Raw genomic sequence first — 137,682 nt, 5'->3', positions numbered from 1 at the left:
CCACAAATGTTGGAGAGGATGCGGAGAAAAGGGAACCCTCTTACACTGTTGGTGGGAATGTGAACTGGTGCAGCCACTCTGGAAAACTGTGTGGAGGTTCCTCAAAGAGTTAAAAATAGACCTGCCCTACGACCCAGCAATTGCACTGTTGGGGATTTACCCCAAAGATACAGATGCAGTGAAACGCTGGGACACCTGCACCAGATGTTTCTAGCAGCAATGTCCACAATAGCCAAACTGTGGAAGGAGCCTCGGTGTCCATCGAAAGATGAATGGATAAAGAAGATGTGGCCTATGTATACAATGGAATATTCCTCAGCCATTAGAAACGACAAATACCCACCATTTGCTTCAACGTGGATGGAACTGGAGGGTATTATGCTGAGTGAAGGAAGTCAATCGGAGAAGGACAAACATTGTATGTTCTCATTCATTTGGGGAATATAGATAATAGTGAAAGGGAATAGAAGGGAAGGGAGAAGAAATGTGTGGGAAATATCAGTAAGGAGACAGAACATGAAGACTCCTGACTCTGGGAAACGAACTAGGGGTGATGGAAGGGGAAGAGGGCGGGGGTGGGGGTGAATGGGTGACGGGCACTGAGGGGGGCACTTGAGGGGATGAGCACTGGGTGTTATTCTGTATGTTGGCAAATTGAACACCAATAAAAAATAAATTTATTATTTAAAAAAAAGAAAATGAGATGTTGATTATTACCTGCAATGAAGTGGAAAACTAGAATTTCATGGCTGGAATTTTACTTTCAAAGTATTTTGTTTGGCCAGCAGAATTCTTGATGCCATTATTGGTGCTAGGTTTTGTTTCTTTGATCTTTACTTTTTTATGAACTTGAATATTTTTAGCTGGAATGTATAGTCTCCAGTTCAATACAAGCCCCCATCACTCCCTCTTGTTGCTTTATACATTTATGTGGCTTGCCTAATTCCCAAACATCATTTTGGCCTTTTGTTTGCCTAGAAGTGTCTCATCTAGATTTTTTTCTAAGATATATGGTCCCTTCAAAGCAATATTTTCTATTTGCACAATGTGGTATCTAATTTAATTTTTTATTTGAAGCTGAAACCTATTATTTTATTTAACCATAAAGTCTTCCTTATTATCATGAAACACACACACAAATATAAAACAAACAACAAGAAATCACAAAGTACAAAGGTAAAATGACTTCAGTCTTTAGATTTTTCTGAAGAAAAATCTTAGATTAGCATTTGGGGGCAGCCCAGGTGGCTCAGTGGTTTAGTGCTGCCTTCAGCCCAGGGCCTGATCCTGGAGACTCGGGATCAAGTCCCACATCAGGCTCCCGGTGCATGGAGCCTGCTTCTCCCTCTGCCTGTGTCTCTGCCTCTCTCTCTCTCTCTCTCTCTCTGTCTCTCATGAATAAATAAATAAAATCTTTAAAAAAAGAAATTAAGAAAAAAAGGATGAGCATTTGGATGCTCCAATTACTAGCTACATAACCTTGGCCAGTTAGTATGTCTGATTCCATTTCACCATGGTTAACAAATAATAATGTCATAACATTATTTTGAGAATAAAATAAAATAATATGACATATGCAAACCTCAAATGTAATACATCAAATCTTATGCACAGCACATAAAAAGCATGTAAGAAATGGTAATTCTTAATACTAATAGTACTGTTATTGAAGTTATTCAATGAAATAATATGTTAGAGTTGTTAAAATTGTAAACTTTGGAGTTACAGTGCCTGTGTTCAAATCATGGCTGTGCTACCTATTGGCAGGATAATGATAGTCAAGTGACTTAATCCTTCTGCCTTAGTTTTCTCCTCTGCAAAAATGAGATAAATATAGTTCTTACTCATAGTGTTGTGATGAAGGTAAAATATGTGTGTCAAGCTCTTAGAACTGTGATTCACACATAGAGGACTCAAAAAATGTTAGATAGTCTTCTCATTAGTGAGTTCATTCTCAGAGGGAATTTCATTTCAGAAAGTGAATATATTGCTATCTTTAGACACTGGCTTGGCAAAAACATTTAATTTTGAAACCAATATAATTTTTCTAAAAGCAAACATGAAATAATATCTAAAACAAACATGGCAGAATGGGAAACACACACACTCACACACTCACATACACAGAGGCAGCAGATTCCCATGGAGAAAATGAGTATTAAAAGGAATTTTAGGGCAGCCCAGGTGGTTCAGCGGTTTAGCACCGCCTTCAGCCCAGGGCCTGATCCTGAAGACCAGGGATGGAGTCCCACATCAGGCTCCCTGCATGGAGCCTCCTTCTCCTTCTGCCTGTGTCTCTGCCTCTCTCTCTCTCTGTGTCTCTCATGAATAAATAAATAAAATCTTTAAAAAATAAATAAATAAATAAAAGGAATTTTAATCTCCATGCTACTAATTTATATTATGAAAGAAGAACCACATTTGAAAATGATATATTATCATAGTTTTTGTATAGTGTCTTGCAGCAATAAATTCTTACTAGGTTGTAATGGATGGAATTGTGTTTTAAATTTTTAAATTTAATATGTAAGTACAAATTACAAAATCCTTAACACGAAACCATGTCCAAATGCTTCATTCTGAAAAAAATATAAGAAAAATAAATAAATCTTAAAGAAACATACAGAGAGGATTGCCTCGTAATTGTCTTATCAAATTCATCCGTCACAGGTATACCATGAAAAACAAAATTAAATATGATTAATCTGGTGTAAATGTACACCTAAAATCACTTTCCAAAAAAAGAAGAAAGCAAAAAAAAAAAAAAAAAAAAAAAAGAAAAGAAGAAGAAGAAAAAGAAAGAAAGAAAAAAGAAAAGAAAAGGAAAAAAGAAAAAGAAAAGAAAAAAAGAGGACAAACACAGGCATGCCTAAAACTGGGAGGCATTTCTGAACCGCCTCAGGCAGCAGCTTGTTTTGCCGCTGCGTTGAATCTGCCCTATTCAGCTACCAAGATGTGTTTGGTTGAAAGCATTTCTCCAGTGAAATTTCCCAGATAGTGAGAACATTCCAACATGAGCAATAATGAGATACTATGTGATGAGATTGCCAGAAAACAATGATATCGCAGCCAACTTTTAACACTCCCACTTGAATCCTCTGAAGAGTAAGTGAAACTCCCAAAATAAACAAATGTTGAACTTTATGTTTCATGATTTACATATCAGAGACAAAATAACTCTTGGATTCTGAAGGCCAATATGATAAGTTTGAGGTGAATATCTAATACATCACTACAGAGCTGTGAATGATTTCAAACTGAGTTCATGTATGTTCTTTTTGTCTTGATATTCAAATGCCATGTAAAATGATTTACAAAGTCATGATACAGATGAATAAGTGCTGTTTGTAAAAATTCTAAAATGGAAGAAAGTTTCTTCTTTCTTTTTCAAATTTCCTTTCTCACTAATATTAGTGTTAGTGTATGCTTGTGCCTTCCATCTCACTACACATACATTTGACTCTACAATTAAGTTATAAACAGCTGAATTACTTATTGTAATAATTGACATATATTCATACATACTCAAAACACATACACACCGAGGCAATTGTTATCGACTATCTATTTTTAGGTAACAAACTATTAAAAAATGTACTGGTGGAAAACAACTATATAATCTTCAAAGTTCCTGTGGATCAAGGATCCAGAGATGAAGAGAGTATGGCTTTTTTTCTGTTCTGTGATGTTAGGGCATTAAACTGGGAAGACTCAAATCTCAAGTGGCTGGGTGCTGACATTTCCTTGGGGCATTTTAAACCACAAGTTGGGAGCCTAGGTTGTGTGAACTTGAAGACCACACTCAACTTATAAGCAAAACCATGGAACTACATGTTCCTTCCTTGTAGTTTGAACTGAAGTTCTTCACAGCATGGCAGCCTCATTGTAGCTCAACTTCTTATATGATAGTGAAGGGCTTTAAGAGCAAGTATTCTGGTAAACAAGGTAGTAGTGGTTACATATCATTTCAGGATTTGGCATCAAAAATTAAATAGTGTCATTTCCAATGTCTTCTTAGCATTAAAAGCTAACGTTAGAGCATTCATAAACCTACCCATACTCAATGGGAGATAAAGAATACAACTCTTACTGAAATGAGTATTAAAAATTTGCATCCAGTTTTTCTAAAACCACTACAATAGTGTCAAAAATTAAAATTGAAACAAAATTTCCTATTATAGCTAAAATCTTGATTTCCCTTAATTTCATTCATTGAATTAAAAAGTGGGTTTTAAAGATATTTTATTTATTTATTCATGAGAGACAGAGAGAGAGGCAGACACATAGGCAGAGGCAAAGATAAAGGCAGAGGGACAAGCAGATTCCATGCAGATTCCAGGATCATGCCCTGAGCCAAAGACAGACACTCAACCACTGAGCCACCCAGGCATCCTGTAAATTTTAACATTTATAATAATTTTATTTTAACTAATTCTCTTCAGTACTCTAGAGCGTATTCAAGGGCATGTAGCTTGATATCTAAAGATTGCAAAAATAAGTTCTCCTCAACAGTCCTCTGTGAATCCTGAGTAAGCTGGCATGTTAAAGGTACTCTGTGTCCCTCATGGATAAGAGACTGAGGGCGGCACTTGACGGGATGAGCACTGGGAGTTATACTATATGTTGGCAAATCAAACTCCAATAAAACAAATATATGTATATATATAATAAATATATAAAAATCAATATATATATATAATAAAAAAAGAGATCTTACTCAAAGTGTCAACAAACAGTCCCTATGTGTACATATAATCTATGTTTTACATTACTATGAAGTCCTCACAAAATTGAACCTGGCTGGATGTGCCTTAAAAGCTATGTAAATATATTTGCCACATGTTTGAGTTGATTGAATATATTGTTTAGTGCACCTTCTCCTCCATACTCTGAATAACATGAATTGAAACATTTTAACAAAAAGGAATATCAGGAGTGGGGGCTTAAAAAATAAAATGGAGAATACAACAGAAGAAAATAGCAAAAAAGATGTGAAATGGCTTTCCAGAAGAGTAGGATAGTGGCAGGTAGAGAAATAGAAGGAGACAGCTGGGGGCATGGTCGTGGCCCTAAATTTAAAACAGTACCAGTTACGATGGTAGTGTGTTTTTTCTCTAGTCTTGTTTCAGCACAAAGCAGGTGGAATGTTAAATTTAATCAGGGTTGGGCTTTTGCAAAACTGGTTAGGTTAAGGGTGAAAGAAGCAACAAAGCTGAATGAATAAACAAGGGGTGATTAGAATGAGCTATCATTGTTTACTAAACGAAGTCCTCAGGACACAGTTATTAAAATCCTAAGTGTAGGGGACACCTGGGTGGCTCAGCGGTTGAGCATCTGCCTTCAGCCCAGGGCGTGATCCCGGATGTCCCGGGATCGAGTCCCACATTAGGCTCCCTGCAGGGAGCCTGCTTCTCTCTCTGCCTGTGTCTCTGCCTCTCTCTCTCTGTGTCTCTCATGAATAAATAAAGTTTTTTAAAAATAAAATAAAATAAAAATAAAAATAAAAATAAAAATAAAAATAAATGAAATCCTAAGTGTAACAATAATAACTAGTATGGATCACTTTCTATATGCCAAGTACCAGGCTGACCTTGTATCATTTCATTTAATCTTTAAAAAAAACAAAACAAAACAAAACAAAAAACAACAACAAAAAAACTTTTAAATAGGTCCATTATCAGTTCCATTTTATAAAGAGAAAGACAAAGCAATTAAACACTAAATCAGGGCACTTTGGTTGACTTAGTCAATCAGGCATCTGCCTTTGGCTTGGGTTCATGATCCATGGGTCCTGGGATTGATTCCCACCTCAGGCTCCCTGCTTAGCAGGGAGTCTGCCTCTCCCTCTGCCCTTCCCTTCTGCTCATGATCTCTCTCTCTCTCTCTCTCTCTCTCTCTCACCCTCTCTCTCAAATAAATAAATAAAATTCCTTAAAAAGAAAAGAAAAACCTAAAAAAAAAAAAAAAAAAGCACTAAGTCAGAGAGCTCATTCACTTAGCTATTAAGTATGACCTAGTCATAAAAACCCATAATAAATTGTACTAGGATAAAATCAAAACTGTAAAATTTTAAAACAACCAACCAAACAAAACTAATAAGATTTTGGTATATAAAAAAAAAAAAAAACAGATCTGTAAGAAGTGTAGAAAATAGGAGATATATGTAGTAGTCCTTAGAGTTCAAAGCAAAAATAGAGCAAAACACTTTTGGAACCAGTTAGCCAGTGATTATTGAGGGTGCTATAAGAAAATGGGCAGCATAACTAGCATAAAAGTAAGTTGTTATGAAAGAACACTCTTGGAGATTTAGTCTCTTCAAGCAGAAAGTCCACATAAAAATATACCAACAAGAAGGTCTTCCTTAAGTAATATTAAAAGAACCTACAGAACAAGAAGATCCTATTTAAGCAGACTTGATGGGGGAAACAAACAAACAAACAAACAAACAAACAAAAACAGGAGATTTTTTAAATGTTGTGAAAAAATTCTTAGAAATATAACAAAGAACAATTCAAAAAATCATAATTTCCAACCTTAAAAATTCAACAGCAGAACAGAAATAGACATTTATGAAAACCAAGTTATCTTAAAAGTTAAATGAAAGAGGGGCACCTGCTTGGCTCGGTCAGTTAAACATCTGCCTTTGGCTCAGGTTATGATCCCAGGGTCCTGGGATGGAGCCCACTCATGTTGGGCTCCTTGGTGGTGGAGAGTCTGCTTCTCCCTCCACCCCTCCCCCTTATTCATGCTCTGTCTTCCTCAAATAAATAAATAAAATCTTTTTTAAAAAGTTAAATGAAAGAACTGTCCTATAAGTAAAAATACCAAAGGAAAAAAAAAAAGAAAAATGTAAGTGACAAGATAAGATACTAGAGAGATGGAGGAGAAATAAGGAGCATTCTGTAAGGAACAACAAAGGACTGATAGAGGCATAAAGAAATGGGAAAACAAAATCAACCATAAAAAAATATTTAAAAAATACTTTACTTGTGTTGAAAATGAATTGAAATTTCAGATGAAGTATGCCAGTGAATTTAAGGCAGGATTTGAGAAACAAAGTCTCACACTGGAAAGATTTCAAAATTTGAAGAGAAAAGTTTATGTTCTGTCAGAATAAATTGGTTGCTTTGAATTCAAAGAGAGGAAAATCAGACCACTTTTGGATTCTTCATCCATACCACTGGAAACTATAAGGTTTATAGTTTGGTAGAAAAATAAATGTTTGTGCCCTAAGAATCTTAGCCCTTGCCAAAATGCTATTCATGTAGTAAGATCTAAGTAAAATAGCGTTCCATTCATTTACATTTTTGAAGAAATCATTAGAAGTAGTTATACCAAAAACAACTCAACCAATATAAAGATCTCAAAACAGGAGAGGATGAAATGAGCATTGCTGAGCAGAAACTAATGAAATGAGTGATGAAGCATACATGTTAATATGCTTGGAAAGGATTCTTAAAATAGGAAAGGTAAATGTAATATATTAATAAAAATATTTGTAACATATATGAATGTTAAAAGACTATATACTTTTATACTATATATATACATATACTCAAAATATAAAAATTGACAAAAGTCTTCTTAAAAATTGTGAAGAGATGACTAGAAAAATTTTAAGAAGGAGATATCCAAATGTTCATTAGACTCACCCTAGTATTATAATTTCAGCAATCTTTGAACACACTGGGACAAACAATCCATTGATTTTGCCACTCATCACTGTCTATCATTTCCTTTCACATCGTTATTTACTTATTTACACAGCAGAGATTTCATGGTACATTATATTAATCACGTTGTTGTATTGACCATATACTTATTAGCTCCTCTACACCCTCCTCATATTGGTATGGCAAAACCCCAATCTTGGCAGCAGAAGGTGACTGGAAAAATCCATACAATTATGCTGAATAATAGCATTTATATTCATAATCATGATCATATAGATGACACTTCTGCAATATTCTGGTTTTGATCATTAAGCACTCTTCTAGAAAACAGTTTCATACTGTCTGTGTTGTTCTCAAACCTCCAAAACAATCTTTCATTTCATGACAAAGGCAATCGGAAGAGAATTTCCACAAACTCCAGTCAACCAGCCTGCCTGCAACTCTACATGTTCTTCCTACTTTTTCCTGTGGAGGTACAGTCCATGAAGTTATATGATGCCGTCCCTTCCAGAACTGCACCAGCGCCCATGCTCACTCACTCTTCTTGTCTCTTTACCAGTATTTCCCTCTGTCTTGCACAATAATCACTCCCTCATCCAAATGAATATTTCATCCACGTTGAAAAAAATACAAAAATCTCTTTCTCCTACATTAGCCTCTAGCAATCACCTCATTTCTCTTCTCATTTAGCAAACTCTTGGAAGGAGTCGACTATCATCACAATCTCCTTATACCTACTCCACTGAGGCTTTCACCTCCACCACTTCATCAGACTGCTCTTGCCAAATTCACCAAAAGCCTTCACATTGCTAAATTATATGGCAAATCTTAATTGACTTATTATCAGCATTGGACACAGTTAATTGTTATTTTCTTCTTGAAAACTGCCATTTGGCTTTTGGAACACAACAGTTACACATCAGAGATATTGCAGGCTCGATTCCAGACCACTGCAATAAAGCAAACATCCAAATAAAACTAACAAATGAATATTTTGGCTTCCCAGTGCATATTACATGTACACTACATATACATTATATTATTGTCTATTAAGTGTACCATAGAATTATATCTAAAAAACAATGTACCTATCTTAATTTAAAAATACTCCATTGGAGGCACCGGAGTGGCTCAGTCGATTAAGCGTCTGTTTTTGGCTAAGGTCATGATCCCAGGATCCTAGGATCGTATCTTGCATCAGACTCCCAGTCAGCAGGAAGCCTGCCTCTCCCTCTGCCCCTCCCCCTGCTCATGCTGTCTCTCTCTCTCTCTCTCCTTTTCTCTCCCTAAATATAATCCTTAAAAAATTAGTAAAAATACTTTATTGACAAGACAATGCTAATCATCATCTAACCTTTTGGTGAGTGGCCATCTTTTTGCTGGTGAAGGGTCTTGCCTCAATGTTGATGACTGCTGGCTTGTCAGGGGGTGGCTGCTGAAGGCTGAGGTGCCTTTGGTGATTTATTAAAATAAGATGTCAATAAATTTTGCCTCACTGATTGACTCTTCCTTTCTCTTGAACACTTAGAGGCCATTGCAGAATTTTTAATGGGCTTAATTTCAATACTGTTGTGTCTTAGGGAACAGAGAAGCCTGAGTAGAGGGAGAGTCATGGGGGAATGGTTTACCATTTATCAATTAAGCTGTCTTGTACAGGTGTGGTTTGTCTCACCCCAACATGATTAGAATAGTAACATCGTTGATCACTGATCCCAGGTCACAATAAAAAATATAACAATAATGAAAAAGTTTGAAATATTGCACGAATGATCAAAATATGGCACAAAACAAATGCAGTTATAAAAATGGTATCAATACACTTGACAATATTAGCCATAAAATGGTGCCCAACTCAGGGTTGCCTTTTAATTTCATGCCTTAACTGTCCTTTTAATTTTTTTTTTTTTAAAGCGCTCTATCTTCAGAGCACAATAAAGCAAAGTGCAATACAAGGAGGTATGCCTGTTTTCACAGTTGGTTCTTTTACCTCCCTGGCTGCTCCCTCTCCCCATCTTCTTTGCTGCTTTCCCCTCATCTTGACAACCTCTAAATACTGGAGTTTTCCAGAGCTCTCACTTCGAGGATCACTTATCTATTTACACTTACTCCATAGTTGAGCTCATCTGATTTCATTGCTTTAAAAATCATCTGCAGGCTGATGACTTCCAAGTTTAAATTTCATTCTGGATTTTTCCTTTGAACTTAAAACTTCTGTCTCTAAAAGTATGCTCAGTATGTCTACCTGAATGTTTAATAAGCATGTCAAATATAATGTGTCCCAAACTGAACTTTTGATTCCAACCTCCAGACCTGCTTCCACCACATCCTGCCTCATTTCAGCAAATGTCAACTCTGTCATGACATTGTTCAAGTAAAATAACATTGGAATCGTTCCCAACTTTTTTCCAAGATTTGTAGCACTGCCCTTAAAATATATCGCAAATCTGATCTCTTCTCCCCACATCTTCCAGTAATACTTTTCCCCAAATTTCTGGTACAAATGGCTTCAATTATAACAATTTCCTACCTGGTCTGTGTGCTTCAGCCCTTGTGCTCTACATTCAACCCTCAGCCCTCAACCCCGCCACCAGAAAGCTCCCATAAAGCTGCCATTCCCCAGCTTTAAACCCTCCTATCACACTGCACGCTTCACTCAGAGTAGAAACCAACGTTGTTGTAATGACCTTCAAGGATCCTTGTGTCTTTCCTTTTATCTCTCAGACCTCCTTGATTCTCCTCTCCAGTCTTGCCTGACCTCTTATTATTCTTAGAGCATTTTAAGCATTATCCTGGCTCAGGTTTGAGCTCTTCTCTGTTATTTGTAAGTAACTGCTTGCCTCAGACATCCAGATGACTCACTCCTTCAGCTGTTTCAAAGGTCATTTCATTAATGGACTTCTCTGAGCATCCTATAAACTTAGTAGCTCACTCTCCCTTTTCTCTTGACCAAATTTAATTTTTCTCCACACCACTTATTATCATCTCGCATAATCAATTTCATTATTTGTTTAGAGGCTGTCTTTTCCCCAAACAATATAAACTCCAAGAGGGTAGGAAGTTGATCTGGTTATATACTACTATACGCTCAGCAAGTAGAATAATAAGTAGCATGTGCTAAATCACATTCACTGAATGAACAAATGGACACAGAAAAAGATTCTCAAGCACCCTAATAAAAGACTGCTTTTTAAGACAGTACAAGATCATTTCACCTACTACACTGACAAAGAAAATTATTATGGAATCTACTGCTGAAGCTAAGAATATAACTATAACAGACTTTTAAAAAAATGTTTATTATAATTAAAAATGCCTCTCTTTAATCCACTAGTATCATTATTGGGAAATCCTTTCTAAAGAAATAGAAGCAAAAAAAAGAAAGAAAAAAGAAAGAAAGAAATAGAAGCAAGAGTATATATTGATTGTAGCATTGTTTGCAGTGGTAACAAAAATTGCATTTTTATTGTCCCCTGGTATGGATTTGGTACAACAAACTGTGGTCAATCTAAACTACAGAATAAGTCAATTATATTGACTTTGAAGAGGCTCATGATGTACAGCAAATTAAAAAAGCAAATTGTAGAGTGCTAAGGGACACCTGCCAAAAAAGTGAGATCTGTTGGGGTTCCTGGCTGGTTCTATTGGTAGACCATGCAACTCTTGATCTTGGAACTGTAAGTTTGAGCCCCACATTGGGTGTAGGGATTACTTGTTTAAAAAATGAGATGTTATTTATTGCATCAAGAAACTGGTTGTGTTTGTTTTGAGTGGTTTGGACAAAGGGTTCAGGAAGTTGGGGTTTGTCCTGCACTGGGCCAGTTGGAAAATGGACGCAATTCTGTGAAGAATAACTTAATATTTTATTTAGGTAGTGGGACAGATGGAGTGAGCTGTCATTGATAGAGAACTATTGATCACCCACATTAGCTGAGAGAGAAGACTACTTAATTGTTTTTGATCTACAGTATTTTTGTTTTTGTCTGGGCTTACACACAATTACAGAGTGATGATGTTTTTGTCCCCCTTAGCTAGTCACAGACAGACCTCATCTGATTTTGGTATTTTGTGAAATCTTTTGTGTTCAATAGGAAATTTGGCCACGGTGATAATGGTAGAAGAGATCAGCTGACAACTGTCAAGGCTACTTTTTTGTTTTTTTTAAGATTTTATTTATTAATGAGAGACATGCACACAGAGAGGCAGAGACACAGGCAGAGGGAGATGCAAGCTCCCTGCAAGGAGCCAGATGCGGGACTTGATTCTGGGACTCAGGGATCAGGCCCTGAGCAGAAGGCAGACACTCAGCAGCTGAGCCACCCAGGTGCCCCAAGGCTACTTTTTTTGTTTCAAGATTAATGTGCATTATTTGATATCATTTTAATAAAAACATATCATAGATAGCGACAACATCAACAAATTATAAATAAATAAATAATACATCATACATATATGCACATATACACATCTATATTAAGGTGCGTGGGTACACATGTGTAGGAGTGTGTAAGCAGTCAGGAAAAATACACAACAAATGGCTAACATTACCTCGGGGGAAAAGCTTGAGAAGAACATGAGAAGAAACTATCAGTTTTCATTAAATAACTTTGAAATCCTTCACTGATCATGTGTGTGTGTGTGGTAGTTTTTTTTTTTTTTTTTTAAGATTTTATTTATTCACGAGAAACAGAGAGAGAGAGAGGCAAAGACACAGGCAGAGGGAGAAGCAGGCTCCATACAGGGAGCCCCATGCAGGACTCGATCCCAGGTCTCCAGAATCGCCCTGGGCAGAAGGTGGCACTAAACCGCTGAGCCACCCAGGCTGCCCTGTGTCTGGTAGTTTTAAATCCAAACAGGAAAGGTAACAACATTTGAAGACAAAAGAAAAGAAAAATTCAGAGGCCTTGAGAATGAAAAATATGTAATTGGTGGAAATGAGATATAATTCCAAACCTTTCAGTTGTCAGGAAATTCTTAAATTTCTCTGACTGTGGTTTCTTCATCTATAACATAAAGGTCACAGAAATTTGTAATGATTCAACAAGAAACTGTGTATAAAGCACCTTCAAAACTATAAATTCACACATGTGTTTAGCTTGATAGCAGTCTATTGGGCCTTAGGTTAAACCTGGATCCCACTCAGGACTTCTTTTCCTGTGGCTAGTTCATCTAGTTTTAGGATATGCTGCCCCCACGTGGATGGTAGTTGATAACGCTGACCAGGGATCATAGTATGAGTGAATTATTGGGATTTTCCTAATCCTGTTAATGAAGTAAAAAATTCCTCAAGATGTATTTCTGTATACCATAGATTTGTTATGTTTATGCAAACATATAAATATATGCTTAAATATAATATCACACAAATATGTAATATCAAATTATGCGTGTATGCCTGTATATGTACATAGATACACAAAACCAATATGAACATAAACAACATATTTAACAGACAATTTAATGACTTGGGGCACCTTGAGTGTCTCAGTCGGTTAAGTGTCTGCCTTTGGCTCAGGTCATTATCCTGGGGTCCTGGGATGGAGCCCGGCATCCGGCTCCTAACATTATTCTGTTTTAATATGGTTTTTGGAAATCATTCACTTTTGCAATTTAATAAAAGAGAAAAATTTTCAAGCCTTAGGAATTCAGAACTGTTCAGTTAGGAGTTTAAATAGATTCAAATTGCAGAAAAACTGGTTTGGATATTTTACTAGATTTAATATGCATGTTACATAAGTTTCACAACTCTATGACAAAAATATTATTTCACATGTAAAGAAATTAAAGCTCTCATGTTAAGACCTTGTCCAAGAAAGTGTGTGTGTGTGTGTGTGTGTGTGTGTGTGTGTGAAGAGGAACAGTAGTAATGGTAGTAGTATTGTAGTATAGTAGTATAGCATAGCTATAATTGGAGCATTTATCAACCGGCTGCATATATTGTTCTTTCTATTACATTGTGGGCCAGAATCAAATGTAAAATTGTCTCTTCAAACTGGACAGCCACATGAATAGAAAAATGGGTCTGCAGGGTAGTGTTCGTGTGTGTGTGTGTGTGTGTGTGTGTGTCGGAGTGGTTATAGGTCTCTCGAAAATATTTTGAGAGCAGGAAAATAAATAGAGCCAGAAATCCAGGAAGTCAAATTCATCAATCTGGCGGGAGATTTCATTGTAAAGCAGAGGGCATTGTCCCATGAGAACAGAGTGATAAAGATAAAAAATTTCTTCAACATTTCAAATTATAATTCTTAAATGTCCATCAATGGAACCACCCTTCATTTTAGAACTAGAACACTTCCAATAAAGAAGATCCCCTTATCACCAATCCTTTTCTTTTCCTTTTCTTTCAGAGGTTACCATTATCCTCAAGTTTTGATAATAAACCTTTTGTTTTCTTTTCATGATTTTACCAAATACAAATTCATCACTGGGCAATGTAGCTTTATTTTGCTTGTTTTTACCTGTTTAGAAAGCTATTTAGAAGAGTTTGTTTTCTGTAGATAACCTTTATCAGGTTAAAGAAGTTCCCTTGAATCCTAGTATTCTATATATACATATATAATATATATACATTTTTTAAAGAATATTTTATTTATTCATGAGAGACAGAAAGAGAAAGAGAGAAAGAGAGAGAGAGAGAGAGAGAGAGGCAGAGACACAGGCTCCATGCAGGGAGCCCAAGGTGGGACTCGATCCTGGTCTCCAGGATCACACCCTGGGCTGAAGGCAGCGCTAAACCTCTGAGCCACCGGGGCTGCCTATATATATATATATATATATTTTTTTTAATTTTAAATCAGGAATAGATGTTGAATTTTACTAATGGCTTTTTGTACATCTGTAAAAATTACTCTATTATTTTTCCTCTTTTAATCTGTTAAAGTTATGGATTATATGAATTGATTTTTGAATGTTAAAGTCGAGTTCCGAGTATAATCCTGACATGTACTTGAAGATTATTATGCATAATGGAAAAAGTGTTGCTAATATTTGTGTTATTAATTGCCTCTATATTTATCAGCCTCTAAATTTATGTGATTTTCCTGTCATTTCTCTTTTGTGTACTGTACATATTTTGGTATCACAGTTACGTACCCTCAGAGGAGAAATTTAAAATTACCTGTTCTTTAAGTATTTGGTAAATCTTGCTCAAAAATCTGGTCTGCACCTGGAGTGTTTTTGTAGGAATTTATTTAACTACTGATTGACTTTCTTATATAGTTCTTGGGACAAAATGATTTACTCTTCCTTATTGCATCAGTTTTAGTTGACTTCTTTCTTCACTTTTTATTTAACTTTATAATTAAATTTACCAATGCATAATAATCAGCATTTTCATTTTTCTCTTTTTTTGAAAGATTTTATTTATTTATTCATGAGACACACAGAAAGGGAGAGGCAGAGACATAGGCAGAGGCAGAGGAAGAAACAGGCTCCTTGCAGGGAGCCTGACACAGAACTCGATCCCGATCTCCAGGATCACATCCTGAGCCGAAGGCAAATGCGCTTAACTGCTGAGCCACCCAAGCATTCATCATTTTTCTCCTGAACAATAAATTATCCTGTGGTACTTTAACTCCATTTACCCTTCATAACTTATCTGCTATTAGTATCAAATATTTTATTTCTTTCTTTTTTATGTTTTTCAGTTTTATGAAGGTTTTTCTAATGTTTCATTCAATTAATGGTTAGATCTAGCCCCATGTTAACAATTTTCTTTATTCTACGTATAAAATATATATATACAAATATGCACACATATAACAAAAGTAACAATTGTATATAAAGACTGAAAAATATAAAATAATACCAAATGTTATTTAACAAGAAGAACAAAAATAATAATAGTATAAAGAAATTCAAGAGAATACAAAGAACTGAATTCATGGCTATAAGGGGCAAATGAGAAGGAAAGTATAAAGAATTGATTTAAAATATCTCATTTTTTTAGCTGACCATTATATAGATTAGTATTCGCTTATCTCACTTTATATGTGATATTACTTATAATATAGTATTAGAATTATTTTTAAAATACCTCTGAGGGGCAGCCCAGGTGGCCCAGTGGTTTAGGGCTGCCTTCAGCCCAGGTCATGATCCTGGAGACCGGGGATCGAGTCCCATGTCGGGCTTCCTGCATGGGGCCTGCTTCTTCCTCTGCCTGTGTCTCTGCCTCTCTCTCTGTGTCTCTCATGAATAAATAAATAAAATATTGTAAAAAATAAAATAAAATAAAATAATAAAATAAAATAAAATAAAATAAAATAAAATAAAATAAAAAATAAAATAATAAAATAAAAAATAAAATAATAAAATAAAATACCTCTGAAATTAGAGTTAAAAATCCAACTTAAGGCTTTTTATAATAAGTTCATCTAAAAAACTTAAACAAAAATAATGACCTGGGCAAAAATGTATCAAAAAATGAAAGCAACTAGAAAGAAAAAGATTTTACAAAATTAATACTGGCAAAAAAGCATAGATAAAGTACCCTAAAGAGGCATGTTGTATATTGTAGACTATGACAGGGTTCCCTAATTTTCATAAATATTTTTGCCATGATTACAGTTTCTTCTATTTATTAATTTATTTTCTGTCAGCTTGTTCCATCAATTATTAAAAGAATATTACCGTAATCATCAAATATAATCATGGATCTATTTCTTTTTTTTCCTTTCATGAGTCTGCTTTATGTATTTTGAAGCTCTGATGTTAGCTTCCTACACATTCAAGATTGTGATATCTTCTTGATAAATTGACACTTTTAATTATAAAGTGACTCTCTTAATACCCAATAATATCCTTTACTCTGAAAACCTACTTTATCTGATATTAAGAGAGCCACTCCAGCTTTATTATATTAACATTATCATGATGTGTGTATTCTTTTAATGTTTTTCTTTATAAAGTGAATGTCTGTGGATAGCATACAGTTTATCTTTCTTTTTTAAAAAATCCAATCTGGGAGGCCAGAAGTGCTGGCTTTAGGGGCTCCGGGAGTTGAGGAGACTTGGTGGCCGCAGCCAGGGCAGCGAGGGGGTCACCAAAGCGCTCCGATTCTCGTGGCTGTGCAGGGATTTAACTGCCACCATGTCAAGCAAAAGGGCAAAGACTAAGACCATCAAGAAGCGTCCCCAGCACGCAACATCCAGTGTATTTGCCATGTTTGACCAGTCCCAGATTCAGGAGTTCAAAGAGGCCTTCAACATGATGGATCAGAACAGAGATGGTTTCATTGACAAGGAAGATTTGCGTGATATGCTTGCCTCCCTAGGGAAAAATCCAACCGATGAGTATCTGGATGCCATGATGAATGAGGCTCCTGGGCCCATAAATTTTACCATGTTTCTCATGATGTTTGGTGAAAAGTTAAATGGCACAGATCCGGAAGATGTCATCAGAAATGCTTTTGCTTGCTTTGACGAAGAAGCAACTGGCACCATCCAGGAAGATTACCTGAGAGAGCTGCTGACTACCATGGGAGACTGGTTTACAGATGAGGAGGTGGATGAGCTGTACAGGGAAGCACCTATGGACAAGAAGGGGAATTTCAATTACACTGAGTTCACGCGCATCCTTAAACACAGAGCAAAAGACAAAGATGACTGAAAAGACCTTCAAATTCCAGCCAAACGTTCCTTGTTGCCACTTTGGGTATTTCTGAGACTTTCTGTTAGAGACTGTTGCATGCCCTTAGCTTTGCAGCTTTTGCCTTTCTTGTTATATTTATTCTCAGCCATTTGGGGCACATGCATTTCTATAATCAGACTGGAAATGGGACATTTTATGAATTTTCAGAATAGAAAATAGAGAAATTTAACTTACCAGCCCCCCTCCCCAAAATAACTGCAGTCTACACAGAGTCAGTATATTTTTTCAGAGAAAGTTATTCACTCAATTTTTTTCTGAACCATAATTAAACTTTATGATAAAAAAACAAACAAACAAACAAACAAACAATCCAATGTGGATCTTAGAGTAGCTCTATTTTTAACTCTTTGAGGAACCTCCACACAATTTTCCAGAGTGGCTACACCATCTTGCACTCCCACCAACAGTGCAAGAGGGTTACCCTTTCTCCACATTCTCACCAATATTTGTTGTTTCCAGTCTTGTTAATTTTAGCCATTCTCATTTGTGTAAAGTCATACTTCAATCCATTCTAATTGGTGTAAAGTGATACCTCATTGTGGTTTTGATTTGTATTTCTCTGATAGCAGGAGATGTGGGGCATTTTTTTTCTTGTGCTTGTTGACCATGCTTAGGTCTTCTTTGGAGAAATGTCTGTTTATGTCTTCTGCCCATTTCTTAACGGGATTATTTCTTTTTTAGGTGTTGAGTATGTTGAGTTCTTTATAGATTTTGGATATTAGCCCTTTATTCAATATGTCATTTGCAAATGTCTTCCATTCCGTAAGGTGTCTTTTAGTTTTGTTGTTTCCTTCACTATGCAGAAGCTTTTAATCTAGATGAAGTCTCAGTAATTCATTTCTGCTTTTGTCTCTCTTGTCTCAGGAGACATGTCTAGGAAGAATTTGCTACAGATGAGGACAAAGAATTTGCTGCTTTTTTCTCCTCTGGGATAGTTTCCTGTCTCATATTTAGGTCTTTCATCCATTTTGAATTTATTTTTGTGTATGGTGTAAGGAAATGGTCCAGTTTCATTCTTCTGCATATGGCTGCCCAATTTTCCCAACAATATTTGTTGAAGAGACCATCTTTTTTTCCATTGGATATTCTTTCCTGCTTTGTCAAAGATTAGTTAACCATAGAGTTGAGGGTCCATTTCTGGGTTCTCTTTTCTGTTCCATTGATCTATGTGTCTGGTTTTGTGCTAGCACCATACTGTCTTGATGATTACAACTTTGTAATACAACTTGAAGTCCAGAATTATAATGCCTCCAGCTTTGGTTTTCTTTTTCAACATTACTTTGGCTATTCAGGGTCTTTTCTGGTTCTATGCAAATTTTGGAAATGTTTGTTCTAGCTCTGTGAAAAATGCTGGTGGTATTTTAATAGGGTTTACATTGAAAGTGTAGATTGCTTTGGATAGTATAGGTATTTTCACAATATTTGTTCTTCCAATCCATGAGCATGGAATGTTTTTTCATTTCTTCGTGTCTTCAATTTCTTTCATAAATTTTCTATAGTTTTTAGAGAACAGATCTTGTATCTCTTTGGTTAGGTTTATTCCTAGGTCTCTTATGTGTTTTGGTGCAATTGTAAATGAGAGCAATTCCTTGATTTCTATTTCTTCTGTTTCATTATTGGTGTATAGAAATGCAACAGATTTCTGCATGTTCATTTTATAGCCTGAAATTTTGCTGAATTCATGTATTAGTTCTAGCAACTTTTTGATAAAGTCTTGGATTTTCTATATAGAGTATCATGTCATCTGTGAAGAGTGAAAGTTTGACTTTTTCCTTGCCAATTTGGATGCCTTTAATTTCTTTTTGTTGTCTGATTGCTGAGGCTAGGACTTTCAGTACTATGTTGAACGACAGTGATGAGAGTGGACATCCCAGTCATGTTCCTGATCCTAGACTAAAAGCTCTCAGTTTTTCCCTGTTGAGGACAGTATTCACCATGGGTCTTTTGTATATGGCCTTTACGATGTTGAGGTATGTTTTTTCTATCTTACTTTCTTGAGAGCTTTTGTTAAGAAAGGATGCTGTATTTGTGGAATAAATCACACTTGATTATTGTGAATAATCTTTTTTAAAAGATTTATTTATTTATTTATTTATTTATTTATTTATTTATTTATTATAGACAGAGAGAGAAAGAGAGGGAGAGAGAGGCAGAGACACAGGAGAGAGAAGCAGGCTCCATGCCAGGAGCCCAACAAAGGACTCGATTCGGGACTCTAGGATCTTGCCCTGGGCCAAAGGCAGGCGCCAAACCCCTGAGCCACCCAGGGATCCCCAATAATCTTTTTAATATACTGTTGGATTTGATTAGTTTTGTGTCCATGTTCATCTGGGATATTGGCCTGTAATTCTCCTTTTTAGTGGGGACTTTGTCTGGTTTTGAAATCAAGGTAATCCTGGGCTCAAAGAATGAGTTTGAAGTTTTCTTTCTCTTTCTATTTTTTGGAACAGTTTCAGGAAAATAGGTATTAATTTTTCTTTAAATGTTTGGTAGAATTCCCCTGGGAAGCCATCTGGCTCCGGATTCTCATTTGTTGGGAGATTTTTGATAACTGATTCAATTTCTTTGCTTGTTTTGGTTCTGTTCAGATTTTCTAGTACTTCCTGTTTCAGTTTTGGTAGTTAATATCTTTCTAGGAATTTATCTATTTCTTCTAGATTGTCTAATTTGTTGGCATATAATTGCTCATAATATTCTCTTGTAATTGTGTTTCTGCACTGTTGTGTGTGATCTCTCCTCTTTCATTCATGATTTTATTTATTTGGGTCCTTCATCTTTTCTTGTTGATAAGTCTGGCTCAGGGTTTATTAATTTTATTATTTTTTTGAAAAGAACCATCTTTTAGTTTATTTGATCTGTTCTACTTTTTTTGTTTCTAGATCATTTATTTCTGCTCCAATCTTTGTTATTTCCTTCTTCCACTAGCTTTATGCTCTGTTTATGTTTCTTTTCTAGCTCCTTTAGGTGTCAGAGTTGGTTGTGTATTTGAGACATTTTTTGCTTCTTGAAGAAGGCCTGTATTGCTATCTACTTCCCTCTTAGGATTGCCTTTGCTGCGCCCCAAAGGTTTTGGACTGTGATTTTTCATTTTAATTTGCTTCCATGTATTTTTTTTTGATTTCTTAATTTCCTGGTTGACCCATTCCTTCTTTAGTAGGATGTTCTTTAACTTCCATGTATTTGTGGTCTTTCCAAATTTTTCTTGTGATTGACTTCAAGTTTCATGGCATTGTGATCTGAAAATATGCATGATATTATCTCAATCTTTTTATAACATTTGAAGCCTGATTTGTGACCCAGAGTGTAGTCTCTTCTGGAGAATGTTCCAAGTACATTAAAAAAGAATGTGCATTCTGCTGCTTTAGGATGAAATGTTCTGAATATGTCTGTAATGTCCATCTGATCCAGTGTGTAATTCAAAGCCATTGTTTCCTGTTGCTCTTTTGCTTAGGTGATCTGTCCATTCCTGGGAATGCAGTGTTAAAGTCCCCTACTATTACTGTATTATTACCAATGAGTTCCTTTAAGTTTGTTATTAATTGATTTATATATTTGGGTGCTCCTAAGTTGAGAGTATAAATATTTACGATTGTTAAATCTTGTTAGATAGACCCTTTTATTATGATATAGTGCCCTTCTTCATCTCTTATTACAGTCTCTGGCTTAAAATCTCATTTGTCTGATGCAAGTATGAATACTCCAGCCTTCTTTTGATGTCTGTTAGCATGATAAATGGTTCTCTACCCCCTCATTTTCAATCTGGAGGTGTCTTTGAGCCTAAAATGAGTCTCTTATAAGCAGCGTATCAATAGGTCTTGCTCTTTTATCCATTCTGACACCCTATGTCTTTTGATTGGAACATTTAATTCATTTACACTCAGAGTCACTATTGATTGATAAGTATTTAGTGCCATTGTATTAACTGTAAAGTCATTGTTCCTGTATATTGCCTCTGTTCCTTTCTAGTCTTTGTTCCTTTTGGTCCCTCTTTCCCACTCAAAGGGTCCTCTTTAATATTTCTTGCAGAGCTGGTTTAGTGTTCATAAACTCTTTTAGTTTTTGCTGGTCTTGAAAATGTTTCTCTCTCCTATATTCTGAAAGACAGCCTTTCTAGATAAAGTAGTCTTGGCTCTATATTTTTCCCATTTAGCATGTTAAATATATCTTGGCACCCTCCTCTGGCCTGTCAAGTTTCTGTTGACAGGTGTGCTGCTATCCTTATGTGTCAACCATCTTTTTGTCAAAGATCATTGTAGGTCAAAGATCTTTTGTCCCTAGCTGCTTTCAGATTCTCTCTTTATCTTTGTAGTTTGCAAGTTTCACTATGATATGTCTTGGTGTTGTTTTTGTTGATTTTCTGGGGAGTTCTCTATGCTTCTTGGACTTGAATGCCTGTTTCCTTTCCCAAATTAGGGAGATTCTCAACTATAATTTGTTCTGCCCCTTTTTCCTGCTCTTCTTCCAGGACTCTTATATGGATTATTACACTTTATGGAATTGTTGAGTTCCCTAAGTCTATATTCACGATTCAATAGCTTTCTTTCCCTCTTCTTTTCAGCTTCATTATTGTCCATACTTTTATTTTCTAGATCATCTATTCATTCTTCTACATCTTCCATCCTTGTTATGATTACATTCAGTCGGTTTTGCATCTCAGTTATAACATTTTTTATTTTGGTCTGACCAGTTTCTATGCCTTTTTATCTACAGGAAGGGTTTCTCTGGTGTCTTCTATGCCTTTTTCAACTCCAGCTGGTATTCTTATGACTGTACTTCTAAATTCTTGTTCAGATATATTGCTTATATCTTTTAAGCAAGTCTGTGATTTCTTCTCAATCTTTCTTTTGGGGAGATTTCCCCCATCTTGTAATTTTGGCTAAGTTTCTGCTTTTTTGCATGTTATGAAAGCTTGCTATATTTCTTGCTCCTAAGAGTAATGTTACATCAAAAAGGGTCATACACTGTCCAGGGCCTGGTGCTTCAGAAAGTGTTTCTGGTGTATGCTGCATATACTCTGCTATTTTGTTTCGGCTGCTCTTTCCCACAGGTCAGTACCCTACAGAGTTCCTCCTTGCTTGCATTGGGGAGTGTTTGGACCATAATGAGGTGTGCTTTGATTTGTTTGTTAAGCCTGATTTAAAACAAACAAACAGACAAACAAAAACAGGAAAAACCTTGTCCAAAAAAAGAGAAAAGGAAAAAGAATAAAAAAGCAAACAAACAGATAAACAAAAAAACTGTCAGCCTGATTCCAAAGAAAAATTAAAAAAAAAAAAAAAAAAAAAGGAAGGAAAAAGAAGCTTTATTCAAAAAATGGGCAAAGGTAACAAACAAACAAATGAACAAAAACTATAAGCCTGATAGAAAGAAAAAAGAAAAAAAAGGTGGGGAGGGGAGAGCCTCGTCCTATTTCTACCAGAACTGGAGCTGATGCTTTGGAACACTCTGTGATCAGTAGACTTGGTACATGGAGGGGGTGGGGTGGGGGAGTTGTGTTGCTCCTGTTTGAGAGAGCCCCACAGTACAGGCTCACAGTTGGACCTGCCCTGGTAAGGATGCTCCTGTAGGATTCAGGGAGGTGACATCTGATGTAATCAGCTCTAGCCTCCACTGGAGCTGCTGTGTTTCTCTTTGAAGCCCAATTATACTGTGGGGGGTGTTAGAAGATGGCATCACCCTACCCTATTGTCCCTGGGGATGGGAACTCAAGGCTGCCACTATTCAGGAGGCCCTCACAGAAAAATGAACAATCTCCCCTCCTATGTCCCAAGAATCAGTCAGATTTCTGCCCTCAACCTGTCCATGCCCAGGCCGTCATCTGGTGCCACTGTTTTCCTGTGTTTTATATCCGTCTGGTGGCTGGGATTCAAAATGCCAAATCTTAAAGGACCCCGCAAGGTATGAACTTGCTCCCTTCCTCTGGAGGAAAGCCTCACAGTACTGGGCTGGGCATGGTTCTCTCCCAGAAAAGCAGTCACATGTCTGCTCAGATGCCTGGAGTCTATGGTGAAGCACAGCAAAAAGCTGCAACCAGACTATCTGTCCTCTGCACATGCCTCATGTTGCATGCCCACTCAGTGGCGCCCCTCCAGGGCCCTTGTCCTTGGAAAGGCAATATACCTTTCTTCAAATGTACTCCAGTAAGGGGAATATTCTCCCCCAGTGTGACCCAGAAGATCTACACACCATGTTATGCACCATCTACTCCTGGGCTTCTGTCCTACCTCTTCTCAGGAGTGCTGCTGCCTACCCAGCTGGACTCCTCAGTCAATTTCTTAGTTGTTTAAAATGTTTTGATGCTAGTCTAGCTGTGTTCAAGGGACGAGGCAGAAATATGATATACTTCCATAGAACTGTATAGCTTTTTGTAGTGTACAGAGTGTTCCTCCAACGAGAGCCTCTCACACAGCAATGGATGCAGCAGCAGTGGGCTGAGCTCGGAGCAATCTGGCAGATGCTTAGTTGTTAACTCTTTGCATTGACAGTTGGGCTGTTCTAAAGGGACTAGCCCTATGGCTTGGACAATGGAAAATCGAAGCATGGATGATCATAAGCAAGCCTTTGTGGGGGAAAAAATGTGTGAAAAGACATTTGAGTCTGCAGGAACCTGAGTCAGCCTTTACTTTTTTCCCATCACATCTCATAAGGCACTGACAGTCCAGAAGATGATCCATTAGCTCAGGTACAAGTCTACTGACCCTTCCATAGATACAGCAGATTGGGGGCATCAGAGTGCCTGAGTAGGATTGTATATTGTCCTTGAGATTCAAGGACTTAGCTAATGCAGTAGAGCCTGTGTATTCTGAACAAAAGCCAAGGCAACTGCCAAAGAATCTAAGACATCCTTTTTAGTTTTTAGTTCAGCTGGTGAGGGTTTGACGAATTCATCATATTGGCCCTCTCCCTCTGAGTGCAGGTTCTAAATATGTTTTGGTTTGTATCTGGCCTAACCCAAGATTTCCCCTGCCACCGTGCAAACCAGGCTGCCACCACTAGGGATCGGAGAAACTGACTACCATATATGGATAGTGATCGGTGGTCACATTTCAGAGGTCATATTTTGCAAGAGTGGGTAATAGCATATTGACTTTAAATGGAGGTTCTATCTTCACTATAATCCACACTCAGCAGGGTTGATAGAAAAGGTAAATGAGGGCAGCCCGGGTGGCTCAGCCATTTAGTGCCACCATCAGCCCGAGGCGTGATCTTGGAGACCCGAGATCAGGTCCCATGTCGGGCTCCCTGCCTGGAGCCTGCTTCTCCCTCTACCTGTGTCTCTGCCTCTCTCTTTCTCTCTCTCTTTCTCTCTCTCTCTGTGTCTCATGAATAAATAAATAAAATCTTAAAAAAAAAAGAAAATGAAAATGAAATATTAAAGCAGCAAGTTAAATTGTTAACAGATAAAACCACTTTGGGTAAACTAAAATACAGTTCCAGGCTTTAATACATTTGAATGATCAACCAGCAGAGCCTGTTGCTCTATGTGCCAGACCAGGGACCCCTGCCAAAGTGTCTGATACTGTAAAGTTATAGAAATCATGGGAAACAGACTGCCCCAAATCTCACACTGGATCAGTGGGGTATGCTACTGAGAAGCCAAACCCCATCACCCACTTGGGAAAGTCTACTGGAATTTACAATGGAATATCCCACCAAGATGGTTGTGTTACTTCCCCCTCCTGAGATAGGGGGATCTACTCAACCTCTACTGGGATCCTATTATCCTACTGCAAGCTGCACCTGCTAAAATGCCCAATGCCTGGAATGTAGCATGTGCCATCAAAAGAAAGAAGATGGGTGCTCTCATCTGGCATACCTACTCCCAGTCCATCTTCTCCTGCCTGACAGTGTTGTCTCCCCTGGCCAACCTGTATTGTATGTACAACCAGCTCAAGTTTCTAAAGCTGCCAACTTCCCTGTTCTCAGGACCAGTGGGGAAACATTCTGTTTTTTCACCACTATGATAATTTGGCTGCTTTTCCCCCCTCCATTGGCCTGGAGGACATTTTAACACACACAGAAGCCTTTACTAAATTCATCCAGTAAGCCTTAAGGGATAGCCAACAAAGTCTGTCCTCACTGAATACCGAAAAGTCTCTGATGAGAAAATCTCTCCAAAATAAAATTACCTTAGACATTATCACTGTCTCACAAGGACAGCTATGCCATTATCCAAACAGAATGTTCTTTGTTCATGCCTGGTAGATGAGCCTACTAATGTATTATATTTATTAAATTTCATGAGGACACAAATGAATGCCCTGAATGATCTGACCCACAGGTTCAGGTAACTGATAAATCAATGGTTCAGATCATGGGTTTCTGTAGAAAAAGTTGTCACTGATTTTGGAAATTATTATTCTAATCTGTGTTTTCTCTTACATGTGTCTATATCATAGCTATGGCATTTGCTTTCAGTGCAGCCAAACAGCTGCCAAACGAGCAACTCCATGCTAGTGAAACCCCTGGCTGCCTGCCCAGGGCCCACTGCAGAAGAGTGGGTCATGTGAGATTGTAAGATCCAGTCATGATGGATGGAATGTTAGGGAAAGTCAGTGAAAAGGTATGACTGCCAGTTGACCTATGAGCTGGAACTTAACGCTCAAAGGCTCCTCATCCTCTCCCCTGTAATGTGGGTTCCACTTACTGTTCCAAGGACGTTGCTTTGAGATAATTATGTGGTATTGGAAAATCTACAGAGTATATGTGACTGAACTCAGTTAAAATCTCTTTCTAAACTTTTAAGATTTTGCAGGTGGGTGCAAGGATCCATTCATACTGCTGCCACCCAAAGGATACTTCATATGTAAATTCCTTTGCTTATTAAAACTGCCACTTGCTAACCTGAAGTGGGCTGCCTCTTTCTTCTCTCCCTGCCCTCTGAACACAGGGGCCAATTTCAGATTATGCCAAGGAAGCTCCTGAGATGGTTATGAACCAACATAAATTAGTACCTTTAAAAAAAAATAAATACAAAGATCAATAAAAATGTTGGAATTTTTCTGAGATGTTTCTTCCTTATACAGAGCAATTCAGTTCTGTTGTAGCTCCTAGCCTGTGAATAAACATAATCCCTCTCATCAGAAAAAATCAGAAAAAAAATCAATTTAAAAAATATTTTCATAATTAGTACTGATAATAATAATTCTATGTTGCATGGGCATGAGGGGTATTTACCATACTTCTTAATAATAATCAATGATTATTAATTATTACCAATCATTATTTCAGATATATCCAGACATCCTTGTCTGGGTGGGGGAAGGTGAAGGGCTGCAGAGTTCATAATAGCAAAGGCAATATTTAATGCAAATAGTTGCCAGAAAACCAATAGAAGGGAACAACTTTAACTCAAGGTTAATCTGCTTAGTCATGTAATAGAAATCGAATGCCTTAGGAGTAAACAAATCTGTACAACCTCTTCCTTATTTAAGATCATATTTCTCACCACATTATGCTTACCCACCTAGGATATACTTAAATTCAACTTTCAAATAGCAAACAAGTGCTATTAAAGCTCTCACTGAAAACTTCAGGTAAGAAATTTAAAAATCTTATGACAAACAATATGTAAATAATGTATAGTTAGATTCATGTTTTCTTCTGAAAGAAATATCAGTTATTACAAGGTTGTGGGTTTTACTACTTAAAAAGGTTTCCAGTCCTATTTTTAAATAATTTGGGAATTTTTCCCATCTAGGTGTTATACTTTAGATAATTTGATAGATACTGAAGGAACTGTATTATAGAGTAGTCAAGTGAAAGTTTTATCCCAGTGCAAGCTCAATGGCCTCCTTAAAGGTAGGTCTGTTATTTTTAGTTCCTACCAGTGGACAGTTGAATCGGTCCTTCACATAAAGTGAATACATAAAAGCAGAAATGATTCTCTCAAGTGACTGCTAGTCTTTAAGATAGCATGTGTATAAGAAGATTTCATCCTTTGGTGGTTATTTTATTTTCTTAATGTTGCATAATGGATTTTTTATATTTATGTATTTTAAATTCATATCAAATAAGTTTTATGCAAAGTGAAATTTATTTATTAAAAAAAAAAGGGATAGTTAGGGCAGCTCCGGTGACACAGCGGTTTAGCGCCACCTGCAGCCTGGAGACCAGAGTCCTGCATCAGGCTCCCTGCATGGAGCCTGCTTCTCTCTCTGCCTGTGTCTCTGCCTCTCTCTCTCTCTCTCTCTTTCTCTCTGAATAAATAAAAAAATAATCTTTTTTTTTAAAGGGATATTTAAAGTTTCTATAAAGAAAATCCTGTAGTAAAGGCAATAATCAATTTTGGTAATGTAATACCATGTGTGTTCCCTTTTTGTGCAATTAATTGAGGCACATCTTTTATTATCATAATCTAAATTCTTCTCATGCTAGCATGCTGACACAAATATACTATGCTGATTTTTATTACAGTTATATATGCAATTGTCTTCATTGAGAGCATAAAATGGATATAAGAATTATCTCTTTGATTCATCTTTCACTTAGCAGGCAGTTCTCTGCCTATAGAAATACAAATAAACTGAATAAAGACTCTATTTTAATTGTTTAAAACTGAATCTGATTCCCTGATAGTGAATAAAATGAGTAAAATGACAGTGAATTTTTACCAGTTGTTCATTCTAGTGAATCATAGCAAGTGTTTTTAAAGGATCTTGTAACTATCGATCAGGTTGGCAGCAGCAGGCAGAAATTTTTTGCATACTGTAAAATCTTAGTATAAAGAAGCATGCATTGAAATCCGCACAACGATCTGTGTGATTAGTCTGCTAAACTCTGAATAGTACTTTGTAAAAGTTAGCAGTTGTTTTAAAGGAGCAGTCAGTGTTTCACTATAGATTATCTTCAGTAACGGGGAGTTTAGAAAAGATATCACTAAACATATATAAGATTTCTAATTTCAACAGATTAAAACAAAAAGTCATTTCTGCTTATTCACAAACATATGCACACATACGCACAATTTTAATAGAGATTATTTTACTCGGATGATTTATCCTACATTGTCCAGGATGGGTTACACAAATTGGTATTGTGCATTTTATATTGTGTCAGCATGTTTGGGGCACTTTATGGTTTATATGGATAGGTTCCTTATAGCGCTGAGGGGGCAATGTACACTCTGATAGGACAATCTATCCTAGTGATTAATACAATAGGCTCTGGGACCCAAAGACCCTGAAAGCTTATTCTATTATATGAATTTGGCAATTACTAAACTTCTCTAAACAATGGTTCCTTCTTTGATGTGAGAATATAGGTTCTACTTCATTGGGTTTTTTTTTTTTTAGAGAAGAATAAATGAGATTAACATATGTAAAACATTTGCACAATGTCTGACACACAGGAAGTGCTTAATTAATACTAGCAATTATGAGGGACTCCTGGGTGGCTCAGTGGTTGAGCGTCTGCCTTCGGCTTAGGGCGTGATCCTGGAGTCCCAGGATAGAGTCCCGCATTGGGCTCCCTGCATAGAGCCTGCTTCTCCCTCTGCCCATGTCTCTGCCTCTGTCTGTGTCTCTCATGAATAAATAAATAAAATCTTAAAAAAAAATACTAGCAATTATGAAAGGTTTGGTCTAAATGTAGTTATACTGCACACAGACCAGCAGCTTTTGAGCAACACTTTCCATAGAAGCAAGTTTGAATTAGTAATTCTCTTCAAAGAATTCCTACTGATTAGTAATGTTACCCATCTCTTGCATGTATATTTGTACACAATTCATTCATTTACTTATAATCTTTTCTCAGTGATTTTTAATACAAATATTTTCCTAAACATGGGGTGCCTAGGTTGCTCAATAGTTAAGCATATGCCTTCTGCTCAGTTCATGATCTTGGGTCATGGAATCAAGTCCCAAGTTGGGCTCCCTGCTCAGCAGGGAGTCTGCTTCTCACTCTCCCTCTACCTCTCCCTCACATTTGTCCTCTTCCTCGCTGTCTCTCTCAAATGAATAAATAAAACCTTTTAAAAATTAAAAAAATTCCTAAACATATTATTAAAGTAGTAACAAACATTACACATCCTTTATTTGCTTGTATTTCACATTCTTGTAAATATTCTCCTTGTAATAATCCTATCTATTAAGAAATAGTAACTACTATAATAATATTTAATTGTTGTTAATGATATTATATTAAATGTATTAAATATTGGAAAATCTATAGCCTTGGCATCTCTACATTTCTGAATAAGTTCTGACCCAATCTGATATTTCAGTACCCAGGCCTGAAGGTAGACTTGAGATATACAGTAGCTTCAAAGAATTCAATAGTAAGAATTTCACAATTATGAGACGCAATGAAAGATTTGAAGGATCAAGCTTTAAAAAACAATCATAACCCAAGCTAAAGGAAAAATTGAGAGATAAGACACATGTTACCCAAGCCTGTAATTACCATAAAATATGATGCTACCATGAGTAATATCATTTGGTTGAAAGGATGATCTTGAGGGTATCAATTGTTTTGAATCAAAACTGAAAAATAATTTGTCTTTCTTTTTTGTTTGAAAAACAGATTCAGATCTCATCAATCTTCTACATCAAGCCACATCATGTTAAATAAGAATATTCTGCTGCTGTCTCTCAAGATTAGTCTCCTAGGAATCACCCTTGGTGGGAATGTTCTGATTTGGCCAATGGAGGGTAGTCATTGGCTGAACATTAAGATAATTATAGATGAGTTGATTAAAAAAGAGCATAACGTGACTGTCTTAGTTGCCTCTGGTGCACTTTTCATCACACCGACCTTTAACCCATCTTTGACATTTGAAATATATAAGGTGCCCTTTGACAAAGGAAGAGTAGAAGGAATAATCAAGGAATTTGTATTGACATGGATGGAAAATAGGCCATCTCCTTCAACCATTTGGAGATTCTATCAGGAAATGGCCAAAGTCATTAAGAACTTCCACATGCTGTCTAGAGAAATCTGTGATGGTGTTCTCAAAAACCAAAAGCTGATGGACAAGCTGAAGAAAAGCAAATTTGAAGTCCTAATATCAGATCCAGTGTTCCCTTGTGGTGATATAGTGGCTTTAAAACTGGGAGTTCCATTTATGTACTCTTTAAGATTTTCTCCAGCTTCAACAGTGGAAAAGCATTGTGGGAAGGTACCATTCCCTCCTTCCTATGTTCCTGCTATATTATCAGAACTCACTGACCAGATGTCTTTCACTGACAGAGTAAGAAATTTCATCTCCTACAGTCTACAGGACTACATGTTTGACACTCTTTGGAAATCATGGGATTCTTACTACAGTAAAGCTTTGGGTATGTAATTTTTTTTATTATTATCTGAATTTGAACAGAGTTTTGTATCTTCTCTTTATTTCCCTGTGGCTATTATTTTTCAACCCTACATATTGATCTATTAGTATCATTTGAGAACAGGAAGATGAAAGACAATATGCTTTGTAACTATAGTGTGTCATTTTCTAATTTTGTGGATTCATATATACCAACTTAGTTCTTTTATGAATAACATACAGCGACAGTTTAAAAACAGGACTGAATTCTAATTTAATTATTACACTGGCAGTAGAAATTGCCTAGAAATTTCAATGATGTGTAAAGAAAACTGGAAGAGTTTAAGCTTTCTATAAGTCCATTACTAATATAGGCATTTGTGTGCGTGTGTTTAAAAACACACATGCGTACAGATAATCTCTGATCATCGTTCATAGATTTCCTATTGTTTACTAGGCACTCCCTTAGGTAGGGAGGTTACAACAAAGACTAAGATGAAGTTCCTGGCTTCAAGAATTTCAGTCAAGCAGAGAAGTCATACAAGAAAGGGAATGTTTACAGTATGAATAATGTGGGTAAAGAAGAACAGAGATAGTTAAAGGAGATAGGCAGTATGTAACAGGAGAGAATGATATTCTGAGAAACTAGAGTTGAAGTTGATACACAAGAAAAAATTTCAAAAGTGAATATGAATTTTCCTGCAAAATAAGTAGGGGGAAGAAAGTCTGAATATGAGTATAGAATTAGATGTAGTTGAGGACAACATCCAAATTTATGCTTTGGATACCTGTGCCCAATGTTGTGGAATATCAAAATAGCATATGTGTGCTGGGCATTACTGATGATTCTTTATTTATGAAGGTCAAAGTGCAAGGTGGGGAGGTACGAGAAAAAACATGGAAATGTCAGGATTTCCATAATGAATTAATTCAATAAATGTTTTCAAAGCCAAGTATTTTAGTTTTTACCTACTAAACAGAAAAAGTTTAAAGGGCTGTATTGTATAAAATTGCATCTTACATAAAATATCTGGACAGATATGGACATGGAGTGAAAAGATTGCAGACTCAATATCTGATCAAGTTTATACTCCACTCTCAGGTTTGTACATCCCTCAAGGCAGAAGCAAAAATAAACTTCTTTCTACAATCTTTATCTCTTAAGGAAAATCTATTGCATAGGTTCTTTCTTCCCATATCCTAAATGAAAATTTTCCATAGGCTTCTGTATAACTCTAGGAAAGAAGTGATAAGAGCATGGAATAGTGAAGTAGCTTATAAATGGAGAAAAATAATGCAGATGAGACTACATAGTAAGGTAATCAAGACCATAGGCTCTTGATAAACAACTTCCGCCTACAAGTATGTGACCATGGAAATGTAATTAATTCTCTTTATATCCACACTTATTCACCCCATCTCTAACAGGACTACTGTGAGGACTAAATTAGTTAACATATAAAAGGATTTTACAATGGTGTCCAGGAGATAGAAACCATTCAATTTGTGTTAGCTGTTTATCATGTGAAATTAATAAAAGCTAATGGCTAATTGGTTAAGACATGTTAAGAGGCATGAGAAAGAGATTAAGATGTTTTCTTTTTTATTTATTTATTTTTGTTTTCTTTTTTAAATTGAGATATAATTGACATATATTAGTTTAAGTTATAAAACATAATGATTCTACATATTATATATAAAAAAGTGATCACCACATTAAGTCTAATTAACACTTTGTGACCATACATAAATTATTTCCTCTTGTGATGAGAACTTTTATGAGCTACTCTTTTAGCAACTGTCAAATATACAATACAGTATTAACTATAGTCACTATGCTATATATATTGCATCCCTAGGATTTATTTTGTAACTGGAAATTTATGCCTTTGACCCTCTTCAACCATTTCACTCTCCCACCCCTCACCTCTGGCAACCGTCAATCTGTTCTCTGTATCTATGAGTTGGTGTGTGTTTTTTTTTTTTTATAATCTATATATAAATGAGATTGTACAGTGTCTTTCTCTGACTTATTTCACTTAGTGTAATGCCCTCAGGGTCCATTTACATTATCATAAGTGGCAGGATTCTCTTCTTTTTCATGGCTGAATAATTCAATATTCCATTGTAGATATTTATGCCACAGCTTCTTTATTCATTCATCCATCAATGGTTACCTAGGTGGTTTCCATGTCTCAGCTATTATAAATAAATAATACTGTGAGGAATATCTCTTAGATATATCTTAGAAATAATGATTTTGTTTCCTTTGGGTATAACCCAGAAGTAGAATTACTGGATCATATGGTTATTCTATTGTTAACTTTTTTTTAGGATTCTCTATACTGTTTTCCATAGTGACTGTACCAATTTATACTCCCATCAACAGTGCACAAAGGATCCCTTTTTTCCACATCCTTGCCAACACTTGTTATACCTTGTCTTTTTGATAATAGCCATTCTAACAGGTATGAGGTAATTAACAACACAAGAAACAACAGATGTTGGCGAGGATGTGGAGAAAGGGGAACCATCTTATACTGTTGGTGGGATGGAGACTGGTGCAGCCATTCGAGAACAGTATGGATGTTCCTCAGAATGTTAAAAATAGAACTACCCTATGACCCAGCAAATGTGCTACCAGGTATTTACCCAAAGGATACAAAAGTACTGATTCAAAGGAACGCATGCACCCATATGTTTATAGCAGCATTATTAACAATAACCAATATCTCACTGTGGTTTTGATATGCATTTCCCTGATGATTGGTGATGTTGAGCCCTTATTCATGTACCTGTTGGTCATTTGCATGTTTTCTTTGGCAAAATAACTATTCATATCCTCTGGCCATTTTTTAATCCATTTTTTGTTATTGAGTTATATGACTTTTTATATATTTTGGTATTAACCTCTTATCAGATATATGATTTACAAATATTTTCTCCCATTAGGTAGGTTGCCTTTTCATTTGTTGATGGTTTCCTTTGCTGTATAGAATCTTTTTTATTTTATTTACTTGTTTATTTTTCTTTTGTTACCTTTGCTTTTGGTGTCAAATCCAAAAAAAAACCATTGTCAAGACTGATGTCATGGAGCTGACCACCTATGTTTTTTTATTCAAGGAGTCTTATGGTTTCAGGTCTTATATCAAGTCTTTAAACCATTTTCAGTTAGTTTTTGTGTATGGTATAAGAAAGTGATCTAGTTTCATTGTTCTGCAAGTAGCTGTCCAGTTTTCCACCTATTGAAGAGGCTGTCCTTTCCCCCTTGCACATTCTTGGCTTCTTTGTCATGAATTAATTGGCCATGTAAGTGTGGGTTATTTGGTGAGTATTGTTAAGAGAAGCATTAATTACAAGTGGCTCATCATCTCCTCTGAGTATGTTAAATAGTCCCCAAATTCAAAGATAGATGTTTATCTCCTGGGATATAAATGAAGACTGAGCTGTTCTGTTACTTAGAGAGAAGAACATAGCTACTATGTTGATTATAAGCTATCCTATGAAGATGGAAGTGAATGGTCAACATTGTAGAGCTGAAACTGGTTCTTAAAAATGAAGAAACAGGAATGCCTGGGCGGCTTAGGAGTTGAGCGTCTGCATTTGGCTCAGGGCATGATCCCGGGGTCATGGGATCCAGTCTGTCATTGGGCTCCCCATAGGGAGCCTGCTTCTCCTGCTGCCTCTGTCTCTGCCTCTCTCTGTGTGTCTCTCATGAATAAATAAATAGATTCTTTAAAAAGAAAATGAGAAAAATAATTTAAAAATGGCCATTTTATGAAACAATCAAGTTGTCAGGATCTGCAACAACTCACATGTGTAGTAAACAGAGACATCTGAATAAGTGCAGCATCTTAATGAAATAAAGGAGTGTGTACATAGAGAACACCTTAGTCATGATATAGGTTTACATTTTTATCTCATTACATTTGTTTTTATCAATGGCTGTTCTCAATCTCCAAAAAATAATTATCATGATCACAATGCTTCTTATTCTCAGATAAGAATTGGTAAGATTATTCTCAGATAAACCTTCCTCATGCTGGCAGTCTCAGAATCACATGTTCCATTGTATTGTGCTTGTAAGTGAATACTGGTAATAAAACCACACAATTTTCCCAGTCATAAGACATGATCCTAATCTTTCTTAACAGTTTGTTCATGGGAATGTAATGAAGATTTCTAAAAATGTTCTTATTCTCCAATTTTGATAATATCATGTTTCTAAACAAATTACACTCTTTTGACTTAAAATGACTATTTAAAGTTTGTCTTTACGGATGTTATTCTTATTGATGCCAGAGACATGAACACTCATATTCAAAAGACCAGGTAAGAAGCAAAAGTACTGAAATGACAGAGTAATTCATTTTTGTGTAAGCCTTCATACATGTAGAATGATAAATGAAAATGATAAATGGAACTGGCTTATAAAAATCACTTTTTTCCAATGTGAAGTGATTTTTCTTTTCTTTTTTACTTTAGTTTAAGTGCTCTAAACAAGTCATTGCAATGAATCCATATCCACTCAGGTCTCAAACTATCACACCTAAGTAAATAAATAGGATAACTTTCTGTAAGATTACTTTTCTGCAGTGGAATGCAATAATCTCAGACTGAGTCCTTAATCTCTGCTAATTGCTAAGAATCAGATATTATATTGTCTAAATTACTTCTTTTATTTCAGCATAAGGTATCTGGTTGAAACTCATGGTTCAATATCATGATAGCAATTACAGTTAATATTTGTTGATGTCTTCCCATGTGCTAGACACTGTAATAAATCTTTCATATGTTATATCTCTTAATCTTTACAGTGAATTTGTGAAGAAAAACTACTATCACCAATGGGAAATACCAAGTGCTAAAATAAAATTATATAGTGACTAATAGAAGAAAATAGTTTTCAAATGAAAGTCTGACACCAAACCTTCCAGAAAAACTTTTCTCTCCTTTAAAAATTTTGGGGGCAAATCCATGAATTACTCAGAATATTTTAGGTTTAAACTTTCTTCGGTCCTCTTCCTCTTAGTGGATTTAGCTTTTGATGTCTACTGTTTTATTTCTTACTTATACTAAGTTTCTAAGTTTGCTAACTGGAGTTTAATTGGCTGATGTTATCACTAGGTAACTTGCTGTTTAGGCAAAGGTTTCCATGTGGCTGTTGCCTGCAGCCAGTTGCCTGAGGATAAGTACCTGGTCCCAAGGCAACTTAAAATGCAATGTTGAACTGAAAGTAAGAAAAGGCTTCCATGGATTTCAAATGTATTTATTTAAAGTTGAACCAGGTAAATTTTATTTTTATGTACATATTAACAACAACAAAAAACCCACCAAGATTGAAGAACATTTAAGAAAAAGAATAATGTAGCATTTTAATACCAGTAAAAATATTTATAATCCATAAACATTACCTATTGCTACCAACAATTTTACCAACAGAAAGTATAGAAACAAATAGCTTTTTTTGAGTGAATAATCCTTATATATTGTATTTATATGAATACAAAATGTATTGTTGGACATGAATAATTAGGTGAATAATCTCCAAGAACTAATGTCATCTATAATAACAGCAGATTTTCCTGTAAATATATTAAATAGAAAAAAACAATAGATCTTAAAAAAATTATGACTATAATATTCAGATCTTTATGTGAACTGAACACAGGTAATTCATGTAAGATAAAGTGCTAGAAATGAAACAAATGTGAATGTATATCTCCAAAATGGTTGATTTCCAATAGTCATTTTAAAGAAGAAAAAATATATTGGAGTTCTTTCCCTGAAGAGTAATGCATGTTGGTTTGGAACTTTTTTTTTCTTTCTTCTCAATCTTTTTCTGGCTTCCTTCTACCTTCCTTTCTTCCTCTATTTTTTTTTAAATGTAAATTAATTGTTTGGTTACAATCTTTCAAATCACCTCTGGTAGCATCCTTCTTTACATAATGACCCTTGAGTGGGATGACAGCCATTAACATAACATCCAAGATGAATTTGCTATGGGACAGGCGCAATTTCAAAAGCCTTGTCACTCTTTTGCTCCCACTCAATGACAGGAAATGGAGATGATCATTTTTATGGATATAATCTTGAATTTTATGTTTGTATTTCTTAAAATAAATCACTAGTGAACTTTGTTACTGAATACATTGTTAGTAAGATATCATTTGTGATGTGCCTCAAGATTAAGCATGACTGGCACCTGTAGAGGAGCCTGTGGTGTTTGGGAATAGCTGCACCAAAGTTCAGGCACCCCAGAGGACCATTATCTGAGAAGTAGAAGGGAGATGGGTCTAGGTGATGAGATCTAGTTAAATTGGTAATTTTTAAAGTAAGATTCTCTCTCTACATTATCATATATAGCTAACATTTATTGAGCATGGATGTTGTTCTGAATAATTTACATGAATTTTTTAAATTCAGTCCTCTCAATGATAAGAAATAGGCTCCAGCATTCTTCACCATTTTATAATAAGGAGGCAGAATAACTTGCCTGAGTTTACAATAAAGCATTTGTCATGAAGCATTGATGCTAGACCCTAAGCTAAAAGGAAAGTTTGAGAAAGAAACTCAGTTTATATAGAATAAAACAATGAGGGAGGAAAAGTGCATCTAATTTTAAGCTTTCAAAAGAATTAACTAAATGCAATCAAGGAACTAAAAAAACAAAAGTTGAAGCTCTACAGTGAAGCTAAAACTCAAAGGTTACTAAAGAGTTGATTACTCAGTTTTTAAAAACAGTATGAAAGATAGTTTCCAAGCTTTTATGGCCTTTGGGACCACCTCCAAATCCAAGAGATAATGAGAAATGAATAGCACAATTAAATTCTAGCCATTCATTGAAATGCTCAGGGAGCACACAGGAAGAGGACACTTTTAACTCAGGTCACGTCATGAGGGAAAAATTGTAAGAAAGAACTTGCAAACCAAAATGTTGTTTTAAGGATTCTTAATTCAGGGATCCCTGGGTGGCTCAGTGGTTTAGTGCTTGCCTTTGGCCTGGGGTGTGGTGCTGGAGTCCTAGGATCAAGTCCCACATCAGGCTCCCTGCCTGGAGCCTGCTTCTCCCTCTGCCTGTGTCTCTGCCTTTCTCTCTCTGTGTCTCTCATGAATAAATAAGTAAATCTTAAAAAAAAAAAAAAAAAAAAAAAAAAAAGGATTCTCAATTCAAACTGATAGCATTATACATATTTTAAAGAACTTTAATTTCAGTTTAATTTTATATAAATGAACTAGCCATTCTCCTGTGAGATATATATATATATATATATAACACATACATATATACACTTAACAGTGTTAAACAACACAAATTCAGCTGAGTAAATATGGATATCCAATTGGCTTTATTAAACGATTCAGAGATTGGACAGCATATCATCTAGTAAGTAGAGGGGAACTCTGTAGAGCCGTAGAAAAGGAAAGATTTAAACAGGGTGAGTTGGAGGGAATTACTAGCAAAGAATGCAATGTTTAGGCAAAGTTTCCTTCCTAAGGGGAAGAAAAAGTTTAGCAGATTACCTCCTAGTGTTCACCAAGAGATTTCAGTTGGCAGATTAAAAGTTATGAGGGGGTGAGCCTAATACCTTAAGTTAGGTATTAAGTCTTGGTTTAGTGACATGGGACCTTAACATGACTTCATTTTGGGCCTGTGCCTCTTTTAAAAGCACATGGCTTATTAAATATGATTCTGAAAACTTTATCTGTTTTATTACTATTTGGAGAACTTCCTTTTGAAGTAAGCAGAGTGAGAATGAGAATTTTGATTCAAAGTACAGGGACAATATTCTAATTAGTACAAACTTTCTCTGGCTGACTTATTTTTTACTCATGCTATTCGTATATTGATGTTTCATAGACATATTTAAGAATATTATTTTCTGGGCTCTTTAATCATGTTTAAGATGTCATCTTATCAAATAGTCACAATTATGAAACGTAATGGTTTTCTAATTTTCGCTGTTATAAAATGTATCTCACATTTTAAAAAGTAAAAGAAAGAAGAAAGAATATTGGGCTGGAAACTGGAATCCCTAGGCATTCATCTCATCTGCCACTTACTGGCAATTGTGACTTCAAGATAATATAAACCTTCCTCGATCTGCGTTCTTACATATGAAATGATGGAGTTGGACAAATTGAACACATGGTTTCTCTCTTCTTCTTTCATGAAGAAAATAAACATGTTTAATCATTTTAAATCCCTGAACTTCATTTTTTCACGATATCAGGCATATTTGGCAGGAGTTGTTATTTATCCCATTGATGGAAAATTAAATCTAAGCTTATATCTACATGTCCCTAAACACAATTTATTTTTTATCTTCTTAAAATGTTTGAATTTGCATTGCTATATTGCAGGCACACAGGGAATTGGAAAATAAATAAAACAGACACCTACATTGACACCAGTGAAATTAAACACTGTAACATCCAAGTATAATTTGAAAACAAAAAACATATACATTAGCTATTAATAAATTCTATTATCTGCTATTGTCCTTCAGTAAATTAGATAGTTATGTTATTGTCCTGAAAAGGCCACTTAACTGGGACAAAGGGACTCCTTGAATGCCACAGATACGGACAGTCAGAGGCTACGATAGGAAGAAAGACTCAGAGTCTCACTGAATTTTAATCTTAGGGACTCAGACTTAGAGCCTGAGGCTTTGTTCCTCCAGTTTTTAAGAGAGCTAGCAAGTTGGCTATCGGAATGATTGACTTTGGGAGGCAGAGAAAAACATATTTACTTCAAAAGGCAAATAGGCTAGTGGCTCCAAGAAGGGGAAGGGGAGGAACTCTGTTTGGAGAACAATGTGGTCAAAAGTCAGTGTTTAGGACCTTCAGTAACCCCAGTGTGTTGAAGATTAGGAGATTCAGTTCTCAGATAGGCTCTGCTACTGGCTGCCCACACTTAAACTGTTTTTTTTTTTTTTTTCTTTTATTCAGGGTAAGTAGGGCTGCCTACATGCATTTAATTCAAGGATATATTTTGATAAGATTTTAAGTGCTAATGTCACTATTGCTAATGACTAATCCCTACTTAATTATTATATTCCACTTAATGAACCTCAATAACTGGACAAGTCTAAGTATTTTATTGATAAACCTTTGGTTATGCCTTGTATGTTATATTTTGTCTCCTTTTTATTGAAAGGTCATGATAGCAACAGATTTATGAAGATGCATCAAATTCTTTTCATTAGGCCTATTTTAATGGTCATCAGGGTGTTTGCTGTTGGGCTTCAAAATCTAAATAATTTCTAAAGTATAGACATTATATTCAAATTGATGCTGACTCTTGAAAGGATGCAATTTTAATAATTCTAAAAGCATCGCTTCTCTCTTTCCTCTTTCCTTTTCTCTTTCTGGTCTTTTTGTTACTTAAAGGCCTATAATTAGTCAATTCAAGGACAACAGAGTGGGAATAGAAAACAAACCACTTAATTTACATTCTCAATTCCTGATTTCTATCCTTTTAATGACATTATTTGTTCTTATTTTCTCTTTTTAATGGCAATCTCTAATGATTATAACTTTTAAAATAGCATCATTACATAGTTGTCCTTGTTCAGTTTGGCATTTACTAAGAATCTCAACAGATAATTATTATTGTATCTATGTCTAGTTGTCATTCTCTAGCTAGCCTATTGGCTTACTGATCAATCGACATAAATTTATTAAACTACAAATATTATCAAACTTTTGTTCTGAATCAAGCAGTTTACAAAGAAACTTTACAGATCATATTGCTAATCCACAAAGTAATATAACAAATTAACATCATTATTTCTCACGTATGCATGAGAAGGCTAAGGGTAAAGGTAATTTCCCAGGGTCACAAAACTTGTAAAAGAACAGTTTTTTGAAAAAAGAAAAAGAAAAAAGAAAAATTTTTGAATCTGGGGTTGTTGAATTCTAGTGTCTAGCTAATTTAGGCTACTACATAGCTCTTAGTGAAAAGCTTGTGGTACTAGGCCCTAATCTTCTTGATCTGTATATGGACACGTCATGAAAGAAAGTGACAAATTCCTTGCAATGAGGAGATGATTATCAATATGCTTTATCAGAGAAGAAAATTCTCCTCTGCCAAATGTGTAGTAATTTGCTCTATAATTCAATTAATCTAAAACATCTTGAAATGTTTGAGAAAAACTTCTAAGTGAAGATTATTTTTGGTTTTTCTTCCTAAATATGAGCCATGGGGAATTAATAATAATGCCGGTCATTATACATTGCCAAAGTTGCAAAAACTTACAAAGATGAGACATAATCCATAGAAATCCAGCAACTTCTCAAATGATGTTATGATAATAGTCCCAATTGCCCTACTTTGTCATATATTTTTGGGTATGCAACTCAACAATAATTTCATTTTCTATGAAATAGAGCAAGTAATTTATGCTACACAAGATTCTGGAAAGGACTGAATTAAATAATGTATGTAAAAATGCCTTGTAATAAGACATCTATCTTGAAGTTACAATAAGTTTTGAGAAAGTGGCTTTAGCAGTAAGAACTATTATTTTTGTTTAACCTAATTTTAGGAAAGATAAAGATACATTTTTATAATTATTGTCACATAGTACACAGACACCAGGCTTATAAATTGACTTCCTTTCAAATGGGAATTTATTTATTTCTGTTGTTAAAATAATAACTTTAATGCACATAAAGGTTTGAATTATATTGTTTTCCTTTTAACCTATAGATCAATTGACTTATGAATGAGTGTATCCATCACTTTAAACATTATTTTATTTGAAAAAAAAACCCTAAATATACTTTGAAAATTTCTTTTTATCTTGAAAGATCTACAGTAGGATGGTTTTAATAATGGATATCACCATGCCTAAGAAGTTTGTCCAGCTGCTGGTTTTTAATTTGACTTTGACTGAAATTGTTTTAAGTGGAAATGTGCTAATTTGGCCAACGGATGGTAGCCATTGGTTAAATATTAAGATCATTCTAGAAGAGCTGATTCAAAGAAATCACAATGTGACTGTACTGGCTTCATCAACAACTCTATTCATCAATTCTAATCCTGATTCTTCTGTGAATTTTGAGGTAATACCTGTCTCCTTTACGAACGACAACTTAGATTCCTTAATTGAACACATGATAATGCTATGGATAGACCACAGACCAACTCCTCTCACACTCTGGAGTTTCTATAAAGAACTAGGAAAACTTCTAGATACTTTTTTTCGAATCAATATACAAATCTGTGATGGAGTATTAAGCAACCCCAAGTTAATGGCAAGACTTCAGAAACGTGGTTTTGATGTGTTAGTAGCAGACCCAGTAACTATCTGTGGGGACCTCGTTGCTCTGAAATTAGGAATTCCATTTGTGTATACATTGAGGTTCTCTCCAGCTTCCACAGTTGAGAGACACTGTGGGAAAATCCCAGCACCTGCCTCCTATGTACCTGCAGCTTTGTCAGAGCTCACTGACCAGATGACCTTTGGTGAGAGGGTTAAAAATACTATCTCTTATCCTCTGCAAGACTACATATTTCAGTCCTACTGGGGAGAATGGAATTCATACTACAGCAAAGTTCTAGGTAAGTCTCTAAACTATTTTCATATTAATGTCTCCATATACTTCATTTATTCTTGTTGGTAATACAGCAGAAGTTTTCCATCCCACTGCACATGCCAGGCTGAAGTAAATACACACATTATATATAAAACCCTCATATAAGATCATCCTTTTTGGATAAATTCCAAATATAGAAAATGTAATGGTGATACTAATATGTATTCTAATGCTTCAGTGCAAATAATCTTGTGCCTATTTAGGTAATGTCTTTTCAATGAGTAAATCAATCCTTGGATATAAATGAAAGTGCCTCTACTAGGATGAATCGCGACACAGATAAAAAATACCTGGCAAACATTTTGAAGTGATACATGATTTCCTTTCCCTCCGTCATTCCTCATTCTCTTCTTTGTCTGCAGAAAACTTTCAAAAAGCCTAGGACTGGGCATTGGAAAGCTGACTTTATAACCCCCCAGCCCCCCAAGTCCCCCCAAGAGCCACCACTCTCTCCCCAGTATCTCTCCAGCCTTAAGCTCCTCTGGGTGCTTACACTAGCATGGCTCCAACTTAAATTTCTCTGTATCCAGGCACCTGGGTGGCTTAGTGGTTGAGCGTGTACCTTCAGCTCAGTGCATGATCCCAGGGTCCTGGGATCCAGTCCTGAATCAGGCTCCGTGAAGGGAGTCTGCTTCTCCCTCTGCCTCTCTGTGTCTCTCATCAATAAATAAATAAAAGTTTTTAAAAACATAGATGATAGATGATAGATAGATAGATAGATAGATAGATAGATAGATAGATAATAGATTTCTCTGTATTCTTCGGCAATCCTCAAGTCTCCTTGCTTCACACATTCCTTATGAGGATCAAATAAAATAATGCAAAGGGCTCTGGTTTATTTATCTTTTTGATCTCTTTCTGATCCTCATGAACCTTCCTTCATTTTTCTATTTTCTTCTCTCCCGAATGGTTTTTCTCAGATTTATCAGGTATTAATTAACAGGTATTAATTAACAGCAGAAATTAACCATTAATCTTACCAACACTAGTTTCTCAGCTTTCCTCCCTCCCACTCTTTATTTATTTTCCTTTCTTTCTCCTTCCTCTCTTCTATCCCTCTCTCTCTCTCCCTCTCCCCCTTCCTTCTTTTCTTCTATCATGCTTTCCTTGTGTAAAAAAAAAAAAGTATTTATTGAACACCAACCTGGTACCTGCCTCTTTTTTAGGTACAGTTGGCAAACATCAACATCTACACTCCCCATAGAGCTTACATACTAGTAAGAGCATACAGAAAATAAAGAAATAAAATATAAGGTGTTAGACTGTGATATATGCTATGTAGTAAAATAAGAATAGGTAGTTCTGGGAGCAGGGTTACACTTTTAAATACAGTAGCAAGGAAGTTCTCAAAGGGTGACATTTGAATGAAGACCTGAGGGCAATGAGTATGAGAGCCATTGGGATCCCTGGGGGAAAAGTATTTTAGACATCCATAAGAACAAGTAGAAAAATCTGTGGCAAGCCATAGAAGCAGGAATATCCTCACTGTTATGTGACCTTTATCTTACTTTTCACAAGCAGAATTTGTATATATATATTTTTCTTTCCTGGATTTTGGAATATTCTTCATCCAATTTTCCATCATTTACACTTTTAAACTTCTTCATAGAGTCATCTAGAAGGAAGAGATTAAACATACCACGCATATATAAATAAAATATATGCAAGATAATTAAAATTTGTGTATACTTTTGAAGATACTATGATTAGAATTTTGAAAGCAAAATTCTGTGTTTTTATATTCATCATAATGTCACATAACTACATTTTCTTTTTCCTGGATTCCAAATTTCATGACTGAATGACATATTCTGATTTAAATTTATATATTAACTTATGATTATTTTCTAAGGCATTTGAAATGTGTCCTATAATAATTGTCTCTGCTCATATATACATCACATACCAACTACTATAGGTATTGAGTGAGTTAACAGTCTCTATTCCTTAAATAAAGGAATTACGAAAAGCAAGGTGGTGAGGGTTCTTGGAAAGTACCTGGGATTCTGAGTTCACATTCCATTTACTGTGTAATTTCAGGCAAGTGACTTAAATTCTGAGTCACAACATTTCTACCCTTTTAAAAGGGGATAATTATATCACTGTGCCCTTTAGGATGATCATATGACACCATATAGATGGATGTCTTATGTCAATTATAAAGAACCACACTAATGTTAAACATATTTTGCATATATGTGTGTGTGTGCCCGTGTGTGTGTGTGTGTGTGTGTGCATGCGTGTATGCAAAGAATAAATGGCCTCTGGGGTATACTAAGTCTTCCTTCTGAGAAGGAACCATGACAGGTTATATAATGTATGGAAAGCCTTTGTAAAACAGAATGTTCTCAACTTCTCATTTTCACAGGATCATAATCTAGTTTCAGAAATCTCACATTCTGAGAGATTAGATATCTTATTTACTTAAATCCTCTATACGCCTCATGTTACTAAACATACTTGAAGGACAAGTAACTGCCTTGGATATTTTATTTCAAATTAAAGCATTGGGGGTGATATAATCCTATTAAGTCTTTTGTTCACATTTTTAAAGTATTAGGGACACCTGATAGCTGTAAACTGATACTGAAATAGAGAAGGTAGTTTACATTTGATATTATTAGCAAACATAGGAGAACACAGGAGATTTAATAACATCAAATTTCTGAAATTTTCCATCTCCATGTCTATTCTTTAGTCTGTGGGAAAAATTGACTGGAAAATTAGCATGTTTATAGTGATACAGGAAAATCCCAAATATCTATTCTGAAGGAAACAAGTTAGAAGGAAATATCTTACTGTATTGGTTAAAAATCTTACTTCCTTCTCTGATGACTTTCAGTCATCATTCAGTTTTCCCTCCCTTCCCCTCTGATCCTCTGCCCTGTTTCTTATATTCCACATTTGAATGAAACCATATGATAATTGTCATTCTCTGATTGACTTATTTCACTAAGCATAATACCCTCCAGATCCGACCAGGTCAATGTAAATGGTAAGTATTCATCCTTTCTGATGGCTGAGTGATATTCCATTATGTACATATATATGCTATAGTAAAAGAAGCATATAACAAGTTATAAATAAAATTCTTTTCCATCTTCTTTATCTATTCATCTATCAATGGACATCTCAGATCTCCAGTTTGTCTACTGTGGACATTGCTTCTATAAACATTGGGGTGCAGGTGCCCTTCGAATCGCTACATTTGTATCATTGGGGTAAATACTTAGTAGTGCAATTGCTGAGTCGTAGGTTAGCTCCTCTTCCAGAGGAAACTTCATCTCATTTTCCAGAGTGGCTGTACCAGCTTGCATTCCCACTAACAGTGTAAGAGGGTTCCCCTTTCTTTGCATCCTCACCAACATTCGTTGTTTCCTGTCTTATTCATTTAAGCCATTCTGACTGATGTGAGGTGGTATCTCATTATGATTTTGATTTGTATGTCCCTGATGATGAGTGATGTGAAGCATTTTTTCATGTGTCCGTAGGCCACTTGTAGGTCTCCTTTAGAGAAATGTCTGTTCTGTTTTCTGCTCATTTCTTGACTGGATTATTTGTTCTTTGGGTGTTTAGTTTAATAAATCTTTATTGATCTTAGATACTAGCCATTTATTTGATATGTCATTTGCATGTATCTTCTTCCATCCTGTAGGTTGCCTTTTAGTTTTGTTGACTATTTTCTTTGCTGTGCAAATGCTTTTTATCTTGACGAAGTCCCAATAGTTCATTTTTTCTTTTATTTCCCTTGCCTTTGAAGACATGTCTAACAAGAAGTTGCTGTGGCTGAGGTCAACGAGGTTGCTGCCTGTGTTCTTGTCCAGGATTTTGATGAATTCCTATCTCACATTTAGGTCTTTTATCCATTTTTATTCTATTTTTGTGTATGGTATAAGGAAATGGTCCAGTTGCATTCTTCTGTATGTGGCTATCCAATATTCCAAACACCATTTGTTGAAGAAACTGTCCTTTTTCCACAGGATATTCTTTCCTGATTTGTCAAAGATTAGTTAACCATAGAGTTGAAGGTCCATTTCTGGATTCTCTATTCTGTTCCATTGACCTATGTGTCTGTCTTGATGATGACAGCTTTGCAATGGAGTTTGAAGACCAGCATTGTAATGTCACCAGCTTTGGTTTTCTTTTTCAAAACTCCTTTGGCTATTCGAGGTCTTTTCTGGTTCCATATACATTTTAGGATTATTTGTTCCAGCTCTGGGTAATCTATCTTTTGAAGTAAGACATAAATCATAATTTTACAGCTTACTGAAGTTTCAAAGTGTGAAACTACCCATGCAACCAGCGCCCAAATCTAGAAACAAAACATTATACCCATAACTCCTCTTTCTTCTCCTGCCAGTCCTTACAACTCCTAAGGGTAACCACTTTCTTAACTTCTAACAATACAAGTTAGTTTGGCGTGATTTTAGACTTTAACCACACATTGTGTACTCTTGTATTTTGCTTCTTTTGCTAATGTTTTTTATATTCACCTAAGTTGTTGGATATAGATATAGTTTGTTCATACTCAAAGTTACATAGATTCTATTGAATTAATATGCTACATTTTATTTACCCATTTTGCTGTTGACAAACATATGGACTATCCTGGTTTTGGCTATTTATGATAAACATTGCTATGAACATTCTTGTACATATCTTTTGGTGAATATGCGTGTGTCATATCTGAGTGGAGTGCTAGGTCATAGGATATGTATTTGTTTAGCTTTAATACATACTGCTAAAATCTAGTTTCTCTCAAGTGCTTGTGCCAATTAATAATCCCATCAGCCATTTACTAGGATTCCAATTGTTCCTTATTCTCACCAACACTATGTATTTTCTTTTTGCCTTCTGTAAAAGAGTATAACCATGCGGTTAATGTGCAGGGTTATCTCATTTTTTAAAAAGATTATGAGCTAACTTATACGTGGTAAAAGTTAAGTGCATAAAGTTTGCAGTGTGATGTGTTTTGTCAAATTTAAGTATCTCTGTAACCAGCACATGAATTAATTTCTGGGATCTCTTTTCTAAAAAAGCTGGTCTCCAAATCTTTTCAGAGTGAGTAACTCCTATCGTTTGGTTTTCATTCTTCATTCTGATTGACTTTTATTTTCCTTTTGTGAGCTTTTTAAAAGCATTCTCTAATAACTTGAACTCTAAAAGCAACACGATTACATTGCCACTCATGTTCAGTTTGTGCTCTGTCAAGCAGCTCTGGTCTAGCTCTATTTAGTGATTCTGCAGCAAATGCTCTTGCTAATTGTACCATCTTTACTATTAACTTATTAAAGTTACTCTTATTAAACACGTACCAAGAGCTTTGATAGGTACAATACAGAGATTATTACTAATACACACACACACACACACCAAGAATGATCATTATCTTTTACATTGGAGCCTTCAAAATTCAGAAAGATTAGGCAACTTTTCTGAAATCACAAAATATGTAACTTAACCAGATAAAGACCGCATGTATATTGAATCCACTACATAAAGAAATTTATATTCCCAGGAATAATTACCACCCCCTAATTTCCAGGATTTTAAATTGAGAAGTCATAGATGGGGAAGAGAAAGAAACAAGTCTGCCAAACTCCCACTGTTTGCTTGGTGATCTGGTGTTTCCTATGAGCATTCTCTCCCCCAACTTTCCTGAGGGCACTGTTGTGACATTATTTCAACTTGACAGATTTTGTTTTGCAAGTTAAAAATCTTTGAATATTTTGGTAACATACTGGCTGTCTTGTCACAGAGAAGTGTGTGGTCTCAAGTTTACAGAACTTTGCTCTGTCTTCATTGAACAGCATACAGGTCCTGGGTACCCTTGGCCTCTTCTGCTTGCTTATGTTGTTATAAGAATTTTGAAATAATTTTAACTAGCTCTAGAGGAGAAAAAGAACTAATTATTTTCACTGGCATACAATTAAGTGCAAATATTTGGTTTAAACTCACATTTTTATGAATCACCATTTCAAGAATATATTAATAATAATAACAATTATTATTTTACTTTAAAAATCATCTGTGTGTCTTCTGGAGTGCTTACCGATGTTTCTTATATAAAGGTTTTACATATTTGTTGTTAAATTTCAGCCAACTGATTTGTTTTGTTGGTGGTGCTATAAATGAGTTCCCTCTTCCTTTTCTCTGCCACTGGCCATTGTATGTATACAAAAATCCTAATTATCATTCAATTTCAATTTCATATCCTCATATTTGTCCATATTATCCTGTACTTTACAATAGTTATCTAGACACAGGTTCATTAAACTGATACTAGAAATAAATTACATCTCCCTTTCTAATTCCTATGTCACTGGTCCCCTTCTCTTGTCTAATGTTACTTCTAATAAATTCAGACTTTTTAAATAATAGTGAAGATAATTGTCTTTATCTTTTATTTTTAAATTTAATTGAAATAACTAAATTTTATTCATATCATTTTTGTATATATCATTAATATTTTGCTGGATATATTTTTATTGATAGACAAAGGGCTGGATAGAAACAAAATTAAAAATATTCCACTTTTAGGCATTTCTTTAAGATTTTAGTACCATATCATAAACATTTCATGAAAATAACCTCTGTTTTCCTTCTTTTCCCATGCCTGTAATACTTTAAGAGCTCTTTTATTTTTGATATTTTAAGGTTGAGTATAATTTTCTATTTTTTTTCTCCAAATTTATTGAGATACAATTGACAGGTAATATTGTGTAAATTTAAGGTGTACAAAGCAATGGTTTGATAGATCAACATATTGTAAAATGATTATTACAGTAAAGTTAGTTTTAACACTTCTATCACCTCATATAGTTAGCAGTTGTGTGTGTGTGTGTGTGTGTGTGTGTGTGATGAGAACTTATTCTTTTTTTTTTAAAGATTTTATTTATTTATTCATGAGAGACAGAGAGAGACAGAGAGAGAGGCAGAGACACAGGTAGAGGGAGAAGCAGGTTCCATGCAGGGAGCCCGACATGGGACTCAATCCCGGGTCTCTAGGATCAGGCCCTGGGCCGAAGGTGCTAGACCGCTGAGCCACCCGGGCATCCCCAGAACTTATTCTTTTAAAAAAAAAACATTTTTTATTCATTTATTCATGAGAGACACAGAGAGAGAGGCAGAGACACAGGCAGAGGGAGAAGCAGGCTCCACACAGGGAGCCCGATGTGGGACTCGATCCGAGGACCTCAGGATTATGCCCTGGGCTGAAGGCAGGCTCTAAACTGCTGAGCCACCCAGGCATCCCCAGAACTCATTCTTTTAGCAACTTTCAAATAGATGATAGAATATTGGCAACTATAGTTACCATGTTGTACATTACATCTCCAGAACTTACTTATCTCATAACTGGAAGTTTATAACCTTTGGTCACCTTCACTCATTTCTCTGCCTCTCAGTATCCATTCCTGGCAACCACCATTCTACTCTCTGATGAGTTTGGCTTTTTTTTTTTTTTTTTAATTTCCATATACAGGTGAGATCATATAGAATTTATCTTTCTCTGTTTGACTTGTTTCACTTAACATAACACTCTCAAGTTTCATCCATGTTATTGAAAATGGTACGTTTCCCTTCTTTCTTATGTCTACTTTTTTTTATTATGTCTACTTTTTATTTCATTGTGAGGTATATATATATATATAGTATATATATATACTATATATATATATATACACAATCATAACTTCTTCATTCATCTGTCAATGGACACCTCAGTAGTTTCCATATTTTGTCTGTTGTGAGAATGCTGCAATAAACATGAAAGTACAAATATCTTTCCAAGACAGTAAGTTAATTTCCTTTTGATATATACCGAGAAGTGAAATTGCTGGATCATATAGTATCCCTATTAATTTTCTATTTAATTTTCTGAGGTACATTTCTACATTTACTTTTCCCACAGTGGCTGAACCAGTTTACATTCCCACCAACAGTGCATAAGGGGTTCCTTTACTAAAACTTTGCCAACACTTATTGCTTATCTTTTTGATAATAACCATTTTAACAAGTGTGAGATGATAACTCATCATGGTTTTAAGTTGCATTTCCTGGTGATTAGTGATATTGAGCACCTTTTCATATACCTGTTGGCCATTTTTATGTTTTCTTTGGAAAAATATCTCTTTAGGTCTTCTTCCCACTTTTAATTGGATTATTTGAGGTCTTCTACTATTGAGTTACATGAGTCTCTTTCATATTTTGAATATTAACCTTTCATCAGATATGTGGTTGCAAATACTTTCTCCCATTCTGTAGTTTAGGTTTCCATTTTGCTTCTTTTGCTTTGCAGAAGCTTTTGAGTTTGATGTGGTACCAATGATTTATTTCTGCCCTTGTGGTTTGTGCTTTGGGTTTCATCCATAAAATCATTGGCAAAACCAATACCAAGAAACTTTGGTTCTATGTTTTCTTCTAGGACTTTTATGGTTTCAGGTCTTATATTATTTTGAGTTAATTTTTGTGAGTGGTGTGAGATAGGGATTCAATTTCATTCTTTGGCATGTGAATATCCAATTTTCCCAGCTTCATTTATTGAAGAGACTATCTTTTCTCTATTAAGTATTCTTGGTTTCCTTGTCAATTGTTAAGTAACCATATATGTATGGGTTTATTTCTGAGTTCCCAATTCTGATCTATTGATCTATGTGTCTGCTTTTATGTCAGTATCATATTATTTTAATTACTGTACCTTGTAAATATAGTTTAAAATCAAGAAATGTGAGGCCTCCAGCTTTGATCTTTTTTCTTGGAATTACTTTGGCTATTCAGGGTCTTTTGTGGTTCCATACAAATTTTAGTATTGTTTTTCCTATTTCTATAAAAAATGTGATTGGAATATTGATAGGGATTTTACTGAATCTACAGATTGCTTTGGTAATGTGGACATTTTAACAATATCAATTTTTATAGTATGAACACAAGAGATCTTTCCCTTTATTTGTGTCTACTTCAATTTTTTTCATTGATGTTTTAAAGTTTTCCATGGTCAATTAGAGGTCTATATGTGAGACCTGAAACCATAAAAATCCTAGAAAAGTGCACCATTTGAAATTTCTCAGACATTAGTCATAGCAAAATTTTTCTAGATATGTCTCCTAAGGAAAGGGATAAAAAAGCAAAAATAAACTATTGGGACAACATCAAAATAAAAAGCTTCTGCATAGCAAAAGAAACAATCAACAAAACTAAAAGACAGCCTACTGAATGTGAGAAGGTATTTGTAAATAGTATATTCAATCAAAGCTCAGTATCCAAGATATATAAAGAACTTATACAACTCAAAACCCCAAAAACAAATAATCCAATTTAAAAATGGGTAGAAAACATGAATATCTCCAAAGAAGACATACAAATGGTCAAGACATATAAAAAGATGCTCCACATCACTCATCATCAAGCAAATGTCAGTTAAAACTAGGTGAGGTGAGGTATCATTTCACATCTGTCAGAATAGCTAAAATCAAAACCACAAGAAAAAAGTCTTGACAAAAAGGAACCCTCATGCACTGTTAATAAGAGTGAAACTGGCATAACCACTGTGGAAAACAATATGGAGTTTTCTCAAAAAATAAAAAAATAGAATTACCACATGATCTAGTAATTCCACTATTATTTACTTAAATATTTTATTTTATTTATTCAAAAAATATATGTACCCCTATGCTTATTGAAGCATTATTTATAATAGTCAAGTTATGGAAACAACTGATGTCCATTGAAAAATGAATGGATAAAGAAAATGTGATTTATTATATATATATATATTATATATATATATATCATATAATGAATGTAATACATGTATACACATACACAGTGGAATGCTATGCAGCCATGGGAAAAAAATGAAATCTTGCCATTTGCAACAATCTGGATGGTTCTAGAGACTATAATGCTAAGTGAAATTAGTCAGAGAAAGATAAATACCATATGATTTCATATACATGTAGAATTTAAAAGAGAAAACAAAGAAAGAAAGAAAAAGGAGACTTTTAACTACAGAGAACAAACTGATGGTTACCAGAGGGGAGTTGATGGGGTGGGGGAGGATGGATGTAATAGATGAAGGGAATTAAAAGTACACTTTTCATGATGAATACTGAATAATGTATAGAATTGTCGAATCACTATGGTATACTTGAAACTAATATAATACTGCATGTAAACTATACTGAAATTAAAATAGAAAAATAATACAGTTTTCCAGGTACAGATCTTTCACTTCCTTGGTTAAGTTTATCCCCAAGTATTTCATTATTTTTGATGCTATAGTAAATAGCATAAAAATAATATTTTTAAATTAATTTTACAGCTATTTTGTTAGTATATTAAAACAACTGATTTTTGTATGGTGAGTGTGTATCCTGCATCTTTATTAAATTCATTTATTAGTTTTAACAGACTTCTGGTGGAATCTTTAAAATTTTCTATATATAAAAGGATGTCATCTTCAAGCAGAAAAAAATTTACTACTTCTTTTCTAATTCAGATGTCTTTTATTTATTTTTCTTGCTTGACTGCTTTTACCAGGACTTCCAATATTATGTTGTATAGGAATGCTGAGATTAGGCATCCTTCTGATCTTAGAGGAAAAGCTTTCAGTCTTTCACTATTGTGGATGATGTTACCTATGGGCTTGTTATGATTTTCTGTAAAATATCTTGAGCTGGGGAACTTATTGCAGGAGAGTGTTTGTCAATATTTATACTTCCTAAAATTTAGAAGTTTCTTTTTCTACTTCTGTCAATTTTGGTTAATGTTAAATAGGATAGATAGGTAGATGATAGATAGATAGATAGATAGATAGATAGATAGATAGATAGATGATAGATAGATAGATAGATAGATAATATAATTTTATCCATCTTTAAGTTGTCGAATATATTTTCTTAGAGTTCTAGCTTAAGTGACTAGCTTTTTAGTGTCTTCTTTTTATTATTTTTTAGATTTATTTATTTGAGAGAGAGAAGAAAGAGAGAGAGAGAGATGGCAAGTGAGCCAGGGGAGGGGTAGAGGGAGAGGAGGCAAGAGAGGGAAAAAAATCTCAAGCAGACTTCTTGCAGAGCATGGAGGCCAATGAGAGGTTCAATTTCATGACCTTGAGACTATGTCCTGAGCTGAACTTAAGAGTTGAGTTGCTCAACCAGCTGAGCCACCCATGAGCCCCTTAAGTGTCTTCTTTACATCTTCTTTCTTTACATTTTTAAAGTTCTTTTTTATTATGATTTTTCTGCTTCCCCTATAATGCATTCCCATTTGCAGTCATCTCCCACACTGACTCTAGTCTTGGCTATTTGCCTTGCTTTGGCCTATGTGACTTTAGTGAATGTAATACATGTGGCAGTTTACTCTCTTTGTTCTGTGATATTTAAAAATATGTATATTAATGCAAATATTTATTCAGAATAAGAAATCTTCACAAAGGATTCATTTTGTGAAAAAAGACAAATGCCATAAGTATCACAGAATTCAGAAAAATAACATATTTTTGAATTTACTTCCTGACATTTCTTTATAATATTTTTCATTACTTTTTTGGCTGAATATTCTTTAATTGCCATATTCACATGACATTTTATAATTCTGTTTTCTATAGAGAATAAGGATAATTCAACATGCTCCGTAGCATGCTGGATCAAAATTTATTTTACACTATTGATAATTAAAGAAAAAAAATTTTCTGCTTCACAACTTGCTTTTGGGTCCTATCAGGTGAACTTTCAGGATTATTGCCAAATTTGAGAAGATATTTGTAAAGTTTCTTTTAAAAGAGTTGTAAGGTTTGAAAGAACATTCCATAGACCAAATTCTGGCTTGCTCTGTATAATTTTTTTAAATTTAAAACATTTTTATTTTTATGTTTTTGTTAAGGTATAATTAACATTCAGCATGTTAATTTCAAGTATACAATATATTGATCTAATATGTATATATTGCAAAGCAATCACCACAGTAAGTCTTGTTATTTCTGTCACTATACATACTTACAGAATTTTTTTGTGTGATGAAAGATTTACTTCCTTAGCAAGTTTCAGATATGCAGTACAGATTACTAACTATAGTCGCTGTGCTATGCATTACAGCCTCATGACTATTTATTTTATAACTGGAAGTTTGTACCTTTTGATTCCCTCTACCCATTTCACTCACCCCGTCTCCAGCAACCAGCAATTGTTCTCTGTACCCATAGGCTTGTTGCTGTTGTTGTTGTCGTTGTTAGATTCTACATATAAGTGAGATCATATGGTATGCGCCTTTCTCTAACTTGATTCATTTAGCATGATGTCCTCAGGGTCCATTCATGTTGCTGTGAACTTTTTGTGTTGTGATTTAAACTTCTAGCATGCTGAATGGTGAGGGACACACAACTCAGAATACTCACCCGCAAAGATATCAGCCAAAACATCCATATGACCCATAGGATCAGCTAGCACTTGGATAACTCAGATTCACATGAGCATGAACAAGGTCAGCCCAGGATAGCTCTGCCTAGCTAGATCAGAATTGTGAGCAGAGTCAAAACTAAATAGAAAGTTGTTGCTTTAAGACTATAAGGCTTTGGGAAGTCTGTCATTTGATAATAGAAAACTAATAAAAAAGACTTCTAGTTTTGAGATACTCCATCTTTTAAATCCTGGGCCTGTACTTTGCTTCTACTTAGACATATGCACTCTCTTTTTTGCACTTCGTTATCCAGCGATCTGCTCTAAATGTTTAACAAGTGGCTTTCTGTGGTGTAAAAAGGGGAATAAACCACTTTTATATAGCATTTATTAATATCTGTGGTGTAACTCCTCCTACCTTGACTAATTTCAAGCTCTTGGTGATGTAATGACCAGCTTAGAAAAACACATACAAATTAACAATTAACTTCCATTAGCCTGTAATAGTCAGGTCTAGATAACTTTTGGCAGATCCATTGATACCAGCTTTGATATGCACAAAGTTCATGGGCACAAGTTTTATTATGCTGGAAAATGTTATACTCTCCAATACATGCTGCAGACAAGCATTTGGGCCTATAAATATTATACCCAGAAACAAACATAAGCACATACAAATTCTTTGCTTAGTAAAACAGAAGCTTCTCTCTCGGAGAAATCTATTCCCCAGGAGAAATCTTGGGCAATAAGTAAATGCCCCTCTTTGTTGTTCATTTCTATAGCTATGACACTCCCATCTCTACTCATATATATTATCAATATACGCATTTCCAACATACATCGTTATTTACTCTTCAGGAAAATTGTTAGTTTTAAATATTTCTGAAAGGTCAAATGGGTAGAATAGCTCTCCTTTCTCAGCATCTTCCAAGATACTACTAAAAAACATGCTTCTGGAAAGATCATTTTCTAGGGGAAAAAAATATGCCATCTAACAATCTTTCTTTCTATACCACGGAAATCCTATTTATTTATTTTTAATGATTTTATTTTTATTTATTCATGACAGATACAGAGAGAGGCAGAAACATAGGCAGACCAAGAAGCAGGCTCCCCAGGGGGAGCCCAATGTGGGACTCTATCCCAGGACACCGGGATCATGCCCTGAGCCAAAGGCAGACGCTCAACCACTGAGCCACCCAGGCATCCCTCAAGTCCTATTTAGAAGCTAGAATAGTTTCATTATAGGACACATATGATCATTTTCTGAATCTCATTTGCAAATCTGAGTAGACTTCTTTAATGGAAATTAAAATGGAACCCAAAGTACAGCACACAAGGCTCTCCAAAGTGTCCTGCTTTAAATAATATTTTCCTTGTCTGCAGTGTCCTATGTTGGCTTTCACTCTAAACATACTGAACTGATAACTATATACATAAATGGTCATGATTCCCATATCAGCATTCTTTTTTTCCTTTTCTTCCATTTACCTTCAGAACCCTCCTTCTGTCACGTTTGCTTCTGGGCTCCGGTGAAATGCACCCTCTATCCTGCAGCTTTGTGTGAATTTTTTCACATTGGAGTGACAGCATCTTCTGGGGCCCTGAAATACTGTACTTTAATATACTATTTAGCATTATCCTCCTGTTACTACGTGATGTATGCATCTTATCCATATACGAGCATGTCAAAGCTTACATTTTTGTTTCCCAAATTATCAATCATCATGTTCCATAAGATGTACCATATTATTTACTAGACTTGCTTAATTGGGTTCTTCTATTACATTTAAAGATTGTCAATTAAAATATATTATTTTTATTTTAATATATTTAAAATGAACTAAAATACTGCAGCCATTTCTTCAAAACATTTAAATATTTCATATCTCCTCTTGGACAAATACTCTATAGGACTGTGCCTCGTCAACAACGACAAAGTGCTGTCACATAGTGTCATTTCTTAACTCTAGAAATTAATTTTTAACTTGATCTGTATCTAAATTGCCTCTTCACTCTGTGCCCAGCAAACATTTAACTTCTGTAGAGCAGTGTGTAAGGAACCTACTGTCATGATGTCTACAAAATGGATTTCAGCAATTGTGCTGCTGCAGCTCTGCTACACTGGCTGTGGATTCTGTGGGAAGGTCCTGGTGTGGCCCTGTGACATGAGCCATTGGCTCAATCTAAGGATTATTCTGGAGAAACTCACAGAAAGGGGCCATGAGGTGACTGTGTTGGTGTCTCCACAGAGTTTCATCATTGACTACAACAAGCCTTCCACACTGAAATTTGAGGTGATCCCTGTGCCACGCGACAGAGAGGCTGCTGAAAAATCACTAAATGACTTTTTAGACATAGCTACTAATGTTATGCCAACATTGTCACGCTGGCAGTCAGCATTAAAACTGCAAGAGTTCTTTCATCAAATAACAGGAAACTTAAAACTCCTATGTGAGACTGTAGCCTACAACCAGTCAATCATGAAGAAACTCCGGGAAGCTAACTACAACGTAATGGTCATAGACCCTGCATTACCCTGTGGAGAGCTGATAGCTGAACTACTGGGGGTCCCTTTTGTGTACACACTAAGGTTTTCTATGGGTGACACTGTGGAAAAACACTGTGGGAAGCTTCCAGCTCCACTTTCCTATGTTCCTGTTACCATGGCGGCACTAACAGACAGAATGACTTTTCTGCAAAGGGTAAAAAATTTAATGTTCTCCATTTTCTTTAACTTATGGATCCACCAATATAACAATCAGTTTTGGGACCAGTTTTACAGTGAAGTATTAGGTAAGAGACTGCTTTTCATTCTAAAATAGTCATGTAAAGAAACAGGTGGTTTAAGAAAAGTCTGGGAAAATGAAAAGGGCATATTCTTAAGAGTTTCAATTCCACATAAACCTTTATAAATAATAGCAATGAACATTATCCATATTCAATTGAAAGGGGTGAGGCAAGAAATATCTTGGTATGGTTACCCTTTCTTTACAGTCATCTAACCAGTTTGTACGGTACCCTGATACTTAATAGATTGTTATCAAAACAAAATACAAAACACACTAATAAGTGTCAATCTAATGGAAGATATATTTTTTTATCAGATATAGGATATCACAAATGAATCTTGTATACTGAGTTTTCATAATGGAGGAGATTTGGCTTTTTATTGGTCAAAGAGTGCAATATTTGTTGTAAGAGTAAGATAATCCTCTTGCCTCATTACAGCCATAAACTGAAGCCTAAACTATATGAACAGTGGGATTAACTTTGGCATATATAATTTCCTTTGTCTGAATTTTGACCCACAAATTTTGAGACTCCTGGATTATTACATTTAAAATGTATATTATTCTCCTCTTGGACCAGAGTCTTTGCCATTCATATCTCTTTTTTAAATGTTGGTTGAAACTTCATTAGTCATACATGAACTGTTTGATCATAGCTGGTCATACTGAAAAGTTTTCCAGATGCTTTATACTCCTTAAGTGAGTACTACACAGAACCTGAAAAATTCAATGGAAAACTAAGAAACCTAATGCTTGAGTTGTTGAAAGATAGCATTTTTTTAAGTTATTAATTAACATATTCTATTTTTAACTGCTTACTTTTTCTAATAAGGAATGGTTTTGCTTTGCAAGTTTCATATGTTTGGCTGTCATTTGATTCCATCAACTGAGGTTGGCTTCCACTTCCAACTATTTTTGAGAATCTTGGTGTTGCTAGGGCTGGTTTCTCTGGAGGCCTGTCCTCCTGGATTGTATGTGGCCATTTTGTTTTTGTTTTGCTATGTCCTCTCATGGTCTTTTCTCTGTGCCTATGTAAACCCAATGTCTCTTCTTTTTCTTATAAAGAGACCAATGACACTGGAGTAAGCCCCACTCTTGGACCTCATTCTAATATAATTACTTCTTTAAGGTATCTAACTCAAAATATAATCAGATTTCAACATGAATGTTAGAGGAACACAAGTCAGTCTGGAACACTGACTTTCCAATAGATACCTTGTTTCACAAACAATATATTCAAAGGAATCCACTTTAAAACTCCATAGCTTTATACATGATTTAATTTTTTTTTTTAATTTTTTTATTTATTTATGATAGTCACAGAGAGAGAGAGAGAGAGAGGCAGAGACATAGGCAGAGGGAGAAGCAGGCTCCATGCACCGGGAGCCCGATGTGGGATTCGATCCCGGGTCTCCAGGATCGCGCCCTGGGCCAAAGGCAGGCACCAAACCGCTGCGCCACCCAGGGATCCCTACATGATTTAAATTTATACTGTGCTGATTTCACCACAAATAATTTGAGAACCAGGAAGCACAACCTGGGTGCAGACAGTGCGTTGGGTTCTATGGATTTAAAGTAAAGAAGAAAGGATTTTGACCTCAATTCCATTCTCATAAATAAATGCAAGACATAGAAAAATAAATATATTCTGATAATAAAAGAAACTTTTCCAGTGCTATCGATAAATTTTTGGTGCATTTGTCATATTATGCATAAAGAGGGGAAAGTTATAGGATTCTCTGTGCATAAATATTATGGAATAGATGTAATCCTTAGGATCTATGGCAAATTTTTAACTCTGTCATCTTTAGTAGGCTTGTTTGTTTGTTGTATGTACTTTTGTTGATTTTCAGTCCTGTATTCTCTTATCTTCTTTATTAGGAAAATCTGAATATACCATGACCATAACTTCCTTGTCAATCTCGTAACAAAAATAACTAATAAAATGGCTGAAAAATTTAAACAGAACAAAATTATATATAATGAATAATAATTGGCTTCGTATTTCTCTACATAAGCACTATGAATATTCTTGTCTTTACGTGAAGATATTCATTAAACATATTTATTAAATACATCTGGGATCCCTGGGTGGCGCAGCGGTTTAGGCAGGCGCCTTTGGCCCAGGTCGTGATTCTGGATATCCGGGATCGAATCCCACATCAGGCTCCCAGTGCATGGAGCCTGCTTCTCCCTCTGCCTGTGTCTCTGCCTCTCTCTCTCACTGTGTGCCTATCATAAATAAATAAAAATTAAAAAATAAAAAATAAAAATAAATAAATAAATACATCTTTTCTTTCTTCTTTATCATTAGGAGGAATGACTAAATATTCAGTTTTGCCTTTCTTTTCACCAAATCTAGATTTGACATCTTTCTGCAGAATATTTTAAAATTTACATTATTCTTTACATTCACTTAATAGCATTAATTTTAATGGATGTAAAAATCATTGAACTAGTCTAGTCATGATAACTACTTGGGTTGTTCCAACTCTGGTATTACAAAAAAAGTTGTCCTAAATTTATTGCACTTATATCCTTGCCACAATGTTCTCTAAAATTGCTGAATCATTTAGCCTTTATCCTGAGACCTTTTCTGAAGTGGATAAAAATTATTCCATTTTCCTCAAATCTGTTTATCTTAGTACCTGTAAGAACGTTTTAGGGAATTTAAGCCTTTTTTCTATAATATGTGTACAAATATATTTTAAACCCATCAATTGACATGGAAATTTTCAACTAATTTACACAGACAAAAATATTTTGTATCTACTTCAAATATGTGTACAAATATATTTTAAACCCATCAATTGACATGGAAATTTTCAACTAATTTACACAGACAAAAATATTTTGTATCTACTTCAAAATATTACACATCTACGTTCAGATCTTAGAAAATATCATACCAACAAAAGAATATATAAAATGTAAGTGTACCATTGAAAGAAATAATAAAATAAACTTCTGTGTACTCTATAAGTAAGTTAGGAAATAGATTGTTATCTATCTTAGAAACACCCTTCTTTTGTGGAAACTATAAACCTGACTCTGGTGAACATTTTGAAAATTTTACATCTGCCATTTATATGTGACTCTCTCAAAATTTTATTGTTTAGTCTTTTGAATAGTGTACAAATACAAACAGATTTGCTATTTATGCTCAATATTCTTTGGTGATGGATAAATAAGGTATAAACTATAAACATTTTCCCCTACCAGATAATCTCAGAGCTTCCTAAAAAATTTATACTTCAACAAAGATTATACTTTAGCTGTTAACAGGGCATTTTAGTCACCACTGCTCCATGTCTATTTTCTTTGAGTTTATTTATCTGACTGACCTACAACTAATATTTTAGGGAATTTAAGCCTTTTTTTCTATAGTGTGTCTTGCAAATATGTTTTAAGCCCATTAGTTGACTTGGGGATTTTCAACTAATCTACCCAGACATAAAAATATATCTCTCTCCACACCTCTTCAACACAATACTGAAGGTTCTAACTAAGGAAATAAGACCAGAAAAGGAAATAATACAGTGGCCAGAGATAGACCCAACCAAGGTAGTCCAGTGATATTTGACAAGGAAACAAATGTGGTACAATGGATAGTCTTTTAAGAAATGATGCTGGAGGCAATTGGACATCCACATGCAAAAAAAGAACATAAGTACAGGACTTACTCCCTTCACAAAATTTAACTAAAAATAAATCATAGATCTAAATGTAAAATGCAAAACTATAAAACTCCTGGAAGATAACCTAGGAAAAAACCTAGATGATCTTGGACATGGCAATGAGCATTTGTACACAACACCAAAGGCACAAAATAGAAATAATGAATATGTCAGACTTCATTAAAATGAAAAACTTCTGCTCTGTAAAAGACAATTTCAAGAGAATGAAACAATAAGACACTGATCGGGAGAACATACCTGATAAAGAATGTTATCTAAAATATTTTATAGGAGCCCCTGCGTGGCTCAGTTGGTTAAGCATCCAACTCTTGATTACAACTCAGGTCATGATCTCAGGGTTGTGAGCTTGAGCCCTGAGTCTGGCTCCACACTGGGCATGGAGATTGAGCTTCCTTAAGATTCCCTTTCTCCCTCTCTCTCTGATCCCTCTCAAAATATTTATGTGTATATTAAACTCTTAGAAAGCCATAAGGAGACATACAACACAATTAAAAATGAAGCGAAGCAGAAACCTCAACAAAGAAGATACACAGTTGGCAAACAAATATGTAAAAAGATGCTCCATATCATGTGTCATGAGGTGAATGCAAATTAAAATAATGATACAGCACTACACATCTGTTAGAGTGGCCAAAATGCAGAATAGTGACAAATACCAAAATCTGGCCAGTTGTGGAACAGGAATTCTCATTTATTGCTAGTGGGAATGCAAAATGCTATAGCCACTTTGGAAGACATTTTGATGGTTTCTTACAAAACTGAGCATACTCTTACCATACTGTCATACTCCTTGGCATGTACCCAAATAAGCTGAAAACTTTTGTCTGTACAAAAATGAGGCATGGATATTTATAGCAGCTTTATTCATATTTGTCCAAACATGGAAACAACCAAGCTGTTCTCCAGTAGGTGAATGGAGAAACGGGTAGATCTAGATAATTAAATGTTATTCAATACTAAAAAGAAATGAGCTATCACGCCAGAAAAAGACATTGAGAATCCTAAAATGCATATTACTAGGTCAAAGAATGCCACCTTAAAGGATAAATACTGTAGAAGTCCAACTATATGACATTGTGGAAAGGCAAAACTAAGGAGACAATAAACCATCAGTGTTTTCTAGGAGTGGGAGGGGGTGGGGGAAGAGGGATGAAAAGGGAGAACACAGAGGACTTTTAGGGCAAGGGTAAATACTCTGTTATCAGAATGATGGATAGTCAGATAGATATCATCCTACCTGTGTCTAGACTCACAGAACAAACAATATCAAGAGTGAACTATAATGTAAACTATGGACTTTATGATTAGAATGTGCCAGTGTAAGTTCATTTCTTATACCTGAAGTACCACTATGTTTGCGGATATTACTAACAGAGAGTCTATGCATGCGTGAAGGTGAGGACATGTGAAAAAGTTCCGCCTTGGGGCACCTGGGTAGCCCAGTGGGGAGTGTCTGTCTGCCTTTGTCTCAGGTCATGATCTCGGGATCCAGGGATTCAGTCCCGCATCAGACTCCCCGCGCGGAGCCTGCTTCTCCCTCTGCCTGTGTCTCTGCCTCTCTCTGAGTCCCTATGAATAAATAAATATTTATTCTTATTTATTTATTTATTCTCCTGGTCTCAATTTTACTGTGATCCAGAAACTGCTCTAAATAAGTAAAGTATTACTTTTTTTAAACAGTGATTCAGATATAATATTTTTCCTCACATGTCTTCAAAGAGAAAATAATAATCTTAGCCTAGAAAAGCTGTCTCTAGGTATCAACCCAGCTAATATGACTTACCTCTGAGAGACTGGTAACTGTCCACTGAAATTCCCTCCTATCTATCTTGCTTATAGTAAGACATTTTGCTATAAATTCAGGCTCTTTGAAATTAAAAGCCACCTTAGTAGACTCATCATGTAGGTTTATAATAATCCATTCAAACATTAGCAGTATTTACATAGTAACTCCAATTTAATAGCTCATTTATGTAATTCTGCACTGTGTTTCTAACTCAGTGTGTGTGAATCATATAATTATAGGAAGAAGTTTGATTGGTAAATTTTAATTCTATATTTTCGTTTTGTAATTCCTCAATATATCATTTAAAATGTGTTATGAAATTATATGCCAATATTTGCATGCTTTTTAATTTTATTCTCTTTACTTTTGTTTGATTCTATATTTGTAACTGTGCACCACTGCTTCAAATATAGAATTTTAGCAAATATTTAAGTTAGGTACTTCTCAAAATGTGGCCTATAAATTATATGCAATAATTTCACCTAAGGAGGCGATAATCAAGACAGGACATCACATGCGGTACAAGACCTCTAATGTACAGAAGTATTTTGACATGGAATCTGTGAAGTGATGTGTTTATCCAAACTCTGATAATTTCAAGTTGAGTGTCCTTCAGAAATTCTTCTTCATTATCAAATTAAGGCATTTGACCATATAACATCAGACATAAATTCAAACATTACAAAGTAATGACTAAAAAGAGGCTCTCCTGTCTGTGTTATATATGATCACCAATTTTGGTTATGATCTTTAGGAAAGGAAATTCTCATAAGAATTTTTATTTGGTTAGGTGGAAAACATGTTTTTTGCTTGTTTGTTTGTTTCTAAATACGGTTGATTTGGTCACTTGCAAATAATCATTCCTCCTCTCTACAGATCTTCTAAAATTCATACTTAGAATCTCCCTTTCAAAAAAACGTCTTTTAAAGGTAACACCAAAATAATTGTGTTATGTTGATGATATGTACATGTATATTTCACATTCCAAAGGGGTTTGTATTGGGTATGAATTATTCAGAGAATTCCTACTAATGAAATATTGGCAAATCAATTGTGGTGGAACGTGATGGGATTTGATTTAGGAGGATAAACAAATGCTGATGGCATTTTTAAAATATTTTATTTATTTATGAGAGACACACAGAGAGAGAGAGAGAGAGAGAAGCGAGACACAGGCAGAGGGAGAAGCAGGCTCCACGCAGGGAGCCTGATGTGGGACTCCATCCTGGGTCTCTGGGATCAGGGCCTGGGTTGAAGGTGGCACTAAACCGCTGAGCCACCAGGGCTGCTCCTGGGATTCTTTATCATTATGAGTAAAGCAGACAGGCTGGAAGTTCATTATGAGTGAACTATAACAGACTGGAAGGTAGAGATACAATACTAATTGGGAGTTAAAGATCCATTGAGAGGGAATTTGTGTTGATACAATGGGGCTAATCTATCACCTGCCATTTAACTGGAGAGAAACAATGAGTATTAAATTTATCATACATGGAGTTATGGTTAAGTTTTTTATTGAATTTGTTTTTGTGAAAGTACACTTGCACATTACTTTCCCTACCCAAATATCCTTGACCCACCTTCCTTCTCATCTCTCATCCTTCTCTTTCTTACCTTCTCTCCTCCCTCCCGCTCTCCCTCTCTTCTTCTGTCTCCCCTCCTTCCTCCCTCTCTCCACCTCTTTCCCTCTCTTTTCCTGTCTTCCTTCCTTTTCTTTCTCTTTCCCTCCTTATCATTTTAATTTTCCCTTCCTTTTAACATCCCGATGTGATAAATAATCTAGGAGACAGATTTATCTTTTTCCTTAATAACTTGTCAGTAAATTAGTGTAGATTGTATTCCAACAAACATAAATACGGATAACCTTCACTCGACTTTTTTTTTTTTTTCCTCCAGGAAGACCCACTACATTATGTGAGATTATGGGGAAAGCAGAAATTTGGCTAATACGGACATATTGGGATTTTGAATTTCCTCGCCCATACTTACCCAATTTTGAGTTTGTAGGAGGGTTGCATTGTAAACCTGCCAAACCATTACCTAAGGTAGGTCTATTACATTGGAGGATTTCTTTCGTATCTTATGATATATAATGCTGAGTTTTCTTTAAAGTATACTTCCTTGATAACAGACATATGCTGTTTTCTGCTCCAAGTCTACTTTGTAAGTCATAAAGTTCTCTCATGACTGATAATTACCTTTTTGGACTTCACTTTGATATTTTGGCTGAAGAAAAGCAATTCAAGGGGCAAGTTAAGATATCAGTGTGTCTACAGTTTGGGTACTGAATTGAAGTAACAGGAAGCTAGGGACTTGAAAATTCCCCAGAAGATTGCAATAGTCTTCCTAACACACATGATGGAGTTACGAATTGGGACTGTTAATGACGGGTAGAGTGATAATGATTTTATGAGAACCCTCAGGTAGATTCCAGAATTTTGTAAGTAGGAAGAAAATGTTGACAGAAGACGTGAACTCAGGTAGCACTTACTGGATAAAAGCGATCATTACCAAGATAAAAAAGAATTCATGGAAAAAACTTTTTTTGCGATAATAATGATGAATTTATTTTGGACCTATTAACTTTAAAGAACCAAAAGAGTATTCAGGTGGATACTTAGAGGAATCATTTGGATAATATAAGGTCTAGGTTTTAGTAGAGAGCATCAGAAACGGATTAGGAGTCATCAAAATAAAGAAGTCACAGAACTAAGAGACCTAAACACTGAATTCATTCTTTTTTTAATATTTATTTGTTCATGGGAAACCCACAGAGAGAGGCAGAGACATAGGCAGAGAAAGAAGCAGGCTCCCTACAGGGAACCCGATGCAGGACTCAATCCCAGGGCTCCGTGATCACCTGAGCCAAAGGTAAATTCTCAACCAATGAGCCACACAGGTGCCCCCAAACTGAATTCATTCTTTAAGACCATGATGTCAGGTTTTTCTGAAATGAAAGGAAAATTGTATACCACAACCTAAATAAATAAATAAATGTGGACAGTCAAAAATGCTGGAAGAAGACTATATGAGAATAGAGAATAATAGATAAGCATGATAAAAGTATTGTATTTAGCAATCTTTATCAATAACTACCTTTATCAAGGAATTGAGGAGGTAGAGACTCATTTGCCTAGGATGTAGGTGAGTGAACATAATCTCTGTAGAAGACTGAGTTGAATAGTATTAGCAGGAGAGTTCTTGATTTCTGTTTCGGGTAAGATATACATTTAAGTTTCAATTTTATTTTAGGATTTTGAATATGCTTTTCTTACCAGTCAAGTTATAGCTACATGTAAGCTCAATTGAGTATTATTATAGCAGATAGTAAACCAATATGAAGAGAAAGTATGGAAAGAGACAGGACATATTCCTTGGCTCACAAGATATATTATATTTATATCATTACATATTATATTTATAATATATTATATTATATACACACTATTATATTCATCATGCCATTCTTACTTTTCATACACACAATTTCAAAAACAACTCAGACATGTTTTATAAGTGAGGGGATTATTCCATTTCAAACCCAATTATTAATACAAACATTTGGGCAATAAGAACACCATCATACCTTATATCTCTGATGAAAAAATTGTGCCAGGGACTGCATACACAGAAAAGAAGCAATGGGGATCCCTGGGGGCTCAGTGGCTTGGTGCCTGCCTTTGGCCCAGGGAATGATCCTGGAGTCCCGGGATCAAGTCCCACGTCAGGCTCCCTGCATGGAGCCTGCTTCTCCCTCCGCCTGTGTCTCTGCCTCTCTCTCTGTGTGTGTCTCTTATGAATAAATAAATAAAATCTTTAAAAATAAATAATAAATAAATAAATAAATAAATAAATACTGTATTGCTATATGTGTCAATTCTAAAACAAATTCATTTTTAGTCCAATTCATCAGGCAAAGAATAAACATGAGAAAAATATCCTGAAGGCCTAACAGAGAGTTGGATTGATTTATTAATAATCTAACGCATGTAAACTGACCTGCACATTTTAAAAGTCTAGTTAGGACCCTTTTTTGGGTTTCCTTACATGGAATATTTTTGAGTTTGCAAATATCCCTGCTGGTTCATAAAATTAAGCCTTGAATATAAGAGTTCCATGAGCCATGGGAAGAGATGTCTCTTATTGCCTATTCACTTTGTATAATGGTTCAGTTTTATGCCTTTATTTGTAATCACTCATTAGATATTTAAGTCATAGTTTTCAGAAACTTATTTCCTCTTAAAGATGTTAGATGGTTCTTTGTGGCAAAAAGTAGAACCAGTCTAACATCTCGGATACTTCTCATGACTGTCTTATTTTAGAAGTATAAGTGAAATCTTTTTCCCCTGTGATCCTGCACATTTGTAATAAAGATAATTTTATCACTGTAGGAAATGGAAGAATTTGTCCAAAGTTCAGGTGAAGATGGTGTTGTGGTGTTTTCTCTGGGGTCAATGGTCAAAAATCTCACAGATGAAAAGGCCAATCTCATTGCCTCGGCTCTTGCCCAGATTCCACAGAAGGTCAGTACAACTTTGGGGCCTGGTGGATAGCCACTCTGCCAATTGGAGAGAAAGTGTGATGAATAGGACTCTTCCTAGATAAACTCTGAAACACTGAGTGTAACTGATACCACCTTCAGGTAAAAATTTCTTAAAACATTAAATAGTATATTGGGGCACATTTAATCATTTTCTGAGTAAGTCTCTGAATTACTATGGAAATACATCTGTTCATACAATCATTTATTTTCAGTGAAATAGAGATGACAATGTTAAGATCCCCAAAGTCTTTTACTATGTGAAATCTTATGACCTGCACTGACCATTCCCCCAAAGTGTCAAGTATGTTAGTGCCAAGGTCCAGGAATTATGCTCAAGGATATACTTTATATTTTGAGGTTTTACTGAGACTATATCAATATCTAGTTGGTTTAAAAGTGGAAGCCTAATCTTTCTAACTTGAAATTTCTACAGTTAAAAACAGTTAAAAATCCTAATATTATTATCAAACAATATATATTTTCTGATTTATTATATTCAATTAACTTGAAGTTTGTTGTCATTGTAGTTCTAGATTTCTACTCTTTATAGATTCCTCTTCATGAAATACCCTAGGACTTTTTATGTTTGTATATTAGTTAAAATATATAAACCTCCATAATGGTAAGCTTTACTAATTAGGGCTGTTAAGTCTTTGGTATTTATTTCTGCACTTTTTGCCACCCAAGGATGTGGAGAAAAATGCACTCTTTTGCATGGCTGGCAGGAATGCAAACTGGAACAGTCAATCTGGAAAACAGTATAGAGGTTCCTCAAAAAGTTAAAAATAGAACTATGCTATGATCCAATAATCATGCTACCGGGTATTTACCAAAAGAATGCCAAAAGACTAATTCAAAGGGGTACACATCCCCGATGTTTATAGCAGCTTTACAATGGAAGCAACCCAAGTGTCCATGGACAGATGAATGGATAAAGACATGGTATTATTTAAGTGATGAATCACTCAATTATACTCCTGCAACCAACATCACACTGTATGTTAACTAACTAAATGTAAATAAAAATTGGAAAAGAAAAAGATGTGTTATACATATACAATGGAATATTTTTTTCAGCCATACAAAAGAATGAAATCTGGCCCTTCGTAAAGACATGGAAGGAGCTAGAGAATATAATGCTAAGCAAAATAAGTCAAAGAAAGACAAATACCATATGATTTCACTTGTATGTGGAATTTAAGAAACAAAACCAATGAATATGGGGAAAAGAGGGAGAGACAGAGAAACCAAGAAACAATCTCTTTTTTTTTTTAAAGATTGTATTTATTTATACACACAGAAAGAGAGGCAGAGACACAGGCAGAGGGAGAAACAGCCCCCATGCAGGGAACCCAACGTGGGACTTGATCTCGGGTCTCCTGGATCACGCCCTGGACAGAAGGCGACGCTAAACCGCTGAGCCCCCCGGCTGCCCTGACTCTTAATTAAAGGGAACAAACTGATGGTTGCTAGAGGAAATGTGGGTGGGTGGATGAGTTCAATAGGCAGTGGGGATTAAGGCTTGCACTTGCCATTATGACTACTGGATGAAGTATTGAATTGTTGAATAAACTAAAAACTTGAAAAAAACAGTTCACTACCTGGGATTCCTGAGGGGCCCAGTGGTTTAGCGCCACCTTCAGCCCAGGGCGTGATCCTGGAGTCTAGGGATCGAGTCCCATGTCGGGCTCCGTGCATGGAGCCTGCTTCTCCCTCTGGCTGTCTCTCTCTCTCTCTCTCTCTCTCATAAATAAATAATAAAAAATAAATAAAAATAAATTCATTTATAATATTTAATCTGAACTTAGTTTTTACAGAGCTCCTCGTCCTGCAAAAGTATGTGACAAAAGGTTAACATCCTAACAAGATATTTCATTAAATAGTGAAATAAAGCAAACCTCCAGCTCTTCCTCCCTCAAACACTACAGAAGAGGAGAGAGAGAGACAGAGAGAGAGAGAGGAAGGAAGGAAGGAAGGAAGGAAGGAAGGAAGGAAGGAAGGAAGAGGGATGGAAGGAAGAAGAGAGGGAAGCAGGGAAGAAGCATACACTCATTCAACAAGCATACAATAAACACTTAAAGCTAAGTATATTTTTGGAAAACATGTTTGAAACATGAGAGTTAAGATGGCCTTATGACATTAATAAATTACCAGTTTTCATGTTCATTTCAATGCTATTTAAAAACTCCCATGCTCTGATTAAACTAGTCTTTTTATTTTTTTAATATCTCTTCACTTATAATGTCACACCTCAAAACTTTTAAGTGAGAAATGCAAAAATGATGAAACTATACTTAATAAACTATTAGTACAAGCCCCTTTGACAGGGTTAATGTAAACAGTCCTCCTATATCTCTGTGTTTGCAAACGACCCCTTATGTCCACTTCTCTCACTATCACATAAAGTAGTGGTGGGCTACCTAACTTACAAATAATTCTACAGCCCTAAGATGCCTTCACTGTGCGTTTTTACTTGCAAAATTAAAGCACTGTCTTTGACAGGTTTTATGGAGATACAAAGGAAACAAACCAGCCACGTTGGGAACCAATACTCGGCTCTATGACTGGATACCCCAGAATGATCTTCTTGGTAAGACTGAGGGGAAGAAAACCTGTACAGTTGGATAATGGGCAAGTAAAGTGGCTGTTTAGCAGCAAATACATTCAATGAATATTTAATAGATAAAATGTCACGTTTTAGGCTAAAATCAAAAACACACAAAACGAAAAATGTTGCTGAAGATGTGAAGAAAAAGGACCTCTCTTGCACTGCTGGTGGGAATGCAAACTGGTGCAGCCACTCTGGAACACAGTATGGAGGTTCCTCAAAAAGTAAAAAATAGGACTACCCCATGATCCAGTGATCACACTACTGGAGGTTTACCCAAAGAATACAAAAGAACAAATTCAAAGAGATACATGCACCCCTATATTTATAGCAGCATTATTTACAATAGCCAAGATATGAAAGCAGCTTAAGTGCCCATCGATTGCTGAATGGATAAAGAAGAAGTGGTATGTGAATACAATGGACTATTGTTCAGTTTTAAAAAGAATGAAACCTTGCCATATGCAAGGATATGGATAGAGTGGGGAGTATAGTGCTAAGAGAAATAATTAAGTCAGAGAAAGGTAGATACCATATGATTTCATTCACATGAGGAATTTAAGGAACAATAACAACAACAGAAGAAGAAATGAGCAAAGGAAAAGTAAAAAAGAGAGGGAGACAAACCAAGAAATAGACTCTTAACTATAGGGAACAAACTGCTGGTCCCCAGAGGGGAATTGATTGGACGGGGCAAGGATAAATAGGTGATGAGGACTAGGGAGTGCACTTGTTGTGGTGTATGGAGGTGTTGAATCACTATATTGTACACCCCAAACTAATACAACATTGTATGTTAACTGCACTGGAATCTAAAACAAAATTTAATAAATAAATAAATAAATAAATAAATAAATAAATAAATAAATCAAGCTAGAAAAAGAAAATCAAATGTCACATTTTACTTGCCATCTTAAAGCAGAAATAATTCAAGAATTGGCAGTTCATTTTAGAGAGTCGGTGCTTTCTTCGATTCACAAAAGAGCATCTTCAGTTGAGACTCCCATCACTCTTCAAGTTTCAGTCTCAGTTCAGGTATTTCCTCCTCAGTAAAGTCTTTGCAGACAATGCAGAGGGAACTACTGCCTCCTTTCCTGGGATCATAGTTTTCTGAGATAGGCATAGCCCAGGCGCTCTTGGCTTTTGTAGAAAACTGCTGCTCTCTTCATTGAGTTACCCCTGTAGTCTTTTCCCTCTCTCTCCAATTCTGTTAACCCATGACAATGAAATCCTCATCCACTTCTCACCCAATTCCAAACTAGGTCATCCCAAAACAAAAGCTTTTATCACTCACGGTGGAACCAATGGGATCTATGAAGCTATTTATCATGGGGTTCCTATGGTGGGAGTGCCTATGTTTGCTGATCAGCCTGACAACATCGCTCACATGAAGGCCAAAGGAGCAGCTGTCGAGGTGAACATCAACACAATGACCAGTGCAGATCTGCTCCATGCCCTGAGAACAGTCATTAATGAACCTTCGTAAGTACGACTGCTTTAAAGGCCTACCGTGGATTAGGCTGCCCATCACACCTGGACACATTCAGCGTTTCATGCCTTGTAACTGATTTATTTCAAATAACAATCATAACATGACCAATATCAAAACCACTTTATTTTTTCATTTTCTAAACACTAAGTGATTTGCTGAAAATGGGGTAAAAGACTAATGCTTCAAATATTTTATTAATATTTTTTTCAGAATGAATCATTAAATGATGATGTGAGTTCTCATATTTTGAACAATATGCTTGTTTGTATAAACACACATACATATGCTTATTTAAATATTATAACCATTAACTAAGTACCAAATTGGAAGTGATAATTAACTCTATCATTCAAAAGTAACCATCATTAACACTTACAATACCATTGATCAATATATGCATATACACAGGGAGGAGAGATACTGAGTAGGTAATAATTTTATAAATATTGTTTATTACTATGATTATATATATATATAATCAAATCTTCTTTGATGAAATATGTATATATAATCTCAAGTGAAGGAAAGGAGAAAATGTGAGTGGGAAATAACAGAGAGGGAGACAGAACATGAGAGACTCCTAACTCTGGGAAATGAACAAGGGGTGGTAGAAAGGGAGGTGGGCGGGGGGTGGTGGTGACTGGGTGATGGGCACTGAGGGGGGCACTTAATGGGATGAGCACTGGGTGTTATTCTATATGTTGGCAAATTGAACACCAATAAATAATAAATTAAAAAAATAAAAAAAAATAATCTCAAGTGAAAAGCTGTATATATATTACTAACATTTCAACCCGATTGGAGAATATTCTTTCTCACCACACACAAAAATGAACATAAGTGAATTATCCTCTCCTACTGCATCTAGCATACCGTGTTCACTGGTGAATAATAACCACATTTCTCCTTCTCCAATCCCAACAATATGTAAATCACACTAGGACATCTCTTCCCAAGTCATTTATCTTCTACCATCTTCACATCATCTGGTCGAAACTTTTATCTCTAACACAAAACCCAAAGGAAATATACTAATTCTGGCTCATCAACCAAGAAATGGTTGGTCATGATATTACTTGCCTTTCAAATACATACTTCTATCGATTTTTGTTTGAGAGATTAGAGTTGTCAACTCCATATAACTATTGCTACTGTCATGCCACATGATTAGGGGGGTTTAATTCTAGCAAGATATTTCTATTTATCTAAAAAACTCAAAGTCCATGTCCTTGCCATTTCCCAAATTATCCCAGTATCTTTACCAACCTTGATATTGTCAATAGAGACACTGTCCTTTGCATCATAGAGACACAACTGTGTGCACTGGAGGAATTATCACAGTGCCAGGGTCTTAGACACTGCAGAAATTGTTTATGAATGTTGATTATCAGCTTGTCTATAATCATGATTATATATAGCCAGATATTAGAGACCATGCTTGTGAACCTACTTATGGGAGTTTCCCCACTATATTGGGTTACTCCCAGTCTTGGTTTTGGAACAACCCTGGAAACTATACTTTACGCAATCTCAAAATTCCTCCTTGGAGAAATTAGGACATACATTTGCAATAAACTTAGTCCATTTTTTTGTGTTTGCATTTCATCACATTCTGTTAAGAATATATTTCATCTACATATTCCCTTCCTGACTCTTAAGATGCTATACAACCAACAAAGTTTATGTCTCAGCAAGAATGAATTTTTTTTCTCTGTGTATCTATGGCCTTTGGCTTACATAACCTATAACGTGTATCACATGTTACCTGTAATGAAAACAGAAACGCTCTAATTTCTATATTTTTGCCTGCCAGTTATAAAGAGAATGCTACAAGATTATCGAGGATTCACCATGATCAACCTGTAAAGCCCCTGGACCGAGCAGTCTTCTGGATTGAGTTTGTCATGCGCCACAAAGGAGCCAAGCACCTGCGGCCAGCCTCCCATGACCTCACCTGGTTCCAGTACCACTCCTTGGATGTGATTGGATTCCTGCTGGCCTGTGTGGCGACTGCTATATTCTTGGTCACAAAATGTTGTTTGTTTTCTTGTCGAAAATTTAATAAAGCAGGAAAGAAGAAAAAGAGGGAGTAGATCTTTCTAAGCTGGGAAGAGGCCTTAATGGGCAATCCCGTTCAGTCTAACCACCGTGACCTTAATGAAAACACAGTATCTCCATCTCATTTTCAAAATTCCCGTTCTTCTGCTCTAGCCTAGAGGTAAAGCCTAAAATTCAACATGATCATTAACTAGTGAACATGCCCCAGTATTCCTTTGTCTTTTCCCAGGTGACTTTACCCTTTCCTCTCATTTTCCTGGCACAAGGATACTAATAATTTTATTATCCTTTTAGTCAAAATATCATTATTTTTCATTATGCTTAACCTTAAGAGTATGCTGACTGACCACATGCTGAATCCTGAGGAACTCACAAAGTTTCTTTTTCATAAAAATAAGGACTTCTGCTTGCCCAAAGTTGCTGGGGTCAGAGCCTAAATTGATAAGTACTGTAACGGTGCATCATACTAGAGAAGGTCTGCAAATCCCTATTTCATACATAGATAATCATGGCCTTTGCTCCTGCCTATAATCAACAAGTACTCCTGTGTACCTATTTTTGAAACAAGGGTATGGGGACTGCCCTCAAACAAAAGAGATTAATTGAGTCATTATTTTTCCTCAGGGACAGAGAATGTCAGCAGTATGTTAAAGGTGAATAGGTCATCTATTGAGGAAATTATTAAGAAATATGGAAAAAAATTAGTACTTTTGTGAGATGTTTAATTAACAATACAAGTAATAACATTAACTTTAAATGTCAATTTATTATATTGTAAAATCACTAATGCTCATAGTCTGTAATCAGTCTTTATAATCAAAGATTTAGTTCCCTAGCAAAAACAAATATTTACTTGGAATGTAAGACCATCATATTATTTTTCAGTCTGTATATCTTACAAATTTAAATGTATCAATTAAATATTATGTCAAGGATGTAAGATATTAGCAGACCTGCTTGACTAAGAGTATGTTTTAGTAAATACTTATGACACAAAACACTAATTAAAATTCATATTTGAATCAGCTTTGCATTAATTTAACAAATAAAGACTGCACTTTCTTTATCCCTTATACACTTAATGACATATTCTAATTAAAGTTTTAATTTCAATAGTTGATGTATAATTGAGGTGATAAATTACAGCCGTTGGCTTACTGAAATTTTTGAAATTCATATTTATTTCAATATGGCATATTGAAAATTACTTCCAATTTAAAAATAAATGCATGATATGTGGTATATAGGAGTATGTGTTTCTTTTGAATATGTACATTCCTGAAAATGCAAATAAATTCTTAAATCTTTTTGTGAAGGCTAAAGATGTATTTCTTAAATGCTAGTATTTTTATTTTTATTTATTTTATTTTTTTTTAATGCTAGTATTTTTAAAGGTGGTTCATGTTGATGTGTTTTGACTTTTACAATTTGATTATGTCCTGAGAGGAGCTCTTTATGCTTGCTCCATGCAGTTTATTCCTATTGGAATATAGCAAGCGGCTTAAGATCCAAGAGAGATGGGGTAGCCATTCATGGTGTTGAGCACCACCCAATTCAGGCACCCATTTGGTTTCTGAGAGTGGCCACCCACAACATAGAGATTTGTTTCTTCTCAATAGCCACTGTTCACCTGCTTTCTCCTCTCCTGCTGACTACCTGCTGATTTCTTCCTTTGCCTAAATAACATCCAAAGGCAGCAGGCAAAAATTCCTGAGTGATACCACTGCATTAGTTGGTCTAACTGCAGCATATATATATATATTTTTTTATTTTTTTTTATTTTTTATGTATTTATGATAGTCACAGAGAGAGAGAGAGAGGCAGAGACACAGGCAGAGGGAGAAGCAGGCTCCATGCACTGGGAGCCCGACGTGGGATTCGATCCTGGGTCTCCAGGATCGCGCCCTGGGCCAAAGGCAGGCGCCAAACCTCTGCGCCACCCAGGGATCCCTATTTGGATAATAAACAGATAAAAAATAACACATACATACATATACAGTGAGAATGGACTTTCCTTAACAGTCACTCAAAAAACTGCTCAGATGAGGAAACACTCATCCCTAAAGAGCAGAAACCAATTCCCATTAGCTGGAGCACAGACACACAGCTCTTACATTTCAGGCCTTGGAGCTATTCAGGAGGCGGCAGCTAATACTTTTACTTATTTTGTTCAATAACCTTCCCTGTTTCCCTTAAGCCTCAGGGAGCATCTCCTCTGGTTAGGGTTCTTTACCTGATAGGATGATCCAAAACTTCATCCACTCCAAATAAATGTCAGTAGCCTAATTAATCTTCAGTATTTTGAATTCATGATCACAGCCAAGAGAGTAATGCCTTCTTTGAACGAATTCTGAAGCAGAGGATCTCAAACTTATCAAGCTCAAAGTAATTCACAGTTAATAATCTAATAAGAATCTGACATCCTGGCTATATTCTTGGGTGGAATCCTTCCTTCCATGATAAATGTAACCTCCAAACTGCCTGACTCCAAGTGGTAATAATGAAAAACAAACCTGTCTAGGGCAATAGTGAGGCATACTTGTTAGGGGACTCATTCTCCCTTTCAACGCCTTGAGATCTGAACCCATGTTTTCAAACGAAAATACAGAAGGCATATATATGAGGTTATGCTCTGACCCATACACTGCATATTTAAGACAGCCTCTAAAATATATACGGGTGTTATTCTGTATGTTGGTAAATTGAACACCAATAAAAAATTAATTTATTAAAAATAAAATAAAATAAAATATATAGGATATTGTCTCCCAGCTAAAACCCTGAAAAACTCTCATTAGTTAAGGAAGAATTTGGTAAAACTCAGTAAACTCCATGAATATTAGGCTTTGTTGAATTTCCTTAATTGGTTATACACGATGTTGACATCAACACCAAGATATTCCTTTAGGGTTCATGTGCATAGTTGGTTATCTGGCAGAAATAATACAGAGAAGGGGAGGGGGAAAATCTGTCATTTGGAAATTTTTTTTTAATAATTATTTTTTGCTTTATTCTGTTCATACGTGACAGCCCCAAACCCAACACGTGGTTTTTCTCTTTTGACTTTACTACTCTGCCACTACCTAGGTCAACAGTCTTCCTCCCAGTAGTATATATGGTTTGATCCTCATCACGTGGGTATAACACAGGTCCTCAGAGGTCAGGGCTCTCCAGCACCAGGACCTCCGTCATCTCCTTTGACTGTACTCTCGGTGCTGGGGCTCTGCCCAGGTCCTGTCACCCCTGAGGTGTCCTTAGGCCAGAAACACCAAGCAGGCTACATGTTCTGTGCCAACTCTGAATAAACGTGGGGATTGCTTAGAGCCTAGGGTTGAGGGTAGTGAGGCAGGCTGTGTCTGGGCCCATTACAAAGGGATGCTGTGCTTGATTAACGAAGTCTGCCACGGGGATACCCTCTAGACATGTCTGGAATGGGGACCCTAGGGGGAGAGACTGCGTGCGGGCCACAGGCTGCTCAGACAGGGACAAGGTATGCACTACATCCCTGCATTTGGCGGTTGTTCTGCTTCCCAGGCTGCATTGTCTCACACACCAGGTGGCTGAGGAGGCATTCTGAAGGCCATGAAGGTTTAAGTGGATTCCCTAGGCTCTGGAAGGAAGAGAATAAGCCCCAAGCTAAAGGGTGCTTGGGAGGACAGCTCACGCAGGCCCCGCAGGCCCCGTGGGGTCTGTAAGCTCAGGCTGTGCTGGCATTAGCTCCTTATCCACTGGAGTCCATGCTGGCATTAACTCCTTAGCCTCTGGAGTCCGTTTCTTCCGGGTAAAGACAGCTCCTGGATGACTGTCGGAATGAGATGCAACTGGGGCGTAAAGGCACTTTTCTGTATGTGACACAGAAATAACCTTAATCTCTAAATAAACCTGTACAAAATTTCCAGTCCAAACTAAAAAAGTTTACCTTCTATGCTACCAACAAACTGAAATGGAGTAAAAGAACAGTCTTAGTTTAATCAAGTTCCAGCAAGAGGGCACGCTGCTTTGGAAAGCATCTGTCCCAGCAGAAAACGCAAGGGTGTGTGTAAAATAATGTTTCTAGAAAATACCAAAGGCACCAAACAGAACCTTAACGTTGCCTTCCAATTCCCCTCGATGCCACTGCATACCCTGGGTGGGGAGGCTACTTCGTCCAGCTGACTGTGGGGATGTCATAATGCTCCGTAAGGGTGTCCAGGTGTCTGTTGAAGTCCTCCACTCTCTGCTTGTGGGTTTTGGATGCTTTCTTCAGGATTCTTTCCATTTGCTGCTTCTCCTGCATCTTCTCGAAGGCCGCCTGGGCTGGGGTTCCCTTGTCCAGGCCGTGCTGCTAGTCCTCCTCGTTCTTTTTGCTCATTCCCATCACTTCCAGGAGTTTCGCCTTGTCTTTGTCCTTCTTTTTCTTCTTCCGCTTGGTCACACCGAGCTCTGCGACGCCTTTTAGTTTCAGGGGCCCCTTCTGAACCTGCTCATAGGCCGTCTTGATGCCTCTTGCTTTTCCGTAGGTAAACTGCCTGTCATTTGGAAATGATAACGACTTTTCTGAAGGAAAAATCATGCATCACCGACGATGGAAGGTGACCAATGCAATTTTTCTACTTTGTGGCTAGAACCCTTGAGAGTTTACCATATTGGGAAGAGGGTGGGCAAGATCTCTGCTATTAACAATCTGAGCATGTAACAGCTGGAGTATCCAAATGAGCCCTGGTGAGGTGAAGTCCATGCTGTGCATCATATTCCACCACAGTCTCCATTGTTCCTTGGTGCATGGGCCTTAAGATCAAATTCAGAAAGTCTGGAAAAAGACACCGACATTCACAGGACTGATCATCCAAACCATCTTATCATTTTTAAAAAAGATTTTATTTATTTGAGAGAGAGAGAGACAGAGAGAGAGAGCACAAGCATGGGGAGGGACAGAGGCAGAGGGAGGGGGAGAAGCAGGCTCCCTGCTCAGGAAGGCTTGAACACATAAGTCTCATGCTCTACTGACTGAGCCCTCAGGGGGCTCCATCCCAGACCCTGAGCCCTGAGCTGAGCTGAAGGCAGATGCTTAACCGGCTGAACCACTCGAGCATTCCCAAACCACCTTACTATTGTATTGAGATAGTTGTCTGTAGAACATGACTTCTGGAGGGAATTTCCACAGAATGGGAGTATCTTCATAATCCATGCAAACACCAAGAGGTTTATTCACATACTTCTACCTGAAACCTTCTTACCTACAGTGACTAATTTAATAAGAGAACTCTATGCAAATGTTCATATGCCCCTTGGCTATTCAGATTTAGGTAGATGATAATCTACCTTAATCTTCCCTCTGGTTAGTCCCAAATCCTTGACAACCCAGTCAATCCATTAGTCTTTGCCTATGAATCTATAGGTCTGTAAAGAAGGTCACCATTTTCCCCACAAAAATGGAGTGACCTGGATCTATGCTTGATATTCTACCCATTGGGAAGATTTTGCTCCACCACTGCATTTCAGAGACACCCTTGAGTGGGGCTGTAACAATGGCTACAGCCATTGAGGGATTATCCAGACAAAGGAATTACAAAATGATATTGAGGACATTATGTCTTTCTGCATCTGTCTACCGTAAACACGGCTATTCTTAATTCATTTACCAACAACAGAAATTTGGATATGTGTCCTTTAAGAGCTTCTACTAAATATTAAGTTCTCATATGGAAAAGTTCAGTGACAGGAATGTCTTCAGGGAAGAGAAAGAATTAAGGGAGACTCCAGGGTTTCCACCTTGTGAGTGTATTTGAACAGAGTCAGCTTTTACAGAAATAGGAAACAACTGGAGGAGCAACTTCTTTGAGATTAGTATACTGTGCTCTCTTTTGAATTTATTTGCTTCAAGGAGCCAAAGTGACATTTAGGTGGAGGTTTTGAGAAGTCATTTGGAAAACACAAGGTCTCAACCTCAGAAAATAGCAAGAGAAACAAACTGAGGGTCAACACATAAAGGAGACTTTATAGAAATGAGAGACCTAAACATCATTTGGTTCTTTGTGAATATGATGGTAGGTTTTTTGTTTGTTTGTTTGTTTTTTTTTTTTTTTTTTTTTAGTAAAAAGAAAGGTGTACAACACGTTTTGAGTTTTCAAAAAAAAAAAAAGAAAGAAATGTGGAATGTTAGGGATTTGGGAAGGAAACCGTTTTGAGAAAGAAAAAGATGGTTATGTTAAATAAGGTAACAATATTGTAGTTAGCTAATACTAGGGACCATGAGAGGGGCCATCTTTTGCTTGGGTTGTAGCATCTGAGTAAAATCTCTTTGAGAAACTTGCAAGGTAAAATAGTGTTCCTGGGGGGGGCTCTTGATTTCTGCTAATGGCAATACATGTATTGATGCTTGAAATTTTATTTCAAGATTCTGAATATCCTCTTCTTTCCCCCAGTGAAGTTATCATTGCAATCCAACCTCAATTGTGAGTTGCTGTTGCAGGAGTAATGAATCAATGTTTATTAGACATAAAAAGTGAGATATGACATCATGGGTCTCTAATCTCCCATTCCATGTTTTTTTTTCTACTTCCATTTTTCACACATCAATACACACAGATGTTCAGAAGCATGTACATATAACACAGAATGGTTCACGATTCTTCACAGTCGTCTCAGTGATGGAAGAGGAGAAAAATTATACTCTTCACCTCTTCCAAATTCATCTATTAATGTAAAAGCTTGTGCAGTTTGAGTACCCATCATAACTCCGGGCAAAACTTTCACTTAGTAGGGGTAGAAATTGTTTATTGAATGTGTTAAAGAAAAGGATTTACAGTGATGTACATTAATTATTAACATAGAGGGACAGATAAATGAGTACGTGAAAGATTACCCACTACATATCTTGAAACATTATCATCTACCTAAATCTGAATAGCCAAGGGGCATATGAACATTTGCATAGAGTTTTCTTATTAAATCAATCACTGTAGGAAAAAAAAATCTGAAATAGATCATATTGATCCTAGACCTGCTGTGAGTTTGCGTATGATATTTTACATAGTGACATTTCAGCCTTTTGGTTATTTAGGCAGAAATCACACTTCTTCCATTTTTACAAAACCATACATCTTTGCTCTAGTACTTTTTTTATAGTCACAGATCTAGTCAGTAAGTACAAGTTTCTTTTTTTAAAAATTTTATTTATTTTTTTCATAAGAGTCACAGAGAGAAAGGCAGAGACATAGGCAGAGGGAGAAGTGGCTCCTCATGGGGAACCCGATGCAGGACTCAAACCAGGACCCTGGGATCATGACCTGAGCCAGAGGCGGGTGCTCAACCACTGAGCCACCCAGGTGTCCCAGCAAATATAAATTTCAACTGTGTTTCTAACATCTCTTATTATCAGTCTATGTTTCAGGCTATTGTGATCCCATGTTTAAGTTATTAATCCACATTTTTAATCATTTCCCTTCTTTTAAAATCTTATCTTTACATGCCAATTTATGTTTAGCTGCCAGAAGTGTTTGCTAAAGGAAAAATTTGATCTTGTGACTGACTCCCCTTAAAACCTGAGCAAATAATTTTTGCATATAAATTAAAATCTAAACTCATTGTATATGACTCGAGACTAACTTAATGTCTCCTATTTCAACACAACTTTCTTCTATAACCCACTGCCCACAGCTTTATCTGAGACCCACATCCACTGGAATAATTTCCCAATATCCATCTCAATATCCATAAATGGCTCCCATCTTTCTATTTACTGTGAACTCTGCCTTTTTGCCACACTCTGTCTACAGCCTACCAGAGCTTCATCTCACCCCATGTGTTATCTGCCTCAGTAAAGTTGTTTCTAACAGTTTCTTATAGGAATAATTGTGTTCTTCCTCTGGAATTCTTAACACCCTGAAATATTTATATTTCGTTCTTATCAAATGTTCCCTGAAATATCCAAATGTAATTAAGCAAATCAGTCTTTATTCCACATTGGGAAAAAGATGTGGAATATGTTTACTTAAACTACCTGGCACCTTTGATCATAGGGTGGAATGGGTGTCAGAGTGTGTGTGTAGTTCTGCGTATGAAATATTAATTTTAGGATGTCATTTCTCTCATTACCAATCCAAAGAATAAATGTATCTTTATTTCATGTATTTTAAGTTCTAGAAGTTTGGAATAATTTTTCCCAGATATTTTTGCCTGTTTTATTCTCTCAATGAACATAAAACTTGCATGCAATGAATAAACTTTTCCCTTTAAAATTAATTTTTAACTTGTTCTATATCTAAACTGCCATTTTATCTCTCCTTTCAGCAGCAACACACTGTGACCTCTACGGAACAACGTGCAAGGGTGCTGCTGTCATGATAATTGAGAAGTGGGCCATGACAATTCTGCTGCTGCAGCTCTTCTGCTCTGATTATGAATTCTGCAGGAAGATTCTGGTGGTAGTCATGTGACACGAGACACTGGCTTAATGTAAAGATAATTCTGAACAAACTCACAGAGAGAGGCCATGAGATAACAGTGTTGACTCCTTCATATACTCACCTTGTTGACTACAAGAAGCCTTCCCTCCTGAACTTCAAGGTAAGCCATTCACCAGATAACAAAACATTATTTGAGAATTCAAATAAAAATTTATAGACCTAGTTCTTAAAGGCTTACCAAAGTAAACATCCTGGCAGTCAACAATAAAACAGAGATTTCTTTGTTGAAATGACTGAAAAAATAAAAGTCCTTCATGAGAGTATAATCTACAGTCACACTTCAGGAAAATGACTACAAAGCAATGCTTATAGATCCTCTGGTGCCCTGTGGAGACCTGATGGCTGAACTGCTTGCGGCTTCTTTTGTGATCACTTTAAGAGCCTCTGTAGGAAGCATGAAGGAAAAATATTGTGGAAACTTCTAGCTCTGTCTTCCTATGTATCTGTTCACACAACGGGACTAACAGACAGAATGACCCTTCTGGAAAGAATGAAAAATACAATGCTTTCTATTTTCTTTTACTTCTGGATCCAGGATTAATGATATTCATTTTGGTGAACTGTTTTATAGTGAAACATTAGCTAAAAGACTTTGTTTTCACTTTAAACTTATCAGAAGAAATTAGAAAGATGTAACTGAAATCTAGATTAATAAAGGAATACATTAGAAAACCCCTGTCTTCTATTTTAACTCTGCAAGTGATAGCAATGAACTGGTTATCAAAAACTAAGTGAGAATGGAGACAAGAAATCTCTTGCCATGGTTACTCTTTACAGTTATCCAGTCATTTCCCATAGGATACCTTCATACTTGTTAAATTCATACCCAAAACAATACAACACATACGCAAAATAATTAATCCTCTGAAAGATGGATTGTTTGTCATATTTAGATATGACATATAAGTCCAGTAGCAGAAGTTTTCATATTGGAAGAAATTGTTGATATTCTTGGTAAAAATAGTATTTATTCAAAGAGTAAGATAACCTACTTACTGACACCAGTAATAAACTGAAATATGTTAACATTAACAACAAGAATAACAAAGAGATTTAATTTGCCTGAATCTGCTCCAAAAATTATTGATAATTGGGGATAATTATACTCAATCTTATATCATTCCTATTGAAACAGAGTCCTCACCATTTTTGTCTCTCTCATAAATTTAAGATGAAAATCCTATTTGGAAAGTTTCATTGTGACTGGTCATTGAAAATTTTCCTAGAATGCTTTATATTTCTTGGAGATAGTTCCACAAAGAATAAAAAATCTAAAAAAAGTGATTAGAAAACTAAAAAATTGTTTCTTAGCAGTAAAAGAGAGATTTTTTTTACTTACCTGATATACATTTATTCTCTCTTTTATTTTCTTGCCTTTTCTGATAAAAATGGCTTTTTTTTTTTGCAATATTCCTAAATGATTCAGTATGATCTGAATCATTTAACTCAGACAGGCTTCCACTTAAACTATCTTTGAGTAGTATGCACAGATATGAACTAACAAACAAAGGTTCACATTAGATAGAATATATTATATAATTCACTGAATATCTAGTTTCAAAGGAACTCACTTCAAAAATTCTTAGATTTGGACATGATTTGAATTTAAGTGCACTGATTTGTTATAATTAATTAATTTAATAATCACTACACATTACTATATAGATTTAGGTAAAAAATACAAGTCTTGGCCTCCAGTCTACCTTCAGAGAGAAAGAGATAGAACTATAAGTTCTATAGGTCACTGTCACACTTTGGTAAAATAGGATTATGAGGGAAGACCTCTGGAAGGACTTAAGTTGATAGCAAGAGGACAGAAGTATTATCAAAGAAGTCGAGGAGAAAAGAGCATCATCCATTAAGCAAAAATGCAGTCTGGCCATGCTTTAGACAAGTCCCCAAGAATTCTTTAATATTACAAAGTATCTTACTTGGCTCACTGGGTAGCTTAAAATAGTAAATTCATTTGACAATGATACCTAATTGGTAGCTAAAATTTGGCAAAAATTTAATTATACATATTTTATAGACTTATCTATCATGATTATAACTCAGTTGTATGTGAATAATATAACTAAGAGAAAAGGGATATTGGTCAATTTTATTTTATTGTTTTATGTCTGTATTTCTTTATGTTTAACATTTTGAATGAGAGTTACAAAATCATTTTCAGGCTTTTTCATACTTAAATTCACTTTCATTCTTTCCTCTCATTCTCTACTAGTTATTGTAAACCACTATTCTGAATATAGAATTTTCCTAATTGCTATGAGTACTATCTTTCTAAAATGAAGTCCAAGGTCATATAAACTAACTCACCTGGTGGGAGTGGGGTGGGGAATTAAGTGAAACAAGAGAATGATTAATAGAAAACAATTACTGAGGGGTTCATAGTTAAGGCAGGATTTGAGTCACAGGGAAGTAGGTATCTAAAGGGCAAAAACATATTAACCCAGAAGCTAAGAGATGGAGTTCTAATCTAATTTCTGGCAGTCACCAAGTGTCCTTGGGCAAAGCTTATATTATTATCAAGTTGTAGACATTGGACTGTAGACCTTGGAAATTATTTCAAACATTAAAAAGGGATGACTTTAAAATGAGGCTTTTCTCCCTTGGCTGTTGAGTCACCACCAACTGTGATTAGAATCCTGAAGTAGGCAGTATTCTCATCTTAGTCTCTTTCTCTTAGTTACATGTTTTTTGTTTGATTGTGGGTTTTTCTGTTTTTTGTTTGTTTTGGTAAATAGAAATGATTGACTTAGTTATTTGCAATTAGTCATTCTTCTGCATAAAAATCCTGAAAGTAATACCCAAAATATGTTCCCTTCAAAACACATCAGCTAAAGGCAGCAGTAAATGTGTGATAATCATAGCATGTACCTGTAAACCTCACATTCTAAAAAGAGGGTCATCATGAATTTGAATTACTCAGGAAGTTCTTACTAATAAAATAGTGGCCCATCAACTGAATTGATGAGATATAATTCAGAAGGATAAAGTAGACTGATACTGATGGGATCTTACAACATGAATGATCCTCAAATTATAACATGCAGATGGGCATGCACAAATCCCTGACTAGGAAACTAGAAACCATTGAGAGCTGACTTGGTATAGATATTACAGAGCTAATCTATTATCTACCACTCAGTTGAAGAAAAAAGTGAGTGGCAAATTATTTATAGTTTGGAGCTGTGGTTAAACTTTTGGTTTATTTTCTTTTTTAAATTTAATTTTATTTAACTCCATGAGAATGAAGATACAATCATTCAAAATCTTTGGGATACAGCAAAAGCAGTCCTGAGGGGGAAATACATCGCAATACAAGCATCCATCCAAAAACTGGAAAGAACTCAAATACAAAAGCTAACCTTACTCCTAAAGGAGCTAGAGAAAAAACAGCAAATAAGATCCTACACCCAGCAGAAGAAGAGAGTTAATAAAGATTCTAGCAGAACTCAACGAAATTGAGACCAGAAGAACTGTGGAACAGATCAATAAAACCAGGAGTTGGTTCTTTGAAAGAATTAATAAGATAGATAAACCATTAGCCAGCCTTATTAAAAAGAAGAGAGAGAAGACTCAAATTAATAAAGTCATGAATGAGAAAGGAGAGATCACTACCAACACCAAGGAAATACAAACGATTTTAAAAACATATTATGAACAGCTCTACGCCAATAAATTAGGCAATCTAGAAGAAATGGACGCATTTCTGGAATGCTACAAACTACCAAAACTGGAACTGGAAGAAATAGAAAACCTGAACAGGCCGATAACCAGGGAGGAAATTGAAGCAGTCATCAAAAACCTCCCAAGACACAAGAGTCCAGGGCCAGATGGCTTCCCAGGGGAATCCTATCAAACATTTAAAGAAGAAAACATACCTATTCTCCTAAAGCTGTTTGGAAAGATAGAAAGAGATGGAGTACTTCCAAATTCGTTCTATGAGGCCAGCATCACCTTAATTCCAAAACCAGACAAAGACCTCACCAAAAAGGAGAATTACAGACCAATATCCCTGATGAACATGGATGCAAAAATTCTCAACAAGATCCTGGCCAATAGGATCTAACAATACATTACGAAAATTATTCACCATGACCAAGTAGGACTTATTCCTGGAACACAAGGCTGGTTCAACACTCGTAATTTTATTTAACTCCAATTAATTAGCATATAGTGTATTATTAGTTTTAGAGGTAGAGTTCAGTGATTCATCCATTGATTATGAGATGCAATGCTCATTACATCATGTGCCCTCATTAATGCCTCTCACGCACTTACCTCATCCCCCCACCCCACTCCCCTCCAGTAACCCTCAGTTTGTTTCCTATGGTTAAGAGTCTCTCTTGGTGTGTCTCCTCTGATTTCATCTTGTTTTATATTTCGCTCCTGTTCCACCATGTTCCTCTATTTTGTTTCCTAAATTCTACATAAAAATGAAATCATATGATAGTTGTCTTTCTTTGATTGGCTTATTCCGCTTAGCATAATACCCTCCAGTTACATCCATGTTGCTGTAAATGGCAAGATTTCATTTTTCTTGATGCTGAATATAATATTCCATTGTGTGTGTGTATGTGCATATATATATATATGTATATACACACACACACACCTATTCTTTATCCATTTATCTGTCGATGAACATCTCCACAGTTTGGCTATTATGGACATTGTTGCTATAAACATTGGAGTACAGGTGCCACTTAAGATCACTGTATTTGTATCCTTGGGATAAATACCTAGTAGTGCAATTTCTGGGTCATAGGGTAGCTCTATTTTTAACTTCTTGAGGAACTTCCATCTTGTTTTCCAGAGTGGCTGTATTGGCCTGAATTCCCACCAGCAGTGTAAAAGGGTTCTCCTTTTTCCATATGATTCCCAACATTTGTTGTTTCCTTACATATTCACTTTAGCCATTCTGATTGGTGTGGACTGGTATCTTATTGTGGTTTTGACTTGTATTTCCCTGATGATGAGTGATGTGAAGCATTTTTTCATGTGACTGTTTGCCATGTGTAGGTCTTCTTTGGAGAAATATCTGTTCATGTCTTCTGCCCATTTCTTAACCAGATTATTTGTTCTTTGAATGTTGAGTTTGATAAATTCTTTATAGATCGTGGATACGAGCCCTTTGTCTCATAAGACATTTGCAAATTTCTTCTCCTATTCTCTCGGTTGTCTTTTGGTTTTGTTGACTGTTTCCTTTGCTTTGCAGAAGCTTTTTATCTTGATGAAGTCCCAATAGTTCTTTTTTGCTTTTGTTTCCCTTGCCTTTAGAGACATGTCTGGGAAGAAGTTGCTTCAGCTAAGGTTGAAGAGGTTGCTGTCTGTGTTCTCCTCCAGGATTTTTGTGGATTCTTGTCTCACACTTTAGGAATCTCATCCATTTTGAGACTATTTTTGTGTATGGTGAAAGGAAATGGTCTAGTTTCATTCTTCTGCATGTGGCTGTTCAATATTCCTGAAACCTTTTGTTGAAAAGACTGCCTTTCCCATTGGATATTCTGTCCTGCTTTGTCACAGATTAGTTGACTGTAGAGTTGAAGATCCATTTCTGGGTTCTCTTTTCTGTTCCATTGATCGATGTGTCTGTTATTCTGCCAGTACCATACTGTCTTGATGATCACAGCTTTGTAATAGAGCTTGAAGACTGGAATTGTGATGCCACCACTTTTAGTTTTCTTTTTCAACAGTCGTCTGGCTATTTGGGGTCTTTTCTGGTTCCATACCAATTTTAGGATTATTTCTTCTAAGCCTGTGAAAAAATGTTGATGGTATTTTGATAGGGATTGCATTGAATATATAGATTGCTCTAGGTAGCATAGACATTTTTAATGATATTGTTCTTCCCATCCTTGAGTATGGAATGTCTTTCCATTTCCTTGTCTCCTCAATTTTTTTCATGAGTGTTCTATAGTTTCAGAGTGCAGATCCTTTGCCTCTTTGGTTAGGGTTATTCCTAGGTATCTTATGCTTGGGTGCGATTGTAAATGAGATTAATTCCTTAATTTTATATTCTGTCACTTTGCTGAATCCATGTATGAGTTCTAGCAATTTGGGGGTGAAGTCTTCTGGGTTTTCCACATAAAATATCATGTGATTTGCAAAGATTGAAACTTTGACATTTCCTTGCTAATTTGGATGTCTCATATTTCTTTTTGTTGTCTGATTGCTGAGACTAGGATTTATAGACCTATATCCAACAACAGTGGTGAGAATAGACATCCCTGTCATGTTCCTGACCTTCGGAGGAATATGGAGTTCTCAGATTTTCCCCCACTGAGATTGATATTCACTTTGGGCTTTTCATATGTGGCTTTTATAATATTGAGGTCTGTTCCCTGTATCCCTACACTGTGAAAAGTTTAATCAAGAAGGGATGCTGTACTTTGTCAAATGCTTTTTCTGCATCTATTGAGAGGATTGAATAATTCTTGTCCTTTCTTTTATTAATGTATTGTATCATATTGATTGGCAAATGTTGAACCGCTCTTTTAGCCTGGGAATAAATCCCACTTGGTTGTGGTGAATAATCCTTTTAATGTCCTGGTGGATCCTATTGGTTAGTATCTTGGTGAGAATTATGGCATTCACGTTCATCAGGGATATTGTTCTATAATTCTTTTTGGTGGGGTCTTTGTCTGGTTTGGGGATCAAAGTAATGCTGACCTCATAGAAAGAGTTAGAAGTTATCCTTCCATTTCTATTTTTTGAAATAGCTTCAGAAGAATAGGTATTAATTTTTTAAATATGTCATAGAATTACCCTGGAAGGTCATCCACCCTGAACTCTTGTTGGTTGGGAGATTTTTGAATACAGCTTCAATTTCCTTGCTGGTTATGGGTCTGTTTAGGTTTTCTATTTCTTCCTTTTTAAGTTTTGGTAGTTTATACTCTCTAGGAATGGTTCCACTTATTCTGGATTGCCTAATTTATTGGCATATAGTTGCTCATGATATGTTCTTATAATTGCTTGTATTCCCTTATTGTTGGTTGTGATATCTTCTCTTTCATTCACGATTTTATTTATGTTGGGTCCTTTCTATTTTCTTTTTGATAAGTCTGATTAGGGGTTTATTGATCTGATTAACTCTTTCAAAGAACCAGCTTAGTTTTGTTGATCTGTCTTACTGTTCTTTTTTATTTCTATGTCATTTATTACTGTTTTAATCCTTATAGTTCTCTTGCTGGGTTTAGATTTTATTTCCTGTTCTTTCTCCAGATCCTTTAGGAATACATTTATGTTGTGTATTTGAGACTTTTCTTGTTTCTTGAGAAAGGCTTGTATTGCTATATACTTCCCTCTTATGAATGATTTTGCTGCATTCCAAAGATTTTGAACACAGCTGTGTTGTCATTTTCATTTGTTTCCATAAATTTTTAAAATTATTCTTTAATTTTCTGGTTGACTCATTGATTCTTTAGTAGGATGCTCTTTAACCTCCATGTTTTTGTGTTACTTGCAAAATACGTCATATGATTGAGCTCAAGTTTTAAAGCACTATGTTCTGAAAATAGGCAGGGAATAATCCCAATCTTTTGGTACTTGTTGAGGCCTCATTTGTGATCCAGTATGTGATCTATTCTGGAGAATGTTCCATATGCATTTGAGAATAATGTGTATTCTGTTGCTTTAAGATAGAAGGCTCTGAATATATCTGTGAAGTCCATCTGGTCCAGCATGTCATTCAGAGCCCTTGTTTACTTGTTAATATTCTGCTTAGATGATCTGTCCATTGCTGTGAGTGGATGCCCAATATTACTGCATTATTATCAATGTGTTTCGTTAATTTTGTTATTAATTCGTTTTTATACTCCCATATTTGGGGCATAGTTGTTTACAATTGTTAGATCTTCTTATTGAATAGACCCTTCGATTATGATATAGTGTCTTTCTTCATTTCCTATTACAGTCTTTGGTTTGGTTTTTTATTTTGTATATTTTTTTATTGGAGTTCAATTTGCCAACATATACTATAACACCCAGTGTTCATCTCATCAAGTGCTACCCAAGTGCCTGTCACCCAGTCACCCCATCCCCCCATCTACCTCCTTTTCCACTACCCCTTGTTCAGTTCCCAGAGTTAGGAGTCTCTCATGTTCTGTCACCCTCTCTGATATTTCCACTCATTTTCTCTCCTTTCCCCTTTAACCTTTTCACTATTTTTTATATTCCCTGAATGAATGAAACCATATAATAATGTTTGTCCTTCTCCAATTGAATTACCTCACTAAGCATAATACCCTCCAGTTCTATCCACGTCACAGCAAATGGTGGGTATTCATCCTTTCTAATGGCTGAGTAATATTCAGTTGTATACATATACCACAGCTTCTTTTTTTTTAAACAATTTTTTTATTTGTTTCTTATTTTTATTTTATGATAGTCACACAGAGAGAGAGAGAGAGAGGCTGAGACACAGGCAGAGAAGCAGGCTCCATGCACTGGGAGCCTGACGTGGGATTCGATCCCGGGTCTCCAGGATCGCACCCTGGGCCAAAGGCAGGCGCCAAACTGCTGCACCACCCAGGGATCCCTACCACAGCTTCTTTATCCATTCATCTGTCAATGGACATCAAGGCTCCTTTCACAGATTGGCTATTGTGGACATTTCTGCTATAACCATTGGGGTGCAGGTGTGCATCTGTATCTTTGGGGTAAATCCCCAGCAATGCAATTGCTGGGTCATAGGGTACTTTTATGTTTAACTCTTTAAGGACCTCCACACAGTTTTCCAGAGTGGCTGCACCAGTTCACATTCCTACCAACAGTGCAAGAGGGTTCCCCTTTCTCCACATCCTCTCCAACATTTGTTGTTTCCTGTCTTGTTAATTTTCCCCATTCTTACTGGTGTGAGGTGGTATCTCACTGTGGTTTTGATTTGTATTTCCCTGATGGCAAATGATGCAGAGCATTTTCTCATGTGCTTGTTGGCCATGTCTATGTCTTCCTCTGTGAAAATTCTGTTCATGTCTTTTTCCCATTTCATGATTGGGTTTCTTTGCTGTTGAGTTTAATAAGTTCTTTACAGATCTTGGATACTAGCCCTTTATCTGATAGGTCATTTGCAAATATCTTCTCCCATTCTGTAGGTTGCCTTTTAGTTTTGTTGACTGTGCCTGTTACTGTGCAGAAGCTTTTTATCCTGATTAAGTCCCAATAGTTCGGGATCCCTGGGTGGCGCAGCAGTTTGGTGCCTGCCTTTGGCCCGGGGCGCGATCCTGGAGACCCGGGATCAAATCCCACATCGGGCTCCCGGTGCATGGAGCTTGCTTCTCCCTCTGCCTGTGTCTCTGCCTCTCTGTCTCTCTCTCTCTGTGACTATCATAAAAAAAAAGTCCCAATAGTTCATTTTTGCATTTGTTTCCCTTGCCTTCATAGATGTATCTTGCAAGAAGTTGCTGTGGCCAAGTTCAAAAAGGGTGTTGCCTGTGTTCTCCTCTAGGATTTTGGTGGAATCTTGTCTCACATTTAGATCTTTCATCCATTTTGAGTTTATCTTTGTATATGGTATGAGAATGGTCTAGTTTCATTCTTCTGCACGTGGCTGTCCAATTTTCCCAGCACCATTTATTGAAGAGACTGTCCTCTTTCCAGTGGATAGTCTTTCCTGCTTTGTCAAATATTAGTTGACCATAGAGCTGAGGGCCCATTTCTGGATTCTCTATTCTGTTCCATTGATTTATGTGTCTGTTTTTGTGCCAGGACCAAACTGTCTGATGATCACAGCTTTGTAATGCAGCTTGAATTCCCTCATTATGATGCCACTGGCTTTGGTTTTCTTCTTCAATATTCCCCTGGCTATTCAGGGTCTTTTCTGATTCCATACAAATCTTAGGATTATTTGTTCCAACTCTCTGAAGAAAGTCCATGGTATTTTGATAGGGATTTTATTGAATGTGTAATTGCCTATAGCATTGACATTTTCAGCATATAGATTTTCCAATCCATGAGCATGGAATATTTTTCCATCTCTTTGTGTCTTCCTCAATTTCTTTCAGAAGTGTTTTGTAGCTCTTTTAGGGTATCAATCCTTTACCTCTTTGGTTAGGTTTATTCCTAGGTATCTTGTGCTTTTGGGTGCAATTGTAAATGGGATTGACTGCTTAATTTCTCTTTCTTCAGTATCATTGTTGGTGTATAGAAATGTCACTGATTTCTGGGCATGGATTTTTTATCCTGCCACATTACCAAATTGCTGTATGAGTTCTAGCAACCTTGGGGTGGAGTTTTTTGGGTTTTCTGCATACAGTATCATGTCATCTGCAAAGAGGGAGAGTTTGACTTCTTCTTTGCCAATTTGAATGCTTTTTATTTCTTTTTGTTGTCTGATTGCTGAGTCTAGGACTTCTAGCACTATGTTGAATAGGAGTGGTGAGAGTGGACATCTCTGTTGTGTTCCTGATCTTAGAAGAAAGGCTCTCAGTTTTTCCCCATTGGGAATGATGTTTGCTGTGGGCTTTTCATAGATTGCTTTTCAGATACTGAGGAACGTTCCCTCTATCCCTACACTCTGAAGAGTTTTGATCAGGAATGAATGCTGTATTTTGTCATTGTTTTCTCTGCCTCTAGTGAGGGGATCATATGGTTCTTGTTTTTTCTATTGTTGATATGATCTATCACATTGATTGCTTTACGAGTGTTGAACCAGCCTTGCATCCTGTGGATAAATCTCACTTGACCATGGTGAATAATATTCTTAATATACTGCTGGATCCTATTGGCTACTATCCTATTGAGAATTTTTGCATCCATGTTCTTCAGGGATATTGGTCTATAATTCTCCTTTTTGATGGGGTCTTTGTCTGCTTTTGGAATTAAGGTGATGCTGACTTCATAAAATGAGTTTGGAAGTATTCCATCGCTTTCCATCTTTCGGAACAGCTTTAGTAGAATAGGTATTTTTTCTTCTTTAAACATTTGATAGAATTCCCCTGGGAAGCCATCTGGTCCTGGGCTTTTGTGTCTTGGGAGGTTTCTGATGACTGCTTCAATTTCCTTCCTGGTTATTTTCTTGTTCAGGTTTTCTATGTCTTCCTGTCCAGTTTCAGTAGTTTGTGGTTTTCCAGAAATGTGACCATTTCTTCTGGATTGCCTATGTATTGGCATATAGCTGCTCATAATATTTTTTTTTTAAATCGTTTGTATTTCCTTAGCATTGGTGGTGATCTCTCCTTTTTCACTCATGATTTTATTAACTTGAGTCTTTTCTCTTTTTAAGAAGGCTGGCTAGGGGTTTATCTATCTTACTAATTCTTTCAAAGAACCAACTTCTGGTTTTGTTGATCTGTTCTCAGTTCTCCTGGTCTCTATTTTATTGAGTTCTTCTTGAATCTTTCTTAACTCTCTTCTGATGATTTTAGGTTTTATTTGCTGTTCTTTCTCCAGTTCCTTTAGGTGTGATGTTAGCTTGTGTATTTGAGTCTTTTTCCGATTTTTTGAGAGATGCTTGTATTGCAATGTGTTTCCCTCTCAGGACTGCTTTTGCTGTATCCCAAAGATTTTGAATGGTTGCATCTTCATTTTCATTAGTTTCCCTGAATATTTTTAATTCTTCTTTAATTTCCTGGTTGACTCATTCATCTTTTAACAGGATGGTCTTTAACTTCCACGTGTTTGGGTTTCTTCCAAATTTCTCCTTGTGATTGAGTTCAAGTTTCAAAGCATTGTGGTCTAAAAATATGCAGGGGACAATTCCAACCTTTTGGTATCAGTTAAGATCTGATTTGTGATGCGGTATGTGGTCTATTCTGCAGAAAGTTCCATGTGCATTTGAGAAGAATGTGTATTCAGTTGCTTTCGAAGGCAAACTTCTGTATATATCTGTGAAATCCATCTGGTCCAGTGTATCATTTAAAGCCCTTGTTTCTTTGGAGATGTTGTGCTTAAAATATATGTCATTTGCATAAAGTGTTGTGTTGAAGTCTCCTACCATTTGTATATTGTTATCTAAGTATGTCTTTACTTTGGTTATTAATTGATTGACATACTTGGCAGCTTCCACAGTAGGGGCATAAATATTCATGACTGTTAGATCTTGTTGGATAGACCCATTAAAGTATGATATAGTGTCCCTCTTCATCTCTTACTACAGTCTTTGGAAAAAACTTTCATTTATCTGATATGAGGATTGCTATCCCAGCTTTCTTTTGAAGACCATTTGAATGGTAAATGCTTCTCCAACCTTTCATTTTCAGCTGTAGGTGTCCTTAGGTCTAAAATGAGTCTGTTGTAGACAGCAAATAGATGGGCCTTGCTTTTTTATCCAGTCTGAAACCCTGGGTCTTTTGATGGGGTCATTAAGCCTATTCATGTTGAGAGTTACCATTGAAAGATATGAATTTAGTGTCATCATAATACCTATTCAGTCCCTGTTTTTGTGGATTATTTCTTTGGGCTTCCTCTTTCTTTTACAGAGTCCCCATTAGTATTTCTTGCAGAGCCGGTTTGGTGGTCACATATTCTTTCAGTTTCTGCCTATCTTGGAAGCTCTTTATCTCTCCATCTATTCTGAATGAGAGCCTTGCTGGATAATTTATTCTTGGCTGTAGGTTCTTCTCATTTAGGGCCCTGAATATATCCTGCCAGCCCTTTCTGGGCTGCCAGGTCTTTGTGGAGAGGTCTGCTGTTAATCTAATATTTCTCCCCATGTAAGTTAGGGATCTCTTGTCTCTCTGCTTTAAGGATTTTCTCTTTATCTTTGGAATTTTCAAGTTTCACTATTAAATGTCGAGGTGTTGAATGGTTTTTATTTATATTGGGGGGGGGGTCCTCTCTATCTCCTGGATATGGATGCCTGTTTCCCTACCAAATTAGGGAAGTTCTCAGCTATGATTTGTTCAAATATGCTTTCTGGTCCTCTGTCCCTCCGCCCTCTGGAACCCCAATCAAACATTCATTTTTCCTTCTATGACTATCACTTATTTCCTTTAACCTTTACTCATGGTCTTTTAATTGTTTTTCTTTTTTTTTTTTTTTCCTCAGCTTCCTTCTTTGCCATCAACTTGTCCTCTATGTCACTCATTCTTTCTTCCACCTCATTAACCCTCATCATTAGGACCTCCAGTTTGGATTGCATCTCATTTAGTTGATTTTTAATGTCAGCCTGATTAGATCTAAATTCTGCAGTCATGAAATCTCTTGAATCCCTTTGATTTTTTCCAGAGCCACTAGTAGTTTTATAATTGTGCTTCTGAATGGCTGTCTGACATCAAATTGTAATCCAAATTCTGTAACTCTGTGGCAGAGAGTACTGTTTCTGATTGTTTCTTTTGTGGTGAGTTCTTCTTTCTAGTCATTTTGCTCTGTGAAGAGTGCTGTATGAGCAGGCTCAGTCAAGAATATCAACACAATATAAGTAAATTTCACCCTAGATGATTCTGCTGAGGTCAGAGACCAGAAATTGAAAACAAAGATCAGAATGAAATAAAACAAAAGGACCACTAAAGTGAAAAACAAATGTTAAAACAAAGTAGTAAAAAATAAAAGACCAAGAATCCCAAAGAAGAAGAGGGGGGAAAAAAAGGAGAAAAAAAAAGGCGGGGTTACTAGGAGATGGTGGAGTGAAGAAGTTGTAGTGGAGGGAGATTGTAGTCTACCTGAGGGGTTCTAGAGGGTAATCCTCTTGTTTCTGAGTATATTAAGTTTGGGACTTAATAGCATAGAAGATGCTCAGTCTCAAATTTATATAAACTGGAAATACTTATAGAAGGCCCTACCATTGACCACCAAGGCATAAATGAGATAAAAGAGGGGGGCAGAATGGGAATGAGGAATCTCACAGAATGAACCAGCATGGCATACCACTCGGTTCTGGGTGCATGCTGGTCATGTTTTAGAAGTATTAACTTCCACCATTGTAGAACAAAATGAGGCAGAATAGAAAAAATTTTGAAACTTAAAGTTTGATATAAAAATGAGTCGTACTGGGAAAAGGAAGAAAAAATATAAAGGAGGGGTACCCTCTGGTTCTATATCCTCGACTTCCCCTGGAGCATTCCAGGGCTGCTCGGCCCAGAACTTGCTCTTCCCCTGTCCTTCCAGCAGGTCTTTCTGGGGGAGGGGCCACTGTGCTGGTTCTCAGGTGTGTGCACCTGGGGGAGTTGCCTACCCCCCGCTGGGTGCCAAGCTCCGTGGGAACTGTTTCTCTCTCTCTCTTTTTTTTAAATATTTTATTTATAATTTGTGAGAGACAGAGACAGAGAAAGAGAGTCAGACACAGGCAGAGGGAGAAGCAGGCTGCATGCAGAGAGCCAGATGTGGGACTCAATCCTGGAACTCCGGTATCACGCCCCAGGCCAAGGCAGGCACCAAACCGCTGAGCCACCCAGGGTAAACAGGTGTTTACCCCGTGAGGCCCCTGTTCCCTGGCGCCCCTGCTCCGTCCCAGGCACAGGGTGACCCCAGGAGGGACACCACCACTGGCGGCGGCCAGGTCCCCAGCCCTGGAGTCAGCTCCCCAGGAACCACCGCAGTCTCCCGGTCGGTAGGGGCCTGGGTGCTCCCGGGGCGGGGGGCGCTGCCCTGCACAGCTGGGGGCCCCGGGGCAGGAGCGTCCTCGCCGTCCTGGGCCCTCCCCGCCTCCGCCTGTCCCGGGGGGAGCAGGAGCCCTGCCGTGTCCCGGCGCCCTGGGATCAGGGCCCACGCCAATGGGGGGGGCTGCACCGAAGGCAGCAGGTGCAGCCCCCACCACCCCAGCCCCGAGCCCCCGCCCGACCCCCGGCTTTTCCCCGAGGCCCCCCCAGCCCCCGCCCGACCCCCGGCTTCTCCCCGAGGCCCCCCCGAGCCCCCCCCCGACCCCCGGCTTCTCCCCGAGGCCCCCCCAGCCCCCGCCCGACTCCCGGCTTCTCCCCGAGGCCCCCCCAGCCCCCCCCGACCCCCGGCTTCTCCCCGAGGCCCCCCCGAGCCCCCCCCCGACCCCCGGCTTCTCCCCGAGGCCCCCCCAGCCCCCGCCCGACTCCCGGCTTCTCCCCGAGGTCCCCCATCCCCCCCCGACCCCCGGTTTCTCCCCGAGGCCCCCCCAGCCCCCCCCGACCCCCGGCTTCTCCCCGAGGCCCCCCATCCCCCCCCGACCCCCGGTTTCTCCCCGAGGCCCCCCCAGCCCCCCCCGACCCCCGGCTTCTCCCCGAGGCCCCCCATCCCCCCCCGACCCCCGGTTTCTCCCCGAGGCCCCCCCATCCCCCCCCGACCCCCGGCTTCTCCCCGAGGCCCCCCGAGCCCCCCCCGACCCCCAGCTTCTCCCCCAGGCCCCCCGGAGCCCCCCCCGACCCCCGGCTTCTCCCCGAGGCCCCCCGAGCCCCCCCCCGATCCCCGGCTTCTCCCCGAGGCCCCCCCAGCCCCGCCCGACCCCGGCTTCTCCCCGAGGCCCCCCCAGCCCCGCCCTCTCCCAGCTCGGCCGCGGGGTGCAGCCTCTCCCCGGCCCCCTCCTCTGAGTGACCCTGGGAGCCTGGAGGCCCCGCGGCCCCTCCCGGTCCTGCCCGAGGTCCCTGCGAGCGCTTCTCCTTCTCCGCGGAGGAATCGGGGGTCGGTGAGGTTCCCGCTGCTCCGGGCGGGGCTCCCCTGTCCCGGGGGCTCTCCCGGGGCCTCAGCCCGGCTTCCCGCGGGGCCTCCCCCACTGGTTCTTTTTTGTTTTTTTTCCACCTTCCTACCTTGTCAGAAGCGCAAACCCCTCTCTCTGTAGTGTTCCAGCTGTTCTCTCTGTAAATCTCAGGTCGGATTTGTAGGTGTTCAGGATGGTTTGAAAGTTATCCAGGTGAGTTCATGGGGCCAGGTGAGGTGAGGACCCCACTCCTCTGCCATCTTGCCCTGCCCCACAGTCTTTGATTTAAAGTCTAATTTGTCTCCTCTAAGGATTGCTATCCCAGCTTTCTTTTTATGTTCATTAGCATGATAAATTGTTCTCCACTCCGTGAATTTCAATCTATAGGTGTCTTTGGATTTAAGATGAGTTTCTTGTAGAGAGCATGTCAATGGATCTTAGTTTTTTTTAACCAACCTGATGCCTATGTGTTTTTATTGGAGCATTTAGCCCTTTATGTTCAGAATAACTATTGAAAGATATGAATTTAGTGCCATTGTATTTTCTGTAAAGTCACTGTTTCTATATATTGTCTCTGTTCCTTCCTGGTATATGTTCCTTTGAGCTCTCTCTTTGCTTAAAGGATCCCTTTTAATATTTCTTGCAGGGCTGGTTTAGTGGTCACAAATTCTTTTAGTTCTATTTGTTCTGGAAGCTTTTTATCTCTTCTATTTTAAATGAGGTCCTAGCTGGATATAGTGTTATTGGCTGCATATTTTTCTCATTTAGCCCCCAGTAACTTCTGGTCTGCCAGGTATTTGTGGATTGGTATGCTTCCAGTCTTATGTTTTTACCCTTGTAGCTTAAGGACTTCTTGTCCTGAGCTGCTTTAAGGATTTTCTCTTTGTCTCTGAAATTCACAAGCTTGTGTATTATATGTCAAGGTATTGACCTATTCTTATGGATTTTGACAGAGGTTCTCTATACCTCCTGGACTTGAATGCTTGTTTTCTTTCCCAGATTATGAATGTTTTCAGCTATAATTTGCCCAAATATGCCTCTGTCCCTCCTTTCTTCTTCCTCTGGGACCCCAGTTATTCTAATATTGTTTCACTTTATGGTATCACTTATCTCTCAAATTCTTCCATTATCATCCAGTAATTGTTTATCTTTTTTTCAGTTTCTTTATTCTTCATCATTTTGTCTTCTGTATCACTGATTCTGTCTTCTACCTCATTCATCCTAGCAATCAGAGCCTCCATTTTTTAGTGCATGTCATTAATAGCCTTTTTTTATTTCAAGCTGATTAGATTTTAGTTCTTTTATTTTTCCAGAAAGGGATTCTCTAGTGTCTTCTATGCTTTTTTGAAGCTCAGCTAGTATCTTTATAATCATTATTCTGAATTCTAGTTCTGACATTTTACTTATATTCATATTGATTAAGTTCCTGGCAGTGAGCACTGCTTCTTATTCTCTTTTTTGATGTGAGTTCTTCTGTCTTGTCATTCTGCTCAGAGAATAGGTGAACAAGAGAACAAAATACAAAAATAGCACGAATGATCCAAGAAAAAGAGTACAGATCAGAAGAGAGTAGAAACCAGAAAAAAAAAAAAAAAAGGAAAGAATATAATCAAACAGGTGAACAGAACAGAGCAATACACTAGATCCTGGATGTATCTGTCTCTTTGTTAGAAGAAACTAGATCCCAAAATAGAAAAGAAAAACATATATATACAAAAATAAAATTGAATACAATGAAAGGAAGCCAAAAATGAAAAATATATATTAAATATAAATGTAAAAATGAAAATTAAGAAGATTTTTTTAAAGATGATAAAGTAAGAAATTACTTGAAAAAGAAAAAAAAATTAAATTGAAAGACTAAAGAGTCATGAAGAAAAAAATGCAAATTCTATATATTTTCCCCTAACGCTAGAGTTTTGCTGTTCTGTGTGATCAGTAAACTTGATATTAGCCAGAAGTTCCTGTTGGTCTTCTGGGGGAGGAGCCTGTTACGCTGATTCTCAGGTGTCTTTGCCCTGGGAGGAGCTACACTGCCCTTGTCAGAGGCCTCAGCTCTGTGTAAGCAGCTCTGGAGCTGGGGCAGAGGTGAAAATGGCAGTGCTTTGATCTCTAGCCCAGGAGCTGAAAGTTCATGCTCCCTACCCCTCAGAGTGCCTTCACAGAAAGAGACTCTTGCCTCCTTGGTTTTCATCCACACTCTCTGTTCACCCAGCCTGTGACCAAGCATTTTTATATCAGGCAGACAAGCCTACTTCAAGGCTCCAATCTTTGCAGACTCCTCTGGCACACACCTGCACCACTCCTACTGGGGGATGGAAGGGGGTCTTGCCAAGGTCCTACTGCTTGCTGGGCCTCTGCTCTGGGAGTGGTCTCCTGATCCTGACATGGTTCACAGCTTATGGCAACACCAAGCTGAGAGCCTGATCCTGGGCTCCCTGATGGCAACCAGATTCCCTACTCTGATGCCTGGCAATGCTGCCACACTCAGGCACCCCCAGTCTGCTTGTGACCTCAAGGACCCTGAGACCACACTGTCCCACCTAGGATTCTGTCTCCGCTTTGCTGCCTGAGTACCTTTCAGGTCGAGATATCCCTCACTGGAGCAGACTTCTAAAAGTTCTGATTTTGTGCTTCACTGCTGTATTAAAAATATCTTCCACATCTTTTGTTATATATTAAGATTTGATCCATTGCAGTTGACCATAAAAAGCAGAAGCCTACATTCATTTAGTGTTTCTAATTAATTAGAGCTTCCTAAAATTAAAAGGCAATTGAAATGCTAATTATAAACAAGATACTTGATTGAACAGTGGAATATCAGCATCATTCTTATCTAAAATAAAAAGGAAGGGATGCCTGGGTGGCTCAGGATGTGATCTCAGAGTCCTGGGATCGAGTCCCACATAGGGGTCCCTGTGGGAAGCCTGCTTCTCCCTCTGCCTGTGTCTCTGCCTCTCTATTTCTGTGTTTCTCATGAATAAATAAATACAATCTTTTAAAAAAAGAAAAAGAAAAAATAAGTAAAAAGAGCTCAGAAGGAAAAGAGCGAGAAAAGATAACCAATCTGACAGATACGGTGAGCATAGCATAAGGTATAAACTTGTCAAATCATGATGTCATGTATCTAAAACTAATGTAACATTGTGTGTCAACTATACTTCAATTTCAAAAATAAATAAATAAATTTAAGTGATAGCAGACAAAATGTATACTTAACAGATGACAAGTGGAAGCTCTTTAAAAAACGTGTTTGTAAACAGTCCCCCTATGTCCTTCAGTGTTTACATCTTTATACTCTTCTCTCAATTGTCATGTAAAATAAGGTGGATAACTTATAAATAACTCTACAACCTTAAAATGTCATTATCCTGCAGTTTTAATTGTGAAATATATGCATTGCCTTCACAGCTTTTTTTTTTTTTTTTTTTTTTGCCTTCACAGCTTTTATGGAGATACAAAGAAAAGAAACCGGCCACATTAGGAACAAATACCTGGCTCCATGATTGGATACCTTAGAAGTTGGGGGATGGACAAGACGAAAAATTGCTTAACAGTTAATAAATTCAACTAATATTTAACAATTGTTAAGTGCCTCTCATTTTTTAAAAGATTATATGTATTTATTTAAGAGACAGAAAGCACTAGTGGCGGGGGGGGGGGGGCAGAGGGAGAGGGAGAAGCAGACCCCCAGCTGAGCAGGGAGCAGACTGTGGGGCTAGATCTCAGGACCCTGAGATCATGATTTGAGCCAAAGGCAAATGCTTGAATGACTGAGCCACCCCGAAACCCAATGTTTCTCATTTTACCACAATTTCAAATGAGGAAATTAAATATTTGGTCATTAATTTTATGGATTCATACTTGCTATGATTCAGAAAAAATTCCCTTCTTGTTTTCAAATATCTCATTCCTGTACTTTAGCCTAAAGAAAAGCTTGGATTTCAGCATGACCACTGACTAGCAAGCAAGTCTCATTCTTCCTTTGTCGTTTCCCAAGTATCTTTTTCTTTTAATATTATATTTATTTATTTGAGAGAGAGGCATAAACAGAGAGAGGGGACGAGGGAGAAGGAGAGGCAGACTCCTTGCAGAATGAGGAGCCTGACTGAGGGCTCATTTTTAGGAACCTGAGACCATGACTTGAGACAAAGTCAAATGTTTAACCAAATGTTTAACCAAAGTCAAATGTTTAACCAAATCTTTTCTCAACTATCTTTACACACTTCCTCTTTGCTTGCTTTCTGACACGGGTACATTAATAACTCCAAAAGTTCTACTCAGAGTATCAGTATTTTCATTTTATGACCTTTAGTGATATGCTGACTCACAATATGGTGATTGCTGGAGAGAAGGAATCCACTGTATGGAGTGATTTATTCTAATTACCAAAGAGAAGTTTAGTTGCTGTTACACAACGGAGGTAAATAGGACTACATCTGGAACCCAGGGGATTCTCTGGAATGTCTCTTTCACTTCCATGCCAAATTGTAAATGGGATAGGAGAGCTAACAGCAACCAAAGAAGGCAGGCTGACTAAAGACTCAGACCTTCCTGAAATAAACATTTGGGTCACTCCACTAGGTAAAGAACCCAGAGTAGTTTCTGGTTGAAGACAAGGGAAGTATGAGGTGGGTGCTAAAGAGGGAAGTCATAGATATCAACTATGGCATCATTACCAATTTACAGAAATGAAGACTAGTAGCTTTGATAGTTTCTCTTTGCTTCTCACATGCACGCGTTATTCATATATACTAAGCATTATCCTCCTTCTCTCATTTTATGCCATATATAAGTTCTAAGAGGTTAACTCACAATATATAAACTTTGGATAACAGAGCATTTGCTGGGACTGGGACTGAATATGGAGAGTAGAGTGATTTTTAAATTTTTATTTAGGGGAAATTATATCTACACAAAGTCAAATAGTTATATACATTTGAATGTAAATCTTAAGTGAACAGAAGCCAGGGCACAGAATAAGTACAACAGGACTGAAGGAAGAATATTATTTTGTGCTGAATAAGTCTAGTTCTTATGCAACCATTACCTCTAATGATTAATTATCTTAGTCACTCATCTTGGTTTCATGATCAGATGGCCCATCATGTGACAAGTTCTATGACTTGGGGCAAAATACTTTTTATTACCTATAATGTATGGATCACTTAGGGTTGTTTTTGGTTCTTTTTGGAAAAGTCTACATGCATCAATCTCTTGTTTCTCTGTCCCCTCCCTCTTGTTTTGTTTGTTTGTTTGTTTGTTTTGTTTTAATCTAAAATGCTCCCTAAGCTTCTTTGTGACTCTGGACTATTAGTTTTAGTCTTTAATCTCACAGAACCACCAACCCACTGACCCATTTCACTCATCATCCCACTTTCTACTTTGTTTGCCATTTGATGCCCTGTTCTCCTTCACATTACCTTGCTTGCCTTTGCTATGGAATCTCTTCGAAGAGCTTATTTTCTATGACCTATGATACTTGATTAATTTTAGCAGACTTCTATCAGGCTTTCATCTTGGCCTATGCTTCAAGTCACTGGCACTGGTATCTTCATATAATTTACATACAGCCAGAGTCGATGTTTTTATTATAACTATTTTTATATCCTCTGTAATCTTAAGCTAACTTTGCATATCTTCTTAGCCTTTGAGAGTAATTGTTACGTTTGTGCTAAAGATAGTTAAGTTCCATTCAAAAAGGATATTTTTCTGAGATTTCTAGAGTTTTTACAATCATGTCCCTCCAAAAGATGCTTTACATATATTGGTAAATGTCAATGGAGGAACATCTTTCTTAGCAAAGATAAATTTGGGTTGGTGAGTGATATATTCTAGCAATGGAAGGTGTGTGTTAAAGATGCCACCCTGCTCAAGGAAAACTAACCTTTTTGATCTTCTATAACACAAGGTAGCTTGATGCTTGGTAAAGTCTTTTCATGCAATGTGTGGAATATTGAAGTCAGGTTTCCTCTCTTCCCTTTTATTTAATGCAATATGCAAGCCATTAGGTGCAGAAGCCACACTGCTCTGTTTTAATCCCATCTCTATCACATTCTCTCCATGAAATCGAGGGTAAGTTACCTGAACTTTCTGTACTTCAGTTTCCACATTTGTAAAATGAAAAGAATAATAGTAACTGTTAGTTACTATAGTAGAAAGTATAATATAGTAGCATAATATAGTAGTATTATAGTAGTAATATAGTAGTAACTATAATAGTAACTACAATAGTAGACAAAAATTCTTGTGTGTGTCTTTCATGAGTTAAAATTATAAAGGACTTAAAAGATTTCCTGGGAGAGAATAAATTCTCAAGAATTTTTAGGTTTACCTCCCAGATGATGTTTAATCCAGTAAGAAGGAAGGAATAATGCTAAATCCTCCCCAGAGACAACACCCACAGGTAGACAATGTCTCTTCCTCGTGGAGATAGCAGATGATTAGATCAGTCATAATACTGATAGAATAACTGAAAAATTGAATCCAGAAGACAGATATCAGAGACCCTGATTCTGAAAGCTGAAAAGAACCTTAGCGACACACTCATAGTAATATTTCATAGGGGGACAGCCCCACTGGCTCAGAGGTTTAGCACTGCCTTCTGCCCAGGATGTGATCCTGGAGACCCAGGATCGAGTCCTATGTCGGGCTCCCTGCTTGGAGCCTGCTTCTCCCTTTGCCTGTGTCTCTGCCTCTCTCTATCTCTCATGAATAAATAAATAAAATCTTTAAGAAAAAAAAAAGAAATGTTTCATAGGGAAGGCAAGTAAACTTAAAGTTTACACAAGGTAGTCATACTGCTTACACATAAAGTCTATTTTTTTATTAGAAACTGGTTTGGAAAATACATTTTCCTGTTACTGACCTTCACTTGATTTCATAAATATACTTAATAAAGTTTCTTGCCGTAGTATATTAAAAATGGCTATGCGTTCTCTGCAACTCCTGCTATCAAGAGGTGCAGGCTATTTCTCCAACTTTGAGTTGACCTTACTTCTTGACCTTCTTACCAATAGAGGTGTCAAAAGTGACATAGTGTGACTTCTAAACCTCGACCTAGCACTCCCATGTGAGCTCGTGTGAATTTCTGTATCACTGGAAAAGGCCCAGGCTTGCCCATGGGGAGAGGCCACAGGAAGTGATAATCAAAGTGTCCTGCTAACTCAGCAAACCTAAGCCATGTGAGTGACGCTTTCCTGGACCATTTGTCCTTAGGCAAGCTGATAGCTAACTGCATCATAACGAGTGAGCCCAGGCAAGCCCCAGAGAGGAAACTCTGAGCCCAGCCCAAATTGTTGGTCCACAGTATCACGAGCAAATGTTGCTTGCTGTTTTACACCCTAAGTTGTGAGATGGTGGGTTATACAGCAGGAAATAACACAGACATTAGGATTTATGAAAAATACAGTCTGAATGTTGCTTTTTAAATACACAAGCTCTAAGAATGTAAATATAATGGATCAATGTCAAATGGAGGGACATCTCTAGTGTCACAGAGTTCCTAGTTACTGTGCACAAGTTCTCTTGTATGGTTGATAAATTTTGACTGACAAACTATTATGTGTCCATTTCAACACTAAACTTAAGAAAATATAAATTCTCTTTAATTTACAAATTATATATATATATAATTATGTATACATACATATATATATTCATATGTATGTATGTGGTTTAGGTTTAACGTGAAACCTGAAGCCATAAAAATCCTAGAGGAGAACACAGGCAGTAATTTTTCTGGCATTATCATAGCAAGGTCTTACTAGATATGTCCCCTAAGTCAAGGGAAACAAAAGCAAAAATCAAAATCAAAAGCTTCTGCACAATGAAGGAAACAGACAACAAAATAAAAGGCACCTTGTGGAATGGGAGAAGATATTTGCAAAATACATATCTGATGAGGGGTTAGTAACCAAAATATAAAAATATCTAAAAGTCAACACCTCCCAAATGAATAAAACAAATAAAGCTGGGCAGAAGACACAAATTGACATTTTCTGAAAGAAAACATACAGATAGCTAACAGAAACATGAAAAGATGCTCAACATCATTCATCATCAGGGAAATATGAATCCAAACTACAATGAGATATCACCTCACACCTGTCAGAATGGCTCAAATCAACAACACGAGGAACAACAGAAGCTGATGAGGATGTGAAGAAAGGGGAACTCTCTTGCACTGTTGGGGGAGTGCCAGCTGGTGCAGGCGCTCTGGGAAACAATATGGAAATTCCTCAAAAAGTTAAAAATAGAGCTACCCTATGATCCAGCAATTGCACTACTAGGTATTTGCCCAGAGAAAGAAAAATACTAATTCAAAGGGATACATCCACCCCACGTGTCCATCAGCTGATGAATGAATAAAAAACAATTGATATATTATGTATATGTATACATATATTGATATACTATACTATAATATATAATTGATATATGTGTGTGTGTATATATATGTATATGTATATATAATGGAATCTTATTCAGCCATAAAAAAGAATAAAAGAATGAGATCTTGCGATTTGCAATGACATAGGTGGAGTTAGCATTATGCTGAGTGAAATAAATCAGCCAAAGACAAATGCCGTATGATTTCATTCATATGTAAAATTTAAGAAAGAAAACAAATGAGCAAAGACAAAGGGTGGCAAACCAAGAAACAGACTCTTAACTATAGAGAACCAACTGATGGTTACCAGAGGGGAGGTGACTGAGCAATGGATTAAATTGGTGAAGGGGATTAAGGAGTGCACTTATTATGATGAACACTGTTTTTCATGCAAGTGTTGAATCACTATATTGTATACTGAAACTAATATTACACTGTATGTTAACTAACTAGAATTTAAATAAAAACTTAAAAAAAGATTGCATTACATATTACAGTGAGAAGGAAAAAAATGAACAGCATCTACAGAAAGCTATTATATGGATGATCAAATCTACATTCATAATCCTTCTGGGATGGGGATGATTCAGTGGTGGGGCCATTGCTCTAACAGATAATGTACTCAGTTTATGACTTTTTGAAACTCTAAGAGTAGCAACTAATAAGGAAATAGCATCCTCATCATCTGCTTTGTAAGCATATAAAAGTAATGATGAGCTCACATTTCTAACTGTAGGATTGTCTGGTGGCATAGTATTCGGTTTTGTAAAGATCTGGATGGAAGCTGGCCACTAATAGCAAATATGTGGTGATGTAGGAGTAATGCTAACAGAAGTGGTTTCTTCTGCCTCTCATACAAGTAACATGATACCATCATGACACCTGGAAATTGAATACTCCTTCAGTTCCTAAATAGTTATTGATGAGATAGCAGTTTTGTATCAACAAAAAAAGAAAGATCTGGCTAATTCTGGAGTCTCCATGAATTTTAGGGCTCTCTCCCCCTACCATTACCCACATGATGAGATCTATGTCTAGGAGTTTTTGGAAAGGAGACGGGAACTAAAATGAGGCATGCTAATCAGGACAAAGGATCTCCTGCATGGGGGTGGGGGGTGCTTCCCTTCTTGGAAGACTTTTATAATCTGACAATCACTTTCAGGGTGAAAAATAAGTGCCTGCATTTCATGGTGTTGTATGGATTGCTGGTATAATATGTGATGGGATTTCACCTGAATGGATGAGAAGACCATCTCTGGGGGAAATAACTGAGAGGAATTGATAGTGAGAGATTAAGATTTCAGCCTCTTTGGCTGAATTTAGATTCAGAATCAAACAATAGCAAAACTGAAGTGGTATTTAGAAGCAAAGAACCTTGGGGAAAAATAAAAGTGAGAGATAGAAGGTAGGTAGTGATTCAATGTACACTGTAGAACTTACATTTTTCTATAAGGCAGGGGAAACATTTTAGTCCCACCTGTATAACTGTTTAAAATATCACAATACAAAAAAAAAAATCACTAATAGTGTTCCCATTAATTTAGGAAGTTTGGTAGATCTGAGCCTGCAGGTGAATCATTACTTTTGGTAAAATATAGAGAACATAACAGAAAGAAATTCCTCATTAAAAAAGGCAAGCAAGGAGTGTCTGGGTGGCTTCCTTCATTAAGCATCTGCCTTTGGCTCAAGTCATGATCCTGGGGTCCTAGGATCAAGCCCCTTGTAGGGAATCTTTGCTCAATGGGGAGTCTGCTTTTTCCTCTCTCTCCCCTTCCCCCCTTTTGTTCTCTCCCTCTCTCTCTCAAATAAATAAAATCTTTAAGGGATGCCGGGGTGGCTCAGTGGATGAGTGCCTGCCTTTGGCCCAGGGTGTGATCCCGGAGTGCCAGGATTGAGTCCCACATCGGGCTCCCTATATGGAGCCTGCATCTCCCTCTGCCTGTGTGTCTGCCTATCTCTCTCCGTGTCTCTTATGAATAAATAAATAAAATCTTAAATAAAATAAAGTCTTTATTTTATTTATTTATTTTTTAAAAAGATTTTATTTATTTATTCATGAGACACATACAGAGAGAGGGAGAGAGAGAGAGAAAGAAAGAGATTGGCAGAGACACAGGGCAGAGGGAGAAGCAGGCCCCATGCAGGGAGCCCAACGTGGGACTCGATCCCGGGTCTCCAGGATCAGGCCCTGGGCTAATGGCAGCGCTAAACCGCTGAGCCACCCGGGCTGCCCAAATAAAATCTTTAAAAAAGAAAAAACAAGAAGTTTAAAAATCAAAATACAACAATATGAATCACTTTTTATTCACAACGCATAGAACATGTTTTGTGTTCACATATATGCACATGTGCATATAGGCAAAATAATTACATCTACCTATTAGTATTTTCCATTAAGTTATGATCTAGAGAACTTGTGCAGGTTTTCATAATATAGTCACATATGAATTGCAAATAACTTTAAAATAAAGTATTTTAAAATATGTATTTTAACTGACTAGAAAAGCCAGAGGTCATTAAACTCCTGAAAAATGTATTCTAATTAAATCTTAAACTGGAAAAAATATAATAGGTTTCAAAAGTTTTAGTTAGCCTTTGCATATCTACAATTTTTATCAGAATATATATAATGCTGTATAGATTATTTAAATAGGTAAATATTTGTTTTTAAGGGAGGTTTTCATTTATACAATATAGAATATATTTCTTTAATTGTCAGGGTAGTTCTTTTGAATAGCTCAGATGTTGCTAACAAGGTATGCAAGTCTTTAGTGTACTTTAACTCCTTCATATTGTATTATTTTATAATATTGAAAAAGTGAAAGGATATCTTTAAACTATGATTTTAAAGATTGTTATAGGAAAGAACATTATCTTATTGCCAGATTAAATAATTCAGCACTACGGTAAATTAAATTGCTTTGATTACATTAATTAGATCTTAAACAGCATTAGTGTTTATATTTTTAAACTCCATACTTTAAAACATTAAAATTATTTCAAAACTTCACAAAATTAAAAAATACCTTTTTTCTTCTATATTTCTTTATAGCTGATTTCCCACCTAAGAATAGTTTGCCTTGCTCTTATCTGTAAAAAGCAGATAATCCTTCAAATGACTTGTAATGTCTTAACATGGAGCTATAATTTTGGGTCTATTAAACTTGGATTATAAATATCAAACTGTGGTAAATCGTTTATTGAACTTGCTTAGTACATAATGCCAATTAGAATAAATATTTGTTTGACCTAGAGGGTAAAAAATTGGCAAGTGTACTGGAAGATAGTACTTTTAGATAGTAGAAAGGGAGAAGTAAGTCTTTTTTATTAAAATTCAATGAATATCTTCATGCTTCCTGCAGATTTCTGGCTATTGCTAGTTAACAAGAAGCCTGAGTACTTGTGCTTTGTATAGTGGTCACAGAACAATCCATGAGAGGAACAATAGAAGTGATGGGGTAAGGAAAAGAAAGAAGTGGGAAAATGCACTGCATTTGATGGATAAATCATCCCCACAGCAAATAACATTCTGAGAAATGCACGTTCCCTCCAAATTATCTGCAGTGCAGTTAAAGAGTTGTATTTTTGTCTCCTTTCAAATATGGATATTATAAGTAAAATTACTGTAGGAAAGATTTTTTTAAATGTTAAAATTACTTCAAAAGGGCAGATATTAAATTATAATTGTTTACTTTTGTTCTGCAATGCCATCAATGATTTTATCAAAATTAACTAGTTTTCTAAAGTCATGAAGTATTACAATATAAACCTAGTTCTATTGTTATGAATTTTTAAATCAAGGGCAACCTTCAAGTCAAAGACAAAAAAATAATGTTTTGTATTCTAAGGTAGACAAAGTCAGATGTGTCATATGATTCCCAGCAAAGTAGAAAATTTGAATCTCCTGATTTTCCTAATTAGACAGGAAGCTCTAGCTATATAGCAAGCTCTTTTCTACTTTGTCTAGTTCCATTTTTTTAAAGATTTATTTATTTATTCATGAGAGACACAGAGAGAGCGAGAGGCAGAGAGATAGGCAGAGGGAGAAGCAGGTTCATGCAGGGAGCCTGATATGGGAACTGGATCCCAGGACTCCAGAATCATGCCCTGGACCAAAGGCAGGTGCTAAACTGCTGAGCCACCCAGGGATTCCCCCCTTTGTCTACTTCCTTTAGAGAAGATGTGTAGTTATAACATACTGGACCCCAAATCATGTTAAATATGTAGAAAATATTCTATATGATTGGTACGTAAAATAGAATTGTGTTCCTAAGTCCTTAAACATTATCCTAATTTGTTGAGCTGAAACAAATGAATATAACAAAGCACTAGGATTTTGTGATAGTAGAAACTTCCATATGTTTATCTTCTCTTTTTAAAGGATAAAGTATTTTAAACTTAATTCTAAATCATATGGCAAACACCTTGGTTGATTCTTTGATCTTTGACTTCATAGGCTGAGGAATGGATAAGAACCTGGAAGTGCAGGAGAGGAATCTCTTCACATCACTAGCTGGGTTAATTCAGATGGGCCTTGTCAAGTTCTCCATCTAAATTATTAAAGAAAACTATTCTCTCTTGTTCTTCTTTCCTGTCTTTCCAAATTTCCAGCAACAAAACAGACACTTTGTGACCAGGAATATAGTAGTTGCCACACAAGCCAGCAGAAATCCAATCACATCCAAGGAGTGGTACTGGAACCAGGTGAGGTCATGGGAGGCTGGCCGCAGGTGCTTGGCTCCTTGGTGGCGCATGACATACTCGATCCAGAAGACTGCTCGGTCCAAGGGCTTTATAGGCTGATCATGGTGAATTCTTGATAATTTCATAGCATTCTCTTTATAGCTAAATATTGAATACATAGATAGCAATTTAAAAATTTATTAAGAATATATGCCTAAAATTATGTTACATATTATTAAAAGCATATTACATGATTATATAATAAATAGTCACAAGTGAAATCACTAAGTACAGAATGCCCATGACAGTTTGTTTCCTCTTGAGGTGTTTCTAGATATGTTGGCCTTATTGGCTAGAATTTGTTAGATGTTTCCAGTTTAATAATTGGAGGTAAGGGAGAAGAGACTTGCTAACTGTAAATAGCATTCAAAAAGTTTAGAAATAAGAATGTAGAATATGTAGGTTGTGAATCTACACAGAATCTGTGAATCTACAGTTTGATCTCATTTGCTAAGCATGGCGAAGGGAACAAGGTAGTTCTAGGAAGCAGTATTGAGGGGCAGGTCTACAATAAGGGACACCCCGCCACCCCCCCCTCCTTTTGATCTGAAGCTTTCGTGGGATCATACAAGCAAAATGAAGCTGTCTTCCTTTCCTTTCTGGGCCACTATCCTCAGTTTTTTGTTATTGTTGTTCCACTATGTTGCTAAGTTTTAAGTGGACTCCAGAGCTCTTCTGGAGCTGTTTTCACTTACAGATAGCTGTCTAACTGTTGATCTTTGCTGGGGAACCAGGACCCTGGGGTCTTTCATGTTGCAATTTGGATCTCTCAATTTTACTGTATTTTCTTTCTCTTGTTTTAAATTAAAATATACCGGGCAACCCCGGGGTGGTGGTGGTGGTGGTGGGGGTGGTTGGGGTGCTCAGCAGTTTGGCGCTGCTTTCAGCCCAGGGCCTGATCTTGGAGATCCAGGATAGAGTCCCACATCAGGCTCCCTGCATGGAGCCTGCTTCTCTGCCTGTGTCTCTGCCTCTCTCAATCTGTGTCTCTCACGAATAAATAAATAAAATCTTAAAAAATATATATACCAATATAGGATTTTTTATTAAATAGTAACATGATCTAACTTTTGTAGAATTATTTTTCTTCCCTATTTATAAATTAGCCAAAGGAAATAACTGAAGTAATAGCTGCATGAGGAGAGTTTTTATTTTTATTTCTCTATTTTTTGTTGTGTTGCCTTAATTCTTTATAATGGTAATATCTGCAATTTTAAAGGAATAAACAATAATTATTATTAATTAAAAATAAAGAGTTGTGTCTTTTCAACAATAACTTATTTTCTTTAAATAAATTTAGTATTTCTTTGAGGTTGTAATCTATTACCTATTAACAGTAGATGAATCAAAATGCCTACATAGAATTTGAGAACTATAAAACAACTATATTGTATTTGATATTACTAATGTGCTGATTACTTAAAAGTGTCAGTTTAAAAATTGAATGAAACAATTTACTCCTTTTACAACCACTATATGCTTCTCAGAAAAGTATATTCTATACTCACGAAGGGTTGTTAATAACTTCCTTCAAAGCATTAAGAAGATTAGAACTCGTCATGGTATGCAAGTCTACTTCAACAGCTGTCCCTTTGGCCTTTATACGAGCAATATTACCAGGCTGATCACCAAATATGGGAATTCCCACCATAGGGATTCCATGGTAAATAGCTTCGTAGATCCCATTAGTTCCACAGTGAGTGATAAAAGCTTTGGTCTTGGGATGACCTAAGAGGAAAAAAACATACCATTATTCAATGTTGTGAGAATTTCAGAAACAGAAAATCTTGACACCTATAAACCATTGATTCAATTAGGCAGTGTCTTCTATACAATTCTGTGCCATGAGGCTATATATAAATTTCTGTAAGCTCTAAAGAAGGCAGTGACTAGTTATTCCAGGCTAAATAGCAATTATTTATTCTAGCAATACAGTCATTTCATAAACCTCTGAGAAGGTCTGTGCGGACTTTAAAGTATGGTGAGTAGTTGGCAGGTGGGCAAGTTGTTGGGGTGAGAAATTGATTAACAAAAAAATGGAGGGATTTTAGAAAAGAAACACTTGCATGGATAAGGAAAAGTGTGGTGGGATGTACAGGGTTTCACTGGGAGAATGTTGACATAATAGGCTAGAAAGATAGATTAGGGCGAGTTCATGAAGCACTCTGTTTAATAAAATGGGATTTTGTATCTGATTTTATAATACTATAGAGCCATTTACAATATTAAAGATGGTAAATAGGATTGTCAGATTTTTCTTTTCCAACAGGGAAGAGAGAAGAGAGGTGGAAGAAAATGGATACAGAGAACCAGTAGGCTGCTGCAGTATTTTATGCAAGAGTTAATGAGAGCCTGATCTAAAGGTATGTTGACTCTGATTCTGAGGAAGCAGAGATTGTGTCTTAAATGGGAGAATTATAAATTCCATATTTAGATTGTAATTTAGAGCTTGGAAAAGACTCACTCCTTCTATTCTTGACAAGGCCCTGATTTGGGGGCTACTGTGTTGGTTTCTGCATTGTCCAATTTTAGCAAGAATCCTCCTTAGTCAGTTTAGCTAGACTCTCCTAGGATTGTATCTAATCACCCTTTATGTCTGATTGCTTTCCTCATCCTTCACCATCCCCCAGGTGGTATCTGATTACCCTGGTCTTTCTTCAGCAAGAACCTGCTTAGGTTGGTTTAGTCAGAGGCCCCCTTGCCCTAATGTTTCCTCTTAGTGTTTTTCTATACAGTGACCACCTACTCTGCTCCTTGGTGATAAAATCTCCACTCTTTCTTCTTGTATTCAGAGTTGAGTCCAATATCTCTGCTTCACTGCAAAAGTCCATGTACTAGTATCTATGTTTATCATAATGGTCTTGAATAAGGTGTGCCTCACAATCTTTAACAAGTATCATGAAGAATTTTTTAATAGGCTCCAGGAGAAATATGAAGATCTTAAGGATTATTTTTTGCTTGTTCTTAATACAAATTTGTTGGATTTATTTGTTATCAAATAATCATTCAGAGTATTTCTCATTCAGATCTGTTTAGTTTTGCTTCTCTTTGGTCTTACCAAGAAGATCATTCTGGGGAATCCATTCATATAGCTGGGTATTGGGTCCTAATGTGTCTGGTTTCTTTCCTGTGTATTTCCACAGAACCTGTTAAGATGAATGCATTTACTCTATTAGAAGATTTTCAGAATCACATCCTTTCAGAATGAGACACTTCCTTAGAATTAATCTAGTTTAATGCCTCCATGTAACAGATGAGCAAACTAAGGCCTTAAGTAATTACATAATGAGTATTTAAACCATTGAAACTATAACTGTGTTTTCAAATGCTTGCAACAATCCTAACAGATAGGCTATTATAGTCAGGACAATTATTACTTAGTAGTTGAAGAAACAAACAAAAAAAAAGACAGTAAAATAATTACATATTGATGTTACTAGGCCTTCCCGTCAAGGGAATTTTTAAAAACAGTTTTCAGAGGCAAAGAGGAAGAATGGCATAGTCACTTAAGGAATTTGTAAGTGTTTGTAACTTTTGTTATAAACTTGGCAGTATTATAGAGGTAAGCATTGTCTTTTTTATTATAGTAAAATATATATAATGATACTTAGCATTTTAATGTATTGTAAGTATACAATTTAGTGACATTAAGTATGTTCATAGTATCGAATAACCTTTACTATTACGAGTAACCCAAATATGTCTGTCCGTCATTCCCAACATAACTCTATATCATTAAACAATAACTCCCTATTCCTCCCGTGTGGCAGCCCCTGTTAACATCTATCCTACTTTCTGTCTCTATGAATTTGACTGCTCTGGTACCTCATATAAGTGAAACCATACAGTATTTGTCTTTTCTGGCTGTCTTATCTCATTTAGCATTATGTCCTTAAGGTTCATTCCTGTTGTAACATACCAGAATTTCCTTCCTTTTTAATGTTGAATAATATCCCATTATATGTATATACTACATTTTGTTTATCCACTTATTTGGCTATTGAAAATACTATTGCTATGAGAATTGATGTACAAACGTCTTTCTGAGTCCCAGATTTCAATTCTTTTGGATACGTAGTCAGGATTATAAATACTGGGTCATACGACAGTTTGATGTTTAACTTTTTGAGAAACCACAGAACTATTTTTCATAGCCACCATATTATTTTGCACTCCTACTAGCAATACACAAGAGTTCCAATTTCTCCAGATTCTCATCAACACTTTTTCCCCATTTTTTTTAAATAACAGCTATGCTAATGGATTTATGGATTTGAAGTGCTATTTTATTGTGCTTTTGATTTGCATTTCCTTAATGATTAATGATGTTGAGCATCTTTTCATGTATCTCTCTCATTGTATACTTTCTTCAAAGAAATGTCTATTCAAGGCCTTTTCCATTTTTGAGTTGGGTTTTTGCTGTTGAATTACAGGAGTTCTTTATATATTGTGGGCATTAATCCCTTATCAGATACACGATTTACAAGATTTTCTCCCAATCTGTATGTTGTGTTTTATTTTCTTGATACTACCTTTTGATGCACAAAAGTTCTTAATTTGATGAAGTCCATTTTATTTTTTTATCTGTTGCCTGTGCCTCTGGTGCCATTATTTGTGAAATCACAGTCAAATCCAATATGATGAAGTTCTCCTCCAATATTTTCTGTTACAAGTTTTATAGTTTTATTTCTATAATTTAAGTTTCTGATCCATTTTGAGTCAATTTTTATATATGATATAGTGTAAGGTAAAGGTTTAACTTCATTCTTTTGTATGTAAATATCAAGATTTTACCAGCACTATTTTGTCAAAGAGACTGTCCTTTTTCTATTGGTCTCAAACTTTTGTTGAAGATCAATTGATCATACATATGAGGTTAACTTATATCCTGTCTTCTATTACATTGGTTTGTATGTCTGTTCTTCTGCCAGCACTACACTGTTTAATTTACTGTAGCTTTATAGTAAATCTCAAAACTGAGAAGTGTGACTCTTCTAACTTTATTTTATGATTGTTTTGTCTACCTTTGGCCCTTACAGTTCCATGTGAAATTGAGGATTGGATTTTCCTTTGTACAAAAAAAGACTGTTAGAATTTTGGTAGGGATCATATTGAATCTGTAGGTTGCTTTGGATTATGTTGACAATTTAACCCTGGTACTTCTTTTATCCAGACACATGGTAAAACTTTACATTTATTTAGGAGTTTTCTAGTTTATTGAAGAAATGATGTTTTGTTGTTTTAGGCATACAAATATTTCAAATCCTTGGTCAGATTGATTCTTAAATATTTGATTTGTTTAGTTGCTCCTATAAATGGAATTGTTTTCTTAATTTTATGTTCAGACTATTCATTGATGTGTATATAAACACAAGTGATTTTTGTGTATCGAGTCTGCATCTTTGTTAAATTTGGTTATTAGCTCTAGTAGCTTTTTGTGGATTCTTAGAAATTTTCTATGTATAGGAAGATGTTACCTGCAAATGGGCATTGTTTACATCTTTCATTCAAATTTGGATGCTTTTTAACTTATTTTTCTTGTATAATACCCAGTTATAACTTCCGGTACAATGCTAAATAGCAGCAGTGAAAGCAGGAATCCTTGTGTTGTTCTTGATCTTAGGGGGATAACTTTCAGTTTCCACCACTGAGTATGATGATGTTAGCTATGGGTTTTCCAAATGTACTCTTTATCATATTATGGAATTTCCCCTCTATTCTTATTTTCATGAGATTTTTTTTTTATCATGAAAGAATGTTGGATTTTGTCAAATTCCATTTTTTTGTAAGTTGAAACGATAATGTGTGTCTTTTTTTCCTTAATAAGTATTTATATGATGTATTTCATTGATTGATTTCCTTATGTTAAACTACTCTTGCATTTCTAGGATAAAAATAATTTTATCATGGTGAAATACCTTTCAGTATTCTTGTGGATTTAATTTGCAAATATTTAGTTGAGTATTTTTACATCTATATTGGTCTGTAATTTTTTTTCTTGTAATGTCTTTGTCTGGCTTTTGTATTAGGGTAAATCTGGCCTCAGAATAATTTAGGAAGTGTTCCTTCCTCTTCTTTTTTTGGGGGAAGAATTAGAAAAGCATTTGTTTATTTAGTTCTTCCTTGTTTGGTAGTGTTTTTTTTTTATTTTTTAAAGATTTTATTTATTTATTCATGAGAGACACAGAGAGAGAGAGAGAGGCAGAGACATAAGCAGAGGAGAAGCAGGCTCCCTGCAGGGAGCCTAATGCAGGACTCAATCCCAGGACCCCAGGATTACAACCGGAGCTGAAGGCAGGTGCTTAACCACTGAGCCACCCAGGTGCCCTGTTTGGTAGTATTTACCAGAGAAGCTACCTGTCCAAGACTTTTTGTCATTAAGAGTTTTTTGATTACTAATTAAATATCTTAATTAGGTATACGTTTGTTGAAATATTCTCTTCTTTTTCAGTTAAAGTAAATTGTGTTTTTTGAAGAAATTTATCCATTTCTCCTATGTTGTCTAACTTGCTGGCATACAATTGTTTCTAATGTCCTCTTATAATCCTTTTTATTTCTGCAAAGTCGTTAATAAACCCCCCAGGTTCATTTCTGATTTTAATTATTTGCATCTTCTCTTTTTTTTTCCCCTCTTTGCCAGTCTAGCTAAAAGTTTGAGAAATTTGTTGATCTTTTCAAAAAAACAACTTTTGGTTTCATTGATTTACTTTATTTTTAGTTGTTTTATTTCTGCTCTAATCTTCATTATTTCTTTCCTTCTGGCAACTTTAGGTTTAGTTTGCCTTCATTTTCTAGTGCTTTAAGGTGTAAAATTAGGTTTTGATTTTAGATATTTCTTCTTTTTCAATGTAGGCATGTAAACTATAACGTGGGCTATAAACTTCTTTCTTAGCCCTGCTTTAATTGTATCTCATAAGTTTTGATGTGTTTTGTCTTCATCCATTTTTAAAGTATTCTCTAATTATTTTTATGATTTGTTTTTTGACCTATTGGTTGTAAAATACCATAGTATACAAAAACTCTGTTCCTTTATAGCTCTATCCCCCACTTTCTGTTACTAATATCACAAATTATTATTTATAAATTATGTTTCTAATAACAGATTAATAATTGCTATTTCTGGATTTTTTAAAGCCTTGAGAAAAATAGAATAAGTGGAATTACAATGCTAGCTTTTATAATTGCCTGTGCTTTTATCTTTGCTGCACATCTTTATTTTCTCATGTTTTTGTGTTACTGTCTTTCATTCCCACCAGAAAGACTTTTAATTTCTTTTTCTTTCCTCTAAAGATTTCATTTATTCATGAGAGACACAGAGAGAGAGAGGCAGAGACATAGGCAGAGGGAGAAGCAGGTTCCCTGCAGGGAGCCTGATTTGGGACTCGATCTCAGGACCCCGGGATCACAACCTGAGCCAAGGCACCTCAAGACTTTTCATTTCTTGTAGGGGAGGTCTAGTGGTAATGATCTCCCTTGCTTTTGTTTACCTGATTATATCTTAATTTCTAACCTCATATTTGAAGGAAATGTTGCCTGATAAGACATTCTGAGTTGGCAAATTTTTCTTTCAGCCCTTTGAATAAATTAACCCACTGCCTTTTGTTCTCCAAGATTTCTGATGACAAGTTGGCTGTTCACCTTTTATGTGATGAGTTGCTTCTCTCTGCTGAATTCAAGATTCTCTCATTGTCTTTGGCTTTCAGCAGCTTGATTATATGTCTTGGTGTGATCTCTTTGAGTTTATTCTACTTTAAGTTCATTAAGGTTTTTAGATTTGTAGATTTGTGTCTTTTATTAAATTTGTGACATTTTAAGCCATTATTTCTTCAAATATTCTTTTTGCCCGTATCTCTTTTTCAGGGATTCCCACAATGTGTATGTTCATCCACTCGATATTATCCCACAAGTCCTTTAGGCTTTATTCACTTTTCTTCTTTTTTTTCTTTGAGTGCCTCTGACTTAATAATTTCAAAAATTTTTTCATCAATTTTGCTGATTCTTCTGCCAGCTTGTATTTGATTTTGAACCCCTAAGGTAAATTTTTTATTTCAGGTATTGTAATTTTTAGCTACAGAATTTCTTTTTGGTTTATTCTCACAACTTATTTCTCTTTATTGATATTCTCATTTTGTTCCTACACCATTTTCTTCTCTTAATTAGTGTCTTCCTTTAATTATTTGAGCATCCTTAGGACAAGTGTTTTAAAGTCTTCATCAAGGCTTCCTCAGGAATGGATTCTTTCAATACATTTTGGTCCACTGAATGGGCCACACTTTTATGTATCTTCATATGCCTTGTGACTTTTTTGTTGTTGTTGAGAGCTGGACATTTGACTTTCTAATCAATAAAATAACTCTGGAAATCAGATTCCCTCTTTGGGATTTGAGATTTGTTTGTTTTAATTTTTAAAGGTGTTTCTTTCCTAGGAATAAGACTGAAGTGAATATTTTAGATTTTCTTAGGTCTTTTTTTTTTTTTTTTTTTTTGAGCCTGTATCTTTCCCTGGGCATGCATATTGCTTTTTAAATTCCATTGTATATAAGGTTGTTTTTGAATGGCCTCATTCTTTAACATATGGCTCCCAAATGAAGAAAAGGAGGAAGAGGAAAAAGTAGTGCTGTTTCAGCTAATGGGTTGAGATAATTGTTGTCTCAACTATTCAAAGATAATAATTAGCAAATTATTGCTAATTATTGCAAAATCCTAATGTTTGGAGGATAAGAAACTTTTTGCCCACCTTGGCTGCATCAAATCATACAGTAATACAGGTCATGTTAGCTGCCATGAGGCTGGGTGGTGCAGAATTTGAAGCTCTTGCAATGCTAAAATTAACTGCAATTGACCAATATAACTACAATTTACAAGTCAATCTTTCTCCTGCAAATTGCAAGTGCTTCACTAGATTCCAGAAATCTAATACAGTTAATTCAGACAATTTCTGCTTGTACAGTTGTTATTTAGATGGGAGGCAGATCCTTGGTGCTTCCTTACTTTACCCTGATGTCACCCCTAAACATCATATTTAAATATAATTGAAAATTCAGTATTTTTATGAAGTGTTTTTAGATTAAATAAACAATTTTCAAAGAAATTTAGTTTTACGAACAATTTTCCAAGAAATTTAGTTATGAATACAGGCCTTGTCATGATTTTTTGAAACTTAAAAGTACATGTAATTGTCTATTTTAACTAAAGGTAGAAAATAAAAAGATCCCTGGTAGTTTAAGCACATTGCTAAGTTATAATATAGAATGGTATTCATTTTTTTTTTAAGATTTTATTTATTTATTCATGTAGTCACAGAGAGAGAGAGAGAGAGAGAGAGAGGCAGAGACACAGGCAGAGGGAGAAGCAGGCTCCATGCAGGGAGCCCGACGTGGGATTCGATCCCGGGTCTCCAAGATCGCGCCCTGGGCCAAAGGCAGGCGCCAAACCGCTGCGCCACCCAGGGATCCCTTTTAAAGTCATTTTGTTGGGAACATCATAGAATGAAATTTTTTATTTTTATTTTTTTTAGAGGGAGAGGGAGAGACAATCAAGCAGGCAACCATGCCCAGTGTGTGAGCCCGACTAGGGACTTGATCTCACAAACCTGAGATCATGACCTGAGCAGAAATTAAGAGTAAGATGCTTAACTGACTGAGTGGCCTAGGCACCCCTTTTTAGCTCATTATTCAAAAAAATAATATGGTAATATATGTTTTTGATAGTAACGCCAGGCTTAAAGCCAGATAATAATCAAATGTTTTTAGCCACCCTTTCTAACATTTAATACCTTTTCCTCAAAGTTCAGTTAAATTGATATTAATTACTTTTCTTACATTTGTTAAGCACATTTTTAAGGAGAACTTCATGGATTTTAAACTGACTGCCCCTTAAAAAGACATACGATTATCTGACCTTCTGTGGAATCTGGGCAAGAGCTGATGCAATTATATTAGCCTTTTCTTCTGTGAGGTTTTTGATCAATGACCCGAGAGTAAATACCACAACTCCATCTTTTCCAGAGCTTTGGACAAATTCTTCTAACTCCTGTAAAGAAAAGAGTCTTTGTAATATGAAAATTTAGAGTTATAAGAATTAGATAGCTACATACCTTTCTCAGTGTGTTTGAATTATTAGAACAGTTCTGTCTTTTCATATATTAACCATTTTAGAGTATGAAATATGACTGAAATCACTGGTTATTAAGCAAATAAAAATGATTTAGTTTGGAGGTTCCCTTGCAACATGTTTTAAACACTTTTGAGGTATGTGTGGGTGTGTCTGTGTTTAAAAATCATTGACTGCATGTTATCTCTAGCCCATGTGCTGAGTTCTTTACATGCATGATTTAACTTAGATATATGGTGATATTAAGAAATATGCACATTTGCGCATGAGAAAGCTGTCTCAGAGAGGTTAAGTAATTTGTCTAAGGCTACACAGCTGTAGATGACAAGGTCAGTCTCTACTGCCTCTAACACACCCTCTACAAAAGACCATTTGATTACTGCTTAAGTTAAAGTTTTCCGGTGCTTCACTTTATATTTAGCCTTGGATGCTAAGAAGATTATCATGAACTTTTATGCTGAATCACAGTCAGAATAATGATTTGCTAAGGAGATTTTTTTTCCTGTTTTCTAAATTTAAATTTTCTTTTGTTACATTTGTACTTTATATAAGCTTCCAAAACCACATTAAGGAATAAGGTAGTCATATAACTTACCAGATAAGTAATACAGAAATGCCTGTAATAATACTCTAGGGGTGATAGTAATATTATGGAAATATGGTTTTGCGTTCAAAATAAAATAGCATATTTAATTATGTTGAAGTCAAAAGAAATCTTTTGTCTGATATTTAGAAGTAACTAAACTAAGCCAATCAGGTAAGACAAGAAAAAAGAAAAAAAAAAAAAGTGTGACAATTGAAAGGGGAAGACAGGGAAGAGATTTATTTTAAAGAATTGACTCACATGATTACAGAGGCTGGTAAGTCCAAAATCTGCAAAGTAGGCTAGTCTGAAGACCCAGAAAAGAACCAGTTTTGTAGTTCAAGGTTGAAAGCTGTCTGCTAGCAAGATTCTCTTTTGCTTAGAAAGGTCAGTCTTTTGTTTTATTCTAGCCTTTAATTAATGTAGGAGTCTCACCAACATAATGGAAAGCAATCTGTTTTACTCAAAACCCACCTATGTAAATATTAATTTCACTCAAAAATACCCTTGCAGAAACATCCAGGATAATGTTTGGCTAACTATCTGGGTACCTGGCCCAGGCAGGTTGACACATAAAATTTAAAAGTGGATTGACTTAATATGTAAAGTTACCAATTTCTTTATTTTATATTTTCTATCAATCTGTTTAAATTAATTTTCAATTATTTTTCTCATGATTTTCTTGAGAAAATTGGCAAATACTTAAAAATGTAGATAGAGGAATACCTTTCATAAATAATTAATGAACTTTGAAAAAGAAAAGGAAATACTTGGGACTACTTCAATTAGAAAAAAAACATGTAATACAAAATGAATGCAAAAAAAATATGATTGCTACTGACTTCCTAATAGATGAAATGAAAAACAGAACGAAATGGTAAAATTTGAAAGAGAATCATGAGCATACAAAAGCCTACTATGTGATAAAGATATCACAAGTTAGTGAGACAACCTAATGAGAAAAAAAGAATCACACTGAGTGGATTATTAGGTAGGAGTGGTGTAATCATTTATTTACTATTGAGACAAAAAAGGGAAATGAATCTTTATGTTGTGCTATATATTAATATAATATAATAGTATTACAATAGAGTCTATTCAAGCCTTCAACCAATTGGATAAGGCTCACCCACATAGTAGAGGGCAATTTGTTTTGCTAAAATTCCACTTATTTAAATGTCAATTCTTTAATATAGCAAAAATTTTCATAACATAGTTTGAATAGTTCATGTGTTTAATTTTGGTATTAGATTATTTTGAGATTTTCAGTAATATTTCTAATAATAAAAAGCAAATTAAGGTACAATAATAACCACATTTTTGTGTTATTTTCAAGTTAATGTTTATACACTTTTGTAGGGTCCTACTGTGCTTTGGTGGGAGGAGATGGGGAAATAAAATTTCATGGAAAGAAACACATTGTTGGTAAAATAAATAAGTACATAAATATATACAAACATAGATTATGTCTATACATATGTATATGTGTTATTAGATCAATAATAAGGCAATAAGATGGTTCCAAATATGGTCGTACCTAAAAGCAAATACACCTAAAAGTAAGTGTCACACTATCACAACAGTTGAGTTCTTTGCCTTTAGAATTGAATCTTTACAGTGTGCTGATCTTTTATCAAAAAGTATGAAGTAACATGAAGAAGGCTCAAATCATTTAAGTGCTTAATTTCTGGGAGCAATAGCTTACAATAACATAGAATGCATTTCCAGCATTATTTAAATTGTCACAATATTGATGTATTCATATAACAAGATAAAGTAAAACTCCCAAATAATTCTCAGTCTCTTCATGAGTATTCCATATACTTTCTGGTCTTACCTAAAAATTGGGTTTTGCTATATAATCCTTTACATATACTCTATTCATTCTACATCTATATCAATCAGGGTCCAGAGAGAGCCTTGATCTGTATTCTCCTCTCTTCTGACTGCATTTCCAACCATTTCCTTTTTTATGCTTTAAAAAAGTATCCTCATCTTTATGTTTTCAGTTTTTACTCATAATGACCCATGCTTCCTAATGTCAACTGTCAAGCTTTTAGGAACAACCTCTGTTCATGGAGACGCCTGGTTCAGTTTTGTCCTCTGCCCAACTTCTGTTTTTTCTCTGGGTAACAATGTTCACGATAAGCAGCCAATACAAAATCATGTCTTTTTATTCTATGACATCCTTAAGTTAAAACCACTGCTATGGAAAAGGTAAAACTATTTTTTACTAGCAGTAAAAAAATCAATCTCCAGAGATTTAGGGACAGGGAAGGATGAATAAATGGAGCACAGGAGATTTTAAGTCAGTGAAACTGTTTGTATTATACTCTGAAGGTGAATGCATGACATTATACATTTATCAAAACCTATAGAATGTGGGCAGCCCGGGTGGCTCAGCGGTTTAGCGCCACCTTCAGCCCAGGGCCTGATCCTGGAGACCCAGGGATCGAGTCCCATGTCGGGCTCCCTGCATGGAGCCTGCTTCTCCCTCTGCCTGTGTCTCTGCCTCTCTCTTACTCTCTCTGTGTCTCTCATGAATAAATAAACAAAATCTTAAAAAAAAAAAAAAAAAAAAAAAAAAAAACCTATAGAATGTATAACACAAAGAGTTAACTTTAAGCCATGGAAACTGGTTGATACTGGTGTGTGTATGGTTCATCGATTGTAACATATATGCCATGCTGGCAGGAGAGGGGTAGGAACTCTCCATACTTTCTGTTCAATTTTTTTTGTGAATGTAAATGGTTATAAAAATAATCTATCAATTAAAAATAGAAACACAAAACACTGCATAGGCTGGTCCCCTGAGATTAAGACGTTATGTTCAATAGCTGCTTACCTAGCATTGCATTGGTATCTCAAAATTAGCATGCCCAAATATGAACACATCATTTTCCCTCACAACTGCTCCCCTTTAGTTCTTCACCTTAGTAAATGCCAATATGCTCTACTAAATTGCCAGTAAGAAACAAATAAAGACACATATGAAGAAACAAAAAGCCAAGGATTCATTCTTGTACTCTTTCCCTTAGTCTCCAACTCCAGCCAATCTCCAAATCTTACTGACTTTCTTTATAAGTATTTTAAAAATCTCTCTGTTTCTACTCAAAAATTACTATCATATTGTATTTTGGATCTCTATCATCCCTTACAAGAACTATTGCAACTGTATCTTGGCTCATTTTCCAGTGTTAAATCATGCTCCGTACCAAACAATTCAAATACCAGTATTTATGAAAAGGTAAGCTGTATCACATTACTGTTTAAATATTATACATTGATCCTTCACTGATCTTAAATTTGAAATAAAGAATACTTTGGATTGCCCATTTGTTTTTTTTATAAACTATCTCCCGATCATCTTTTCAGTGTAACTTTCCCTTCTCTGTTCAAACCAAACAGTTCATCATTGCCGAACTTCCACCAGGTTTTTTTGGGGTGGGATATTTCTATTTGATATACTATCAAGTATTACAATTTCTCCACTAATATACATTTCTAAAACTAGGTTATGCTAAATAACATGCAACTCCAAAATCTCAGTGGCTTAAAACAACAGTTTCTTCCTTTCTCATTCTGTATGTTCATCTATTGAGATGTAGATGGCACATATATTCTTAATTTAGAACTCAGGTTGATATATCGACTACTATCTGGAACACAGCCCATTGATAGGACAATGGAAAAGAGAACTTGAAGTAACTGGATCTGATAATTAAATGTTGGGATTGGAAGGGATATATGCCACTTTAGCTCAGACTCATTGTGCAGAGAGTGCTTTGTGGTTCCACTAAACTCAGGGTCTAGGAATCTCATTCTTATCAAATATGTGGCAATGTCACTAATAGTCGCCATGAAAATGTCCTAAGACACCTTTGATAGTATAATTAGTAATCTAAGAAAATAATGTCCATTAATTGCTGTGTCTGTGTTTTCAGTTTAGGGATCAAATACTATAAATAATAAGATAGAAATAATTCCCAGGAGGTAAAACTTAAGCATAAATAAACACACTTCATTACCTTAGGTAGGGGCTTTGCAGGCTTGCAGTGCAGTCCTCCAACAAATTCAAAATTAGGTAAATAAGGGTGAGGAAATTCAAAATCCCAGTAAGTTCATATCAACCACACTTTAGCTTTCCCCATAATCTCACACAGTGTGGTGGTTTTCCTGAATAAAAATGTAGGACAATAGAAGGAAAACAAACTGATAGGTTAAATGCGTAATGTTTGACCATCTGATTTTCTAAGAAAAATAAAGAACCAATATTTAGTCTATGTAAACCATACAAAATCAATTTGCCTTTCCCCCCACCAAGAGTACCTAATAGTGAGATTATGAATAACCAAACAAGGATTTAAGTCTACAACAAGACCAAAAGCCTGCTGCTTTCTCTTTGCCAATAGAGTCTGTCTTCTTGAGGTAGGCCTGAGCCCTACTTCATGCTCAGAAGGGGCAAATACTCTTAGCAAAGAATAAAGAAGCAAGCAGTGACCCTTGGCTCATTGTAGTAGTGTCTCTTTCTCTTCTGGAATTATAATTTATCTCATTCTTATTGCTCCAAAAGCCTTTTGATATTTTTTAAAAAATTACTTTTGTAACTTTTCCATCATTTTCTAGTGTTTTTGAGTGTGCTGTCACAACTAATCACATCCCACTAGTAATGGAAATCTTGTACTAAATTTTTGAATATGATTATCTCCTTTGCTGTACAAAATTAAAGTTGCTATTTTACAAGACTTTGTCCTCTTTGATAGCAAAATACTAGCTATTCTGACATATTTAGTTGACAAACAGTACAAAAGGAGTCCTTTGGACTGATGTGGCGATCAACTGAACATTAACAAAATAAAAACAGATTAGTGATTCTGAGTTAAATAATTTTCCTAATTTAGGAACTAGAGCTTTGTTTCTGATTTCAACCCAATTATTTTGGTCTAAGGAAATGTACCCAAAGGTTTGGTGTCCTTTTGAAATACATATTTAGTATTGCTGATATGAGGAAATTGTAACTATATAGTTTCCCACCATATGGCTTTTCAAATATTCTATTTGTTATTTTAAGTATGCTAAAATTTTGAACAGAAAATATGAGGGAATTTTGATCTGACCAGGACAATATGTCTGTATAAGAGATCACAAACAAATCTCAGTAATTCATGGATTTATTCTGGTGATGATAATGGTATTAATAATCCAGTTTCATACTCAGTACATATCTCATTTGAGTGCCTTATTGGTGTCAGCCTTTGATGTAATCTTATTCTCTTTGCATGATGCTTCACTTCCCCATCCTTTTTGTAACAGTTTTATTGAGATATCATTTAAATACCATACAATTCTTCCTTTTAAAATACATAATTCAATAGCTCTTAGTATATTCATAAAGTTGTACAACCATCACCACTATTTAATTTTAGAATGTTTTCATTACCCCCTCTAAAAAAAATCCCATATCTATTCGTAGTCATTCTCTATTTCCCCTTCTTCCCAGGCTCTGATTGCCATTAATCTACTTTCTGTTTTTATTTGCCTGTTCCACAATAATCTTACTCCATTTCATATAAATAAATCACACAGTCTCTGATCTTTTGTACTTCCTTCTTTCACCTAGCCTAATGTTTTCAAGGTTCATCCATGTTTAGCATATATCAGTTCTTCATTATTTTTTATTGCTAATTAAGATTTCTTTATATGGATATACTTAATTTTCTTTATCCATTCATCAGTTGATGATCATTTGGTTGTTTTCATTTTTGGCTACTATGAATAATGCTACTATGAGCATTCGTGTATATATTTGTGTAGGCATATGTTTTCATTTATCTTGGATACGCAGCCAAGAGTAGCATTGCTGGGTCATAGTGGTTGATTCACTGATTTTCATAACAAGATAATATCTTTTTGCCATTGAATCTCCACTCCTTAGATAGTAATTTAGAGTGCTTAATGCAACTTAATTAAGTGAAGACCATATAGTACAAGGGAAATAAAAAAAAGTAATTGATTTGGATAAAGAAATTTTTAGAAAATATTGTCTCAATTTGGAAATCAGAAAAGACCACAACATGCCCTTTTGATGTCACCCTAGGACATTGTTAAACAGTGAATGATTGAAGAATTTTTTAAATCTTGAGAAGAATGTGCCTATATTTTACTTTGTTATTTATTACTGATTTACCATTTACTTTTGAGTTCAAATATAGTAAGGTTAAATGTTATCTTGCATATTTCTGTCTGATAGAAAATATCCCCCAAATATTGATTTTATTGCCTTATGGGACATTAACCGGTTTTGTGTCTAATCTTAGTAGTAGTACCCCAACTTTCATTTTTTCCCCAATGGTTTATAAGTAGTTCCTCAAAATATTTCTGAACCACACTTGCCGTCTTAACTCTTTTTTTCTTCACTGATTTGAATATATATAATATATATATATATATATTATGTATATATTGAATATATATATCATGGTTCATTTAATGAATGTGTAAGAGTTATAAGTTATATTTTTAAGACAGTTATTTTTATAGAAATGACATGGGATTCATTTGATCTCAATGACCACATGGCATTGTTTTAAAGGAAATGTTAACTTTATATATTTACCAAATAATTTTACACTTGTAGATGAATACTGAATGGGAATTACTCTTATTATTAAGATCCCATTTCTCCTAGTTACGGAAACCTACAACTACCATATAAAAGTGAAGTGGAACTACTTATGTTCCACTTCACTTTATTTTATACATTATATTATTTTATACATTATATTATTTTATACATTATTTATTTTATACATTATTTATTTTATACATTATATTTATGTATAATATGAAAATGTTTCACCTCACAAGAAAATGTTATTCTAGGGCAATATTTGGCCATGTTAAAATTTAAGTTTAAGGTACTAATGTTATAAATCTTCAGGGTCACACGCACAAAAAAGACTTCATAGGGAGGGTAGTGATTATTTTGTTATTGTTAAGATGCCAGTAGTAATGCCCAGGAACAAAGCTAGTGAGAAGAATGATTTTGCTTTTAAAATATACTTTAAAGAGAAAGACAAGGATGTAAGAAATCCAAAATATATAGACTTCTAAATCAGCATACGAGGCAAGCATAAAATAATAATGAAGATATTTTGTAATTTTATAGTTTTTTGCAATGTAGAACAAGACAAACAATAACAACAAAAATTCTCCATCTTTGGGAAAAAGAATTATACCATTGAATTAATCTATAGTATGGGAATGTAGAGATAAGGAGTACAAGAAATTGCTGAAATAAGAGATAAACAGTGTGCTCAGGGGCAGACAGAGCTCAATAGTTGATTTCTACCACAATTTTGAATAGAACAACAAAAACAAAACAGTGGGATTTAAAAATCTGGAACCATGATCCTTTAGAGAAAAATCTTGCATATTTTACCTTTTGGGAGGCAAGAGCAGAAGAAACCAAGATATATTTATCTTCTAGTTTTGTGCTCATCACAAGTTAAACCCTGCAACTAACAACATAGCCTAGACTGAATGCAAAGAGAAGCCCAAGAAAATATAAGTTAGAAAGAAAATAGGATATATAAAAGCAGAACTAAACAAGAGAGAAATAGTCCAGGATTATGGAAATTAAGTACACCATCAGATCAAGCACACTTGGTTTTCTAGATACTCCAAAAAAATTAGTAGCAGCAATCAAGATTTATGTGTAAATATAAAGAATATTCTTTTCTTTTGATAATTTGTAAGTACTCAATCATCAAAAACAAAACAAAAAAGGAGGGGCTTTTTTCACATAAAATGACTTAACCACAGAAGCTTGGGTCTTCACTTAAAAATACCTTTTTAAAGTTTTTATACGATCAGATAAATACTTATATTTTACATATGAAATAAGAATCCTTATTACATGCAAATTTCTCTTACCTAAAATCTTGCTGTAATACTCGTCCCATATAGAAAATATAAAAATAAAATATCACTTATCATGTAAGACAACCAATTCTCCGTCTGTACAAAAGTCGTACTGTCAGTCCTGAGATACGAAGAAGGGATGGGAAATTGAGCACACAATCTCTCAATGACATTCCCATAAGAAAAACGAAAAGAATATATCAATGGAATATTGAGGAGCTCAGCCAACAACTCCCCACAAAAACTTAAGGGATCAGCAACACAGATATCAAACTTAGCTGCCTGTAGCCTGCTGAGTAACTCCTTATTTGTGATAGCACCGTTGCACACTCTTTTGCCCATCCTTAAAAAACTGTGGCTCATTTCTCTCAGTTTTGCTTGCCTGTCCCACCATGAAAGTTTTGGCAGTTCAAAAGAAACCATGTGGAGAAAGGTATCGAGCTCTTCCATGATAGTTTCTTTAGTTACTGGAAGTTGAAGGATCTCCACATTAAAGGGAATCTTGGTATGATCAAACAGATAACTTGGTGAAGGTATCAGGATAGTTATCTCATGTCCATGAAGCTGGAGTTGATTCAGAATAACTTTTAAACCAATCCAGTGACTAAAATCCACGGGCCACACAAGTATTTTCCCAGGTGTTCCTGAGTCGAAGAAACACAGATGGCAGCACAAAAAGAACACAGACGCCTTTTACAGTCCTCATGATCAACTCTTGCTCTGACTAGACCTGGGCTTAAACCAAGTTCATGAAGTTCATAATTCCACAGATCTCTTCCTTGATACTATCAATTTATGGTAGGCTGAGCTGAACTTTGAAGTACACAGTTTGTTTATTGGTTAAAATCAAATGCAACTGCTTCAGTAAAAAAAAAATCAATAATTCAACAAAATGAGTTAGGATGAAAATACTCTGAGAGTTTTAAAACTTCTTTTAGAAGTTAAGAAAATACAAAGGCTTAAACAAAAACCAGGAATAACTTCTAAATGATGTTAAGAAAATCCATCACTCTGCAATGCATATTCAATTAAGAGGGGACTTTTTGATAATCTTTTCTTTGGTTTTATTTGATGTTCATTTAAACAGAATAGTCTGTCTAGTATTTCTCTCACTGACAACTCTGCTAGGAATTCCGGGAAGGAAAGAGGTTACCACCTACTTCCAGAAGCAGAGAAACATGTGCAAGAGGCATTAGGGCAGGGAGAAGCTTTAAATCCAGATATTCTAAAGCTAAATTCAGTGCACTTTCTGCTAAATCATGTCTAACTTTAAGAGAAAAAGAATATTTTTTTTTGCTTTTATTGCAGATACGAATTCAAGTTCTGATTCTAGATCTGATTTATGTTATGTTGAAAAGAGACAGGGTAGAAAAAGTCATGAAGAAGATAACTTGGATCCCCACACCTGGAAACCACTATCCAATGTAGAAATGGATCCAATGATATTTAGGACAATGACTTCATCTACAATCTTTTTGATTAAAAAGTTGATTTATCCAAGTAATTAATCTATAGGAAATATATCAAAATAACATTATCATTTTCAACACTATAAAAATACTTGACTAATAATATATAAAATATAAGATTAAGCAATTATTCAACTGATCATCATGCCTATAAATTCTATTCCCAAGCTATATATTGATTTATTCTTTGTCAGTCTTTGCTATCACTTTAATCCTAGCCATTTTCACATCCAATATTGATTTACTGCAGTAGCCTTCTAATACCCCTACTTTCACTTTTGCACTCCTGTAACCCACTTTCTACAAGGAAATGTTCCTGATTTTCAGAAAGTCTATTTTAGATAACGTCAGTCTTGAGTAAAATATTTTGGTAACTTTCTCTTTTTTTATGTTAAAGATCTATATTCTCTGAAATGGCCTCGAAAATTCTGACTAGTATTCTAATCTTAAGTTACTCTACTTTCGGGATCCCTGGGTGGTGCAGCAGTTTGGCTCCTGCCTTTGGCCCAGGGCGCGATCCTGGAGACCCGGGATCGAATCCCACATCGGGCTCCCAGTGCATGGAGCCTGCTTCTCCCTCTGCCTGTGTCTCTGCCTCCCTCTCTCTCTCTGTGTGTGTGACTATCATAAATAAATAAAAATAAAACAAAAAAGTTACTCTACTTTCTTCTTGCATCCATAACAACTTTCTTGAGCTTTTGATTTTCTTTTCAAATTTTTATTTAAATTCTATTTAGTTAGCATACTGTGTGGTATTGATTGCAGGAGTAGAATACAGTGATTCATCACTTGCATACAACACCCCCTGCTCACCCTAACAAGTGCCCTCCTTAATAGTGCCCTTCACACATCTAGCTCATCCTCCATCCACCTCCCTCCATCAACCCTTAGTTTGTTCTCTATAGTTAAGAGTCTCTTGTGATTTATTTTCCTTTCTCCATTTCTCCCATCCTATATATTCGTTTTCTTAAATTCTACATATGAATTTATGAATTCATAAATTCCATAAATTCCATATAAATCATTTATGAATTCACAAATATCTTATGATTCATATGGTATTTATGAATCATATCACTTTGATTGATTTGCAAATACTGAGCCACCTCTGCAGCCCAGGAATATATTGCACCTGATTGTGCTGAATAATTCTTTGATTGTACTGTTAGATTTGATTTTCTATCATATGGTATTTGTCTTTCTCTGACTTCACTTCGTTTAGCATAATAACACTTTAACTCCATCCACGTCATTGCAAATGTCAAAATTCCATTCTTTTTGGTGGCTGAGTAATATTCATATATATATATATATATATATATATATATATATATATCCCCTTCTTCTATCTCCATTCATCAGATAGACATTTGGGCTCTTTCCATAGTTTGGCTCTTGTTGATAATGCTCCTATAAACATTGAGATACATGTACCCATTCAAATCTGTATTTTTGTATCCTTTGTGTAAATATCTATAGTGTAATTGCTGGATTGTAGGACAGTTCTATTTTTAACCTTTTGAGGAAACTCCATACTGTTTTCCGGAGTGTCTGCACTTGTTCTCATTCTCCCACAAACAGTGCAAGAGTGTTTCCCTTTTTCTGCATCCTTGCCAACACCTGTTGTTTTTTTGTGTTAATTTTAGCCATTCCGACTGATGTAAGGTGGCATTTCACCATGGTTTTGATGTGTATTTCCCTGATGGCAAGTAATATTTAGCATCTTTTCATGTATTTGGTTAGCCAAATGGACGACTTCTTTGGAAAAATTTCATGTCTTTTGCCCATTTCTTAACTGGATTGTTTCTTGAGTGAGAGTGTTGAGTTTGATAAGTTCTTTATAAATTTTGGATATTATCTCTTTATCAAATATGTCACTTGCAAATATCTTCTCCCATTTTGTAGATTCCTTTTTAGTTTTTAATTGTTTCCCTAACTGTATAGAAGCTTTTTATCTTGATGAAGTCACAATAGTTCATTTTTGCCTTTGTTTCCCTTGTCTTTGGAGACGTGCCTAGCAAGAAGTTGCTATGGCCAAGATGGAAGAGGTTGCTGCCTGTGTGCTCCCCTCACATTTTGATTGTTTCCTATTTCACATTTAGGTCTTTCATCCATTTTTAGTCTATTTTTGTGTATGATGTAAGGAAATGGTCCAGTTTCATTCTTCTGCATGTGGCTGTCCAATATTCCCAAAATCATTTGTTGAAGAGACTGTCGTTTTTCATTGAATATTCTTTCCTGCTTTCTTGAAGATTATTTGACTGTATAGTTTGGGTCCATTTCTTGGGTTTCTATTCTGTTCCATTGATCTATGTGTCTATGTGATGGTAGAGGAAAAGCTCTGTTTTTCCCTATTGAGGATTATATTAGCTATGGGTCATATATGGTCATTATGATATTGAAGTATGTTCCATCTGTCCCTACTTTGTTGAGGGTTTTTATCAAGAATAGGTGCTGTATTTTGGCAGATGCTTTTTCTAGATCTATTGAAAAGATCATATGGTGTTTATCCTTTCTTTTATTAATGTGGTGTATCACATTGATTGATTTGCAAATACTGAACCACCTCTGCAGCCCAGGAATATATTCCACCTGATTGTGTTGAATAATTCTTTGATTGTACTGTTAGATTTGATTTTCTATTATCTTGTTAAGAATTTTTGCATTCATATTCATCAGAGATGTTAGTCTGTAAGTTTCTTTTTTAGTGGAATCTTTGGTTTGGAATCAGTAATGCTAGCCTTATAAAATGAGTTTGGAAGTTTTTCTTCCATTTTTGTTTTTTGGAACAGTTTGAAAGGGATAGATATTAACGCTTCTTTAAATTTCTGGTAGAATTCCCTGGGAAGCCATCTGGCCCCGGAGTCTTGCTTGTTGGGAGAGTTTTGGTTACTGATTCAACTTGTTTGCTGGTTATGGATCTGTTCAAATATTCTATTTCTTCTTGTTTCACCTTTGGTAGTTTGTATGTTTCTAGGAAGTTTTCCATTTCTTTCAGGTTGCCCAATTTGTTGGCCTATAATTTTTCATAATATTCTCTTATGCATTGCTTGTATTTCCATGATGTTGGTTAAGATGTCTCCTCTTTAATTGTGATTTTATTTATTTGGGTCCTTTCTCCTTTCTTCTTTTGATAAGTCTGGCTAGGGGTTTATTACTTTCATTAATTCTTTCAAAGAATCAGCTCTTATTTTCATTGATCTGTTCTACTGGCTTGGTTTTTAAAATTTCTTTATCATTTATTTTTGCTCTAATCTTTATTATTTCCCTTCTGTTGGCTTTAGGCTTTATTTACCTTCTTTTTTAAGCTCCTTTAGGTGTAAAGTTAGTTTGGTATCTGAGACTTTTCTTGCTTCTTGAGGTAGGCCTGTATTGCAATATACCTCCCTTTAGGACTGTTTTTGTTGCTTAACAAAGGTTTTGGACTGGCATCTTTTCATTTTCATTTGCTTCCATGCATTTTTTTTATTCATTAATTTCCTGGTTGACCCATTCATTCTTTAGTAGGATTTTCTTTAACCTCCATATATTTGTGGTCTTTCCAAATTTTTTCTTGTGGCTGACTTCAATTGTCATGTTATTGTGGTCTGAAAATATGGTTGGTATGATCTCAGTCTTTTTGTGCTTGTTGAGGCCTAATCTGTGGCCCAGTATGTGGTCTGCTCTGGAGAATGTTCCATGTGCACTCAAGATGAATGTGTACTCTGTTGCTTTAGGATGAAATGCTCTGAATATGTCTGTTAGGTCCATCTGGCCCAATGTGTTATTCAAAGCCATTGTTTCCTTGTTGATCTGCTAAGTGGGGGTGTTAAAGTCCCTTACTATTATTGTATTATTGTGAATGAGTTTCTTTATGTTTGCTATTAATTGATTCATATAATTGAGTGCTCCCAAGTTGGGGGCATAAATATTTACAATTTTTAGATCTTCTTGATGGATAGACCCCTTAATTATGATATAATTCCCATCTTTATCTCTTGTTACAGTCTTTGTTTTAAAATCTCAACTGTCTAAGAGGCACCTGGGTGGCTCAGTCGATTCATTGTCTGACTCTTCATTTTGGCTCAGACATAATCTCAAAGGTTGTGAGATCAAGCTTCATGTTGGACTCCATGCTCAACAGGGTGTCTACTTGAGATTCTCTCTTTCTCCCTCTGCCCCTCTCCCCTACTCTCTCATCTTCCTCTAAATAAATAAATAAATCTTAAAGAAAATCAAGTTAGCCTGATATAAGTATGGCTACTCCAGTTTTCTTTTGGTGGCCTTTAGCATGATAGATGGTTCTCCATCCTCTCTCACTTTCAATCTGCAGTGGTCTTTGGGTCCAAAATGAGTTTCTTGTAGGCAGCATATAGATGAGTCTTTTTTTTTTAAGACTTATTTATTCATTTGAGAGAGAGAGAGAGAGAGAGAAAGAGAGAAAGAGAGTGGAGTGGAGGAGCAGAGGGAGAGCGGGGACAGAGACTTCTCAATCAGACTGTCTCCTGACACAGGGCTCAATCTCAGTACCTCGAGATCATGACCTGAGCCAAAATCAAGAGTCAGACAATGAACAGACTTAGCCACCATGTGCCTCTGGATCTTGATTTTTTTTTTTCAGTTTTTTAAAAAGATTTTATATATTTATTCACAAGAAATACAGACAGAGAGGCAGAGACATAGGCAGAGGGAGAAGCAGACCCCCCCCCACCCCCACCTCCACACACACACAAGGAGCCTGCTGCAGGACTCAATCCCAGACCCTGGGATCACACCTTGAGCCAAAGGCAGATGCTCAGGCATTCCTGGATCTTGTTTTTACTTATTCATTCTGATTCTCTATGTCTTTTGATTGTCACATTTAGTCCATTCACATTCAGAGTGATTATTGAGAGATATAAATCTAGTGCCAATGTGTTACCTTTAGAGTTGGTGTTTCTTGTGATGTTCTCTGGTCCTTTCTAATCTTTGTTGCTTTTGGTCTGTTTTTCTCTAGAATCCCTTAAAATTTCTTGCAGGACTGGTTTAGCGGTTCCAAACTCCTTTAGTTTTTGTTTGCCTAGGAAACACTATTTCTCCCTTTAGTTTGAATGACAGCCTTGCTGGATAAAGAATTCTTGGCTGCATATTTTTCCAATTTAGCATGTTGAATGTATCCTTCCACTCCTTTCTGGCCTGCCAGATTTTTGTGGACAGATCCATTGCTAACCTCATCTATCTTCTGTTTTAGGTTAAAGACCTTTTTTCCCTTGTTACTTCCAGGATTCTTTCCTTTTCTGTATATTTTGTGAATTTGACTATTATATGGCTTGGTGATGGCTGGCTTTTGTTGAATTTAATGGGAGTTCTCTGCGCTTTTTGGATTTTGATGTCTGTGTCCTTCTCCAGATGAGGGGCATTTTCAGCTATAATTTGTTTGAATAAACCTTCTGTGCCTTTACCTCTCTCTCTTTTCATCTTCTGGGATTCCTATGATATGAATCTTATATTTTACTAAGTCACTTAGTTCTCTAAGTCTGTCTTTATAGTTCATTATCTTTCTTTCCCTCTTTTTTTCAGCTTCATTATTTTCCACATTTTTATCTTCTATATCACTGGTGATATCCTCTGCTTCATCCATCCTCATTTTTATGGATTGCCTTTATGTTTGCATGTCAGTTATATCGTTCAACATTTCAAACTGACTAGATTTTAGTTCTTTTATCTCTGTAGTAGGCATTCTGTAGTCTCTTCTATGCTTTTTTTTTTCAAGCCCAGCTAGTATCCTTATAATTGTTGTTTTAAATTCTGATTAAGACATCTTACTTATATCTATATTGATTATATCGCTGGCCATGAATTCTTTCTTTTGGGGTGAATTCCTCCATCTCATCATTTTTTTTCCAGAAAAGAAGAAAGAAAACAAAAACAAACAAAAAAGAAAAAAAAAAAGCAAATGTCCCCCATGGTAGTGAACTTAGAAGTTCAGATTTTGTGCTCCACCACTACTAATACTTTGCAGTAGCCTCCGTAATCATGCTCCATCCCCACCAGACACCCACAGCTATGTCTCCCTAAGTGAACTTGCACATCTCCTACCTTCCAAAAGGTTCTACTTGTAGTCTTCTAGTTTTTGTTCTTTCGGACCTTTGATTGACTTTGTGAGTGTTCAGAAGTGTCTGATAACTATCTAGCTGTGTTCAAGGGGTGGGAAAAGTTCAGAGTCCTCCTACTCCTCTGTCATCTTCACTCCCTTCTAAGACAAATACTTTGTATGTCACATATATGTGGTATCTAAAAAGGTGATCTTATAGACACAGAGAATGAAATGATGATTTCCAGAGATTGAGGACTGGAAGAAATAGGAAGATGATGGTCAAAGGGTACAAACTTTGAGTTATAAGATGAATAAGTTCTGGGATCTAATGTGCAGCATAGTGGTTATTATTAATAATGCTGCATTATACTTGAAAGTTGCTAAGTAAATAAATTTTATATTTTATCACCACAAAAAAGAAATGGTAATCATGTGATGTGAGAGAAGTGTTAACTAATGCTAAGATGGTAATCATTTGCAATATAAAAGTATAACAGTATTATACTGTCTCGATGATTACAGCTTTGTACTAGAGGTTGAAGTCTGGAATTGTGATGCCACCAGTTTTTGGTTTTCTTTTACAACAATTCTTTGGCTATTCAGGGTCTTTTCTGGTTCCATACAAGTTTTAGGATTATTTGTTCCTACTATGAGAGATAAGTTGATGGTATTTTGATAAGGATTGCAGTACATGTATAGATTACTCTAAGTAGCATAGACATTTTACCAATATTTTTCTTCCAATTCATAAGCATGTAGTATTTTTCCATTTCTTGTGTTTTCCTCAACTTCTTTTATAAGAACACTTATGAGTGTTCTGAGTACAGATCATTCTGAGATTTCTGAGTACAGATCATTTGTTTCTTT

At 36.0% G+C, this 137,682-nt stretch overlaps 2 protein-coding genes and 2 pseudogenes across 5 annotated transcripts; 2 read left to right on the top strand and 2 right to left on the bottom strand.

Moving 5' to 3' along the window:
* The first annotated feature begins 16,637 nt into the window (after nucleotides 1-16,637).
* Nucleotides 16,638-17,442, top strand: LOC144282986 (myosin regulatory light polypeptide 9 pseudogene; annotated as a pseudogene).
* A 12,405-nt stretch (nucleotides 17,443-29,847) lies between these two features.
* LOC144283735 (UDP-glucuronosyltransferase 2A1) lies at nucleotides 29,848-74,865 on the top strand. Of its 4 annotated transcripts, XM_077848236.1 has the most exons (7): nucleotides 29,848-30,593; nucleotides 41,508-42,139; nucleotides 64,739-64,887; nucleotides 67,234-67,365; nucleotides 69,888-69,975; nucleotides 71,256-71,475; nucleotides 73,299-74,865. In XM_077848236.1, exons 1-7 carry the CDS (start codon nucleotides 29,878-29,880, stop codon nucleotides 73,576-73,578), a joined length of 2,217 nt encoding a protein of 738 aa, XP_077704362.1. In that variant the 5' UTR covers nucleotides 29,848-29,877; the 3' UTR covers nucleotides 73,579-74,865. The 4 variants fall into 4 exon arrangements, with proteins under 4 accessions (XP_077704362.1, XP_077704360.1, XP_077704361.1 ...); XM_077848234.1 differs by lacking the exon at nucleotides 41,508-42,139 and having other exon boundaries at nucleotides 29,848-30,595; XM_077848233.1 differs by lacking the exons at nucleotides 29,848-30,593; nucleotides 41,508-42,139 and adding an exon at nucleotides 56,484-57,362.
* Nucleotides 74,866-77,045: 2,180 nt separating this feature from the next.
* LOC144283039 (protein FAM32A pseudogene) lies at nucleotides 77,046-78,095 on the bottom strand (annotated as a pseudogene).
* Nucleotides 78,096-110,356: 32,261 nt separating this feature from the next.
* Nucleotides 110,357-129,997, bottom strand: LOC144283734 (UDP-glucuronosyltransferase 2C1-like). Its single transcript, XM_077848232.1, is given in 8 exon segments — nucleotides 110,357-110,774; nucleotides 112,181-112,400; nucleotides 113,731-113,818; nucleotides 120,573-120,704; nucleotides 125,397-125,544; nucleotides 129,291-129,333; nucleotides 129,336-129,957; nucleotides 129,959-129,997. Coding segments are annotated over 8 exon segments (1,569 nt in total). The 3' UTR covers nucleotides 110,357-110,497.
* Between the last annotated feature and the right edge of the window lie 7,685 nt (nucleotides 129,998-137,682).

The sequence above is a fragment of the Canis aureus genome, chromosome 14 (assembly GCF_053574225.1).
Source record: "Canis aureus isolate CA01 chromosome 14, VMU_Caureus_v.1.0, whole genome shotgun sequence".
NCBI lineage: Eukaryota > Metazoa > Chordata > Mammalia > Carnivora > Canidae > Canis > Canis aureus.
Note: the sequence above shows the minus strand (reverse complement) of the source record. Positions and strands in the feature narration are given on the sequence as shown.

What these genes read in the sequence shown, in the direction of transcription:
- LOC144283735 (XM_077848236.1), top strand. Translation starts at nt 29,878, where the DNA reads ATGTTAAATAAGAATATTCTGCTGCTGTCTCTCAAGATTAGTCTCCTA. An exon ending in ATACTACAGCAAAGTTCTAG is followed by an intron (nt 42,140 to 64,738) that starts GTAAGTCTCTAA and finishes TTTTTCCTCCAG; the next exon opens with GAAGACCCACTACATTATGT. An exon ending in ACAGTCATTAATGAACCTTC is followed by an intron (nt 71,476 to 73,298) that starts GTAAGTACGACT and finishes TTTGCCTGCCAG; the next exon opens with TTATAAAGAGAATGCTACAA.